Source organism: Emys orbicularis, chromosome 2 (assembly GCF_028017835.1).
Source record: "Emys orbicularis isolate rEmyOrb1 chromosome 2, rEmyOrb1.hap1, whole genome shotgun sequence".
Lineage (NCBI taxonomy): Eukaryota > Metazoa > Chordata > Testudines > Emydidae > Emys > Emys orbicularis.
Genome location: NC_088684.1, coordinates 143742725 through 143884779, shown reverse-complemented (window position 1 = coordinate 143884779; position 142055 = coordinate 143742725). Strand labels below are relative to the sequence as shown.

At 48.9% G+C, this 142055-nt stretch overlaps 4 protein-coding genes across 4 annotated transcripts; 2 read left to right on the top strand and 2 right to left on the bottom strand.

Moving 5' to 3' along the window:
• Nucleotides 1–40342: 40342 nt before the first annotated feature.
• Nucleotides 40343–53382, top strand: TGOLN2 (trans-golgi network protein 2). Its single transcript, XM_065398225.1, has 4 exons — nt 40343–40464; nt 40762–41702; nt 43549–43632; nt 49582–53382. Exons 1-4 carry the CDS (start codon nt 40362–40364, stop codon nt 49585–49587), a joined length of 1134 nt encoding a protein of 377 aa, XP_065254297.1. The 5' UTR covers nt 40343–40361; the 3' UTR covers nt 49588–53382.
• A 2557-nt stretch (nt 53383–55939) lies between these two features.
• Nucleotides 55940–65448, bottom strand: LOC135875110 (caspase-7-like). The gene is made up of 4 exons (XM_065400093.1): nt 65250–65448; nt 63575–63747; nt 57355–57484; nt 55940–56184 (listed from the first exon to the last, which is right to left on the bottom strand). Exons 1-4 carry the CDS (start codon nt 65446–65448, stop codon nt 55940–55942), a joined length of 747 nt encoding a protein of 248 aa, XP_065256165.1.
• A 2079-nt stretch (nt 65449–67527) lies between these two features.
• RETSAT (retinol saturase) lies at nt 67528–95137 on the bottom strand. Its single transcript, XM_065399467.1, has 11 exons — nt 94960–95137; nt 93129–93311; nt 81642–81883; nt 80923–81124; nt 77167–77364; nt 75561–75680; nt 74510–74648; nt 72745–72854; nt 71556–71722; nt 69502–69661; nt 67528–67782 (listed from the first exon to the last, which is right to left on the bottom strand). The coding sequence occupies exons 1-11, from the start codon at nt 95117–95119 to the stop codon at nt 67637–67639; spliced, it is 1827 nt and encodes a 608-aa protein (XP_065255539.1). The 5' UTR covers nt 95120–95137; the 3' UTR covers nt 67528–67636.
• A 1304-nt stretch (nt 95138–96441) lies between these two features.
• Nucleotides 96442–125173, top strand: ELMOD3 (ELMO domain containing 3). The gene is made up of 11 exons (XM_065399236.1): nt 96442–96494; nt 99433–99513; nt 101840–101909; nt 102921–102983; nt 106676–106767; nt 107848–107971; nt 109570–109692; nt 117978–118108; nt 119255–119331; nt 122971–123098; nt 124941–125173. The coding sequence occupies exons 2-11, from the start codon at nt 99436–99438 to the stop codon at nt 125171–125173; spliced, it is 1119 nt and encodes a 372-aa protein (XP_065255308.1). The 5' UTR covers nt 96442–96494; nt 99433–99435.
• The last annotated feature ends 16882 nt before the right edge of the window (nt 125174–142055 follow it).

The following is a 142055-nucleotide window of genomic DNA, read 5'->3' as shown; positions in this document are numbered from 1 at the left end:
CTTTTTCAGGGATTCCCTCTCCCAAGAAGCTGCAGAGGGAGACGTAACTTCTCTTCACCGCTTGGGTGCTGTAGAAGTCCCTCTGCAGGCAGAGGGGTCCAGGTCTTTTTTTTTTTTCTCATTCTTAAGAAAGAGAGGAGAGAGTCCAATTTCCTTGGATCTTGTTTGAGACAAGTACGCTCCCTATGACACTACTGGCCTCTCTAAGCCAAGACTGTGGCTCTTGACCTTGAAGACTCCTATTAACACATCCCTACCGGACCAAGCCACCAAAAATAGGAGATTCTCCATGGACAAAGAGCACTCTTGGGGCTAAGGATCATCTCTGCTCTGTGCTCGTACAGTGCCTAGCATAATGGGCTCCTGGGTCATGACCGGGGTTCCGAGGTGCTACAGCAATATAAATAATAAAGGGATCATTCTGCACGGATATTACAGCTCCAAAGGGCTTCACCAAATGCCTGGTGGGGGTGGCAATTCCTTGATTTGTACATATCCCTACCAAGACGGGTAACAAGGGCATAATCCACTAAAGGTCCAGTGCGTGTTCTGCTTTGTGCTCTGTCTGAAGCCAAAGCATGAGTCACTCCAGTTTAGCACATCGCCTCAGGGAGTTAACTCTATAACTCACCCCAGCAGAGGAACCTGCGTGGCAGGCAGAGAGCATGCAGTGGACCCAGCCCCCTAACGCAGATATAAGCCAGCTGCTGGGCTAAGCAATGTGCCCCTCCGATCTCTCAGGGAGGGTGGGGGGGGGGCCCCCATCTGCTGGCACTGCTTCACATTGGGGCTGGGGCATGTCATTGGTCACCTGGGAGCCCCCACATTGCCTGAATCTGGCCTTGAAATTGATACGTGTTTCCATCCCAAAACGGACGACAATTCATTTCAAGATTCTCCCTTGCTTTCAAAGAACAACTTTAACTGCTGAGAAGGGACAAATTCCATCACAGGGCCACTGCCCCTGAGCTCTGGCAGGACCATAATGCCTTAATTGAGGACATCCTGCAAGTGGATTGTACAGTTGTGAGATCCAGAAGTGAGGATTACAGTGTTGCTAAAAATGCACTTTGTAAAGAACACGGGCATAATTTTGGAAAAGGGAAAACATAGCTTTTTTGTTTTGTTTTTTAAAGCTGTCCCAAGCAGCTGATTTTCAGCAAGGCATGTCTGGGTCATGTGCACCCTTACTCTTCACAACACGAGGAGCAGTCTGCAGACAAATAGCTTCTTGAATTAGATTTCATGGGAAATTAAAGGCATGAAGAGACCTGTCAGAATAATTAAAGTCTGAACCCAAGCCAGACAGCTTCAAACAGATGTTGGACTTCAGCAGGAGAATATTTCTTTGTTTCACTTTGCATTTTCCCATACGGAAAAGGAACATCTGTTAGGGTATTTTTGCAGCCCTCCTGAACTAGGTTAGATTTGGATTATACCCTGCGACAAGAGAAGCAACTGGCAAACTAGCCTTTGGGCCAAATCCACTCCAGCCCAGGGCAGCTCACTTTCCTTCCCTCCTCTTCAGTAGAACGTGAAGCAAACTTTCATTGTTGGACTGCTCTGTTCAGACATGAATTTGTTAAAGCTGAATGTCTACTTAGCTGTGCAGCCTATAGTCTAAAGCCAGCAATAGAGTTGGTTGAAAGTTTTCTGCCACAGCTGACTTTTGAGGAAAAATTGGGTTTTGACTAAATGATATTTTTTGCAAAAAGTGGAAGATTTCCCATGGAAAACTTCAATTTTTCATGGGGGGAACAAACCCTGAAATATTGGGAAATGTTGCTGTGGTTCCTCATGGGAGTTGTAGCTTGGGTGTCTCCTGTTGCCATTCTCCTCTGAGGCCTGGACTACATCTCCCAGGATTCAGCATGGTCTGGGACCCGCCCCTCTCCCATGGTGCACAGATGCTCCTCTCTAAGAGGGGAGAGTGTAGTGCATCACGGGCAACGTAGTCCAACCAGGGAGCCCAGAATGTAGAGGGCAGTGGGCTGATGACATACCTGAACTACACCTCCCATGGGGCACTGCAATAGTATTTACAACTGAAAAAAATAAATCAAATGTTGGCCAAAAATTCTAAATTTTCCACCGGGGGCGGGGGGGGGAAGGAGACAGACTTTTTCATCAGCTCTAGCCAATACTGTGATGCTACCCCAGACTCCAAACCAGAGCTCTGAGTGGCCTATGCAGGCCATTTCCCCTGACAGCTCTAATTTCCACCAAGCATGTTAGAAAGAGGCAGTGGCCTAAGCCTTCCCCTATTTGAGATCTGGTGTTAGGTAAGTGACTGGCCGACGGAACACAGCACCTTGGCTTTGGATCAAATAAGAACCATCTCAATGAACCAGCTCCTGATTTTTTTTTCTTGGTTACAGAAGCTGCTGCTTGGTTTAAACAAAGAGGGGACACGGGATGTTTACATGGACACACATAGAGGGAGGCCACAAAGGGGATGATTGCTAATTGGACATAAGCCGCCTGAGGAACCCTCGGTAGAGACAGGATGCTGCTGCCGACCTGGTTCTAAGGTTGCAGATGGGGACTGCACAGGCAGCACTCAGACAGTAGGGAGGGAGTAGCTGCACTAATCTTCCTGCTCGGGAGTAATTTGAATAATTTAATATAATAATTTAAATGGTGTAGTAGTTGCTGAATTAGTTGGGTTGGGAAATCAGCACTGTGTTGCTGTAGCAACTCATTTGTCTTTGTGAGGAAATAACTCATTCTTGGACCCAATCCGTCCTGATCGCGCAGGAGACAAAGTATGCTGGGTGGAGGGATCCGGCTACAGAACTAACTCTGAAAGTAGATCAGATGAAGCCAGAGTCTGAGCATCTTAGAAGATGCTGCAGAACCTTCCTGTTCAGAAAAATCTTTCCGTCTTAAGGCGGACACACCACTGACCCCCCCCTACTTCTGCCCCTAAACCTCAACCAGCTACACAAAAATAAAAGTAAAGTTAAATCTAGGAAAATGCCTCCAATTAAAAGCCCTTCCCCAAGCAGAATTTTGACCGTGAAAGGGAGAAGTGCCAAAGACTATGAAATCCACTAGGGACTTCACTCTTGCTATTGATTTTATGTGAAAGGTGCCCAGATCCCATGATGCTGGGTGGCAGGATGAAACCCTAAAATAGATTCTGATGTGTCTACAAACTCTGAAAAGCAGCCTCCTCCTCTTTTATGTGGCAGCAAAGGAGTGATTCCTCCATGTCCTTCAATCAGGCTTTGGGTGGTGGTGCCAGTTCTGATTTCTTGTGTCACCATCTAAAGCGACCACCTTACCTTACAGTAACATAGCTACTTGGTGCACTTAAGAGCAGAGCTGGGTGGGGAAAGGGGCAGAGTTGCAAGTGGGATAAGGAATCCCCAGGGAGCAATGAGCTGAAAGACTCGGGCCAAGACTGAGGCGTGAGCACGGGGGACGTATGTTGAAGCAAGGGCTGGTGTGTCACGGAGTCATGGAGAGACTTGACGGGGAAAACAAGGAGGCTGAATGTGATGTAGAAACAGGAAGGAAGCCAGGACAACGATTTGTGAGGAAGTGGATGTGCAACCGAGTCAGAGTGATGGTGAAGGAAGATTTTTGGCCACAGCATTTTGAATAGAGTGGAGAGGGCAGTAGCCAGGAGGCTGAAGAAGAGGCAGCTGCAGGGATCCAGGCAGGAGATTCCAGGCTGGGGCTAGGGGCAGCCATTTAAAGATGCTGTAAAGGGAGATGTGCAGGATTTGGCAAAAGCCCAGATGTCCTGACAGAGAGATGGGGAGTCACTCAAGTGGAGTGGCAGCAGTGATAGGGAAGGGAAGGGAAGGAGGTCAGGAGGAAGGATGAGAAGGTCAGGTATGGCCAGGGTTAGGCTGAGGAAGCAGAAAGAATGGGTGTCTGGGGAATAGTGGGGAAGATTTGGAGCCATCCCTTGGAAGGCGTTAGGTGAAATTCTAAGTGGAGGAAAGTGCTCCCAGGCACCTGGGAGGAGGTGGTGAGGAAGGACCATCAGCAGCCACCAAGTGAGCAGAAGGAAGCTGGACTAGCCCAATTTCTAAAAGTCCTTGGCAGGTCAACTTTGCACTGGCAAAGCAGCTTTGCATTGAAACTCCTTATCTTCAAGTTGCCAGGATTTTCCAGAAATTCCCTACTTGGTCTCTGCCCCAACAGGATTGGGGTTTTGGCTGTCAGTCCCTGCAGCCCCGAGTGAGTTCTGACACAGACCTTTCCTGCAGTAAGAAATTCAGAACCATGGGGACGGAGGTGGGAGGGTGTTAGATGTGGCTAAAGCAGGAACATCTGAAGTAGGAAACAGGTCCTGGGCAGCATCCTTGCTGGGAGCTATGATATGATGGCATTGCCCCATTGCTTCTGCCTGCACAGAAGTCCCATCCCTCCCAGTAAGCTGAGAGTGGAAAAGCAGCAAGGCACAGAACGCAACCCTCATGTGCCACATGTCCAGTATTCAGGGAGCCGCAAAAGGAGGAGGCAGAGAGCCTGCCTGCAAAAGAGGTGCCAGAATGGCGCTGGTGGCTGGGCAGGGCACTGCATCCGGTAGTCAACTGTGAGCCAGCTGCTGATCAATTCCAACAGGGAGTCCATGATATAAGCATCTACCCACAATCCATCCTGAGCCCCTCCTGGGGCATCGTCAATTGACAGGTGGGCTGGCAGCATAGAACAGAGAGCAGGCTGGTGGTGAAACCTGAAGAATAAATTCCCTGCATTTCAAGCCTTTGGGTTTGGTTAAAGAACAGCATTCTTTTGTTTCTGGCCCTCTAGGCAGTTTGCAGCCCAGGGGGCTGCACTCCCATGGAAACCGAGCTGAATGCATTTCTCAGGTGAGATTCAGGGAGCCTCAGAGCACAAAAACTCCAGTGTTGCAGTCTGGGAACTGAATTTCCCGTTGCCTCCAGCACAAGGACATCACCAGAGAGAGAGAGACAGCTATCCAGCAACAGAGCCCCTTCCCAACATGTTGCAACATTGTCCTTTAACAGAGGCAGAGATTCTGCCGTGAAGATGTTACTCAGCTCCAGGTAAATCCAAATCCACATTTAGGTCACGTAGCAGGAGGCTGACTTTCAGAGATAAGCACCCACAACTCCTATTTAATTCATTAGGTGTTCTGAGGGTGCAACACCTCTGACACAGGGTCCCTTGCTTAGGTGGCTAAATGTGGAGTTTGGTCCTTCCCTTTAGTCAGCCAGGTGAAACTGGTGGTCTAAACTGTCATTCTCAAACTGGCCTGTGGTGAGCTTACTGGGAGCTGCGGAGAGCTGGCTGATCACCTGGTGCTGCCTTTGCATTGCTACCTGTAGGGCCTAGTGGATCGAGCACTGGACTGAGTCTGACAAGACTTGGGTCCTAATCTCAGCTCTGGCCTACTGGGTGTCTTGGGCAAGTCATTGTCCCTCCCAGTGCCTCAGTTTCCCCATATAGCACTTTGAGCTACTGATGAAAAGTGCTATATTAGAGCTCAGTATTAACAATTATTCCTATTACTTAATATTAAAAGATGTTTAAAAAGTATTAAATACATCTGTGATATTAATTTTCCATGTAAGCAATCGCTATAGTGCGGTGGAGATGTATGGGACTGTGAACAGGAGGGGGGAAGATGGCTGATGGGAGCGGCCGTGGTCTATGCCATTAAGAATGGGAGGGGAATTTGTAGAGCTGCCACCTTTCTAATTGCAAAAAAACAAACACCCCTGCCCTGCGGTCTCCGGGAAGGAGTTTGGGTGCGGGAGGGGACTCTGGGCTGAGGCAGGGGGTTGGGGTGCAGGAGAGGGTTCAGGGTGAGGGGTCCCAATGGTGCTAACCATGGCTGCCAGGTCCCTGCAGCCCCTAGGCACATAGGCAGCCAGGGAGACTCCGCGCGCTGCCCCCGTGCCTGCAGGCACCACCCCCACAGCTCCCATTGGTCGCATTTCCTGGCCAATGGGAGCTGCTTAGCCGGCACTGGGGCAGGGGAAGCATGCAGAGCCTCCCTTGCTGCCCTTGCAGCTAGGGGCTGCAGGGACCCGGCGGCCACTTCCAGGAGCTGCGTGGAGCTAGGGCAGGCAGGGAGCCTGCCTAAGCCCCGGGCCCCCACTGCGCCGCCAACTGGACTTTTAACGACCCGGTTGGCGCCGGGTCCCTTTTTGACCCGGCATTTCAGTCAAACACCGGACGCCTGGCAACCCTAGGACTTGGGGGCTGGGTGATGGAGAATGGGAAGGGAAGGTTGTGTGACAATCCCAGTATAAAAACGTGCTCTATGCTATGAAAGTGTTTGAGGACCCCAGCTCTAAGGAGTGGGATTTGCACCTCACATTTACTATGGGTGTGAGTGAGTCTGCAAATATGGAGGCCAAGCTGAAGCCCAGATGAAAATCCAGCCCATCATATTTCTCTGTGAAAGCGCACAACAAATACCACTAAATACACATGGGCCCTATGCTACCAAAACACACGGCTTGCAAGACATTCACTTCCACCCATTGCAGCTGCCTTGGCTTGACTAGCTGAAAAGCATGTAGGCCCAAATCTTCAAGGTATTTAGGCCCCCGGCTCCCACTGATTTCAAAGGCAGTGAGGGGCCTAAATACCTTTGAGACTGTGGCCATAGGGAGACATTGCATTTTACTGCCCTTCCTCACGGACCAGGTGTTTGCTGTAATTTGCTAGGAAGCCGAGCTCTGGGAGCTGGCCAGCGTCTCATTAAGAGCCTGCAGAGAGTTCTTGGAGAGCTTGTTCTAACCCCTGGTGAGCGGGGTAGCATGTGTGAGGCTGCTGGTTGTTTTCTCCAGCTTTGGAATTAGGGTTACTTCTGCCACCTCCACTCCAATGGCTAATTGCAGCCATCTTGATTAAACACCCGCCCTCCTCTCCCTCGGCAACGCCGGCTGTTCACTAATTGAAATGCCTAATGAGGTCCCAGCAGGCTCCTGCAGAGACAGAGCTAATGAGGGGCTCCCACGTGAACCCAGCTAACGGCACAAAATGAAACGAAGGCTTTCTTGAACCTGCCTTTTGTGCAAGGAGGGGTAGCGGGGTGCCAGATGTCCTGCTTCCCAGCTTCACACTCCAGGGCAAGGCTGGCGCTACCCGGATTTCGGCTCGCCTGCCGAAGCAGCTGGCACAGAGGCAGAGGCTACACCGAATACATTTTAATTAGCATCATTAAATGCGTCTATTTGCTAATTGTTTCTCCTTTTGATCTTTCCCTCTGACCAGCTTAGCCCTGTGGGAAGGGCACTGGCAAAGGGGGTGAGGGTGGGTTCAGACACTCTGACAAGGTGAAGACTTTATTATCTCCCCTGAGTGAGACTCTACCAGCCGATTGTGCCAATCAAGCCTGGCCCTGCCAAAATGCCACTCCGTAAGCCTGGTTTACAGCAGGCTAACTGCAGGGGCTGGCAGCCCCCAGGGTACTCGCGTATTTCTACAGCCCATGGAAAGGAACTGTCCCAGGCAGTGGCATACCACTGCCTGTCCCAGGACTCGCTGCGTGCATGAGACAATTCCGTCCGGCTGCTGAACGAAATGGTAACCTCGCGCATACCTTAGATGCAAGATCACGCTGCATGGGGGACGCCATTTTGCATGTCAGTGAATAGAAGTGTCCGCACATGCTACTGGCCCCGGGAAAGAGGAATGCGAAGAATATTCCTGGGGAGAAGGAGATTTGTGAGACAACAAATCTTCTGAAGCCCTCGGACCACCAGGGAATTATAACACTCTCCCCCTACTGCTGCTGTCCTTTGCCTCTGCGTTAAAGAGCTCGGGAAGCAGCTTTGGAAAGTGCCAGTGGCTAGGGTGCTAACCTAGCACTTGGGCATCCTGGATTCAAGTCTCGGCTAAGCCACAGGCTTCGTGTGTGACCCTGGGCAAGGCACTTAAGCCCAGATCCTCAAAGATACTGAGGTGCCCTCTGCCTCTTTAGGCACCTCAATCCACCACTTAGGCACCACTGACATTTTCAAAGTTGCTGCTCAGCCTCCCCCTCCCAGTGGGGCCCAATCCTGTAGACATGGCTCTGAGCAGGCCTAAGCCCCGCTACCTGCCAGCCCCCACAGCAGGAGGGCTGGATACTGGCCATTTACAGGTGGGGGCAGCACAATACCCACACAAAGAACAGCTGGGGGCACAGGGAAACACAGGGTGAGCAGGAGACAGAGACAACCGGCCTACCTAAGCCACTGACCTGGCTCAGCTACCTTACTCCAAGCGTGGGTTCATGGTTGAGGACGCTGAGTGGAAGGCAGTGCTGATCTCTGGCCCATCAGTCTGCTGCACCACGTCAGCCACTTTGGTGCCTAAGCCCCCTCCTCTCCCTACCCCTCTTCTCAGCATCTTGCTCATTTCCCTGCTCAGCTGGCCGGCTTCTAAAAATCCCTTCCTTGGGCACCTAGCTCTCCCTGTGCCTTGTGTGGGGACCCGGGCACCTAGCTTGGGGCACTGGGCCACCAAGGGGTGAGGCATTGCAGCAGTGAATGGGGCAATGCCTACATGCCTTTAAGGATCTGGACCTAGTTTTCTCATGAGTACAAGGGGATGTCACAGGGCTGGCCCTTTAAGGGAGTCGGCTGCCCAGCCTACCTGGGACAGGCTCCACTGAAGGGAATGAGCCAGCTCCACCTGGGGATGGTTAACTGCCTAAGTAGCTGGAAGGCAATTCATTAAATAAGGAGCACCTGGGTGTAATTAAAGGCTTGAGCGAGCTCTAAGGTAAGGAGAAAGGAAGCTCTAAGGCTGTGCTTCTCAAAGTCGGGCCGCCGCTTGTTCAGAGAAAGCCCCTGGCGGGCCGGGCCGGTTTGTTTACCTGCCGTGTCCGCAGGTTTGGCCGATCGCGGCTCCCACTGGCCGCGGTTCACCACTCCAGGCCAATGGGGGCTGCGGGAAGCGACGCGGGCCGAGGGATGTGCTGGGCTAAGGGGTGCAGGCTCCGAGCTGTGCTTACCTCAAGCGGCTCCCGGAAGCAGTGGCATGTCCCTTCTCCGGCTCCTACGTGGAGGCGCGGCCAGGTGGCTCTGCACGCTACCCCATCCGCAAGCACCGCCCCTGCAGTTTCCATTGAAGCGCGTAGGAGCCGGAGCAGGGCCATGCCATGGCTTCTGGGAGCCATGTGGTGCGGCCCCTGACCCAGCACCCCGGCCAGAGCTCGCAGGTCGGCTTAAAACGGCTCGCAGGCCGTAGTTTGCCCACCCCTGTGCTAGAGGTCTATAAAATCATGAATTGTGTGGAAAAAGTGAAGAAAAATTATTTATCCCTTCCCAGAATATAAAAACTAGGGGTCATAAGAACATAAGAAAGGCCGTACTGGGTCAGACCAAAGGTCCATCTAGCCCAGTATCTGTCTACCGACAGTGGCCAATGCCAGGTGCCCCAGAGGGAGTGAACCTAACAGGCAATGATCAAGTGATCTCTCTCCTGCCATCCATCTCCATCCTCTGACGAACAGAGGCTAGGGACACCATTCTTACCCATCCTGGCTAATAGCCATTTATGGACTTAGCCACCATGAATTTATCCAGTCCCCTTTTAAACATTGTTATAGTCCTAGCCTTCACAACCTCCTCAGGTAAGGAGTTCCACAAGTTGACTGTGCGCTGCGTGAAGAAGAACTTCCTTTTATTTGTTTTAAACCTGCTGCCTATTAATTTCTTTTGGTGACCCCTAGTTCTTGTATTATGGGAATAAGTAAATAACTTTTCCTTATCCACTTTCTCAACATCACTCATGATTTTATATACCTCTATCATGTCCCCCCCTTAGTCTTCTCTTTTCCAAACTGAAGAGTCCTAGCCTCTTTAATCTTTCCTCATATGGGACCCTCTCTAAACCCTTAATCATTTTAGTTGCTCTTTTCTGAACCTTTTCTAGTGCTAGAATATCTTTTTTGAGGTGAGGAGACCACATCTGTACACAGTATTCGAGATGTGGGCGAACCATGGATTTATATAAGGGCAATAATATATTCTCAGTCTTATTCTCTATCCCCTTTTTAATGATTCCTAACATCCTGTTTGCTTTTTTGACCGCCTCTGCACACTGCGTGGACATCTTTAGAGAACTATCCACGATGACGCCAAGATCTTTTTCCTGACTCGTTGTAGCTAAATTAGCCCCCATCATGTTGTATGTATAGTTGGGGTTATTTTTTCCAATGTGCATTACTTTACATTTATCCACATTAAATTTCATTTGCCATTTTGTTGCCCAATCACTTAGTTTTGTGAGATCTTTTTGAAGTTCTTCACAATCTGCTTTGGTCTTAACTATCTTGAGTAGTTTAGTATCATCTGCAAACTTTGCCACCTCACTGTTTACCCCTTTCTCCAGATCATTTATGAATAAATTGAATAGGATAGGTCCTAGGACTGACCCTTGGGGAACACCACTAGTTACCCCTCTCCATTCTGAGAATTTACCATTAATTCCTACCCTTTGTTCCCTGTCCTTTAACCAGTTCTCAATCCATGAAAGGACCTTCCCTTTTATCCCATGACAGCTTAATTTACGTAAGAGCCTTTGGTGAGGGACCTTGTCAAAGGCTTTCTGGAAATCTAAGTGCACTATGTCCACCGGATCCCCCTTGTCCACATGTTTGTTGACCCCTTCAAAGAACTCTAATAGATTAGTAAGACACGATTTCCCTTTACAGAAACCATGTTGACTATTGCTCAAGAGTTTATGTTTTTCTATGTGTCTGACAATTTTGTTCTTTACTATTGTTTCAACTAATTTGCCCGGTACCGACGTTAGACTTACCGGTCTGTAATTGCCGGGATCACCCCTAGAGCCCTTTTTAAATATTGGCGTTACATTAGCTAACTTCCAGTCATTGGGTACCGAAGCCGATTTAAAGGACAGGTTACAAACCTTAGTTAATAGTTCCGCAACTTCACATTTGAGTTCTTTCAGAACTCTTGGGTGAATGCCATCTGGTCCCGGTGACTTGTTAATGTTGAGTTTATCAATTAATTCCAAAACCTCCTCTAGTGATACTTCAATCTGTGACAGTTCCTCAGATTTGTCACCTACAAAAGCCAGCTCAGGTTTGGGAATCTCCCTAACATCCTCAGCCGTGAAGACTGAAGCAAAGAATCCATTTAGTTTCTCCGCAATGACTTTATCATCTTTAAGCGCTCCTTTTGTATTTTCATCGTCAAGGGGCCCCACTGGTTGTTTAGCAGGCTTCCTGCTTCTGATGTACTTAAAAAACATTTTGTTATTACCTTTGGAGTTTTTGGCTAGCCGTTCTTCAAACTCCTCTTTGGCTTTTCTTATTACACTCTTGCACTTAAGTTGCACTTAAGTTGGCAGTGTTTGTGCTCCTTTCTATTTGCCTCACTAGGTCACCCCATGAAATTAATATGCAGCAGGTTTAATACAAACAAGAGGAAGTCCTTTTTCACACAACGCACAATTAACCTGTGGAACTTATTGCCATGGGGTGTTGTGAAGGCCAAAAGTATAGCTGGGTTAAAAGAACTAGATAATTGTGCCATGGTTTAAAGACTCATCTCAGAGCCCAGATAAAACTTTCAAAAGTCCCAAACCAAAAGTCTCTGGCTTCCAGCAGCTCTTTCTGCTGTCCAGCCTCAGGCTTCTCCATTACCTGGAGGACTCTGCAGGCTTTCCCCTGTTTGCAATACTCAGGGTCTCTTTTGGGTTTCCCTGCCTGGAAAGCTCAGTTTTATACCTAGTTCAGGCTCCCTGGGAGCTCCCATCCCTTAGAGCAGTGCTTCTCAAAGTCGGGCCGCCGCTTGTTCAGGGAAAGCCCCTGGCGGGCCGGGCCAGTTTGTTTACCTGTTGCGTCCGCAGGTTCGGCCGATTGCGGCTCCCACTGGCCGAGGTTCACTGCACCAGGCCAATGGGGGCTGCGGGAAGGGCGCCCAGCACATCCCTCAGCCCGCGCCGAGATAAGCACAGCTCGGAGCCTACACCCCTTAGCCTCTCCCCACGCCCCAACCCCCTGCCCCAGTCCTGATCCCCCTCCCACTCTCCAAACCCCTTGATCCTAGCCCGGAGCACCCTCTTGCACCCCAAACCTCTCATCCCCAGCCCCACCCCAGATCCCACACCCCCAGCTTGAACCTGCACCCCTTCCCACACCCCTGTCCCAGCCCTGATCCCCCTCCTGCCCTCCGAACCCCTCGGTCCCAGTCCAGAGCACCCTCCTATACTCCAAACTCCTCATCCCCAGCCCCACCCCAGAGCCTGCACCCCAAACCAGAGCCCTCACCCCCTCCTGCACCCCAACCCCAATTTTGTGAGCATTCATGGCCCGCCATACAATTTCTATTCCCCAATGTGGCCCTCAGGCCAAAAAGTTTGCCCACCCCTGCTCTAGCATATCCGCACCCTTCGTCATCTGTCTTCTAAGATGAACAGCCCCAATCTTGTTAGTCCCTCCTCATATGGAAGCAATTCCATACTCTTAATCATCTTTGTTGCCCTTCTCTGAACCTTTTCCAGCTCCACTATATCCTTTTTCAGATGGGGTGACCAGAACTGCCACAAGGGGGTGCTTGGGAGATGAGTGCCCCTTCTAGAGGGAATAACTGCACTGCCCTGCCTCCCAGGGATGTGTCAGGAGAAGTCATTTCAGACTGTGAGGTGCTCAGATACTATGTGGGCCAGATAAGTGCCAGGGATAGTTTGTAAAATACTAAACCCCAGAACTGTTTCACCTCCTCTTAGCAACTAAATGTAACAAAAAAATATAAAACAAAGCCTTATTGGCTGCCATTTCTGCAGGATGGGGCAGGACAGGATGGAAAATATATTATCTCTGTGATCATTTGTTGTCCCCTGGGAGAGGCCTGCTGATAGGCTGTAGTAGAAAGAAGTTGAGGGAAGCAGCAGAAAGGAGTCTGATGGAGCAGACCTTGGCTGCTGGTTATAGAATCTCTGGACTGGAACATAGGGTAGAGGGCAGGTTTGGGTTCCCCTACCAGCCACCGAGGGGGGATTTCACACCACCTTCCGATGTAATGGGATAAGGGCTTTTAAAAGCCCTGAGAGATGAGGGTATAGGGACCATGGAGCCCCCAAGTTGAGGACCGAAAACCTGATTGTAAGGATGTTGGACTTCTGTTATGTCAGACTTTGTTACCTCTGAAGGGGTGGAACTAAAATGTGACCTGGCCAGAGGGCTGAGTCGTGAGAAGAGGCAGAAGTGTGAGGCTGGAGTGTCTGTTGGTAGGGGGCCCTACAGAGTAAAGAGCTCCCATGCTCTACTCAGTTATGAGGGGGCATACGTGTGGCAAGTCCACTCTTCTACAGTGATGGACAGACAGTTAAGCTTCATGTGGTCTTCGAGCGAGAATTTTGATATATCTATTCCTTGTGGGCTTTTGAATGCAGGTAGAGTGGAGAGGTATCCCAAATTTGACCTTGAACTTCTCAATCAGCTTTCAGCAAAAAAATCAGTTCAACAATTTTACAAAAAGATTGATTTCTCCCATGAGCTGGATATGATCAGCATGGGGGCCTCCATTTTGTCCAAGTGTTAGCAGGAGTGCTGAAAGCCAGAAACGAGAAGTAATTCTTCCGCTCTATTTAGCACGGATAAGGCCTCAACTGGAGTACTATGTCCAGTTCTGGACACCACACTTTGGGAAAGATGTGGATAAACTGGAGAAAGTCCAGAGGAGAGTAATAATAATTAAAGGTCTAGAAAACATGACCTACGAAGAAAGAATTGCAAAAATTGGGTTTGTTAAGCTGGAGAAGAGAAGACTGAGGGGACATAACTGTCTTCAATGTAAACATTTCTTATAAAGAGAAGGGCCATAAACTGTTCTCCTGTCCTCCGTGAATAAGAGTAAGCAATGGGCTTAAATTGCAGTAAGGGAGATTTTGGTAAGACATTAGGAAAAACTTCCTAACTGTAAGGGCAGTTAAGCACGAACAAATTACCTAGGCAGGTCGTGGAAACTCAGTCATTGTCATTGTCAGGGATGGTCTAGGTCAGTGGTTCTCAGCCAGGGATATGTGTACCCCTGGAGGTATGCAGAGGTGTTCCAGGGGGTACATCAACTCATCTAGATATTTGCCTAGTTTAACCAACTACATAAAACACACTAGCGAAATCAGTACAAACTAAAATTTCATACAGAGAATGACTTGTTTATACTGCTCTGTATACTATACACTGAAATGTAAGTACAGTATTTATATTCCAATTGATTTTATAATTACAGTATATGGTAAAAATGAGAAAGTAAGCAGTTTTTCAGTAATAGTGTGCTGTGAACATGTTTTTGTATTTTTGTCTGATTTTTGTAAGCAAGTATTTTTTTAGGGGAGATGAAACTTGGGGGTATGTAATACAAATCAGAATCCTGAAAGTAGTCTGGAAAGGTTGAGAGCCACTGCTCCAGGTGACACTTAGTTCTGCTTTGTGCAGGGGACGGGACAAGATGACCTACAAGGTCCCTTCCGGTCCCACATTTTTATGATTTCTATGAAAGTGGATGTTATCTAGGGTCACCAGTTCTGTTTATTAAATGTTAGACAAAAAAAATGCCCAAGGCAAACAAGTGCACTGGAGGGTCCCAAAGATTTGGCCTGATGTCACCTTGCACACTCTATTCTGGACATGATTGTGCTCAGTTACAGGCTAGGGGATCTTTGTCAATTAGTGGAAAAGATGCATCTCTTGCTCTTGAGCAGTTTCAGCATCAGAGAAATTTGCTCTGGTAGGTCACCAGAAAGGATGGATTTGACAAATTCTTTTGACCTAAATTACTGCTTTATCACTGTACTAGAAAACCAAACAAATTAAAATTCAGCACTGAATTAACTTATGAATAACTGATTGTTTCCACAGTGTGACTTCACCTGGGCCTCCGGCATCTGGGGTGTGGAGGGAGGAGAAAGGGGGTAGACAGGAGCACATTCAGCAATGTTTATTTGAAAGATTTCTAGCACTTCAGGCTTCCTGTGTGAATTCATTAGGATCAGCTGCAAAGTGGAAAGCTAATTTTCTGCCTTTTGATTATGGAGAAAGAACTGCTGACTGTCAAAGAGGAACCAGGTCACTAGGAAGGTGTATTCGTCTGATTCACAGATATGTACATAACAAACAGTCCCAGAAAAATTTTCAACACATAAATGCTACTTCTGCTCCTCGTACTAAGGGTCTGAGCAAAATTGGGGAGGAGGGTGTGACCCTGGCAGACCAGGTGCCAGCTCATGCTAAGGCCCCTAGCCCCCAACTCACAAATGCATAGCTGGAAACCAGTCTGGCTCACCTGTGTGTTAGCACAGTTAAAACAGATCGTAGGTTTATAAGAATGTGTTTAGCCTTCATGAAATGTTTGTAGGATTCTCCATGTAGTAATCTCACTTATAACATCTGCACCTCATGTTGTAAGGTTATCCTGGCTGGTTGCTTTGATGACTTACACAATTACAGAGGTTTACAAACAGGAAAAGAAGCAGTCATTAAGGTAGAGGCTGGCTTCCTGCAGATGATGTTGGGTCCTGCACACAGGAAGGCCCATTGAAACCTAGAGTCATAGACTTTAAGGTCAGAAGGGACCAATATGATTCTCTAGTCTGACCTGCACAACGCAGGCTGCAGAATCTCACCCACCCACTCCCGCAACAAACCCCTAACCTATGTCTGAGCCATTGAAGTCCTCTAATCATGGTTTAAAGACTTCAAGGTGCAGAGAATCCTCCAGCAAGTGACCCGTGGCCCATGCTGCAGAGGAAGGCGAAAAACCCTCAGGGCCTCTGCCAATCTGCCCTGGAGGAAAATTCCTTCCCGACCCCAAATATGGCAATCACCTAAACCCTGAGCATGTGGACAAGACTCACCAGCCACACACCCAGGAAAGAATTCTCTGTAGTAACTCAGACCCATCGGGCATATTTACCGCTAGTAATCAAAGATCAATTAATTGCCAAAATTAGGCTATCCCATCATACCACCCCATGAAATACTTTGTTGATTGCCCCCTCCACACCCATGAAGAGGAGTTGTCCTATCAGCTTGAACTCTGGGGGAAGGGAATAAAAATCCTTGACAAGAAGAACTGTATCTCTATGCTGCTTGGACTTGGAGAGGGCAAGATTTCTAAGCAAAAGCAAGGGAATCTCAGTGGGTTAGCCCTAAAGGACACAGAGCTTGCATACTACAACAGCTTCTACCACCTTCTGAAACCAAAGGCTAACTCATTTGTTTCAGAGTTGTAGCTGTGTTAGTCTGTATCAGCAAAAACAACAAGGAGTACTTGTGGCACCTTAGAGACTAATGTGATATATGCCATCATGTGCCAGCAATGCCCCTCTGCCATGTACATTGGCCAAACCAGACAGTCTCTACGCAAAAGAATAAATGGACACAAATCAGACATCAAGAATTATAACATTCAAAAACCAGTCGGAGAACACTTCAATCTCCCTGGACACTCAATAACAGACTTAAAAGTGGCAATTCTTCAACAAAAAAACTTCAAAAACAGACTCCAATGAGAAACTGCAGAACTGGAATTAATTTGCAAACTGGAAACCATCAAATTAGGCCTGAATAAAGACTCGGAATGGATGGGTCACTACAAGAACTAAAAACTAAATTTTCCCATGCTAATTTTCCTCCTACTGTTACTCACACCTTCTTGTCAACTGTTTGAAATGGACCACCCTGATTAGCACTACAAATGTGATTTCCCCCCCCTCCTGTTGATAATAGCCCGTTTTAATGGGAGTTGCCTTACCAATTCTGACGAGACAATTCAATCTTTTCATGTACTATGTGTATATATATCTTTCTATTGTATTTTCCACTCCATGCATCTGATGAAGTGGGTTTTAGCCCACGAAAGCTTATGCCCAAATAAATGTGTTAGTCTCTAAGGTGCCACAAGTACTCCTTGTTGTTTTAACTCATTTGTGTATGTTTACCTGCTTTAACCTTGTAAATAACTTTTTTTCTCAGTTAATTTTTAGTTTATTATGGGACTGGCTATAAGCATTGTCTTTGGTGTAAGATCTAAGGTGTAGTTGACCTGGGTAAGTCACCGGTCCTGGAAATTATTGTGATTTTTGGTGTAAGGGACTATCTATCACAAAAGCAAGCTTACTTGGGTGGCAAGATAGAATTTGGAGTACCCAAGGGGAACTGTCTGTGACTCCATGTTAAGGCTGTTGTTGCACCTTCACACTTAGATTTTACCGAAGAATAGAAGTCACAACCAATTGGGTGGTATTACCCTGCTTCTTAACAGCCTGCCCCAAGGCTGGTACTCATACTCCTGAGCCACTCCAGACAGCTTGATGGGGGTACCTCCCAACCTACCCAAGTGGCATTAGCCACACTCAGTCTCCAAGGCCATGCTTTTGACAGCACCAGTGCCACAGTATCAGGGGGGCCTTTAACTGAATACCATAACGTCCAGCCAAAGCAAAGGCCAGGCAGATCCACCTTGCTAGCCATTCAACCAGCCCTATGGTCTCCCTAGGGTGACCAGATTGCAAGAGTGAAATATCAGGACACGGGGCAGGGGGGGAAGGTGAGGAGGAGGAGGAGAGGGAGACACAGGTGCACAGCCCCGACCGGAGCCAGAGGCACACTGGTCCGCCTGGCCCTGTGCTTCCAGTGTGCCCCTTCCTGTTGGGGGTGGGCCCATGCTGCACCACACAGCTCCCCTGCCCAGCGCCCCCTGGATCCACTATGCCCAGAGCCCCCTACAGCCCCTCCACCACAAATGCACAGTGCTGTGCACACACACCCTGTCCAGCGCCCCCCTGCCCACAGCCCCACCACAGCTGCCCAGCACCCCACACAGAACCCCCTACTTGCTAGTTTCCCAATACACACATTTCCTTTCCTCCCTCCCAGTGCCCTTCCCCACAGCCCCACCACCACAACTACACAATGCCCCACGCAGACCCGCACTGCCCAGTGCCCTGACACACACAGATCTCCCCCACTGCCCAGCACCCCCCAACAGGCCCCCACTGTCTAGCACCCCAAAACACACAAACCTCCGCCACTGCCCAGCACTCTCCACACCCTCACAGCCCAGCGCCCCACACACACCTCCCAGACACTCCCTCCATCACACCCTGCCCCCTTCCCTGGCCGCACTCACCAGCCCTGCTGGGAGGTCTCTGGCTCCTAGGGTGAGAGCGGCGAGGGGAGTCTCCAGAATCTCCATGTGCTGCGCCCGCCACAAGCACAAGCTCCGTGGCTCCCATTGGCTGGGAAAAGCGCCAATGGGAGCTGCCGGAGCTGCAGAGCCGGGCGTGCAGGCGCCAGCAGCACACAGAGCCCCCCCACCCTAGGAGCCAGAGGGACCTGCCAGGGGGTGAGGTGGGGAGTCCCAGCGGTGCTTACCTGGGGTGGCTCCCGTCCTGGGAAGCATCCGGCAGGCTGGTCCCTCTGGCTCCTAGGGTTGTGGGGCGGGGCGGAGGGCTCTCTGCCCGCTCCTGGCGCCTGCAAGCCGCGCTCCTGCCAGTGGGCAGCTGCCGGGAGCTGCCCCAGGAAGCGGTGAGCGGCGGCACCGCAGCTGCGGTCCGGATGGTCCCCGATATCAGGACAAAGGGCGTCCCGACCAATGTAAGGTCGGGACGTGGGACAAGTTCCCTAATATCGGGCCGTCTGGTCACCCTAGGTCTCCCTGAAGGCTTTTGCAAAGAGAATTAGAAAACGCATCTTAGGCCACAACTTGCTCCAAACTGGAGAAGGACTCATGAGATTGCTAGGCATTAGAGGAGGAAATGGTCACAAAATGTCAATGTTTGAGCCAAAAGGCCTTGGCTTTTTGAGGCACATTCCAGCAATAAATCCACTGTTTCAACATTGCCTCCGGCCCTTCGGCCTTTTCCCAATTCCTTCCCTCCTCTCCCCTCACTAAAAGTTAATTTAGTAGGACAGATCAACAGGGTGTTGGAAACTCTATCCTGGCCCAACTTGATCACCAATGTGCAGGCTAATCTGACTTTTTGTGGGTAGGCTTTAGAAAGGATACAAATGTATGGCTTTGAACACAAAAGTAGTTGCCACCTTAACTTTGAGGGTGTGAAGGAGTGTACTCACCACTGGTGCGCCACCTCATGGATGGATGTGGCATAGCAGCTTTCCCTGCCCATGGTTGCTGTGGTCCCACATTGGTTTCTCTTCCTGTAACTCAGCCCTCCAGCCAGGTCATGATTTAAGTCCACCCCTTCTGGGGTAACAATAGCCAAACTCAAACGAACAAAAACTCTATCTCCTTCCTGGCTCCGCAGCATTCCTCCTCCTCCGCAGAGCACTGCCTCCCAGGGGTTTCTGCCAGGAGGCCCAGCTACTCCTGAGCCTCAGGGCTTCTTCCCTAAAGCAGGCCTGGGAGAAGAGAGACTTTGAGAGTCTCCTTCTCCCCGGCTGCCCTCTCCTCTGGTACGAGCTCCTTCCTGCAGTCACTTGTGTGATTCCTTTGCCCTTTAGTCTGAGCCATCTTCCAAGGCCCAGCTTTCTAACCATACTCCTCTTTTAGGGCTTTAACTCCCTTTTCAAAGCCCTCTCCTGGGTCCTGCCCTTCTTTCAGGACCTGCTGCCCAGGGATGTTCCTTTGCCTTACAGCCCAGCTTTCCTGACCCTTTCAACAGCTTCCCACCAGGAAAGGGTCCCACAGTCTATTTTTTCCACTGGACCACCACTTCTGGCCCCTCCCCTCCCCAGCTGGGTCTCATCCCAAATTGGTTCTGGCCCCTCCTCCAGGTGCAACAGGCATTACTGTAATAAACATGTTAAATAAAAAAGTTTGCCTTGGGCCACAAGATGGAGCTGTTTTATGGTTACGTATAGTGCTCAAGACTAAATGTGGCAATGTTAATAGTGACCATTAGATGGAGCATTTGACCACTCAATAAATGGAGAATGGTTTTAACCTGGGATTTAACATTAACAAAAGTGATTTCTCCTTACAACACTATTTCCATATTCTCCCTTTTTTTTTGTGCTCCTAAATTTGCCTCCTCATGCCCAATTCACCATGAGGCTTTAGCTCAGGTTGATCTTAGCACTAAGATCATTAAAATGCATTGGGATGAGAAGAGAGTGGGTTACCTGCTGCTGAATAGACCAGTGTGAAAAGTGTCCCTGCTAACAATATCCCATAGGTGCATGCCTTAAAACTTACCCGCACACAAACATTGTAACCATTTAGCTACACCAGTATAGTTAAAGCGTACCACCGGCCTAATGTAGAAAATTATGCTGGTATAGTTTTTTCTATATGGGAAGGCAAATTAGCTGTATTGCCATAAGGCACTTTTATAGCGATATATGTGTCCATACTAGGGATTGTAGCAGGATAACTATACCGGTGAAAAATCACACCCTAACTGATAGTTATACCAGTACAAAAATTGTCTGTTGAGCAGGCCTTGTGAAACACTAATGAAAATAAAGGGAAACTCTCCTGCTATGTGTAATTGGGTCTCTATATTAATGAGTAGGAAACAGTACACCAATATTTATCTATTGGTATACATGACTAGATGGTTGAAAGATCAGAGACAAAAGGGAAAGAACAGGAAAACCAGGCAAAAATTATGCTATCCATGGCAGCAGGGCCAAGTCACCTTTCCTACAACTATATAAAACTTTGCAGGTCATTTAAACTAATATTTAATTATTCTGAGTATAATTAAATATTAGTTAAAATGACCCGCAAAGGAAAATTATTGGGACCAAGGCTCTTTTGGTTTCTGAATGACACAAAAAAGGTCAGAGGATTTTAGATTTTATTTTCTGTTTCTCTTTCCATTAAAAATTTAGGTCTTGGCTATCCTGTTTTCCCTGGAAAGCTCTTCGGGTTACTGAACTAGTAGGTTTAGCAGATCACAGTTTGGCCCCTACCCAACAACACAAACTGTGGCTATCTAGCCTTCCTTTCTAAAGAAGCTAAATTAGAAGTTAGCCAAAAAAAAAAAAAAAGTATCCATTATCTCCTGTCAGCTGCCAGTATTCTGGATGTCTCTGCCAGGTTTCAGGGCAGGAGGTTTCCTCCCATTTATAGACAAGGAGTATACATCCATACTCCAAAGTGATATTCTTGATTGCCAAATAATACCGCCCTCCCCACCCCCGACAGGCTGCAGGAAAGAACAAAATGCCCTAACACAGCTCAGGGAGAGCTGCTAGGACAACATGGGCTGAAATGCCAGCAGGACAAGGACAATCCCCAGCTCTACATAGCCTCTATGTCAAATGGGAACAGCACCATCTCCCAGCTCCCTCGGTGTCTACCCAAAACCAGCACTTGGATGAAGAGCAGCTGGCCAAGCTAAGCCAAGGCCAGACAGGGGTGATGCTGGTGGGCAAGAGGAAGTGCTTTGGAGAATGTTTTTCCTCTGTAACATCCCCCACTGGGGAGGGCACTGCCCTCAGGTTATTAGTTCAGTCCATGACCTTGGGCTCCTTTCAGACTCATCTGTGCAGTCGTGTGCTCCAACAGCAACGGGGGCAAAACATGCCCACTTCCTGCTGGGACTGGCCAGGCGCTTGTGCCCTGTCCCATCAGACACAGCCCTGGCTACAGCGACACTCACATTTGGGACCTGCAGGCTTCGTTGTTGCAGCTCGGTATTTAGATCCAGGCATGAAGCTGCCCGCCTTGAAATGCCCCCTCCAGCACCCATCTCCCAAGCACCTCTGCTCCAAGCCCCTGGAAACCCCCAGCCAGCACCACAAAAGGCCCTCTATGAGCAACCCCCATCGAGACACAAGAGAAAGGAGAGCAGCGCCCCATGTACCTGTATGTCAACACCACAGAAAGGACCCCATGCAACCTGTGCTGCACCCCCTCCAGCCCCTGGAAACACTCCCTCTGCCCCTCAAAACACCCCCACTGCAGCCCCCCTCAGAAACAACCCTAGTCCCTCCAAACATCCCCACTACACCGCTGCCCCCAAAACACCCCCACTCCACCCCCTCAGACACACACCTGCCCCCCACTACACTCCCCTCAGACACACACCTGCCCCCCACTATACCCCCCTCAGAAACAACCCTAGTCCCTCCAAACCAGAGCTGTAACTAGGTATTTTTGCGCCCGAGGCAAGAATATAAAATTGCGCCCTCCCCCAGGGCTGGCTCTTCGGCGGCGGGTCCCTCAGTCCCTCTCGGAGGGAAGGGCCTGCCACCAAATTGCCGCCGAAGAATGAATGAAGGGGAGGTGGTAGAGCCTGTGATTTTGGGGGGTCAACTCATGATTTTTGACTGCTTGGGCTGGTAATGTTGCTTCCAAGATGGTCTTTGGTTCCAGTCCAGTTCCAATCCAGAGAGGGACTCACAGGTTAAGAGAGGAGGGAGGTGCTGGATATCAGCAGTGGCCACTAAGGATCAGCATGTGTCCTGAGAACGCTGGGAGTTCAGGTTTGCAGGGGAGGCAGGTTTGTAGAAATTTTGGTGGTGCCAGAACCCACCCCTGCCCAAACTCTGCCCCCCCCCCCCAGGCTCTGGGAGGGGGTTTGGGTGAGGGAGGAGGTCTGGGGCAGGGGACTGTCGTGCAGGCTCTGGGAGGGAGTTTGGGGATGGGAGGGGGTGCGGAGGGATGGGGTGCAGGGGTGAGGGCTGTGGCTGCAGATGAGGGGTTTGGAGTGTGGGAGGGGCTTAGGGTGAGAGTCGGGGTGAGGGCTCTTTCTGGGACTGGGGATGAGGTGTTTGGGGTGCTGGAGGGGCTCAGGGCTCGGGTAGAGGGTGTGCTGGGGGGTGAAAGCTCTGACTGGGGTGTGGGCTCTGGGGTGGGGCAGGGCTGGGGATGAGTTTGGGGTGCCAGCAGGCTGCTCCGGGACAGGGGCCAGAGAGGAGGACTCCCCCAGCCCTTTCCTGCCCCCCCAGCAGCACACTCACCCCCACCACTATCACTGCATGTGCTCCTAGGGCCCCTCTCAGGTCCAGGAATCTCCCTCACATCCCTGACTGTAGCCTCACTGGGGGTGGGGGATGGGGCTGCCTCCTTCCCCAGCATGGGGCAGGAGCGGTGACTGCGGGCGGGGGGGGGGGGGGCTGTGTTGCTGGAGGGTCTCATTGGAAAATGAAAGGGTCTGAGGGGGAAGGGCAGGGTCAGAGTCAGTCTGCCCTGGCAGTTGAGATGGGGGGGCGCTAGGACCCTGTGGCAGCAGTTGCTGCAGGGAGGCAGCATGGAGCTGCTCTTCTCCAGGTCCGGGAAGGGGGGGGGGGAGAGCAAGTCAGGGCCGGGGGACACTCGGGGGAGGCACGGGGGGGCGGCAGGTGGGGGGGAAGATCACCCGGGTTATAAATATCTGTACCAGCGGCTTTTTTTTTCCTCTCCACCACTTGCTGCGCCCCTTGGCTTTGTGCACCCGAGGCAAATGCCTTACTCGCCTCCCCCTTGTTATGGCACTGCACAGCTTACCTCTTAATTCTGGTTTTCCTGAGTTGAGCGTAAGTGTTGGGAACGCAATCAGCTCAGGATAGGGTGTATGTGTAGTGGTTAGACAAGAAACAGCAAGGAACTGGACTGGTATTGCAAGACCACTATGTCGAACTAAATAGCCTCGTGGTGTGGACGGGTGCAGGGTTAATTCGATGTAACGGCGCTAAATTCGACATAAACGCCTATTGTAGACCAGGCCTAAGTACCTTAGGCAAGCCTGATTGTATGTTTGAGACAGTGATGTGAGAGCAGAAAAGAGCCGTCTCGCCAACCTCAAAACTCGCCAAGAGTTCAAAAATCATGCCAATATCCCAAATTGGGGTTAACACATTTACCAGTACAACTGAAATATCAGTATTCAAATATTCGGATACATCACTCACAGTAAGTTATACTAGGGGCAACGTGCAGAGAATAAATACATTGTTCCTCAGTAACGGGGAATTTAAAGTAGGTTGTCTGTGAGTAAATACGATCCACTAGAGAAGAATTTCAGCTACTTTCCCTTCTTCGGGTCTCATTGGCACTGTAGCTCATTTCTCCTGGTCTTTCATCAGGTGATCAAGGGACATTTATTTAGAACATATCTCCAGACATTGGCAATACCAGGAGAAATGAGCTACAGTTTCAATGAGAAGCCAAGACAGGTAAGTAGCCAAAATACTTCTTTAATGGACCGTATTTATTCAGGGACTAAATTCTTGATTACTGAGGGACAGTTTACACTCATTACATTTACTTTTCACAAGCTACTCCTAGTACAACTTTTCATAAGACCAGAAGAATGGCCATACTGGCTGGGTCAGACCAAGGTCCATCTAGCTGTTCAGTTTTATGCAAGTAGAAAGTTGGCAGCCCTAGGGTGGCGCTACTCAGGGAGAACAAGGCTTTAAAAAGCCTTCTCCTAAGTGACCAGAGGAGTTAGGGAACAGGAGTGGCTTACGTGTGAGTGGGTTCTCCATGTGAAGGAGCAGCCTGGGGTGAGCTTGCTGCTTGATTGAAGTGTATAGTGTGGTCTCTTTGAGGGACCTTGTGCTGAGGCCTGCAGTATGCAAGTGGAGAGCTGCTTAATGAGGCTATGATGGCCAAGCCCTTTCACACCTATCAACCCTTAAACAGGGGGTGGGGCTCCTCAGGGACAACAAGGCTTTAAAAAGCCGGCTCCTAAGAAACTAGAGGAGCTAGAGAACAGGAGAGTTTTATGAAGCAATTCTCCAGGTGAAGGAGAAGCAACTATGTGACCCTTGGGGTGAGCCTGTTGTCTGTAGCCTATTTGCAGTGTGCTTGCTACTTGATTGAAGAATATAGTGTGGTCTGTTTGTTTGAGGGACCTTGTGCTGAGGCTAGCAGCCTGCTATGCAAGTGGAGAGCTGCATAACAAGGCTTTCATCCCCAAGCCATTTACCACCCATCAACCTCAACCTCTAACGAGGGGGTGGGGCTCCTCAGGGAGAACAAGGCTTTAAAGAGCCCGCTCCTAAGGGAGGAGAGAAACTAGGGAACAGGAGTGGCTAATGTGAGTTTTGGTAGGCAGTTAACAAGTTGAAGGAGCAACAGGGTCCCTCAAAGGAGCAGACAACACGGTATGCTTCAGTCAAGCAGCAACCACACTACAGAGACAAGCTACAGACCATAGGTGTTGACTGGGTGGGTCCTCAGCACTCAGGAGTCAGAGCTTGAGTGTGGAATGTGATAAGTTCTGTGCCCCTTGGGCAGGGAGTTTGTAAACAGAGACAGGGTGATTAAGATAACAAAAGGCTTGTCATTAAATTAAGTTAAGGATCCCTAGATCATGAAAGCATTCCCAGTCATTCCAGTAAGAGAGAGGAAACAAAGGGTAGGAATAAATGGTCCATTTTCAGAATGGAAAGAAGTAAATAGTGGTGTCCCTGAGGGGCTTGTACTGGGACTAGTCGTACAGATCTGGAAAAAGGGGTAAACAGCGAGGTGGCAAAATTAGCAGATGATACAAAACTACTAAAAAAGATATACATCCTCAATATATGTTCCACTCTATATGCATCCGAAGAAGTGGGCTGTAGCCCACGAAAGCTTATGCTCTAATAAATTTGTTAGTCTCTAAGGTGCCACAAGTACTCCTGTTCTTTTTGCGGATACAGACTAACACGGCTGCTACTCTGAAAACTACTCAAGATAGTTAAATCCCAGGCAGACTGCAAAGAACTACAAAAAGAGCTCACAAAACTGGGTGACCTGGCAACAAAATGGCAGATGAAATTCAATGTTAAATGCAAAGTAATGCACATGGCAAAATATAATCCCAACTACATATACAAAGTGATGGTGCCTAAATTAGCTGTTACCCATGTAACCCCTTGGGGGTTTAGAGAGCGTGGCCCCTTTTAAATCTTTTTCCTAGGGGGAAGGGTGAGAGTAAGACAAAAGGTGGGAAACTCCAGGGGGAGCGCTGGAGCTCCAAGGAGAGGGAGAGGCAGCCTGCAGGCCCTGAAAAAGTGAAGCAGCAGAGAACCTGCCTGAAGCCTGAGAAGGACAGGGCCGATTGGGGACACCCCAGGACGGGAGCCAGGAGGAGCACTGTGCCAGGGAGGAATCGCCCGAGAAGGACAGGCCAGAGCTGGACCCAGTATCACGGCTGCATGGGGCTGTGAGTACTGGAGCTTGGGACTCTGCATTGGGAACAAGGAGGGAGGTTGCTAGATAGTTAAGTGGGGAGGTGGTCGCTCTGCGTGACTTTGCAGAGAGCGGCAGAAGAGGGCACCGGAGGGGTTTGTTGGGGGAAGTTCACTGGCACCGAAGATGACCAGGAGCACCCAAGACTCACCACTGGACTGGAACTTTGCTCAGGACTCCTGAACTCTGTGTGCAGACACATTGCTCAGTGTCTGCCCTTCCAGACTGCGCTACCACTGGGCCCATGGGGCCTTGGCTTGGATGCAGCCCTGTTTTACCCTCCCTTATATTTCCCCTTGTTGTTTTTCTCCTCTCATCCCTCTGTAAATAAATATTTCCCTTGTTATATCCACTGTACTTTTCCTGTGGGTGGGTGTGTTCACTCTGGGGTGTTTGGAACAGGTGCCCCTGGGGTGGAAGGGATTTCTCCTGCTGCATTCCTGCACGTGCCTTCTCTTGGCCAGAGCTGCCTGCAGAGCAGACTCCATCTTGGCCATGAGGGCGCTAAAGTTACACCGATCAAGAAAGATCTTGGGAGTCATTTGCAGTACTCCGGAAGCACGAATGTTTCCAGAATACTGCAAATGTATAAGAAGCCTTCTCACTGTGCCTGTATCATCCTGAACTCATTCTTCAGCTTCAGAAGACTTCAAAATTATCTCCAGTCATCAATGGGACAGACACAACTGAATAATGTAGCGGTCCTTAACGTGCATCAAAACAATACCAAGGGACCTTGATGTAAATAAGATTGCTGACAGTTTCATCCAGAAAGCTACAGTGATACAGAATGTCTTAAAAGCTGCCTTCACTAACATCCCAGTTTAAAGTAATTGCAATGATTTTAATATACTATAATTCATAATAATGTAATTAAGAATTAGATGGTCTTGAACTACATAAAATAATAAAGATAACAATGCTAGACACATTCAGTAACTAGAATATGAAAGAAGTGTGCAGTATAAATGCTAACAATTGCCTCCCCCCAAAACTGGCAGAGTGCCCCCTTCACCCTCCTCCCCAAACACACACACACACACACACACACACCTCTTCAAAAGCACCCACCAGCAAAAACAAAAGTCAGTACCTATGCTGCAGCCAACAAACTCACCCCAAGGGTCACATAGTCACTCCTATTCCCTAGCATCTCTCATTCCTTAGGTGTGGGCTTTTTAAAGCCTTGTTCTCCCTGAGTTTGCCCACCCCCTGCTAAGGGTTGATGGGTGCTAACAGGCTTAGCTACCAGAGCCTCATTAAAAAGCTCTCAACTTGCCTGGTAGGCCACTAGGCTCAGCACAAGTTCCCTCAAACAGACCTCACTATATAATTCATTCAAGCAGCAACCACACCCATCACAGACAACAAACTCACCCCAAGGGTCACAGAGTTGCTCCTTCAACTTGTTAACTGCCTACCAAAACTCACATTAGCCACTCCTGTTCCCTAGTTTCTCTCCTCCCTTAGGAGCGGGCTCTTTAAAGCCTTGTTCTCCCTGAGGAGCCCCACCCCCTCGTTAGAGGTTGAGGTTGATGGGTGGTAAATGGCTTGGGGATGAAAGCCTTGTTATGCAGCTCTTCACTTGCATAGCAGGCTGCTAGCCTCAGCACAAGGTCCCTCAAACAAACAGACCACACTATATTCTTCAATCAAGTAGCAAGCACACTGCAAACAGGCTACAGACAACAGGCTCACCCCAAGGGTCACATAGTTGTCCCATTGGTATTGCCAATGTCTGGAGATATGTTCTAAATAAATGTCCCTTGATCACCTGATGAAAGACCAGGAGAAATGAGCTACAGTGCCATTGAGACCCGAAGAAGGGAAAGTAGCCGAAATTCTTCTCTAGTGGATCGTGTTTACTCACAGGCCTGGTCTATACTAACCCCCCAATTTGAATAACGTGAATAACGTAGCTGAAGTCGACGTACCTTAGTTCGAACTTACCGCGGTCCAGACGTGGCAGGCAGGCTCCCCCGTCTACTCCGCGTACTGCTCTTGCTGAGCAGGATTACCGGAGTTGACGGCGAGCACTTCTGGGTTCGATTTATCGCGTCCAGACAAGACGCGATAAATCGAACCCGGAAGTTCGATTGCCAGCCGCCAAACTACCACGTAAGTATAGACAAGCCCACAGACAACCTACTTTAAATTCCCCGTTACTGAGGGACAATGTATTTATTCTCTGCACGTTGCCGCTAGTATAACTTCCTGTGAGTGATGTATCCGAATATTTGAATACTGATATTTCAGTTGTACTGGTAAATGTATTAACCCCAATTTGGGATATTGGCATGATTTTTGAACTCTTGGCGAGTTTTGAGGTTGGCGAGACGGCTCTTTTCTGCTCTCACATCACTGTCTCAAACATACAATCAGGCTTGCCTAAGGTACTTAGGCCTGGTCTACAATAGGCGTTTATGTCGAATTTAGCGCCGTTACATCGAATTAACCCTGCACCCATCCACACCACGAGGCTATTTAGTTCGACATAGTGGTCTCTTAAATTCGACTTCTGTACTCCTCCCCAACGAGGGGAGTAGCGCTAAATTCAACATGGCCATATCGAATTAGGCTTGGTGTGGATGGAAATCGACGGTAATAGCTCCGGGAGCTATCCCACAGTGCACCACTCTGTTGACGCTCTGGACAGCAGTCCGAGCTCGGATGCTCTGACCAGCCACACAGGAAAAGTCCCGGGAAAATTTGAATTCCTTTTCCTGTCTGGGCAGTTTGAATCTCATTTCCTGTTTGGACAGCGTGGCGAGCTCAGCAGCACTGGCAACGATGCAGAGCTCTCCAGCAGAGATGGCCGTGCAATCCCAGAATAGAAAGAGGGCCCCAGCATGGACTGATCGGGAAGTCTTGGATCTCATCGCTGTGTGGGGCGATGAGTCCGTGCTTCCCGAGCTGCGCTCCAAAAGACGGAACGCAAAGATCTATGAGAAGATCTCTAAAGCCATGGCAGAGAGAGGATACAGCCGGGATGCAACGCAGTGCCGCGTGAAAATCAAGGAGCTGAGACAAGGCTACCAGAAGACCAAAGAGGCAAACGGACGATCCGGATCCCAGCCCTACACATCCCGTTTCTACGAGGCACTGCATTCCATCCTTGGTGCGGCCACCACCACTACCCCACCACTGACTGTGGACTCTGAGGATGGGATATTGTCCACGGCCGCTTCCTCGGACATGTTAGCGGACGGGGAAGATGAGGAAGGAGATGAGGAAGACGAGGCAGTCAACAGCGCTTCCCAAGCTGATTTCCCCGACAGCCAGGAGCTCTTCATCACCCTTACAGAGATCCCCTACCAACCCTCCCCAGCATGTAACCCGGACACAGATTCAGGGGAAGGATCAAGCGGTAAGTGCTTTAAACATCTAAACATTTATTTTTTACAAAACTGGAATATTAAGAATAAGAACAATGTGTGCTTCATGATTTCTTTACCCTGGGCGCTTAAGTAATCAGTTCCAACTATTTAAAAAAAATCAAACAGTGTCCGGTTGTGCATGATTCTGCTGCCCAAGCTGCTCCACTCTATAGTCCCTGCAACTGCAGCTATATGAAAATCCGGTCTATATGTCCGGGGATAGAGCAATAATCCTCCACTGACATCTCAACGAAGCTCTCCTGCAGGTAATGGGAAAGCCTGTTCATCAGGTTCCTGGGGAGAGCGGCCTTACTGGGTCCTCCGAAGTAGGAGACATTCCCGCGCCAGGAGACGAGCAAGTACTCCGGTATCATTGCCTTGCATAGCATGGCGGCATAGGGCCCTGGTCTTTGCAGGCTTTCTCGAAACATCCTTTCCTTCTCGGTGTCCGAGATCCTCAGGATAGTGATGTCGCTCATGATGACCTGCTTTGAATTAGGTAGGGGACTGTTAGTATTGGGACTGCTTGCAAGTTCCTTTACAGAACTGTAACCGCTGGTTTGCAGCCACACGGTGGATGCGGGAGAGGGGCAGCATACAGGGATCTTTCCCTGGGACATCCGCGAGGGGGTGGGACAGGGCCAGAGTTCATGCTTGGCCGATTGCTGGCAGCAGAGACTGGCATTGCTTTCAATGTGAAAGGAGGCCAGTGGTACTACTAAAGTTTTAAGCAGCCACAAGTCTACGGCTTACCATCTTTGCCTGCTACAGAGATTACGGTGTCCTGCCACGCTTCCCAGATCTGCAGTGCAAAACCCCAGGCACTGAAGGCGAGGTCCGAAAATTCGACCTTGTCCTGAGTGCGCATGTGAAAGGTGCGGTGCATGGTCTTGTTCACAGAGAAAGACTATGTTATTTGTTCACAACTACATTTATCTTTCGGAGGAATTCACTACCTTTTCCTCATTCCCACAGCCACATCTGCGACTGTCTCCCAACCCAGCCTGGCATCACATTCCCAGAGGCTAGCGCACGTTAGGCGGAGGAAGAAGAAGACGCGAGAGGACATGTTCTCAGAACTAATGGGCTGCTCCCGAGCCCAGGCAGCACAGCAGAACCATTGGAGGGAGAATTTGTCCCAAATGCACCAGACACACATGGAACGTGAGGAGAGGTGGTGGCAGGAAGACCAGCAGGTGACTCAAACGCTGCTTGGACTTCTGAGGGAGAAAACGGACACGCTCCGGCGCCTTGTTGATGTTCTGCAGGAACGGAGGCAGGAGGACAGAGCCCCGCTGCAGTCTATCAGTAACCGCACTCCCCCGCCACCAAGTCCCATACCCCCCTCGCCCAAAGTCCAAAGAAGGAGGGGCGGCAGAGTCCGTGAAAACTCTCACTCCACCCCTGCAGACTGCTCAAGCACCAGAAGGCTGTCATTCCCCAAAATTTGAAAAGTCCTTTCCTGCCCGCCTCACCTAAGCCCCCGTCCAAGTTTCACCACCCAGTTTCATGTGTGGTTGTTAATAAAAAATACGTTTCTGTTCATTACTGTTTCAGTCATGTTCTTTTGAGGGAGAGTCTGTCTGAAGGGGGGGAAGGGGCTTGGGAATTGGACAGGACAGTCACCTTTAGCAGGGGACAGAGGCGGGGGCAGGTCCAGCAGCAGGGCACATACACAGTGCAGTGACTAGTTACCCTGGTCAGTCTGGGAGGTGGTTTTCATGTTCTGTGCGGGGGGGGGGGGGGTTGCTCTGTGACTTTGTGGCGGGGGAGGGCAGTTACAGATCTTATGCAGCGGTCCTTGTCCTGGATCACAGAGCCACGCAGCAGGGGATCTGTAACCCTCCTCCCCCTGCCATAAACTCACATAGCCCCCACATACACGCAGTTCCGCTCAGGAGGGCTGGCAGGCTCCGTTGAAACAACCAGTCCGCCACTGCGAATCCTGTCATTCCTGGAGTTTAGAAGGATCATTTGCATCAGTACACTACACCCGCTCCCCACCACAGTCTGCGTCCCAGGTTTCAAACATTCCCGCGAAAACAGTACTAAAGACAACGGTGTTCATTAACAAAATAAAACTGATTTTATTTTTTGGGAAGGGGGTGGAGGGGGTCTGTAACTGGAGAGGATAGTCAACATTAACTGGGTAAAGAAACGGTCACAGGTTCAGCTTCTCTGTACAGAAACTTAAAAGTCACTGGTTACCCTGCTCACTGTGGAACCTAGCTTTCAAAGCCTCCCGGATGCACAGCGCGTCCCGCTGTGCTCTTCTAATCGCCCGGCTGTCTGGCTGGGCGTAATCAGATGCCAGGCTATTTGCCTCAACCTCCCACCCTGCCATAAAGGTCTCCCCCTTGCTCTCACACAGATTGTGGAGCACACAGCAAGCTGCTATAACAATGGGGATATTGGTTTCGCTGAGATCACAGCGAGTCAGTAAGCTTCTCCATCTCCCCTTGAGACGGCCAAAAGCACACTCCACAACCATTCTGCACTTGCTCCGCCGGTAGTTGAACAGTTCTTTTTCAGGGTCTATGGCTCCAGTGTAGGGCTTCATGAGCCAGGGCATTAGCGGGTAGGCTGGGTCCCCAAGGATCACTGTAGGCATCTCCACATCCCCAAGAGTTATTTTGTGGTCCGGGAAGTAAATACCCTCCTGCAGCCGTCTAAACAGACCAGAGTTCCTGAAGACGCGAGCGTCATGAACCTTGCCCGGCCATCCGACGTTGATGTTTGTAAAACGTCCCCGATGGTCCACCAGTGCTTGCAGCACCATTGAAAAGTATCCCTTTCTGTTAATGTACTGGCTGGCCTGGTGGTCCGGTCCCAGGATAGGGATGTGAGTTCCATCTATAGCCCCACCGCAGTTTGGGAATCCCATCGCGGCGAAGCCATCTATGATGACCTCCACGTTTCCCAGGGTCACTACCTTTGAGAGCAGTACCTTAACGATTGCGTTGGCTACTTGCATCACAACAACCCCCACGGTAGATTTGCCCACGCCAAACTGGTTCGCGACAGACCGGTAGCTGTCCGGCGTTGCAAGCTTCCAGAGGGCTATGGCCACTCGCTTCTGGACAGTCAGGGCTGCTCGCATCCGGGTGTCATTGCGCTTCAGGGCAGGGGACAGCAACTCACAAAGTTCAAGGAAAGTCCCCTTCCGCATGCGAAAGTTTTGCAGCCACTGGGATTCATCCCAGACCTGCAGCACTATGCGGTCCCACCAGTCCGTGCTTGTTTCCCGTGCCCAGAATCGCCGTTCCACAACATCCACATGACCCATTGTCACCGTGATGTCCTCGGCGCTGGGTCCCGTGCTTTGTGACAGGTCTGTGCCACTCTCAGACTTCAGGCCCTCACCGCGGTGCCGTAGCCTCCTCACCTGGTTTATCTGAATCTGCCTCTGGGAAAGGTGGATGATAAGCTGCGAGGCGTTGACAACGGCCACAACTGCAGCGATGGTCGCAGCGGGATCCATGCTCGCAGTGCTGTGGCATCCGCGCTGTCACTGACCGGAAAAGTGCGCAAACTGATTTCCCGCCGGCGCTTTCAGGGAGGGAGGGAGGGCGGTAGTGACGGACGGATGACGACAAGTACCCAAAAGCACCCTCGACCCTTTTTTTTTACCCAGAAGGCATTGGCGGCTCGACCCAGAATTCCAATGGGCAGCGGGGACTGCGGGAACTGTGGGATAGCTGCCCACAGTGCACCGCTTCCAATGTCGACGCTTTCCCCGTTAGTGTGGACTCACAAAGTCGAATTACTGTCCTTAGTGTGGACACACACGTTCGACTTTGCAATATCGATTCCACAAATTCGATTTAAGAGAAATCGAACTACCCTCGTAGTGTAGACATACCCTTAGTTTCTTGCAATACCAGTCCAGTTCCTTGCTGTTTCTTGTCTAACCACTACACATACACCCTATCCTGAGCTGATTGCGTTCCCAACACTTACGCTCAACTCAGGAAAACCAGAATTAAGAGGTAAGCTGTGCAGGGAAATCATATTGAGGGTAGTTTTCTGGTGGCGGGGTGGGTGGCACGACTCATTCGAAAAAATGGAGTAGTAGGGACAAATAGCTAAATTAGATATAAAACAGATCTGGATAAATTTAAGAGTGGGATTGTATTATGTGAGAACAAGGCTTCAAAAAGCCAACTCCCAAGCAACCAGAGGAACTAGCGAACAGAAGCGGCTAACTGGAGTTTTGTGAGGGAGTTCTCCAGGTGAAGGAGGAACAACTACGTGACCCCTGGGAGGGGTGTGTGTGTTTGTGGTGTGCTTACTGCTTGACTGAAGTGCCGTTAAGCCTAGAGGATGCCAGGGCCGCCTGGCTTCTCAGGACAGCTAGCCCGAGGGCAGGTGTCAACGGGCCTCATCTGTGCTGGTCCATCTCCCGCCAGGGCCACCCAGCTCCTCTGGACAGCCGGCCTGAGGGTGGAAGCCGAAGGGGCCTCACCTATGCCATTCCATCTCCTGCCAGGGCCGCTCCGCTCCTCAGGAAAGCAGGGTTTGCAGGCAGGCGCCAATGGGCCTCGTCTCTGCCGTTCTGCCTCCTGCCAGGGCGACCTAGCACAGCTGGGTGGGGGTGTCAGGCCTGCCCCAGCAAGGATAGGGGCACCCCAACACCTGTCAGAGGCACCAGGCGGGCCCCTAGCAGAGCTGGTTGGCCCATACAGCTTGAGAGCTTGTGGATAAACCAATCCACATTGGGGTTGTTGCCTTCTGGATTCTGGGCCTTTTCATCATGGTCGCTTTATGTTTGCGAGTGTTTCTCGGCAATTGCAAGGACTACAATCTTAAAGAGGATATTCACCTGCTCTCTGTTGAGTCCTGGACTTGGAGCTTTAAGAAAAACACCCCAAACCACGAGAGCTGTGCTAAAAATGTGAGCATTGTGATAAAATAGCGAGTTTGCTTTAAAATGCTGTCGATGATCAGTAAGGCTAAGTTTTTGTCAGGGATATTTTCAGTAAAAGTCAGGGACAGGTCACAGGAAATAAACAAAAATTCATGGCAGTCCGTGACCTGTCCCTGACTTTCACTGAAAATATCCCTGACAAAAGGGGTAGGTGGATTCAGCACCCACTGCTGCTGGGGCTCCCGGGTCCCCCACTGATGCAGTGCTTGGAAGCTCTGGAGTCCCCCTGCCCCTGGGGCTGGGCTGCTGCAGGGTCCCCTTGCCTGCAGACACTGCCCCCGCAGCTCCCATTGGCTGTGGCTCCTGGCCAATGGGAGCTGCGAAGCTGTGCTCTGGGTGGAGGCAGTGTGCAGAGCTACCTGGCCACGCCTCCGCCTAGGAGCTGAGCAAGGGGGATGTCGCGCTTCTGGGGCGCACCCCAGGTAAGCACCGCCCAGAGTTCGTCTCACCCTATCCTGTGCCCCAACCCCGACCCACACCAAAAGTGTGTGCTGCTGCTGGGGGGGAGGCGCTGAGCCAGTTAGGGAGTCTGCCGCCACCCGCACCAATGGGGGTCCCAGGCCACACGCTGCCGTCCGTGCCCCCCAACACCTATGGCACCCCTGGGTAGCCCCCCCAAGTTTTAGTCGGGTATATAGTAAAAGTCATGGACAGGTCACGGGCCATGAATTTTTGTTTACTGCCTGTGACCTGTCTGTGACTTTTACTAAAAATACCTGTGACTAAAACGTAGCCTTAGCGATGCCGTAATATGCCAATAACATCATCGTCCTCGTCAATCCCTTGGAGTTGAGGATGATCTCTTCCATGGGTTTTATTTTTTATGGGTCCTTTGGTGACTGAGGCGTCAGATCCTTGAGCTACAAACTTGTTGGCAGACATTGCAGGTGATGTTGAAAGGCAGGGTTGGGCCACAATTGCTGCATGACAGTTGTCTGTCCTTTCTTTTCTGGCATTTTTCTGCGACCAAGGCAAGGCCATTTTTCTCAAAAGTGATAGTTCCTTTTCTGGCAAGTCTTTGCTAGTTAGCCCTGTGCTGGGTTACTGCCTCCCCATGCGTCGTATTAATGCTACATCTCTTGATGTTTGTCTTGAGGGTGTCTTTGAAACATTTCTTTTGGCCTGCCATTTTCCTTTCTCTTTTGGTGAGTTGGGCGTACAGCAATTGTTTTGGTAGACGTGCATCAGGAATGCGCACACAGTGCCCGTTCCACCTCAGCTGGTGCTGGATAATCAGGGCCTTGATACTGAAGGTGTTGGCTTCTGTGAGGACACTGACGTTAGTGCGGTGATCCTCCTGCTTTATGTTGAGGATCTTAGAATATCAGGGTTGGAAGGGACCTCAGGAGGTTATCTAGTCCAACCCCCTGCTCAAAGCAGGATCGATCCCCAGACAGATTTTTGCCCCAGATCCCTAAATGGCCCCATCAAGGATTGAACTCACAACCCTGGGTTTAGCAGGCCAATGCTCAAACCACTGAGCTATCCCTCCCCCCAATCTTCCGAAGAAGAAACGCCAGCACCGGGACTACGTTTTTTTAGGTGTTTTCTGTAGATCAACCAAATGTCGCATCCGTAGAGGAGAATTGGGATTTCCTCCGCTTTATACACTAAAAGTCTAGTGTGTGTTCTGATGTCATGGTTGTTTAACACCCGTCAAGACAGTCTGCCGAAGGTTAGGAGCAAAGGGGAAATGAGACAAGCTATAGAGGACAGGGGCAGAAGTGTTTGCTAACCACTAGAGCTCATTCCTCTCCAGAATGTGGAATTGAACACAGGATTCCTGAGGCTATGGCTACACGATGCAGCTTTTAGCGACACGGCTGTGCCGCTACAGCTGTGCTGCTAAAAGGCGTGCAGTGTAGCTGCTGTTTGTCAGCAGAAAAGAGCTCTCCTGCTGACAAAAAACTTCCACCCCCCACGAGCGGCAGCAGCTTTGTCGACTGGACATAGCTCCTGCTGACAAAGCGCTGTTCACACCTGCGCTATTCGTTGGTAAAACTTTTGTCGTTCGGGAGGGGTGTGTGTATGCGATTTTTTAACACCCCTGAATGACAAAAGTTTGACTGATGAAGTGCCAGTGTAGACATAACATTCCTCTGCTATCTGACTGTGAAACCCACCAGGTCTTCTAATCTATCTCCCTGCACTAAGGCAGGACCAAGTAAACCTGGACCATCCCTGACAAGTGTTTGTCCAACCTGTTCTTAAAATCCTCCAATGATGGGGATTTCATAACCTCCCTTGGAAGCCTGTTCCAGTGCTTAACTATCCTTATAGTTTGGAAGTTTTTCCTAATATGTAACCTAAATCGCCCTTGCTGCAAATCAAGCCAATTATTTTTTGTTCTACCGATAAGGGACATGGAGAACAATTGACCAGCATCATCTTTGTAACAGCCCTTAAGACTATTTCCAGTCCCCGCTCAGTCCTCTTTTCTCAAGCCTAAACATGTCCAGCTTTTTTTAACCTTTCCTCAAGGTTAGGTTTTCTAAACATGTTATTTTTCTTGCTCTCCTTTGGTCTCTCTCCATTTTGTCCACATCTTTCTTAAAGTGTGGCACCCAAAACTGGACACAACATTCCAACTGGTGTCTCACCAGTGCCAAGTAGAATGGAACAATTACCTCCCGTGACTTGTATAGGACACTACTGTTAATACACCCCAGAATGATGATAGTCTTTTTCTCAACTGTATCACATAATTGACTCATGTTCAATTTGTGATCCACTATATGCCCATCCTTTTCTGCAGTTCTGCTGCCTAGCCAGTTATTCCCCCTTTTTGAAGTTGTGCATTTGATTTTTTCCTTCCTAAGTGTAAGACTTTTACTTGTCTTTACTGAATTTCATCTGGTTGATTTCAGTCCAATTCTACAATTTATCAAGGTCATTTTGAATTCTTGTCCCATCCTTCAGACCACTTGAAATTCCTTCCAGCTTGGTGTTATCCGCATATTTTATAAGCATACTCTCCACACCATTACCTGAGTCATAAATGAAAATATTGAATCTTTCTGAATCCAGGACAGACCCTGTGGGACCAAACTAGATATACTTCCTAGTTTGACAGCAAACCATTGATAATTACTCTTTGAGAATGGTTTTTCAACCCGTTGTGCATCCACCTTATAGTAATTTCCTCCGTACCACATTTCCCTAGTTTGCTTATGAGAATGTCATGTGAGACTGTCAAAAGCCTTACTAAAAATCAAGATATGTCTACAGCTTCCCCCTATCTTCTAGGCCAGTAATCCCACCCCTCCTTCCTGCCATCTCAAACATCTCCCCCCTATGCCCTGTACTTCTCCACCACCTAATTCCACTCCCAGCAAGCATTCACATGTATAATTTATTTCAAAAACAGCTTGAGTGCCTTCTACAGTTTTCTGCTGTACTTAGATCACCCTCCCCCCCCCCAAAAAAAAGCTTTTGACAGATTCTAACAACCTGCCTCCTTTTTTTATTTTCAAGTTTCTGTTCAGGGTTTGATTCAAACTTAAAGTGCCTGTGTGATACTAAGGGTCAACAGCCAGAACATCTTCCCTTGTGCCACACAGGTGCTCTGAGGCACAACTGGCTAGCAACCCTCTTGAATGCTAAGACTTCACATGCTTAGTGTAATCTGCTTCGCATGTGAGTAATAGGCATGTGGCTATCTTGAGAGTTACACGCTTTGGCAAATACTATTGAAATATGGTTTTCAATTTTGCTCCCCCACAAGAGTAGTGGGCGAAGATCAGAGCCCTGGTTTGATTCCTAGGTCTGTGCAAAAAAAAAAAAAAAAAAAAAAAAGTAGTAGACTCTGTGAGTCTTAAGAAAGGCTGTTTTTCTCAGGGAGCCTGTATCTCAAGAATCTTTTAGTCAAATATCTCCAAATGTGTATCACTAACCCTATCCCACCGCCCCATGAGGCATACTAAGTTTCAAGGCCATCTGAGTAACCATGTGGATTTAGAGCACTTAAGAGTCCAGCTTTAACAACAGCTAAGGCAACCAATAAAGAAATGCACTGACCATTCTCTGCGAGAGACACCTGGATGTTACTGGACTTCAGATAGAACTATTGGGCAGCCAACCTTCACACAATGGCAGCGAGTGTATTTCTTTAGGTTCTGGACAGCTCCATAGCCTGGCCTATTATGAAAACTCAGCACACAAATGCTGGACACAAATGCATCCTCCTGGTTAGCAAAAAAACCCACCACATTTCATGACCAGATTGTTGATTTACAACTGTCGGAGAAAAACACAGTTCTCACTTTTTTGATTGGGTACAGCAAAGTCAGATACTTTATTTTCTCAAGCAATTGCGTAGAGGGAGAGAGTGCACTAGGACACAGGGTCTCCCCCTCCTAGGCAGGTCTCTCTACAGGTAAACAATTACAGCAAGCATTTATACCTTTTGTTACAGACAATAATAAGCAACAGCTGCATTTTGTTTGTACATAGGTCATCCTGATATCTTATTTTTCTCACTTATTTAGACGCTAGTCTACATTCCATATTGTCTACACATTATCTACACAAGGTCGCAACAACTTCTCACACAGTTCTTTCCCACTCGCCTCATACAATCCTCGCTTCTACAAATCTTGCGTTATTAGGGTTACAGTTAGCCTGACTCTTGCTAACAAACGGTCATGCATCGCAATCCCCTTCCTGTCAGTTCTTTCTCTGCTTCCACACAACCAAGGAAAGTCAACCTCTCTTTAGAAAAATGACTAAAGTGCAAATGCAAAACACAAACAAAACTGATGATTTAAAGTAAGCTTTTGTGCGTGGTGATTTACAACTCTCTCATTTAAATCAAATCACCCTGATCTGAGCAATTTAAAAATGTTACCTGAACTCAAGGTGGTTTAGGTCTAAAAGAACTTTGCTTTTGTATTAATTTAAGTTAGTTCTATTTACCATTCCTAATCTATTTTCATGAACATTGTTGGGGGGGGGGGGTGCAAGGAGAACCCAGTCCCATAAAGAAGGTTACCCTGCAAAAGGGGAAATGCGGCCAAGGGGTGGGGGCAGCAGAGTGGCATGGGTGGGAGGGTGGCAGCAGGGGAAGAGGAGGCGACGGAGGGAATGAAGGAGGCAGGCCCTTTCCCTCCATCCCTTCCCAGTTTGGAGAAGAGAAAGGGGGATCTAACTCTCAGGCTGAGAAGAACCAAATGGGAAAATGCTCCTGAAAAGCCTCCCAAGCCAAGTGAAAGGGCAGAAGGGAGGAAAAGGACGAAGGACCCAGTGGGTTGATGGGAAGGGTTGACAAAAGGAGCTGGCACCGTTTGATAGTAAGTCCAAACACCCCCACTACACCCCCCTCAGAAACACCCCTAGTCCCTCCAAACACCCCCACTACACCCCCCTCAGAAACACCCCTAGTCCCTCCAAACACCCCCACTACACCCCCCTCAGAAACACCCCTAGTCCCTCCAAACACCCTCACTACACCCCCCTCAGAAACACCCCTAGTCCCTCCAAACACCCCCACTACACCCCCCTCAGAAACACCCCTAGTCCCTCCAAACACCCCCACTACACCCCCCTCAGAAACACCCCTAGTCCCTCCAAACACCCCCACTACACCCCCCTCAGAAACACCCCTAGTCCCTCCAAACACCCTCACTACACCCCCCTCAGAAACACCCCTAGTCCCTCCAAACACCCTCACTACACCCCCCTCAGAAACACCCCTAGTCCCTCCAAACACCCCCACTACACCCCCCTCAGAAACACCCCTAGTCCCTCCAAACACCCCCACTACACCCCCCTCAGAAACACCCCTAGTCCCTCCAAACACCCCCACTACACCCCCCTCAGAAACACCCCTAGTCCCTCCAAACACACCCGCTGCCCCAGAAACACACCTGCCCCCACTACACCCCTCTCAGAAAACACCACTGGCCCCCTCCCTTTTCGGTGAACAATCTCGCGAGAGCCCGGTCTCGCGCGCTCTGCGGGGAGGCGCCGGAAGTGGGTGTCTCGGTTTCCCGGCAGCTCCCGGAAGCGGAACGAACCGTCACGGTCACGATGGCGGCGGCGCGCGGGGCTCTGCGGCTCCTGCTGCTGCTGACGCTGATGGCGGCGGCGCTCTGCGCCCCCCCGAACTCCACGGAGGGGGTCCCCACTTCGGGTGAGACACCCGCGCTCCCTTCCCCGGGGCCGGGCCCATTCGCTGCTAGGGGAGGCGGGAGGGGGGCGCTCCGCGGCGGGGGGGGTGTCTGTGTAGTGTCGGGGCCGGGGGTTGGTTCTGGGCCTTGTCTCATCCAGGTCTCCAATTGCCTCAGGGTGCGCGCCCTTGATAAACCTCCCATTGACTTCCCTGGCGCGGGGGCCCTGGGTGCGAGGGAGGGGAAGGGGAGCTGTGTGGGGTGATTGCCCCAGGTGATTGCTGCAAACAGCAGCCATAATCTGTGTGTTTTGTTGGCAGTTCCAGCAACCACAAACTCTCGAGAATCCCACATCAGCCAGACACCTGTGGAAAAACCACCTGACAAGAGCCAGGAGAAGAATGCACTCGAAGACAAGAATGCACCCGAGGACCAGGCAAAGAAGGCACCTGACGACAAGAATGCACCCAAGGACCAGGGGATGAAGGCACCCGACGAGAAGAATGCACCCGAGGACCAAGGGAAGAAGGTACCTGACGAGAAGAATGCACCCGAGGACCAGGCAAAGAAGGTACCTGACGAGAAGAATACACCCGAGGACCAAGGGAAGAAGGTACCTGACGAGAAGAATGCACCCGAGGACCAGGCAAAGAAGGTACCTGACGAGAAGAATACACCCGAGGACCAGGCGAAGAAGGCACCTGACGACAAGAATGCACCCGAGGACCAGGGGATGAAGGCACCCGACGAGAAGAATGCACCCGAGGTCCAAGGGAAGAAGGTACCTGACGAGAAGAATGCACCCGAGGACCAAGGGAAGAAGGTACCTGACGAGAAGAATGCACCCGAGGACCAAGGGAAGAAGGTACCTGACGAGAAGAATGCACCCGAGGACCAAGGGAAGAAGGTACCTGACGAGAAGAATGCACCCGAGGACCAAGGGAAGAAGGTACCTGACGAGAAGAATGCACCCGAGGACCAAGGGAATAAGGCACCTGACGAGAAGATTGCACCTGAGGACCAGGCTGCTGAGGGGAAGGCAGATGGCGTCGGCACTAGTGATGAGGCTCTTGATGAAAATGTGGTCCCCGCTGGTGACGAGAAGATGGATGAAGCTGCTCAGCCTGGTGAGAGGAAAGAGGAGAGTGCCCCTGCTGCTCCCCCCAAAGATGAATCAGAGAGTAGCCACTTCTTTGCCTACCTGGTAACTGCAGCCATTATCGTCGCTGCCTTGTACATCGCTTATCACAATAAGCGGAAGGTGAGCTTTTCTGGATGTGGTGTGGGCCCTGTCTGCTTCAGGACTCTATCAGTGCTAGTGGATGGAGAGAGCATTTCCTGGAAGTTAGACCAGTGGTGTCACAAGCAGGAAATTAGTGCTTCCTTCTCGGACTGCCAGGAAGAATTTTGAATTTTTGATTCTAAATATCAAAATTTCCAAAGTGTTTTGTTACTCAGGTTCTTCCTTTTCCCGTGTGTGGGTTGGTGCTTCTGGCTGGGGCAGAAGAAAACTTTTCAATACACTGACCTATCTTTGGCTTTTCTGTTGTTTAGACTCTTAATTTGCTGATAAATTCAGTAGGTCAAAAAACACTAACTTGGGGTTTTGTCCACCCCTCAAGTCCTGTTGGGATGAGCAACCCAGGGGAGGGTCTTAAGTCTTTGTGAAAACCATGTGGTCTTAGTCCTGGTGGTCATCTCCAGGTGTGGACCTGGGGTGGCAAGGAATGAGAGGAGTAGCAGTTAAGATGCTTTTTCCTGTTGACTGCTCCTTTTCTCTTCGGTCTAAATTCCTTTAGATGCTTAGAAGTGGCCAGAAAGGAGGCTGGACTGTTGTTTAATGCATAGTGCTCATAATGTGTTAGGGTTGCTTCAGGCTGGCACAAAGACATGGCCTAGACTAGCTGAAGATCATTCTTTACTGAGGTAACCTAGTAGACCTTCCTGAGTGTTATCGTGCCAGCAGCACCTTAATGCACACAGTGCAGCCTCTCTCCTATGTGCATATGATCCAGGCTTTTAAAAGCTTTAATCCTAGTAAGAAAATCCTATTTGCATTTCCTTATTGTCTGTGCAGAAAGCAGTAACCTTAAATTGAGGAATCTGGTTCAGGGAGCACCTGCTAGGAGAAATGTGGTAAGGAAAGGGGCTCTTCCAGTGTGGACTGGAGATATTGATCCATCAGGGCAGACTGCAGTGTTCTGTATCCAACTTGACGCTCCTGGCCTGGTTCAGAAGGCCACTAGAACCTGTGCTGTGTGATTGTTTTCAGTTTCTGTTTGACTCAAAGCAAGGAGACACCAGACATGTTACAGTATTTCACTCATGCCTGTGTGACTTGTGTTCACCTTTTTGCATGTTTCTGTAAATCACATTGGGAAGCAGTGTAAACTGAGCGGGACAGTAGTGAATAAAGAGGTACTGGCCATATCTCTTAATGTAATAGGCTGGCAGTGTTCTGTGAACTCCGTTGGTTAATAGATGAAGTTGGTCCTCATAGAAGATGCATTATTGTCCGCCTCAATTGTTCAAAAATAACTAGATTGACTTTCAAGTCGTCATTTTAAAAAATAAATCTTGGGTTCTTATTTGCTTTCTGATATGTGGGAACATTTAGGTTCACGTTTTCAAGCTTTTCACCACAATCATGGCTAGAAAATTACTCTTTCATTTAAAATCAAAGCTGTGATTCTCATGTAATATGACTCTACAAGGCGGGGCTTAAAGAAAAACATATCATAAGACTCCTGAGAATTGGCAACACTGGGGCTCCTGCTGAGTCATTGTGTATGGTGTCATCATACCCAGATAAAGAATGTGGGGGAGGCTCTTTGGAGAGTGCTGAAACCTCTGGTGTGGGTTAGGCAGTCCTGAATTTGGAAATCTAGGAGCTGCCAATCCTGGGGAAAATAGGCTTTGGTCAGGTGAGATGTTTCATTGCTACGAGAGTGGAACACACGAGCAGAACTATCTGTCCCTGAAGTGGGAAAAGAGAATACTTATAATGCCTGTAGTTCTGCATCAGCTCTTTTCAACCACCACAACATGTGGTAACCTCTCAGGATTTGCTTGCTGATTTATTTCTTCTCCTCTTTCTGTCTCCAAAGATCATTGCTTTTGCTCTGGAAGGAAAACGATCAAAACTACCCCGGCGGCCCAAATCCAATGAATATCAGAGACTGGATCAAAAGGTAAGAGTGAATCGGGTCTTGATATAGCAGCCCATCAGATAGGCAGGGCTTGAAAATGAACTCGGCTGTCCTGTGCCAGTAGCCAGGAAGATTGGGGAGTGAGTGCAGCACTGCCTACTGTTGCTTTGTGCTGCGCCAGCTGAGAAGCGTGTGCAGCAGCTGGACTCCACCAAGCCAGGGCCAGTCATGAAGCTGATGGGAAGCCAGCTTTGGTGAGATGGTTTTTAGTAACGGCCCTGCCCTTAGTCTGATGAGTCTTTGTTCTGCCCATTTAAATTCTCTTTTGTTTTCAACATGCTGTCCCTGAAAAGGGAAGTATCTGTGCTGATGGTCGGGCTTGTGGTCTCCACGGCAAACAGCCTGATTCCTCAGCTGATGTAAATCAGCAGTCTACACCAACTATGGATCTGGCCCACAGAATCCTGGAGGCTGACAGGGATCAGCAGGCAGGAGCTGCTAAGTCTTGCTGTGAAGCCATTGTCATAACCTTTTCCAGCAGATGGAAATGCACTGAAACCTATTTAGTACGTCCTCATCAATTCAGCGCCCCCTCAGTTTTGCCCCCCAGCCTCACTTCTGATCCTCAGGTTCTTCACCTCCTCCCAGGCTGGGGAGGGGGTCTTCAGTTCCCTCTCCCCCTTGCAAGCTGTGGGGGCAGCTCCGAGGGCTTTCTACCTCCCTCCCCCTTCCCTGGCCATATGCTGCAGGGAGTGGGAAGAAGCAGAAGAGCCGTCCCCGTCCACAGAAGGGGAGTGGGGAGGAAGGAATGGAGCTTCCCTAAGCACCTGAGTTCATTCTGCTCCCTCTGTCTCCCTCCCCTCCTGTTAGAAGAGGGGAGGGGAAGAGAGGCGAGAGAGAGAGAGCACTCTGCTTTTGGGAACCACTGCCCTAGATCTGGGGAAATTTAGCACTGTACTGAACTTCGCTTACCCTCGTATAGTCAAATATGAAGTGTGTATAATGAGTCAGGTGCAGAAAAAAGGAAAAGCAGAGAAAAACTGCAGAACAAGAAGCAGCGGGAAGAACTTTAGAATGTTTGGATGGAAACCAGGGAGTGGGGAAGGAGAGAGAGACTGTAATCCTCCAGGTCCTGGCCTAGATGAAGTGGAGGAGGAGGATGAACATGAGCCATCTCATTTTTCTGTTGAAAACATTCGTTCAAGTGCAGGGCCTGTAAAACAGGATGGCATAGATAGACTTGTGCTTCATAACTGGAAGATTAAAAATCCATCCAGAAAGGGATACCAAAGGAAAACAGTTTCCCGATATACTTCTCTCCTGCACCCTTCCTAATGGAGAAAAAGTGAGACATGACTGGATAGCAGTGACACAGCATGCTGTTCGTTGCATTCCATGTCTACTGTTCCCCCGGATGCAACAACTCAAGGGTGTTCTTCCAGGCTTAGCCATGCTAACTGGGTAGACTGCAGATCGCAGCTGGCACCAGCTGTATAAGTGAATCCCTGACCATGAAAAAACAGCGTCATGCAGAACAAGCTATGTGAAATGGATGGACACAAGAAGAAGATTGAAAGGTGATAAAACCATCCACTCGTTATTGGAGACAAATTTTGGAAATAAAAAAGAAAAGTGGAAGGACATTCTGAAATGTATTTTAGATGTTGTGTTGTTCTTGGAGAACAAGGATTAGCTTTCTGTGGCACAAGTTGCAAGCTTGGTGATAAATCCAATGGCAATTTCTTGGGTATTATTGAGTTATTAGCCAAGTATGACCAGTTTTTGGTCCATGTGAAGAAGGCACAGGCGCAACATCAGAGAGTTCAAGTATCCTACTTACCACCTGAGACCCAAAAGGAATATATTCAAGAATGCACAGGGCAAGTCATGAAAACAATCCTAGGGTAAGGTTAAAGAGGTCAAGTACTTTTCCGTAATTTCCAGTGTAACTCCAGACACCTCACATGAGGAACAAACAACACTGTTGATCAGATATGTTAATCAAATACCTGTTGGTAACTTTGTGATTCAGGAATGTTTTTTGTGCTTCAGATTTTACCAAGAAGACTGGTAAGGAAATAGCAGAAATGATTCATGACACTATAGTCAAACATAGATTAGATTTCCAGGTCTGTTGTGGACAAGCTTTTGATAATGGTGCTAATATGGCAGGAAATACTCCTGAGCTTAGGCAGTGCTTCAACAGACTCCTCAGGCATTTTTTCCCCCAATGTGCATCGCATAGGCCAGTGGTTGTCAACCAGGGGTACTCAGAGGTCTTCCAGGGGGTACATCAACTCATCTAGATATTTGCCTAGTTTTACAACAGGCTACATAAAAGCACCAGTGAAGTCAGTACAAACTAAAATTTAATAGACAAAATGAGAAAGTCAGTAATTTTTCAGTAATAGTGAGCAGTAAGCAAGTAGTTTTTAAGTGAAGAGAAACTTAAGGCTACAAGAAGACAACTCAGACTCCTGAAGGAGTTACAGTAGTCTGGAAAGTTGAGACCCACTGGCGTAAACTGAACTTGGTAGGTGCTGGTTCAGTGGAGTCATTATTGTATTATGTTCTTTGGATGTCTTCAGTCATTCTACAATATTCTGTGCAAGTCCACAGCGATGTGAAATTTTGAAGAAAAATGTTTGATTCACTCCATTCAATGTCTGGTACACAGTGGGCTGCATGTGTGCCAAGAACCTGAAAGACTTAAGGCAGCATTGAACGAATTCTCTGAATTGAGCCTGGCTGCCAAAACCCGAAGTGATATTGCTGGACTAGTAAAATACATGTCAAAATTTAAATGTGTTCTACTTGCCTCAATTTGGCTGAAAATTCTACGCCCCATCAATGAATGGAACCTGCTTCTTCAGCACCGAGATGCTACACTTGATGTTGGAAGATAACATCGAGGGCATCTCACTGAATTGGCACAATTATGAGAAAAATGAAACAAAATTTATGTTGACTGTGTGCGTGTTGCAGCTAACCTTGGCATCGATCCTCCAGGGGAAACACACCCATCCAAAAACAGAGGTGATGACTCAGGTGATCAAAACAAGCTTGGAAAGGACTATCCTTGAGACAGTGTTTTCTTTTGCATTGTAGACTCTGTCATAGGTGGCCTCAAAGTGGTTTGCTGCACTCACCTGAATCTGTCAAAAAATTGAATTTCTATGGACCTTTCTTGAAAAGGTTGAAGTTGCTCTCAATGACTTTCTGACTCTTTATTCTACTTCTACCTCTGGTGATATAAAAGAGGAATTAATGTTTCTCAAATGCATTTATAAGGAAAACATTGGCCCAAATACTGTCACCACTTGGTTTATTAAATAAGTTGCATGAAGTCTCTGCAGAACCTTTTCCCCAACTTGATGGTTGCACTTTGTATATTTTGCTTCATACCAGCCTCTGTGGCCAGTGCAGGAAGTGTGCTCAAACATATGAGGAAGTACCAACATGCAGCTATAGTTCAGTCTCGAATTAATGGCTTAGCAGCTCTTGCAATTGAAAGTGCTCTGGCAAGATCGGTCAGTTTCAGTTATTCATTTGCTATAAAAAACAAGGAAGAAAAGCACTGTTATAAGTTGAAAATCTTAATCATACAGAAACTGGTTATTCTAGCTTCTTTACTGCATTCTTTATTATCATAGACTGATGTGTTCTCTTTGCTGCTATGCAGCTTGTACTTCAGTCTTATATTGTCTCTTGGTCTCCACTTCCACTTCACTTGTTCTCTGCTTCTCCCCATGTCCCTCTGTATCATGCACTCTCCTTTTCCCATGCCCTTGTTCCATATGTGTGTCTTTTTTTCACTGGTATCCTTTGTCCCCATGTGTCCTCCCAAGCCCCTGGTGCATGTGTCGGCCTATGTCTTTTGTCCCATTCCCATCTATGCTGCAGCACTCTACAGTCCCCTTCTGCCTGTCCCAGAGTATCCTTAATCTGAGGCCAGGAAGTACAGCTCCAAATCCCCTTCCCCCATCATGCCCCTCTTGGACTCTTGCCCCCCCTCATTTTCCTCTACTCATGCCTCCCTGCCTCTGGCTCAGGCCAGCAGCTGCTGGGGAAAACTCTGGTTGGCAACCGGTGAGTTCATAAACAATGCCCTGTATGAACTTTGTACCTAGTAATCCCATCTCTAGCCCCCAACAGAATACTCCGAGTCTCAGCAGGGAGGTTGATGGGGGAGCTGCAGGAGGAAGGCGGCAAGCTGGAGACTTCACTCAAAGGGGCCCTGCTCCTTCACTCCTCTCTCTTCAAACGGCTTCCCCTTTCTTGCTGGTTCACTCTCCCCAGCAATTTCCCTTCCCCTCAGCAGCTTCCTGGCAAGCCGAGGCCTGGCTCCCTTCCTGGAATTGGAAGCAGCAGGTGGCAGATTTGATTCAGCTCCAATCCCAGTTTTCATAGCTGCCAGCCGCCACTCCCTGGCAAACAGCGCTCAGATCTTTGTCCCTGGGGCTGCAGCCAAGAGGTAGGTCCAGTGTGGGGGTGCAAGGAAGACAAAGGTTAAAAAAAACAACACCCAAACTTTCCCCAATTCAAAACCTGCAATATTCCGATCGCCTCCTGAATATGAAAAGTGTCACTGGCATAAAAAGTGCATGAAGCACACTTGAAAGGACAGTAGTCCAGTGAAAAATGTCACTTCACCCAGCGGGTCTGTTCCCTCACCTAGCAGCCAGGCCAGTTGCCTTTAGTGCCACAAATAAGTGGTATTGTTCGATGCTCCTGGTTAGCTCTGCGGTGCAAACGCAGTTTTGAGAATCAGCTGGCGTCTCTTCCTTATTGTGCCGCACTAATTGTCACACGTCAGAGCAACCGCACCTGTATTTCCCTTCGCTTGTCCAGCAAGAGCTCCTCCTCTCAGGCTTCTGGCTCTCCAGCAATTGGCTGTCGTGGGTGGAGACACACGTCTGTCTCCCTTCTGACTGGGATGTTTTCAGGCTGCACAGACCCCTGGCTGGACTGTGAAATCCCAGCAAAAGACAGGCTGTCTGTGCAGGCTTTTTGTGCCTTCTCTTCAGAGACAGTACACGGTGTAATTGCCAAAGGTATAAGTTACCACTCAGCTCTTTCTAAGCAAGCACATTTTATTCTTAAGGTAAAAGCATGACAGAGAAAACATTACAAACAATAAAGGAACCTGCACGCATGCTAATAAGCCTACCAGAGATCACCCCCTTCTTCTTTTGGTTGGTGATTAGTCTTTCAGATCTAGGGTGACCAGATGTCCCAATTTTATAGGGACAGTCCTGGTATTAAGGGCTTTTTCTTATATAGGCACCTATTACTCCCCAACCCCCTCCTGATTTTTCACATTTGCTATCTGGTCACCCTATTCAGACCCCACACAGGTTTTTCTTGTGGCCACCAGTTCAGCATAGCTTCAGCTCAGAACAAGCACTCAGTGAGTCACTCAGTTATCCAGTCTCGGCCTATGAAGAGTATTTCCTAGCAAATCCACTTCACATGTATTGTCCCAAAAGGTCCTTTGAAGTTCCTAATATTTCCCAGGGATTTCATCAAGCACATTTCTTAGAGAAGTTACATACAGTTTCACAGTAACACATGAACAATTGCATTTTTAACACAATGAACTCCTAAAATACTTAATTCAATAAGGTTGAACTTAATTCCTTAAGATTGTCCAGGATATTGTCATATCTGTCACACTAATAAATTCCTTACTAGGTTCCAATCATTTACACTGGTGTAAGCCCATTGAGTGCCTCAGTGCTGCACACATCACGAGGGTGTAATTTGGCTTGTTGAATCTTTATTACTGGTGAGGATGCGCAGGAAGGAAATCACCCAGGTTGAATCTGCTGGGCTGCCAGTTAGAAAAGCCATCTCTTTATTTGAAACTGAATCAGAGAGCAGAGAAATCCAGAGCCCCAGGGTGCCATTTTTACAGTAACTTTTCAGAATAGTGTGTGCGGAAAAGCTGCTCTGACAGACGATTGAAAACTCTCTCCTTTTTGTCTTCAGATCTAAATTATCCCCAGAAATTCCTCCACGCTGCTGACTCGGGTAAGGACTGCTGAAAATGAAGATACAAGGAAGTCCTGTGATTCCCAGTGGAACAGCTCTGAATCCCTCCAGGTCTTGGCGTGTGGGAAGAAGAGAAGTGCTTTTAGTTTTGCACCTGCACTTTGGTAACACTGACTCCTCCGTCTCTAAATATTCCCCCCCCTTCCCAGCTGCCTGATGATGAGCTAGTGTCCAGCTCTGGTCTCTTGCTTCCATACTGTGATGTCAGGGAAGACCCAACAAGTGGCAGAATTTTTTTGTGCCCAAACTATATGGATTTTACCTTCTGCTGTATTGACACACAGGTCTCTGTTTAGGAGAGACCTGCCTGCTGAATGAGCCTTCTGATTCTCTTCGTCTAGATTCGTGGAGCAGTCTTTATAACCAGCATGGTTGGTCTTGTAGCTGACATATGAACATTATCCCCTTCTGTCCATTGTATTTGGACTCTAAAGTTCACAGCATGTTTGTTTGCACTAGTTCAGAAATGTTTTTGCCAAGGACTCTTATTTGATCAGTTGTTTGTTCTCTGTGATGAAGACAATGGTGGAAGTTAACATCTGATTGTCTCTTAATGCACATCTTTGGAAGTGTGGGTGGAATCAGCAATCCCTGGCCCTTTTGAATTTTGCTTGTCCACCTTAAATGCGCTAGTGGACTTGCTGATGGTCTGTTTTTCCTGATGTCATACCCAGAGTTCAGGTGATTGCACTAACGATGATGAAATATTTAGAGAGTGGATGCTGTGAAAGAATGCAAGGAGTGTGTATGAAGCTCTGTGCCAAGCCTCCATGGCAAAGTCTTAATGAACTTTGCCTCTGTAAACCTTGCTACCTCCCCCATAGAACTGTCACAGGAACATGGCAATGTTCAGGTGGAAGAAAACAGTGTCACCACATGTAGTTCATACCCCCTTCCCACAGGTCTGTTCTTCAACCCCTAAATTTCCAACATAGCCTATTCTCTTCAGTACTGAATGGACTCTCCTGCTGATAGAGGTCAGATCAATTGTACTTGCATAAGTTGAACCTACAAGTGTCAATTCCCACTTCGTCTGGGAGGTCCATTTTCTTTATCCTTTGTCAAAGTGCGGAGAGAGTATTTGAGAGTGGAAATAGGGCAAGGATAGCTGGTGACTTGGTGCATTGGACAGATGATGGCAGCATTTCATGCCTGAGTCGCGTAGCAGCAGTATGGCTCCCTTACGCAGACAGCTGTGAAACAGATGTCTTTACAAGGCATTGTATTTGCACAATGTGGAGAGCTGTGCAATATGGGCTATGGCCTATGTCATTCATTCCTCAAACTGGGAGTGCTGTTATGCCGTCGTGCACGGCAGCTCCCCCACAGAGCCCAGGAGAGAGGCTTGTTGGGCTAGTGCAGAAATATTTCCTCCCAAGTAGATGGCAGATTGAAAATATACAGAAAGGGATTTGTTCGGTGTAACAGAATATCTTCCTGCAGAGTCGTCTACAAGATGTCCCCTCTCCTCTTCCTTTGACCTTGGCCTTCCTCAGCTCTGAGTTGTGCTTTTATTTAGTTGAACGTTCTTATAACCAGCCACACCATGCAGAGCCGTTACCTCAGTGGTGTTGTGGAACTCTTAGATTCCTTGTCTGCTTAAACCAAGGGCCGGTGCATACTGATATTGCTTATATTTCTGATATAAGGCCGGGAAAAAGTATCGAATGAGGCCCACTATGTATTCCTGTCTTTATTTTCATAGTTATATTCCACAAGGCCTTTATGGTTGAGACAAGGAATGTTTGGGAAATCTGTATATGGTGGCTGGCTGGCTTGTTCTTTTATCTGTGGCTATTTTCTTTATTTCTCGGTTCTGAGTTTTACAGAAAAATTGCTGTGACACACAACTGCATAGGAGGAAACTTAGAATACATATCGAAGCCTGGATGTGAAAAGCTACAGCCTCATTTTCAATGCACTTGTCAGCTGATTGAGGCACAGGGAAGAACCTTGCCTCCATCTTGGGCAAATTGCTGTTTAGTAGTTGGGTTACTTCTCTTAGCATGTTCCAAAAATGGTTGATGAGGCAAACCTTCCCCGGTCTCTTCCTCCTTGGTGTCTACAGCATTCGGTGACCTGCAGTAACACTACTAGACTGCAGTGATACTTAAGACTGCATCTGGGCTAAGAAATCTCCACATTTGGACATTAAAGCCATGGCTGATATTTTCAGAGTTTTGTTTTCCACAGAGGAGGGAGAGGGATGTGTATGCAGAGCTTAACTTATTTAAAAAAGAAAACCAAAGCAACTTACTTTTACTGAAAGACATTAGCTGAAGTGTGTGTGCGTGTGTGGGTTTGACGGGGGGAGGGGGGGGGAATCATATATTTGTTTAAATCTATTTGGAAGCTGCCCCTAAGAAAGATGACTTTTCTGGATTCTGATATGGGAGATCCTCACAGGAGCCATTTTTGGGAGGTGGGGGGAGCATCCTGCTCTCAGGAGGAAAAAAGGGTCCTGGAACGTAACCTCTGAAGGAAATGCACCTCCTCAAAGGCAGGGAACTTGTGTGCAACATAACTGTGCTATTTATTTTAAAGACAACATATAACATGTTTCAGGAAGCCTGTGATGCTGTGTTCTATGGCCCGTTTATTTAAGGGGTGCAGAATTTGAGGCTGCGATTTCACGTGTTTTTATGATAGAGGCAAAAACTTGAAGACATGATAAATGTTGCAATTCTTAGCCACACCTGCCTGCTTTCCTGGGAATTCCTGTTTTTATTTTTTACCTGCTTTGTCCCCCTTTGAATCAGAAAACATTTTGGAAGGATTTGTACCAAACCTGTTTGTTTTGTCACGGAATCTGGAGGCCTCCTTACTTCAGCCTCTTCAACTGACTGTTTTATTTTAATCTGAAAATCTTTCTGCTTTGTTTTGGAAACGCCACCTAATAAATGTTCCTGCAGGCATGGACTAATGAGGAGCCCTGTGAGAGCCAGGGCCCTCCTGTCTATGTACTGTTAGCAGTACAGTCTAGTATGTGCAGAGAGAACTAAGATACAGGGATAGTTCCTACGCTTCTGTCAGACTAACAAGAATGTCCATAGCTTGTGTGTAGGAGCATTTTCCAGTTAGCAGCAGTTTGCCATGTGTCTGGCGTGTGTGCTGGCTCAACAGAAATGCATAGCACACAATAAGTGCAAATTTCACAGGGTAGTAAAGACACCACATGTGGCCAGGAACAATTGGTATTTATATGACAGCTCTTACCGTGGATCTCTGCAGCTACTGTGCTGTTCATACCCCTAGAACAGCTCTTCAGATGTGGTGCAGCTCTGTGCATTTCCAAGCGATTGGTGAAGGATTCAAACGTAGTCCCCTCCTGCTAGCCTCTCAATTCGAGTGCGTACTATTTCTAATGACAGTTGCTGTAATTCTCGAATTGTACGAAATCTCTGGGAATGATCCCCATGTTTCATTGATTTCTGTGGTATTAAACTTTATGTAAGATATTCTACAAGTCACAAACAGGGAAAGGTACGAATAGTTTCTGCTCTGTTCAGAGATGGCACAAACTTCAGACTAACAGAGTCTGCTGGATACATTTCTTACCAAATGTCATTACTCTACTAGGCCAGCTACGTTCCCAGGCTGACTTCATGAGTTGTTTGGTTTCTACTGCGGTAAAATGAGACTCGCTTTGAAGAATCAGAATTTTCTAACCCTTTGTACTTTTCTGTGTGGTGAAGTCAATAAATGGACACAATAAAGAAATGTAATTTCACCCTTCTATTTACTGCCTGCCTCAGTTAAAACCTCAGAAGAGCAATGCAGGTTGGGTTATTGTATTGTCTGAATACTAGGCTAGATCTGATCCCCGTAAAGGCAGTTGGATTCCCCATCTGCCTTCTGCCTGTAACAGACCAGATGTTGGTTGTGAACTCTTTATTAGGGTTGTTTAATTTATTGCATTCTCCTAGCACTGTGGAAAATCACTACTGTCTTGCTGATCCCAACCACCTGCTGAGTTGAAAATAAAACCCAGTCCAACAAATTCTCATGATCTAACCCCCACATTCCAGTCTTTCACCCTCTTGGGCTGCTTAACCAAATAATCCCAATTGTTTTACCACAAACTCAGTAATGCACTAGAATTGAAACAGCACGTAAACCCGGCTAGGGCAGAGCAGGGCTGGACAGAGTTTACCTTAAACACATTTACTTCTAAGTTGTGACAGAGTGCACAACAGAACCACCCAAGACGGGACTTGGCAATGAAGGGGCTTTGATGGATGGCATACTACACTGATGGTAGTGGAAACGTGCTCTCCTTCCATGTCGATTTTTGATCTGGCGGAGAAATCTTTCCCATAGTGCTGGTGGTGGTGGCTCTGGGGTGAGGCCAGGGATGAGGGGTTTGGGGTGCAGGAGTGGGCTGGAGCAGGGTGTTGAGGGGTGTGTGGGCTCCAGGAGGGAGTTTGGGTGCAGGAGGGGACTCCGGGCTGGGGTAGGGGGTTAGGGTGCAGGAGGGGGCTGGGGCAGGCTGTTGAGGGGGGTGCGAGCTCCGGGAGGGAAGCTGGGGCAGGGGGTTGGGGGGCCAGGAGGAGGTTCGGGATGCGGGGTCCCGGCGGCGCTTATTGTGGCTCCTGGGGAGCGGCTGCCAGGTCCTTGCAGCCCCTAGGCAGCTCCATTAAGATATGCCATCTAAACCAGGCTTGGGATGTGCACCCTAAAGAGGGATGTATGTACCAACGTGGCCTTCCTGCTAAACTGAGCGTTCAGACCCTCCTGGACATCAGATGGAGGGTGCTGTGTGCTTGGGTGAAAGTGCCACCTGCTTTTTTATTTGATTTCAGTTTGCACAAGCTAGCGGCTGGCTTCCTGCAATAAACGAGAAGCAAACTCACTTTAAACAGGAGCTCCTTCCCCTCTTATCAACTCGCTTATCTCCCATGCAACCAAAACCATTTGCACTTTGGTCCAGTTTGGCTGTAATTAGCCAAGCTCAGAAAGAGTTGATCAGGTGTTCCACGGTCACAGCAGATGGCAGCTCGCCTAGCAGAGGACGCTGCTGATCTGGGTATTGACCACACAGCTGAGCTGAGGAAAATAAAGCTGAAGCAGAACATTCAAGTAAAAACACTTGGTTGTGAATCGCCGTGTCCGCTGCAAGCTGCCGGCTTAATTTTCTGGGAGCTTTAGGGTGTAAAACTAAAGAGAGCCTGGGACAGGGAGCCTTATTCCCATAAACTTTATAATCTTATTTATGGCTGCGGAGCACATCTAGCATGAGAAGAACAACTCAAAGGTAAGGGAGAAAAGTTCCGCTTGCTCACTCAGCTGTGTAGAGCCAAACTCCTGAGGCACTTGTGTGGGGCCCTGGTAACTGAAGTGTAAGTCACTGAGGGCCAGATGGGGTTCTGAGATACGCTCAGCCAGACCCAGCTGGTAGCACTGGAGTTGCACAGAGGCCCTTGGGTTTTGGCACAGATACAACCGATCAGCACATGCTGTAGTCTTTGACCCACACACACAAAAACATTAAGGTTCAGGTGCTCAGCTGAGCCCTGAGCTCCTCCGCCCCCTCTGGAATGGGAGTTTACTTCCCAAAATGCCTGTTGGAAAATGGGGAAATGCAGAGCAAAGGTGACACATCACACACACCGCTGCCTCCCACCCTTAAGTCTGCCCCCTCCCGAATGGCAAGAGTTACTGGGATCATCACAGCACCTTATGCAGCCCTTATTATCATTCTTAGTATCAGATACTAGAGTTCAAAGGAGGCATTCAGCTAGGAGAAGTTTCAGGTGGATCCTGCCTATAGATTTTTTGCCATCTCTGCAAAAAAAAAAAAAAAAAAAGAGAGAAAGAAAGTTGAAAGAGTTCAAAATAGCTGGGTGGCCCCGAACTCAGGAATTCCTTAACCAAATAATCTCAAATTTACTCCACCTACTCTACTTTGGGCCTGGAACTGGGCCACCAATTTTCAAACTGCTCTGATTGTGTATGTGGATTTTAGAGGTTGGAAAATGTAGTTGTAAATGGGCTGTTGCAACTTTAACGATTGTGCAGCTACAAGCTGGCCCAGAATCAAACCGTCTCTAGAACACGTTTTAAATAACAGTGCAATGTTAGTTTTATTATTCATAGCGCACTGGGAGAGGTGCACGGCCTTTCATTTGCTCATACAACACAACAGTCCTAGTCCCGTGGACTCGGTACTCTGTCGGGACAGAAATGCTGCTGGCCCTCACGCGCTCTGTGATTCTCTTGCAGTCACTGGCCATGCACAGCACTCCTGAAAGAGTTGGAAAGCAGCTGGTGGCTCCCTCCAGCGAGATCTGAGTTCTCAGAGGCTGCTGCTCTCCGTGGTTTGGATGGAGAATGGATAAACCTCTCGCACCATGTTGGTGACAAAGCAGGGCATTTCCTTTTCCCCCTGGTGTTTCCCTTTGGCTTCGCAGTGAAACGCGACTTTCCAGCTGATGCGGGTCATTAGACGTGCAAGTTCAAGATGCCGCTCATCTCCTTCCAGAAACTCCAGCAAGGTCTGGAGAAACATGGAGCCCAGCGGATTGAGGAAAGCGCTGTAGCCTGAAAATACCAGAGAAAGGACGTTGTTGTCTCTTGCGGGTGTAAATTCCCAGAGGGCTGCTTCATTCAAATACTGATGCAGCTGCTGTGCTGGTGGCAGGGAGGAGATTGGTTGACCCACTGTTTCCATGGCCCCATCTACACTACAGAACGGAATCAGGACCCCATCGTGCCAGGTGCTGTACAAACACAGAGCCTACAGCAGGAACGGCTGCACCTGTTTGCCAGCCATGGTGCGTTGCCCTGGTGCTAGAAGAGAAGCCCTCCTGGAGCCTCGGCTCAGGTCTTTTCAGCACCGTGTCATGGAAATCTGCAGGTTTTCAGTTTAAATTAACCTGCATCAAAAAATGTCTCCCTCCTTCCCCTCCAGAGGCCTGGTGGGAGGTGCAGGGCCAGCGTGGGAGCAGTGGCAAGCGACTGATCGGGATGAGGGGTACACTATACCCATTTGGCTGAGGAAAGCCTTGGGTTGAGGGGCCCCCGTGGGAGCCAGGGGTGTGAAGGGAAGGAACAGTCACTCTCCTCTTTTTTCTGCGTTCGCCACCTCTGTCCCACCCCCCAAATGCAAGCCAAGAGCAACTTAGTTCCCTTCTCGGCCAGCATGGGGCCCGGCTGGACCCTGGGACAGGGGAAGCAGCATGTAAAATGGCTGTGCAGCTAGTGTCATGACTCCCCCATCAAACCCCACATCAGGTCCCCCCTCTTTGAACAATTCCCCCTCCGCCGGAATGGCCCAGCATTGTACAGTGAGCCGGTGTCTCTGTCGATACATCCCCGGGATGATTGGGGGGCACTCTGTGGGCCACGGGCTGCGCAAGTCTAGTGGGGATCACCCTGAGCCTGTATGCATGAGGATCCTGGGCCGAGACTCGACCCTGTTTCCCTACGTGCCTTTTCGGTGGGATTCTCCCCACCTCCACGTTTAACCGAGAAAAGAAGTTCAACGTTTCTTTCCCAAAATAGCGTGAAAGAGGGCAGCTGTTGACTCCGGCACCAGAGCTACAGAGTCAAACTGGTGGCTGTTGCTGGAGACTAGACAGCTCCCTGTTCGGCAGCAGTTCTGCTCCGCGGACGGGCCAGAAGGGCGTTAGACCTGAAGAAGCAGAATCGCCCCTGGGGTGACAGCCCCTTACGGCCTCCGGTCCCGGGGCCGTCTCTGCTCTCACTCACCTGGGCTGCAGGCGAACATCACGGCCGTGCTGTCAGGGATGGAGAGGTAGTGCGAGAAGCTGTCTGCTGGGGGCCGGCCGCTGTCTGTCTCCACCCACACACCTGGATCCGTCACATTCCCACGGCAGGCCTGGAAACACAAGCGCCGCAATCAGCTAGCAAAGGTCTGTGTTTGGTGCTGTTCATGCCACTGTTATCCGCTCTGGCCTCCTCTGGGGCAGGCCTGGAACCCCCCTTCATCTCCCCCTCCCCCCAGACCTGAACCTCCTTTCATCTCCCACTCCCCACAGGCCTGGCTGGAACCCCCAGCTATCTTCCCCTCCCCCCAGGCCTGGAGCCCCTTTTCATCTCCCCCTCCCCCCAGGCCTGGAGCCCCTTTTCATCTGCCCCTCCCCACAAGCCTAGAGCCCCCCTTCATCGCCCCCTCCCCACAAGCCTGGCTGGAACCCCCAGCTATCTCCCCCTCCCCACAGGCCTGGAATCTTGAGCCATCTCCCCCTCCCCACAGGCCTGGAACCCCCCTTCATCTTCCCCACCCCACAGGCCTGGAGCCCCCCAGCCATCTCCCGTTCCCCACAGGTCTAGAGGCCCCATCTGTCTCTCCCTTCCCCTCCATGGCTGGCACAGAACCCCACACACCAACCCTTCCTGGCGGCAGATTGGGGGGATCTGGTAAGATTAGCAATCTGGGCAGGGGATAATCAAAGGAGACAGCTTGGACAATGCCACTGATCCGCTTTCCTTGGAGCAGACCCCTGCCATGCAGCTGGCCAGGCTCAGTCTGACACTGGGGTAGTTGGTGCTGTACATTTATTACCCGGCTGTCTAGATTGCAAGCTCCTTGGGGCAGTGACTGGATCTGTCTAGACTCTGTTCTGCAAGCGCTCAAAAATAGACACCCCTGGCCGGATCCTCTCCCTGCTTCCAGCCACTCTGTACTGCAAAGTAGCCAGAATCTGCCCTTGATCTGGCAGGTTCGTAGTGAGTGAGGTTCATTCACACCCCATGCCTGTTTGGTGGCCGGTTACAGGAGAACTAGCCCTTTAAGGAGGTTGTGGCTCCTCTGGGCCTGTGGCAGATTGCAACCACCTCCCCAGGTGAAAGGAATGAGTCCCCGGGGCAGATAATGGGAGCATGTGACTCAGACCCACAGGCTAAGTGTAGGGAGATGCCTCAGAGAGCAGGAAGGTCATGTGAGGTTCTTACAGGGGCTCTGGAAGGGTCTGTCTACCAGTGAAAAGCAAAAAACTGGCTGAAGTCCCCTGCAGTATGTGTAGGGGGGAATGGATTGCTGAGCCTGGGATGGGTCTAATGGCCTGGCAAGCCAGTCCCCACCAGGGGATGGTAACTACAAACCTCCAGGTGTGGTGGTCTCCTTTCCCTGTGGAAGAAGGGAAACTGAGGCAGTACCAGAGTCTGATGCCACATGAGGTGAGCCCTGGGTACATGGCCCCTATGTGACATGTGTGCGGTGTCTGGGAATGGGCAATAGGGGATGGATCACTTGATGATTCCCTGTTCTGTTCATTCCCTCTGGGGCACCTGCCATTGGCCACTGTCGGAAGACAGGATACTGGGCTAGATGGACCTTTGATCTGACCCAGTATGGCCGTTCTTATGTCTCAATTTGTTATATAGTGGGATGTGTGGCAACATGAGTCCTAATTACCAGCAAGGATGCCAGTCTCAGGTGAGGGGCATCCCAGGGCTGGAATGAAGTCTGTGGGCAGGGACTTTATGGGGGGAGGTTGCATTGCAGCTGTTTCTCTGGTACCTACCTATCAATAAACAGGACCTTGGCTGCTAGCACTAAAGACTTACCCATGGCTGGCAGAATCTGTGCACTGCAGGTTGCATAGCCTGAAATTGCCACCCCCTTTCAGTGGCCACCAAACTCTCTCTGGAGAGTCTCTCTATTGTTATTACGCATAAAAGAAATGGTTATAATACTGTGGTCGTGCCCAGAGGTTCTGAGCAGGTGTTTATTGCGCTAGTTGCTGTACAAACAAATACATCATTAACAAGCTGACTTCCAGTAAACCCCAACGCAAGCCTGAGCAGGCAAGTGGCATGGGTGTGTTAATGACCATTCAGTACTGAGCGGAGGACTTAATGGTGTGGCTCATAGCGAGGTGTACAACAAAGAATGTATTCAGTTAATCCTCTCAATGGCATGGGCAGGGAGTGGGCACCTCCCGGGACTGTTCTGCAGCGGAGTCGCTGCAGACAGTCCAGCTCTGATGCCGCCTGCGCTGTTCGTTGCCGGGTGAACGCATTAGTAACCTGCGTTGCCCGGCTTACATTGGGGGGTTGCTGTCGGGCAGGCCTATCTGTTTGACCCATGAGGTGGCGTGTGCTGCATCATTTAAAAATGCCAGGGAACCGGAGGGCTAGGAGAGTCGCAGAAAACACAGGCTACAGCCAGGTGCTATGCAAGCGTCTTCCCCGTTTGTGCTGAATGGTGGACGAACGGCTCCCCCTGCTACTGCCTCTCCATCATGCCTTGCAGTCCCCAGTGCTCCCCCAGCCCCTCAGCTGGGACCTGCTGCGCCCCTTGCGCCTCCAGGCCTGGGTGTCTCTCGAGCTGAGATGGCCAGTCACGCAGAACAGTGCAGTGACTCTGGGCCACCAGGATGATTCTCACTTGTGCCTGGGGTGGGATCCGAACCCGGGATGGGGTTCCTTGGCCCACTGTGCCCCCTCTCAGCAATTAGTTCCTGATGCCCCCCAAGTCCACCACCCTGGGAGGTGATTATTTCTCCCCGTGTTTTGGGGAGAGAAAACATCCTATACTGAAATGTTGCACCTGTTCGCTCTGCTGTAGTACTCTGTCTCTGAGCTTATGGGCATGTGTTAGCTAAGCAAGGTTCCCTCAGGCTAATCTGTGGATGGGAGACCCACCCCCCCTTCCAAAAAGCCCCCCCAGAGTCCTGTTTGGAGTGGCATTGGTGATGCCTAAAGTGGAGCTCTTCTCGGATATTACTGAACTAATCCGCCTGACTGGCGTTAGAGGGCGCTGTAGCTGTCTCAGAGCATGGCTTTCTGTCTTGAACCATTGAGTTCATGAAAGATCCCATGACACGTTTTGAAAGAGTTGGCACATTAGCCCTAGGCCCTGGACCAATTCCAACTGGTTAATTACTTTCCGCCTCTGTAAACTTCCCCTTAGGTTTAGCAGGTAAACAGAAATCATTGCCTCTTTCCAAGTGGAAAAACCCGACAATCTCCCTGAATAATGCGATGTTCTGCAGGAGATTCTTCCAACTATCCCCAAGTCTCCAGCTCCCAACTCCTAGGCAAACAGACTGCAGACCATGGAGTCTATGCAGAGCAGGGAGATTGCCCGCTAGCACTAAGGAACTAATGGACCAAGGCTGTGGGTGAGATTTTCTAAGTCACCTAAGTCCCATTTTCAAAACTGATGTTGTCACAGGTTGCCATGGGACGGTCATTTCTGAAAATGGGACTTTCACTGAAGAGCCTCTTAGATACTATTGAAAACTTTGCCTGAGCTCTCTGTGCTTGTACTACTACATCCCACTGCTGCTTTCAGGACAGTATCATAGAATCATAGACTATCAGGGTTGGAAGGGACCTCAGGAGGTCATCTAGTCCAACCCCCTGCTCAAAGCAGGACCAATTCCCAACTAAATCATCCCAGTAACTGCTGTGATTTAACTGGAGTAGATGCCACAGCTCTACACTCCAATTGTTCCTCTCCAACAGGACCCAAAGAGTGTAAGGGGTCACGGGGAGCCCATCCCACCAGGATCCATCCTGTCTTTACTGCTCATCAATATCTACATGAGACCAGGTGGAGACACCTTCTGCTAACGATATGCCAGTGACACCTGGCTGCTTATCTCCTTGTTCACAGATGCAACCTGAAGCATCTCCAGGAAGCTGGAATGCCTGTAGATCAGCACCAGCATGAAGAATTCCTGGCTCCAGGTGAACTCAGGTAAGATGGAAAAGATGCTGTCAGAAGGGTAGGGAAGGCTTTAGGGAATTAGCTAAGACTCTGTCCTACACTTCCACTAAAGCAGGGGTGACCAACCTGGGGCTCCAGAACCACATGTGGCTCTTCAGAAGTTAATATGCGGCTCCTTGTATAGGCACCGACTCCAGGAGCTACAGGCGCCAACTTTCCAATGTGCCGGGGGGAAGGGGGGGGTGCTCACTGCTCAACCCCTGGCTCTGCCACAGGCCCTGCCCCCACTCCACCCCTTCCCACGCCCTCCTCTGAGCCTGCTGTGCCCTCGCTCCTCCTCTGCCACCCCAGAGCCTCCTGCATGTCATTGGTGCTGGCTGCTGGTGGGTGGGAAACGCTGGGAGTGGGTGGGGGAAGCTGCTGGGGGGCTGCTGATGTATTACTGTGGCTCTTTGGTAATGTAAATTGGTAAATTCTGGCTCCTTCTCAGGCTCAGGTTGGCCACCCCTGCACTAAAGCCATCCATTGGCCATTCATGAGGCCTCAGGGAGCTGTTTGATTGCTCACTAAGTCTAGTTGGTAAGGTAGCATCACTGACAAAATGATACCTTCTTCATCCGCTAGGTTACTAGGACACCCCATCCCTTCCACCATGATGAGGAAGTGGCCATGATAACCCACATGTTTGTTACCTCCAGCCTGGATTGTGTAAATTGCTATGGGGAGTAGGAGGAGAAACCAGTGACATGGGTATATTCTTAATGCAAGTTTTTTGGTCATGCTACAGCCACCAGTCCTTGAACAGAGGTGGTTGCAAATAGCATGTAGGATGGGATCTCAGCCCAAACACCAATGCCAGTTCCCAAGGAGCTGAGGCCTATGTGAGGCAATGACTGTGTAAGCCTTTAGCCACTAGGCAGAGAACTGATGAGACTTGTGATGCTATCACATATGCCACAAAATATCTGTGATCTGCGGAGCACTTTGGGTCATCCTGGCAGACTGGCAAGATTGAGGCAAAGTGATCCGTTAGCCTCGGTCTCAAATGTTCAGTCCCCAGATTCATTCCAGAGCTACAGGAACTCCTCGGTGCAATGTAAGCCCCTCTCTTTGTTAGTGAGACATTGATGAATGACTCCATCATTCATGGGGTGTAAACATTCTCTAAATTGTTTGGATGAATCATGCTGTGGTCTCCTGCTATTTGTATTGGGTGGCTGTTCACATGGCATCATTTCTATTTCCTGATGAACGACTGAGACGTCTTCACACAAGAAAATAATGAAGAATGGGCAATGCATTGCGCGCTTTCGGGAGCTGATTTTCAGCATCGTCCTGCGTAACATCTGTGAACCTTGCAGAGCCACAAACGCTTGCACAGATGGGTGCTTGTTGGAATACGTGTGGCTATCTAATGATCTGACCCTTCCTATCAGAGCTGAACTTGATACTTCTGGTTGTGTAAATGTTTGTGAATTGGGTGCATTACTCTTCCACCAGCTCCAATCTGCCTGCCTAGCACAGCTGTAAAAGGGTATGATCGCAGCTCGAGCAGACGTATCGGAGCATGTAAACCCGGTACTGATCGCATCGTACCAAACGGATTAACGTACCGATGACAACGACTTAGTATAATGCTAGGCAAGCTTAACAGAAATCCATCAAAATCCACAGCACCATCTATAGATTCAAATGCACAGCACCATCTGAGGACCTGCTATGTCCGGAGGAATCAGTAAAATGTGCTCAGTAAGTGGGGTGGTTTTTTTCCCTTTTCTTTTCTCCTAAAGCTTCTTATGCTCTCCCCTCCCCCCCCCGAATACATTCCATGCCCCCCAGTGTGAGAACCTCTGGTCTAGAGATGGTTGGGAGGTTCTGTTCTCCCTGTCTGTAATAGAAGGACAAGGGGACATTCAATTAAATTAAAAGGTGAGAAACGCAAACCTGAGAAAAGGAAATAGTACTTTAGACAGCACGTGATTAGCCTGTGGAACTCACTGTCACATGATGTCATTGAGGCCAAGAACTTAGTGTGATTCAGAAAAGGATTGGACATTTATATGACTAACAAGAATATCCAGAGTTGTTCTAAGTAATGACATAAGTGCTGGAGGGGATATTAAATCTCAGGCTTAAGGGCTTAAACCAGGATGAGACCTAATGTGGAGGTCCCACATCTGCTGTTGTGGGGCTCTTACACCTCCCTCTGAAGCATTGGTGCTGGCCACTGATAGAATACTGGGCTAGATGAACCTTGGGTCTGATCCTGTCTGGTGGTTCCCATGTTACCTGTATGAAGAAGATCTTGGGCTTTCCAGCTAGCACTCGGCACCTTTGTGGGGATAACATCTGGAAAATCCTTGTCAGCTTGAGCAGCTCTCCCCTGCAGTCATATATGGCCCCCTCCTCGCCATGGCTGGACAGAATGCTGACAAAGCAATCACCATGCTCTTCCCGGCTCTCTGTAAAGACACGTTAGCACAGCAGCTCCTTAGAGCATCCTGATGTCTGGCTGGCACCCACGAGGAGAAAGGATGGGCCCATGGGTCGGATACAAGCCTGGGACATAGGGGGGCTGGGGTCAATTCCCTGCCCCAGACTCACTGTGTGACCCTGGGCAAAACACTTAGGTAAACTGAGGCCCAGAGAGGTCTGTAAAAATGGGAAGAATACCTCCCTGCCTCCTGGGGGTGTTGTGGGAATAAATATATTTGCTGGGGTCCTCTTTAGGGTATGTCTATGCCCCCCCTTCCATGAGCACCTCAGTCCTTTGCAGTGGTGGAACCTGTCACTGATAGCAGAGGGCTCTTTAACCTAGCATACAAAGGCCAGGCAAGATCCAGGGGTTGGTCACTGAAGTTAGATAAACTCAGAGAGGAGATAAGTCATCCCAGTGGCCCAGCACCCTCACTGTGAACGTGTCATCTAGGGACGTGGTGGGTTCTCCATCACGTGGAGTCTCTCAATCAAGATTGGGCATCTTTTTCTAAAAGATCTACCCCAGCGCCATCTTGAGTGACGGGGTCCAATGCAGGAATCCCTGGGGGAGACTCTGGGGCTGGCAGGAGGCCAGGCACCTTTTCAGCCTGGAGGAAGGGTGTGTCAGAGGCAGGAACGGGCAGTAGCTGTAATGCACTGGGCTCGGGTTCTCCCCAGATGGCATATAATGATCCCTTAGGGACCAGAGTAGCTGGCACAAGCTAGAGCAGCCTCAAGACTGCTCTAAGCTGGGCTGGGGCAGAGAATCAGGGAGCTGTACCCTGTTGTTGGTTCTTAGTATATCTGGCTCTTCCTCCCTCTTGGGCTGTATGAGGAGGGGAGCCGTCATCAGCAAGGAGCTCCCTTCGGTGCAGACGGAACCAGCCATGCTCCTTTCTGCTATCCCTGGGATCGCGCAGCCTGGCAGGGAAGCGGGCATTGCAACAGCCAGAAGTAGTCTGTTCCCTCCTGTGCAGGTCACCAGCTGGGCAGGGACAGCTGTTCCCTGCGGCCCCACCAGGACGTAATTGAGAAGACGGTGCCTTCTACCTGTGGCAATGGTGCTGACTCAAACCTGCCTCTGTGGACTCGCTAAGAGCTCATTTTCCACCCGAATTCAACATTTGCCCCTTAGCACAGTCACCATCGAGGGACACCGTTTACAACCTCACCTGGCCATGAGGTTTAGGAGTCTTCCCCTCTCATTCTTTGGTTACTCCCCGAGACGCGTCCATCTCAGTCACATCTCTCCTGAGAGTAGGACCAAGCAAGGGGACTGGGGGTTGTGAGTGGCATGTGCTTCCTGGGATATGCCAGCCCAAAGGTGTGTGTGTGTGTATGGGGGGGGAGGGGGGAATAGACAATCACAACTGTGCACAATTGATGTTCCAAACTGCAACAAATGTAATGCAAGCCCCATCCATCCATCCACTGGTCCCAACACGCAGCTTCGCACACTGCCAGGAGCAAAGCATGGGACACGTACCTTGCCGGTAGATCTCCTCTATTTCCTGGGCTTCCTGGTCATAGTGCAACTTCACTGCATAGTTGAGTTTGGATAATGCTTTAAACAGCTTGTCTGCTTCTCTCTTGGCCCCTTTCCTGAGTTCCAGCGGCTCAGGGCTGCCGTGGAACTCGTAATTGACAATGATGACAGCCCTGTTCTTTCTCTGCTGCACGGACATGCTGTGAAATCCCTTTGGCAGCGCTCAGGTGAGGCCGGCTGGCGGCACCTATTGCTTCAGCAGGAGTGATCTCAGTTTCCTCTACCTGCGATATCTGTCTTCTCGCTCAGCGAGGGTGGAGTACTCTTAGAAAAGCATATCCTGCTTCACGGGGTGACTCAGTGCCAACACAGCTGTCCTACCCAGTCCGCTCCCAATCCTGCAGAGCTCAGGTAATGTGCAAAATAAGGCCAGACTAAGGCATAGATGGGGCTGTAGACCTAGCTCCAACTCCTGGAGTTAGGGGATGACATCAGTGTCTTATTACCTTTTATTTAAGTAAAAAGCTAAGTTCGTTGTCAAGCTTTTCCTCTGCAATGTGTAGCAAGTGTATCTAAAGCAGGAAAGTCTGCCTGAGTCTGCAGCCAGCCTGAAGCAAGCTCTGTGCGGCTGAAACACCTCATGTTCTTAATGGGGTGTTGGCACCAAGACTCGATACTAGGGCAGGGAGGTGCCTTTTGCTCATCCTCTGGAAAGCTGTCTAAATTTGGCCAGGCTCTAATCCTCTGAATGTAGATATTTGCACGTGCTCAGAGCCTTAGAGGAGGCTCAATCTTGGAAGCTACATTTCCCACAGAGAGACTTCTCCTAGAGGGAGAACCATCAGGGCTGCAGGGGCTGAGCCGGACTTTCCCCGCCATTGCTGCTCCTGGCCACTGAAGCATGAGAGCAGCGAGACTGTTCATGTGCTGTCAGTGCTCCTGCTGGTTGCTTCCTCCTTCTCTGTTCCTCTCCTCTCTGCTTTCGAGGTGGGGGTCAGGCGCAGAGAACAGGGTAAGGAAGGTGGGGCAGGGGCTAGTAGCAGTGGTGATGGAGGCAGGAGCTGTGGTGACGGGGACAGACGGGGATGGGGTTGTAGGGATATGAAAGGAGCTGGCTCAAGGGGGAGAGATGGATCTTTAATCACTTGAACTCTCCCTTCCAGAATATAAAAGAGAACAAGATTTCTGAGTCAACACTCCTCTGCTGCTTTGCAAATAACTGTGAAACCCACTGGCAAAGTGTGTGTCCGTCACCCTTTTGTGGTGGTCTGCATAAGAGAATAGCCTACTACTGCTACCATTCCATTAGCTCAAGGGGTAGAAGTCTGTGCTGTGGATCTAAAGGTCCCACCCTTGCTGATGATCCATGTGGGATCAATATGGTTCCAAGGGCTGGAGCTTCTGTCGTTTCAGATTTACAGTTGTGCGTGTCACCTGAATGAGGCAGGTGAGGGGGTGTGGAACAGGATGTGGTTGTGTAATTAGAGGCTGTGCATAAGGCTGTATGCCTACAGCCTTCTGGTAGGGTAGCTGCTCTGCTGCGGGGCGGGATCTCACAGGTACGGGTCTTGTTTAGATTTCAAGTCGCACAGGCTAACTAAAGGCCTGTGTTATGCACAAAGCGCCTCCCTTTTAAGCAAAGGGGCGATTTTTTGTTTTTAAACTCATTTAGTGAAACCCAAGACAGCTTTGCATGTGGAGACTCCTAAATTGATTTAAGCCTGGGTAAGATGGGTTTAGCTTGCCCATGTGTAAATTTTCAGGGACAAGCTAAACTGCTCTAACCAGGTTCAAAGTGCTCCACACAGCTGTCTGCACTTGCTTAAGCAAATAAGCTAAAGGACCCAGCTGCAACTTTGTGTAGACGCCTGAAAAGAGACGATGTTAAACCAATGTTGCCAGGCGCTCAGCATCAGGCCCGTTACCGGATCCAAACCTGCTGCCCTTGGATTTTTTGCCAGCTGATTACGAGCGTAGGAATGAATCCCACTCTGGAGAAAGTCAAACCGGAAGCCGGTGAACGCTGCGGGTTTTGGACTCTGCTCCCTCATGCGTCCTACGAACGAGGCACGGGAAGCAGGTGTGCAACGAACAGCCAAGGTCCAAGGCAAACCTGAGAGCCATTTGTAGATATGGAGGGAGCGGCAGCTGGGTCTGTGCACCATCGAGGTGGCAGTTACATCCCTGGCTTAATCCACAGAGTTGAGCCTTTAAAATTTGTAGGTGGGTTTTTTATGGTTAATTTTTATTTAAAAACAAAAGTCTTACAAGTTACGCTGTGTTACAAGTGACCAGACACCAAGTGCCTGTGTCAGGGTACGTGGAGAGGGCAGAGCCATGGGGGAAAGGGGAACGAGGCAGAGAGGCGATGGGTGGGTCCCAGGAGCTCAGTCTTTCTTCTTGGAGTTGTTGGCTGGGCTGTTTCTCCACAGACGCAGCATGTCAATGTAGAGGTTGCGCTGCAGGACAGCGCTGGCACACAGGACGGCTCCTTGCAGCGCTCCCATGAAGCCACACAACCATACGTCCTGCCCTAGGAGACAAGCGCCCGCCGTCACAGCCGCTTTCCCGGGCCCCACTCCAAGGGGCACCTCAGCCTGGGGTTGTGCTGAACCCAGCTAGGCTGGTGGGGAGCCTGGCAACCAGCCACTCCTGACAGTCAGGCGCTACAGCCAATCCTGGGTCCTGCCTGACCACCCACCAACCCGCCCTCTGCCTTTCCCCGGAACACTCCCGCCCTATCTGTCCCCCGCTGAGAGCGGCACTCCAGGATGTGCAGCCTTCGTTGCTGCCGTATCCAACCTGCTGCGCCCTTGGCCTTCCCCGAGCTACTGGCATCTCCCTCCCGCTGCACGGCTGAGCCAGCTCCTCTCCTGGCAGGTGCTCGTCAGCATTCCTCCAGCCAAGTCCCATGGGCATGGGAAGCTCCCTGCTGGTCACCGCTCCCCAGCTGAGCTGAACACATGCACTTAGAGCAGCTCTTCAGGCAGCCCGTTAGCTGCTAGGAGCTGGGCACCTGTCTGCTATTTGTGCCTTTGGACTGTTCCCCTGCCTCCTCTTCTACCACCTTAACTGAGGTATCAGGGAAAATGAGGCCCCCACTAGCCACTTCCTCCAACACTGAACTGCTCAGACTCACGGTGGAGGCACCTACTCGCCAGAGGGAGACGCTAATGTGCCAGGTGGGCAGAAGGCAAGGTCCAGGGCCGCTGCTCCCAGCAGGTGCTAAGGGGCAGGGTGCCCGGATTTCTACCCGGGTGCTGTCCTGTATCTCTTCTGGCAATTAGGTGCCGTTAGCAGCTGGAAGGAAAGACTGAGTTTCCAGTGCTCCCTGCTGCTGCAAGGGGAGCGGGTCTGTTCTACTTGTGCCCGTGTCTCCATTGGGTGCCATCCTTCCCTTGACTGACACCAGGCTCTGCTGCTCAGAGCTTCAGCAGCATGAAACAGAGGGGTCTTGACGGTTTCCCTGCTGCTCTCGGGGGCTCTGAAGAGCAGCAGCGGAAGGGCCTTGCTGGGGTCGCTCTGTGGCTTGGCAAAGCTCTGAGCAGCAGCATGGGAGCCGCCTGCCTGTTGGCTCAGTAAGACAGCGCCGCGGTGGCCACGCTCAGCCCCCTCTTCACTTGCTATGGTTCTTGCCAGAGATTTTGGTTTGCTTCTTTCCCCTCTTCCTTCCCCCTCTCCCGGCACGAACCTCAGCGCTGCTCTTTCCTTACCCCAGCCCACCTTGCCTAAGACTGTCCGCTCTGACTTGCTTGCCTTCCCCCAAGTCTCAGGTCTTGGAGCCAGTCTCTCAGTAGCTCACACGACATCCCTCCTTTCTCAGAGAAATCCTGGTCTGTTGTGCCCTTACCATCACATCCTTCAGGGTTCTCCGCTAGCGGACTTTAACCCCTTCATTCCTGGTTGGATTTAAAAATTCAGGAAGAAGGAAGGGGTGGTATTGGCAGTACTTGTGAGGGCGCGGTGGTGTCAGCTACATGGGATGTAGGGTGAGCTGTTAAGAGTCGCTGGGGAAGCCTCTGGATAATTGAAATTCAATTTCCATCCCTTCTTTATGCAGCATTGTCCAGTTCTCTCTCCCTAGCCCTGAAGACACTTTGAACATCACCCCCCATTAGGTGAGGCATTCCCCGGTTTGAAAGTCAGCCCGGCAGGTTGGCTCTGGGAGATGGAGGTGAAAATACAGCCATGGTCAGGGAAACTGAGTCAGGAATGGGGCGATCCAGTCAGAAACCCCTTCAGTGTAACATACCTGTCAGGTAGAGGTTTGGCACACAGGTCTGAGGGCGTAATGCGGCAGCAGCTTCAGCCTGCAGGCGAGAGATGCTATGGGCAGCTCCATACAGCTCTCCTTTGGGGGAAGCTATGTAGTGCTGGTTGGTGAGCGGAGACCCGGATGATATGCACTCGATCTATTGAAGAGAAAGGCATTAGGGGAGCCCCCAAGTCCTGTGTGCAGGACACAGTGACTGAGCAGGGCTCGTGCAGATAAGGGGGGACCCCTGGAGGTCTGCAGAAAGCTGAAAAGCTGCTTCTGCCCAAGAAAGTGTGTTTCCTGGGGTTGCTGCTGCAGCAGCCAGGAGCTATGCGGGATGATCTAATCAGGCACTTCCCATCCCTACTGATTTGATTCTCCCCCCGTTTTTCCTTGGGGACTTGGTTTTCTCCTAAGTTTTGGACGGAGCTGTGATGTTCGTTGCCGCTTTCATTGCACCTTGTAGGGCCTGTCTGGGTGTCTTAGCACCTGTGTTTCTGCCATGCCAGGCCTGCTTTGGGAAGAGATGTTGGAACAGCTGTAGAAATGGCTGGGAAGGGGGCGCCTGACAGTCTCTCTAAGGGCTACAAAAATCAAGCAGCTGCTTTGCATTTTCTTCTTTTCAGGGTGAAAGAGCAATAGAGTTTTAGAAAAAAGAAAAAAATCTTTTGGATCCCAAGGGTTTTTTCCCCCATTGGCTGGTCCCTTCTGGCCTTTAAAATAAAGAGTCATAGATTTTTAAACATTTTCCAAAACCCAGGCAATTCAAACCACATGGGGAAAACCAGTCCAGGTTGCTAAAGGACAGCAATGCAAAACGCTACCCCACCAAGCCTGAAAAGGCCATGTAAAGCTATGAATCCATACGTATGCTGTCCGTTCTCCTAGCTATTCAGCTTTAAATCAGCCACCGTCACCAATGTCTCACCAAGGCACTCTGCCCTCTGGGGAATGCCAGGCAGAAAGAATGCATGGGTCTACTGGATAATACACCATAATAAGCATACCAGAAATCAACATGTCCACACAGCTAAGGGCACATTGGCAGTTGAGCCTTACTGCTATCTAACTAAAACCGTTTATACACCAAAGCAACTCTGCAGAACAGCTGGAGTTCACAATGCATAGTATACACTAGCTGTGGCGTGCAGGGGATCACATCGCCAAAGCATTCCTTTTTGTGCAATTATTGCTTTCCAAAAGTGCAAAACACCAAAATCTCCCACTATAAATACACTGCAAAACGGGTCTGTGTTGTGATAACCCCTAGGAGTCAGTCATGGACCAAGACCCCACTGTGCTAGGTGCTGTACAAACACAGAGCCAAAAGACGGTCCCTGCCTCAAAGAGCTCACACACTCAATAAATAAAAATGTGTTTTGAAAGAAGGTCAATGGGCCACACATCTGAAAAATATATTGGCAGCATATTCTACTTCCCAGTATTACAATCTTGTGTTGTAACAGGTGTCTGTTCCTAACGGGGGAATAATGCTGAAATCCACTACCACAGTGGGGCATACAGATAATACCACAGGGATACTGACCTCAAACAGTGGGCAGAGCTAAGGCTATGTGGGGTGACCTTGGCAGCTGTGGTGGAATAGGACTGAACTGCTATGGGAATAGACAGTATATGTAGATTCTGGCTGATTTTCCCTGCTTTGGGGGGTGGAGTTCTACGTTGCTGGCCTGGGCTCGCAAAGAGCCTCTATGCTCCAATACAGAAGCTGGGATTTTTATTCCCCCCTCAGTACAGGTGGCTGGCTGGTCGGCCTCTTGCCACTCAGACCTGAAGAGGTCCCTGCACTGCCCACTCCCTTTGTCAAGGGAATTAGGGGGTTGACTCCCTGCAGGAGGTTTCCCCGATCTGCCACCTCCCCACTGCATTGTGTGTGGAAGTCAGTCTGGTGGCTCACCCGCATCATATCCAGAGGCCCCCCCCTGAGTCCAACATGATCCTTTCCTGTAGAACAGACTCTTATGCCATGTTATCCACAATGGAACGCTGCTGACCAATGGTGACTGGGTTATAAATAAAGGTTTCTTTACCTTATCCTCTATGTGAGGGTAGAGTTTCAAAACTGTCTTCAGAACGGACTCTACCATAGTGTTTTTCAGGCTCTCGTATTCCGCGCCCCTCTTCTGGACCGTCTCGTCTTTCCATTCTTCAAACCATTCGTACTGTGCAAACGCCAGGATGCACAGAGTTGACTTGCCTGGAATGACAGAGCGCTAGGTGTTCGGTGCATTGTCACCGCTGGAGGGCAACCGTAGCTACGGCAGATGGTAGCTTCTGCTGTCAGGTGCCCTTTGTCTCCACTCACGCCTAACAGACAGCTCTCCCTCTGCCCGGGCTGATGCTTCCATCAGTGCCGATGTCCCTGCCTCTTCGGCTTCCCACGTTTCAGCTCCTTAGCTTCATTATTGCTTCTGCTTTTACCCACCCGTCTTGAGTCTCATCTGTAGGTATCCAGAAAACGTCAAATGATTCTTCTTGGTGCACCCTCTGTGCCTGCTTGGACCAACGACATTGGTGCCATCTCAGCTCGGTGTCTCCAAGACAGAGGAGCTCGTCTTGGCCAGCAGGAGCCCCCGCCACCCTCAAGGACAAGGCTCTTTCCAATCTCCCGTTTGCCTCCACTGCCTGGGAGCTTAACTTCCAAAGTCTCCTTAGGAGCTTATTAATTCCCACAGCAGAACAGGCCACCTGTGTGATGCCCTGTCTCCAGCAATGGCCCATTCTAAATGCTTCTCAGGTAGGTGCAATGAAATGCGGTCTGTAGCACCTATGCAGCAGAAGTAACACTGCTGGGGTAAGCGGTCAGGGTTTTGCATTTAACCCCCATAATTCCAGCCCACCCAGCTAATGACTCGTTCTAACCCCATGGGGATTTGACTGTGCTGTTGCAGGTTAATTTCCAGTTAAACCTCCATGGGGGTGAGCAATAGAGGGCAACACAACACCAAACTGTCTCTTCTCGTGTCCCCTTGCTCTCTACATGAGCAGTGAGTTCTCAAACATCAGCTTCTGATGGAGAAAACCAGCTTCCCCTCCCTCCCGCCCATGGAAGACAGTTAACTTATTCTGCATTTGCAAAACTAGAAAGCGGTTGAAAAGACTGTCTCAAACGTCTGAGAAAAATCCCTCCTTGTGGCCAGCACGCTGAAAACAAGGGCTAGAAATAGGCTCACCCCCATTGCAGAGTTGTTCCGGCCATGGTTCAAAGACCATCCTTACCTGGGTATCTCTCCTGCCAGGTGGGGTCCTTGGAGGATGGAGATGTAACAAAGAGCATAGGAATGTTCTCTGCAGCTTCTTCTCTGGAGGCAGTAAGGAAGCAATTCATGCTGCAGAGAGACGTAGAGAAGCCTTTCCGTGAGTTCTGGCTAACAATCAACCGGGTTAGTACATGTGCATGAGGAAACAGGCAGGCAGCACCTCTCAGGCCATTCAAGACTCAGCAGCACCAGGCTGCTGCCAACACCTTCCCCCTGCTCTGGGATCTCTGCAGTGACTGTGCTGGCACTACTTCTCTGGGGTGTTTTATGCTGCACCAGAGCAGTCCCCAGCGTGGTTGGGGCACCAGCAAACAGCGGCTCTCCTGCTGTTTAATTCACATCTTCCTCCTCTAGAGCAAAAATGGGGCCTAAAAACAGCTTGTCGTGCCCGGTCTCAGACAGACCATCACTTGAAGGCCTCGCCATGCATGGAAGGCGGAGAGTTTTGTTTCATGCCAGCGGTGTGCTCCCTCTTTATCAGCCATCAGCAACTAACGCTGTGGGATTTTCTCTCGCTGGTATTTATCCAATTGTTTTATCAGCTTCCTTTGTTATGCTGTACAAAATCCAAAGACAGACAGCATCCCCTCAATGCCGGAATCAGCAACTGCACAGAAGAAAACGGTGAGCTTTGGTTGACCTGAGCGGATTAGATTTATCAGCCTCAGGTGTTCTACTGGATACTTTCCCCCTAAACATTCATCTGTTGAGCTCCTTGTTATATCTGGCGACTAGTCTGAATCTACCTTCTTATCCTTCCTCCTGCTGGTCAGAGAGAGTGGCCTCTGGTTCAGAAGATATGGGAACCTCCGCAGGCTGGGGGTTCATTTTGAGTCCTCACCTCATCTGTGATGGTGCCAAGTAAATTACTACTATTTATTATTTGCATTACTGTAACACCCGTGGCATTGTGCTCGGCCCTGTATATACTCACATAAGAGACAGTCTCTATCCTGCTAACTAGACAAGACAAATGACGGGCTATCTCCATTTTGCAGGTTAGGAATGAGGCACAGAGCAATAAATTACCCAGGGAGTCTCTGGTAGAGTAGGGAACTGAATGTGCTGTGTGATGCCGACTAGCCAACACCCAGATTGTGAGCTCCTTGCATGAACAGGCATTTCACTGTCAGTGCTGCTGGGGTTACCATTAAGGTTCTGTGTGGCAGGATGAGCTGGATGAAGCTGGGTGCCTGTTGTGACCCCTATATCACAGGTCAGACTAGGTGACCAGCGTGGTCCTTTCTGCTGGCATGAGGCAAACGTCTCCACCTTCCAATGTGTGTGACACCCATCCTGCTGTAACCTTCCCTGGAGGGGTGTTGCTATCATCTCCCTGCAAGTCATCCCACATCTAAACTTAGCCAGGTGATAAATTAGGGGACCTGGGCACTTCTCTGACTTGGACATTATTGGAATCTCTACTGGGCCCCTCTGAAGAGATTCATGTCTTCTGAACTGGAGACAGACTCCTGGGCGAGAACCCAACTGTTTGCTCTGAATTCTGTCCATCACGCTTCACCCTGAAGTTGAGAGGGACAGTTTTACGGCTGGGGACCAGGCGGACTTGGTCGCTTGCTCCAGCAGAACGTGTAGGTGGGTTACAGTATTGTGGCAGTAGTCAGGGCTTGCATAGGTACCATCCTGCTAGTCAAATATAAAGTCAATTGGACACCATCTGGGGAAGGGACATGCTGAGCTGCAGAAGCAAAGCTTCTCCTTACGCTTCATCCAGGTTCTGATGCGAGTAGATGAAGTAGTTTATGCCTTCCAGTCCCAGTTCTTCCTTTGAGCCTTTGAGTCCTATGAAGACACTAAGCCCTGATAAGCCATGATCCACCATGCGAAGCTGAGCCTGAATATCTGCACATGGGGGGAGCAAATAGAAGATTAACCTCCCATCCCCCAGGGCTGCATCATGGAGAAGTGGTAGCTTCTCCCAAGTGAAGACTGAGCCCAGCTTCCACATCCAACTTAAACCCGCCCCTCTTCCTCCATAACTTTGGCTTTTCAAATGGGATTGGCCTCAGATTTAAGTCAGAGGCAAAGGAGAAGGTTTCTGCCAAGTTTGAAGAATCTGGTCCCACTATTTGAGTTACAGGACAGTAACAGAGACCCTAATTTGAAATTTTGATTAATTTAATTTAATATTTGGCTCTCATTAGACACTTCAAATTTTCCATGTACTTAAATCTCCTTGAAACCTCAACTACCAGAAGACCTAGTTCAGATTTTTTGCACAAAAGTTTTGTCAATAGAAAAATAACCTTTTTTCCCCCCAAAACCAAAAGACTTGGCAAAATTGTGGGTCATGCTTTTAAAATCAGTGTTTTTATCAAAATGTGTTGAAGTCATTTTCAAAGTTTTTCCATGTACTGACAACCTGTTCTCTAGTGTAAAAAAAATGCACTTTTTGGTCAACAGAGTTGTGATAATTCTATAACTGGTTTTGATAAAAAAAAAAAAATGCGGTGAAAACAATCAATTAAAAAAAAAGGAAAATGGATGATTTTGAACTCTGCAAAACAGAAACAACTTCAAACGTTGTTTTTTTCCCCACAAAATCATTTGGAATGGAAACAGTTTTGCATCCTTAACTATAGGACTTGCTATCAAGCAACCCTCCTTTAATGCCATGTGTTAACTATTGTCCAGTATTAGCGGGGAACTGATTTGGGAGGAGATTAGTAGAACAAGGATTTTTAGTACGTTAGATCTCAGGAACTGCCTCTCGTTAAGCGCAGCGGTGTTACGGTAAAGCTTATGGTGTTTTACCAGGTAAAGTTCTTATCTCCGCTGGCAATAGCCGCTCATAGGTGTTAAATATTCCAGCGTCAGAAATCACAATAGGAGCAAAGACGTTCACAAGATCTTGGCCTTTCTGTACGCTAACACCTGAAAGGAAAAGGGGAGATTAAAAAAAATATTAATAATCCATCCCTAGGCCACTTTCCTCTGCACTGGCCCAGGGAAGGAGCCCTTTATTCTCATGGGGCTGGAGAGACAGACACAATCGGTGCGTGATCAGGTCAGGTGCAGGAAAGAGGCTGGATTGAGTGTGGGGCAGGGGTTTATCATAGGAGCATTTGGACGTGGGGGCAAAAACATAAATAACCGGGAAGAGCATTTATAGGCTTTTTGATGGCATTCCTAGCATTTTCATGGCGTTCACAGGTTGGGAAGTATTAGATCCATTCTCTAGATGCCAAGATACTGCTGTGGTGGATGCTATAGAAAACCCTTAGGCCACTGAGGCTCAGAGATTAATGGGAGGTTTTTGCATCTCTGAAAACAGGGCTGACCTTGGCTTCCTTGCCACTGTCGGGAGACAAGGGGAGCTGGCATCTAGGAGCGGAATTGGGTTGTGTGGGTGGTTGTCAGAAAAGGGCCTTGGCGGGAGTTGTCAGGGGAGGTGCTAGGACTGGACAGTGGGGAGAGGGTACTTGTCACAAGGAAGGGGGTGGGGGGCTGGCAGCATGGAAACAGTTCAGCTCGAGAGCCGTTGTGGGCGAGGTGTGTCTATTGGTGACGTATCCCTCCTCCTCCTTACACCCATCGCCATTCCAGCGCTGCCCTCCCCTCCTTCTAGTAAAAATCAGCTGCATCTCAATGGGGCCCCAACTCCTTTGTGCCTGTGCTGGGGGGGCAGACAGAATCTGGCAGGCTCCAGATTCCCATCTCAGAGTAACCGAGACTCCACTCTCCGTCCGACAGGGTGCCGCTCACTTGCTTAGCCATGCGAGTTGCTGTGAACACCCTGCCCCCCAGTGCTCTGCTCTCTATAGGTTCATATATCTCCCTCATCACCACAAGAGCTGAGTGCCAGCTAGCAGTGCATTAGGCGACGTATCTCTCACATGCAGTTCGATGCCTTCGCTATGAATATTGAACATATTCATTCAATACAGAGTCCCGCGCAGGGTCTGAGATTTGTATTTTTAAATACTGGCGAGGTGCTCAGAAACCATGGCGATGGGGCCATATCAGCACCTAGATAGCTTGGAGGCCTGCATGGGCCCAGCTTACACGCAGCTGGGGCCAGAGCTCCTTGGAAGTAGGCAGGGGGCAGTGCCAGGGGAGGGGAGAGATGGTGGCCAGCTGGCTGTCTGCACTGAAAAAAGAACAAAGCCCCAGTCTCTCTGCTCTGCCTGCAATGCGCTGGCCCATCTCCAGCAGCTGGTCAGCCCTTCTAGTACTCATTGGCTCCTTTGCAGGGCAGGCTCCTCTTCATGTGTGCATGTCCACCCCCCCCCCCCCACACACACACACGTACACTCTGTACGCTCAGCAGTTTGGGATCTGTGCAGAGGGTACCTTGTTCCTCTTTGATATATGGGCTGACGTGAGCTCGAAGGGAGAGGCTTGACCCAGTCTCACTCACCACAGGCTTTGCCGTCTGCATTCACCAAAATGCTCTGCACCGCCGCCTTGGTTAGAACAGCCCCGCCAGCCTGCTTGATCACCGGGATGGTGTGGAAGGCGATTTCACTGGGGCCACCTCGGGGATACCAGGCCCCTTCCATATAGTGATCCACAAGAATCGCATGTAGGGAGAAACTGGCGCTGGCTGGAACCACTCCTGGAAGACAGAGCAAAGAAGAGGGATTGTTCCCACACAGAATTCTTTCATTGCTGCGTTTCTCCCTCAGGCAGCCTAACCGACGAGAGAGCTGTACTAAGCTGTGGAACAGTCTCCCATCGTTGGCGCCATTGAAACTAAACAATGCATTTGAGAACACAGTGCAAGGAGCAATGCTGCAATGAATAAATTACTCTAACAGCTCTTTTCCTGCTATGGTTTTAAGGCTAAGGGAGACCATTACACTAATTTGGAGATGACACCAACTCTATCTACATCTCCTCTGACCCAATCTCAGATGCACGCTGGCGGAGGAGGAGGAGGAAAGTCTTGGGTTCAAGATTATGCTGAGGTTACAGGCAGTGGAAGCCAATGGAAGGTGCAGACTCAGAAAGGGTATGCAGTTCCTAGGGGAAGATGTTCCTTTTGCCTAAGCGGGGTATTCTGCTTTGGTGACAGCTGAAGGAAGCTGAGACAAACCAAGAGGTACACAGAGGGTGGACAGGGATGGAAGAGGGGGTGAAAGGTGTGGCCCGTTAATACTAGCAGGGTAAACCTGCTAAGAGTAGAGATAATAGGTCAAAAAGTTAGGCAGAGAAGAGCAGAGGATCAAGAACTGCGGCACTCCAGAAAACAGAGGGACAGACAAAGGAATAGCCTCCATCAGAAAGCGAGCAGTTTGATCAGTCAGAGCACAGCCACCATAAGATGGTGCATGCTCTCAAGTTTTTCTCCCCAGCCTGGGGGGCCAGAACTTTTTTTAAGTGAAAGCTAGGCTTAAGATATTTAAAGTTACCTAATAACCTGACTCCAGGAGCTGGGGCTTTAAGACCACCACCAGATATCACAAGATTCCGGATAACAGTGCAAGACTTGGCAACGCTGTCCTTTACTAGTTATAACTAATACACAATTAAACCTTTATAGAAAAACCTGGAGAAACGAGATAGAGTCCTAGCACTAACTTTGTCTGGAACTTAAAGCCAGACAAATTCAAATGAGAGAGAAGACACAAATTTTTAACAGTGAGAGTGATTAGTCAGTGGAACAGATTTCCTAGGGAAGTGCTGGCTTCTCCATCTCTAAGTCTTCAGATCAAGACTGGAAGCTTTTCTGGCAGATATTCTTAGCTAGTCGAGTTATGGGGCTCAAGACAGGAGTTAACTGGGTGAAATTCTATGGTCTGTGATATGCAGGTGATCAGACAAGATGATCACAATGCTCTTAATTTTTTCAGTTTTTTAAAAAATCTATAAATCTCTGACTAAAGGATGCCAATGTCTGAGAGCAGCTTTGCATACTGAGCCGGAAGTTTAAATAATTTCCACAGCTCCTCTGGTAGTAGCAATCTATGTGCACAGATGGCAGCTGGGTCTGCTTCTCTGTCTGTCAGGCTGGGTTGTCCTGACTCATGCCTGGAGAGCACTGATTTTGCAGGCAGCCGGGGATGGGAACTTGCACAACTCGGACTGACAGTTGGCTTTCTCCTGATTTTAATTCTGCAGTCATCTGGAAATTTGCATGCTAGCACATTTTTTGTCTGACCCAGCCCAGCAAATGCCGGCATGAGTACGTGAGTCACCCCGACCATTAACTTGTATATTGCTGTCATTGTCTCTTCTCCAACCCCTGCTGGAGGTGGAGTTGAACCTAACATGCTCAGTCTTTGCCTTTTCTTTAAAAATAGGATTTCACGTGGTTTTTAACTCTCCACTGATCTTCTTTTCCCACTCAATGGGGTCCTGATTCTATTGTTAAATGGAGTTGGAAATGAACGTGACTTTTTAGTAGTTGATAACGCACCCTGACGTGTATATAGCACCTTTCACCCGGAAATCCCCGTGTGCTTGGTAGATCTGAAAAACTTATAACAAACTCTCTGGTATAAAACATGTTTTAAAATGCTACACTCAAAGAGCATTGTTTAGGTTGCAAAGTCAAGCCCTACAATGTTAGGAAATGCCAGATTTACAGTTGCCCATCCCACCTTAATTCTGCCCCCTTGTGTGTCTATCCTGAGCACTGAATGAGGCAGGGATCCTGGGGGAAAAACACAGTATTTAATCATGTAATTAAAGACCGTCTCATATATTGTACGCACAGGGGCCAACTTTTGTTGGCGCCGGTGGGTGCTCGCACCCCCCCGGCCCTGCTCCGACTCCGCCCCCTCCCTGCCCCATTGGATTCCTCCCCAAATTCCCGCCCCGGCCCCATCTCTTCCCCAAGCGCGCCGCGTTCCTCCTCCCCCCCCTAGGCTTGCCGCGCAAAACAGTTGTTTCCCGGCGCAAGCGCTGGGAGGGAGGGGGGAGAAGCAGGACACGGCGGCCCCCTCAGGGGAGGAGGCAGAGCAGAGGTGAGCTGGGGCGGGGGGGCAGGATGGGGAGCTGCCGGTGGGTGCTCCACACCCACCAATTTTTCCCTGTGGGTGCTCCAGCCCCGGAGCACCCACGGAGTTGGTGCCTATGATTGTACGCACGAGGATCAGAATAAAGGTTGCCCAGCAACCTCAGTTTTAGCGTTTTTTGAGTGCTTGACTTTGCAAACTAATAACATCATTTTGATGCAGATTTTTATATGTGATTTCCTAGGTTTCTTTAGAGGGGGGGAAAAAAAGAGTAAAAACAAATTCTGGTATGTACAACAATGACAACCCCTGAATCACCAGGAGAGTCTGAACCCTGAACCTTTAACACTGCGGCATGGATGGCTTCCACTCAGCTACGTTCACTGACGGCTGGAGAAAGCGGTTATTCCAGACAAGAGGATGGTCTGATGGGGCCAGAAGCTGGAGCTGGGGAGTGGTTGTGGGGAATCTGGCATCCCTTCCCCTGGTGTTGGGGGTAAGTTCCTGCCCCATGTGAGGCAACTAGAGGCAGGATGGGACACTGAATACAAGTTCCACATGTGTGGTTGAAGGGGGAACCAAGCCAGGGTCTCCTCCCGCCCTGTCCCAGCTGCTCTGATAGCTTCCAGACATTCCCAGTGCAGTGTGTGGGAGGGCAGGAGCCCAACTCTATGACAGAAGGGAAATGGTGGCATTCAGAAGTTTAACCTGAATGGAATTTCACCAGACAAAGAAAAGGCACTTCTCTAACCTGAGGGCTTTCCCTGCTGAATTTCAGAGGCCTGCTATAGACAATGGAGATGTCAGAACTTCTTAAAAAAAGAGGTTACAAGAGTCTTTTACACTGGAAAGTGTTAGGCAACCTAAATTGCCTAACACTACTAGCTCCCCAGACAAGCTAACTGTTCCACCCACCTAAATGCAGCCAGCTCTGGGGTTAGCAGCTCAAAGCAAAAACAGGTGTTCAGAACAGGATGTGAAGAAAATTGTGCCCAATGGAAACTGCAAGGAAAACTCAGGGCTGCAGAAAGTAAAGGTCTGAACTGGACTCTGACCAGCATCCCAGAGCTAAAACATGGACTTCTGCGAAAGGGGACAAGGAATGGACAAGATCCAGGTTTCCCATGCACCACAGGGCAGTCCATGCAGGATATTTTCAGAGAAGAGGGTTTATACCAGAAAACCGGTCTGTCTGCTAAAAACAAGTCACCTACCATAAGTGGGAAAGATATAGCTAAATACCGCTCTGAGCTCTTCGTTTGTGGTGAGTTCACTGACCACGTCTGTCAAGCTTCGGGACGTCATCTTCAAGAACGGGGAGAACCATGCCAGCAGGCCGGTGCGGCTCAGGAACTTGACCAGGGGCACAGGCACCATTTTCAGAATAGTCATGTGTCTAATTCCTCGGGCAACTCTCTGAAAGGGAAAAATGCAATGGCTGTGAAGAAACACAGATGGCTTCGAGGACTGAGCTGGAGCAGAAGCTCACTGAAGTTTTGCCATGGCAAGGCAAAGGGCCAGAGAACTTGGCTTCATGGAGAGAGACATTGATCACACAGCGCTCCCAGAGTGCCCACAAGCTGCCTGTTGCCAGTCACTTGATAACGTACTAAGAGGCCGGGAGTGCTGCTCAGTTACCCAGCAGCTCTGACATACAGGACACCCCAGGGATCTCTGATAACACCTTGGTCCAGAGGTCATTTCCTCCGACAGGACGTGCTTGCCCTTAGGCAGCCCCGGTAGCCGTACCAGCTTGAGGACAGTCATCGTCATACACCCAAAAATTCAATCCTTGCTAAACCACGGCATCCCAGTGGGAAGAGCTGGACACTCATGTAGCCCTGTGTTTGAAGTGCAGGGTGTTGTTCTAGCTGGATGCCTGTTGAGACTCGGCGAGGAGGAGTTAACGTCGTAAAGACAAAGCCAGTGTTACCTTTACAAGTCTCACAAATTTGTCAATTGCCACGGCTTCATCTGGAAACTGTTTCTTTAGCCCTTCGACATACTCCTTCTTCCCGCTGTACAGGCGATACGTTTTGCCGTTTCCAGGCTCCCCCAGAACTACTGCATCAAAGACAGATGGCATCTTGGACCACTGCAGCTGCCCTTCCGTGAGCTGGTCCACAAGGAAACGCATCAGGGACCTCTCCCCTATCTGCCCTATGTAATGAATACCTGGAAGGCAATGGCAAATGGTTACACAAGAAAGCCGCAGCCCAGAGATTAGACTGCAGTGGGATGTGGCTATGTGACATGCTGGATACAGTAGAACCTCAGAGTTACGAACACCTTGAGAATGGAGGTCGTTCAGAACTCTGAAATGTTCGTGACTCTGCACAAAATGTCATGGTTGTTCTTTCAAAAGTTTACAACTGAACATTGACTGAATATAGTTTTGAAACTTGACTATGCAGAAGAAAAACCTTTTTTTTTTTTTTTAATTTTCCCTTTTAGTTTTTAGTAGTTTCCATTTAACACAGTACTGTACTGTATTTGCTTTTTTATTTTTTTGGTCCCTGCTGCTTGATTGTGTATTTCTGGTTCCCAACGAGGTGTGTGGTTCACCGGTCAGTTCGTAACTCTGGTGTTCGTAACTCTGAGGTTCTACTGCACATGCAAAAGGCTAGAGGGGCTTTTTAATAAATACATTTGTGACATGGAAGGCTGCAACAGGACACACTCCACCCAGTCAAATCCTCAAAAGCATGGAAATAAGAAGGGAAGGGTAAGATTTCCAGCTTTCCTTGCCTCACACCTCCTACGACTCTGTTGATAAACATTCCACAAGGCTTCCACTTCCACCTCTAACGCCTACTGAAAAGCAGCATATACCCCATCTTCATCCTGCTCACTCTCACACAGAACTTGAAGGGTGACCTCATACTCATGTATCTCAACAAATCAACACACCTGACAACGTCAGAGTCCGTACCTTTGGAAAATTATTCTGCTTTCACATTGCTGAGGTCACTGTTAAAATCGTAAGTCTTTAAAAAAAATAAAAGTGTCAGCTGAATTGAATCTAGGAACACAACCCGATTAAGGGTAGGGTTGCCAGGCATCTGGTTTTTGACCGGAACGCCCGGTCGAAAAGGGACCCTGGTGGCTCTGGTCAGCACTGCTGACCGGGCTGTTAAAAGTCCAGTTGGTGCAGGGCTGGTAGGCTCCCTACCTGGCTCCATACGGTTCCCCGCAAGCGGCGACATGTCCCTCGGCTCCTAGATTGAGGGATGGCCACGGGGGCTCCATGCACTGCCCCTGCCCCTGCCCCTTCCTGAGCCCCGGCTCTGCAGTTCCCAATTGCCAGGAACTGCAGTGAATGGGAGCTGCAGGAGTGGCGCCTGCAGGCAGAGGTAGCACGCAGAGCCGCCTGCCCGTGCCTCCGCCTAGGAGCAGGAGGGACATGTCGCCGCTTGCAGGGAGCCGCCTGTGATGAGCACGGCCTGGAGCCTGCACTCCTCACCTCCTCCCACACCCCAACCCCCGGCCCCAGCCCTGAGCCCCCTCCTACACCCAAACTCCCTCCCAGAGCCAGCACCCCTCACCCCCTCCCACGCCCCAACCCCCAGCCCTGAGCCCCCTCCTGCACCCAAACTCACTCCCGGAGCCCACACCCCAATCTCTGCCCCAGCCCTGAGCCCCTTCCCACACCCAAAGTCCCTCCTGGAGCCTGCAACCTCTCTGCGCCCCAACCCCCTGCCCCAGTTCAGAGCCTCCTGCACCCCAAACCTCTCATCCCTGGCTCCACCCCAGAGCGCTCACCCCCATGCCCCAACCTCCTGCAGAAACCTAGATCCCCCCTCCCGCATCCTAAACCCCTCATTTCTGACCCCACTGCAGAGCCCGCATTCCCAGCCCAGAGCCTGTACCCCCCGCCTCAGCCCGGAGCCCCTCCCACACTCCGAAACCCTCGGCCCTACCCCCCAGCCCAGAGCCCTCTCCTGCACCCAAACCCCTCATCCCCAGCCCCACCCCAGAGGCTGCACCCACAGCCAAAGCCCTCTCCCCCCCCCCATACCCCAACCCCCTGACCCAGCCCGGTGAAAATGAATGAGTGAGGGTGGGGGAGAGCGAGCGATAGAGTGAGTGGAGGCAGGGCCTCAGGGAAGGGGTGGGGCAGGGGTGTTCGGTTTTGTGTGATTAGAACAAGGGTTGGCAACCTTTCAGAAGTGGTGGGCCGAGTCTTCATTTATTCACTCTAATTTAAGGTTTCGCGTGCCAGTCATACATTTTAACGTTTTTAGAAGGTCTCTTTCTATAAGTCTATAATATATACCTAAACTATTGTATGTAAATTAAATAAGCTTTTAAAAATGTTTAAGAAGCTTCATTTAAAATTAAATTAAAATGAAGAGCCCTCTGGACTGGTGGCCAGGACCCGGGCAGTGTCAGTGCTACTGAAAATCAGCTTGCGTGCCGCCTTTGGCACGCGTGCCATAGGTTGCCTACCCCTGGATTAGAAAGTTGGTAACCCTAATTAAGGGCTGGGCTGGATTCTCCATCACTGGCCATTTTAAAATCAAGCTTGGACATTTTTCTAAAAATAGTCCAAACCGGAATTGTTTTGGGGAAATTCTCTAGCCTGCGCTATACAGGAAGTCAGACTAGATGATCACAGTGGTCCCTTCTGGCCTTGGAATCTGAATCTACAATTGTATGGTTATTGCATAGCGTCACTGTAAGGCAGAGTTAAGGTTGTTTGAGTGATTTAGCTGTGCATTTCTTACCTTAATATGTCTGGATTTCTTTAAAGTTTAACCTTACCTGTGAATTCCCTGGGTTTGACATGTTAGCTTTGGCGAGAAATGCAAAATCTCTACTGTTTTTACCTGTAAGTGACTTATATGTACTCTCAATCTTAATTCCAATTAACTACATTTTTAATCCAGGAACTAAAAGGTGTAGCACCAACATTACTGTGACTTTGGGTATGTCTACACTACGGGATTAATCCGAATTTAGATAATTCGAATTTGGGAAACAGATTGTATAAATTTGATTGTATGCGGCCACACTAAACACATTAATTCGGCGGTGTGCGGCCATGTACCGGGGCTAGCGTCGATTTCTGGAGCATTGCACTGTGGGTAGCTATCCCATAGCTATCCCATAGTTCCCGCAGTCTCCCCTGCCCATTGGAATTCTGGGTTGAGATCCCAGTGCCTGATGGGACAAAAACCATTGTCGCAGGTGGTTCTGGGTACAGCCTCACCCCTCCCTCCCTGCATGAAAGCAACGGACGGCAGACAACCATTTCGCGCCTTTTTTCCTGGGTGAACACTGCAGACTCCATACCACGGCAAGCATGGAGCCCGCTCAGCTCCAGACAGCAGTCATGAACATTGTAAACACCTCGCGCGTTCTCGTGGAGTTTATGCTGAGCCAGGACCAGAAAAACGAGGCGAGGAGGCGGCGGCGGCGGGAGCGCAGCGACCAGCGTGATGAGGACATGGACATGGACATGGACATGGACACAGAATTCTCTCAAACCGCGGGCCCCGGTGCTTTGGAGATCATGTTGTTAATGGGCAGGTTCTATCCATGGAACGCCGATTCTGGGCCCGGGAAACAAGCACAGACTGGTGGGACCGCATAGTGTTGCAGGTGTGGGATGATTCCCAGTGGCTGCGGAACTTTCGCATGCGTAAGGGCACTTTCATGGAACTTTGTGACTTGCTGTCCCCTGCCCTGAAACGCCAGAATACCAAGATGAGAGCAGCCCTCACAGTTGAGAAGCGAGTGGCGATAGCCCTGTGGAAGCTTGCAACGCCAGACAGCTACCGATCAGTCGGGAATCAATTTGGAGTGGGCAAATCTACTGTGGGGGCTGCTGTGATGCAAGTAGCCAAAGCAATCATTGAGGTGCTGCTACGAAAGGTAGTGACTCTGGGAAATGTGCAGGTCATAGTGGATGGCTTTGCTGCAATGGGATTCCCTAACTGTGGTGGGGCGATAGATGGAACCCATATCCCTATCTTGGCACCGGAGCACCAGGGTAGCCAGTACATGAAACCGCAAGGGGTACTTTTCAATGGTGCTGCAAGCACTTGTGGATCACAAGGGACGTTTCACCAACATCAACGCGGGCTGGCCGGGAAGGGTTCATGATGCTCGCGTCTTCAGGAACACTATTCTGTTTAAAGGGCTGCAGCAAGGGACTTACTTCCCGGACCAGAAAATAACCGTTGGGGATGTTGAAATGCCAATAGTTATTCTTGGGGACCCAGCCTACCCCTTAATGCCATGGCTCATGAAGCCATACACAGGCAGCCTGGACAGGAGTCAGGAGCTGTTTAACTACAGGCTGAGCATGTGCAGAATGGTGGTAGAATGTGCATTTGGCCGTTTAAAAGGTTGCTGGCGATCGCTACTGACTCGCTCTGACCTCAGCCAAAGAAATCTCCCCATTGTTATTTCTGCTTGCTGTGTGCTCCACAATCTCTGTGAAAGTAAGGGGGAGACCTTTATGACAGGGTGGGAGGCTGAGGCAAATCGCCTGGCTGCTGATTACGCGCAGCCAGACACCAGGGCGATTAGAAGAGCACACCAGGAAGCAGTGTGCATCAGAGAAGCTTTGAAAACCAGTTTCATGACTGGCCAAGCTACAGTGTGAAATTTCTGTTTGTTTCTCCTTCATGAAAACCCTCCCCCTTTATTGACTCATTCTCTGTAAGGAACCCACCCTCCCCCTTCCCCCAGCTTGCTTTCAAACCAAATAAAGTCACTATCGTTTAAAGATCATTTATTCTTTATTCATAGATTATAAAAAGAGGGAGGGAACCCGGGTGGGGTTTGGGAGGAGGGAAGGAAAAGGCCATTAAAAATGGTTAAAAAAAATGACAGCCTTTTGCTTGGGCTGTCCACTGGGGTGGAATGGGAAGGTGTACGGAGCCTCCCCCACCCCGCGTTCTTACACGTCTGGGTGAGGAGGCTATGGAACATGGTGAGGGGGGAGGGGGGTTATACAGGGGCTGTAGCGGCACTCTGTTATCCTGCTGCCGTTCCTGAAGCTCCACCAGACGCCGGAGCATGTCTGTTTGCTCACGCAGTAGCCCCAGCGTTGCATCCCGACTCCTCTGATCTTCCTGCCGCCACCTCTCATCTCGAGCGTCTCTCCTCTCCTCACGTTGCTCCCTCCTGTCCTCACGTTGGTCCCTCATGTCCTCACGTTCACTGGCTTCTTTCCTATACTTTGAAACCGTGTCCTTCCACTCATTCAGATGAGCTCTGTCACTGCGGGTGGATTCCATGATTTCTGCGAACATGTCGTCTCGCGTCTTCTTCTTCCGACGCCTTATCTGTGATAGCCTTCGGGATGGAGGAGGGAGGCTTGAAGAATTTGCAGCTGCTGGAGGGAGGGAAAAAAGGAGAGAATTTTTTTAAAAGATACATTTTGCAGAACAATGCTTATACTCTTTCACGGTGACCAACACTATTCACATTACATAGCACATGTGATTTCTGTGCAAGGTCGCATTTTGCCTCTTAATATTGAGTGCCTGTGGCTTTGCTGCTAGAGATCACAGACGCAGGTCCGGGCAACAGAATTCGGCTTGCATGCAGCCATGGTAAGCCATTGTCTTTCAGCTTCTGCGCCCTCCTTTCCCACATACCAAGCAAAGCCCGTTGAGTGCTGCGGTTTTCCTGTTAACCTTCAGCAGCAGAAAACAAACTAACCCCCCCCCCCATCCAATTCTCTGGATGATCGCTTTATCCCTCCCCCCACCGCGTGGCTGGTATCAGGGAAGATCCCTGCAGGAACCAAACTAACACCCCCCACCCCGCCATGAATTCTCTGGGATGATCGCTTTATCCCTCCCCCCACCGCGTGGCAGGAACCAAACTAACACCCCCCACCCCGCCATGAATTCTCTGGGGTGATCGCTTTATCCCTCCCCCCACCGCGTGGCTGGTATCAGGGAAGATCCCTGCTAGCCAAACGCGAAAAGCTCTGGGCCAATTTCCCCCCCCCGCGCTCGCCTAACTGCAGGGAAGGATTTCTTTTCAGCCACAGGCAAACAGCCCAGTAGGAACGGCCACCTCTGTCCCCTTAATTAAATTCCCGTATTTCAACCAGGTTACCATGAGTGATATCACTCTCCTGAGGATTACACAGCAAGATAAAGAACGGATGTTGCTTGAATGCCAGCAAACACCGGGACCATACGCTGCCAGGCTTTGTCATGCAATGATACCAGATTACTTGCTGCAAGCATGGCGCGGTCAAGTGTCCTACCATGGAGGACGGAATAAGGCTGCACTGCCCAGAAACCTTGTGGCAAGGCTTTTGGAGTACCTCCAGGAGAGCTTCATGGAGATGTCCCTGGAGGATTTCCGCTCCATCCCCAGACACGTTAACAGACTTTTCTAGTAGCTGTACTGGCTGCGAATGCATCCCAAGTCCTCAGGGCAAAATACTGATTAAAAAACCTTGCTTTTAAAACAAGTTTTATATTTTAAAAGGTAAACTCACCTGAGGTCCCTTCCATGGGGTCGTGGTCTTGGATACTGGCTTGGGAGGGTTCGGAGGGTACTTCAGTCAGGCTGAGAAAAAGATCCTGGCTGTTGGGGAGAACGGAGTGCTGGGTGCTCTCCGCAAGCTCGTCCTCCTCCTCCTCTTCCCCCTCCGCAGAATCCTCAGGTGTAGCTGATGAGATTATCCCCGCCTCTGAATCCACGGTCACAGGTGGGGTAGTCGTGGCGGCCCCCCCTAGAATTGCATGCAGCTTGGCGTAGAAGCGGCATGTCTGCGGCTCTGACCCGGAGCGACCGTTTGCCTCCTTTGTTTTTTGATAGGCTTGTCTGAGCTCCTTGACTTTCACGCGGCACTGATCTGAGTCCCTATTGTGGCCTCTCTCCATCATGCCCTTGGAGATTTTTTCAAAAGTTTTGGCATTTCGTCTCTTTGAACGAAGTTCTGCTAGCACTGAATCCTCTCCCCATATAGCAATCAGATCCAGTACCTCCCGTACGGTCCATGCTGGTGCTCTTTTTCGATTATCGGCCTGCATGGTTACTTGTGCTGATGAGCTATCTGTGGTCACCTGTGCTCTCCACGCTGGGCAAACAGGAAATGAAATTCAAATGTTCGCGGGGCTTTTCCTGTCTACCTGGCCAGTGCATCCGAGGTCAGATTGCTGTCCAGAGCGGTCACAATGGTGCACTGTGGGATAGCTCCCGGAGGCCAATACCATCGAATTGCGGCCACACTACCCCTAATTCGAACTGACAAAATCGATTTTGGCGCTACTCTGCTCGTCGGGGTGGAGTACAGAAATCGATTTTAAGCGCCCTTTATTTCGAACTAAATGGCTCCGTTGTGTGGACGGGTGCAGGGTTAATTCGAATTAACGCTGCTAAATCCGAATTAAAGTCGTAGTGTAGACCAGGCCTAAGAGAGGTAGAGACATTCCCTGCTGGGTATTATTTCTGGCACTTCCTGCATTTCTCAGAATTCTGTTTACTCCTATGAAAACAAGCCAGTATCCGAATCGCAGTCAATTGATTATCTAACTTACAGTGGGGAAAGGAAGAGCAGCAAAATCCATACTCAGAGCATCCAGGCTTCTCAAAATCCAGATCTAAGAGTATGTTAAAAGCAACGCTTACATAATAATCACGTGTCAAACACTTGCCTGCTCACAACTAATATGAAGACCTTGTACAGGGATTTTAACAATACTCTTACTACATCTACGGTTAGAGGGGAAAAAGTTAAATTTGAATGTGAAATCAAGCATCAATGGGTCTATTTTAAAAAAGGCAGGCATATTATAGAAATTTATGTAACGTCAGGTGTTCATATCGTGAAATCTTTCTTACTTTATATATAATTAGGTCTTGAAGAATAGTTTTCAGGATACGTACAAAATATATAGCATTTAGACAGGTGAATATATATTGTTAAACAGTTCAAACTATTTCCTACATTCTTGGTAAAATGTGTGTTCAGGAAGGCATGAATATATATACCATATATATTTATAGTTATAGGGCCCGATCTAATTTTCATTTTAAACCAGTGGGAACCTTATGGAAAAGGGTATTACTAGAGATGTGTTATTGGCAATTCCTTTTAAGCGCACACCAATTAATTCTACAGGAAAAAAAATATAATGGTAATAGGACCTTTTAGACTGCAAATGTCAGCACCTAAAAAGGAAGGAAATGCCACGATCAAGGCTGCAAAGCTGATCATCCCTGCTGGGCACCTTCTTATGCCATTTACGTCTGTGCCAACTGGGCGTACGAGGCCCCCAAATCAGATTTTGACACGCAGGTGTAAATGACACACCAGGTGCAAGGCAGTGGATTCAGATCATTCCCCTGCTGTGTGTGTGTATTCACTGCAGTTCAGGCTTTTTAAGTACATGAACTTGTTCTCAAATAATACAATATGAGACAAGCGTTTCTACAACCGCAACCAGAGATGTGACTGCAGCATGCGTCGCACTAAGAGCAGCGAAGGAGCCTGAGGGGGCTAGTCTGTGCTGCACAGCTTCAACCGCTGCTGGTACATCTTCAATCACACCCCTCGGCTGCAGCGCAGACTTACCCTTAGACACACACGTAGCTTCGTAGAATACGGTTTCATTCTTGAATCCTTAGACCTAGAGCCAGATTCTCAGCAGCACCCAATGAGCAATGGGCTGCAACGGAGCCATTTGTATCTCCTCACTCATATGACGGGATTCGGCCCCAGCATTTTTTTAAGCAGCACGAGGGCTACTCTGAGCTATGCTAGTTACCAATGACCTCCAGGAGCCATTCAGTATCTGCCGATTGCCAGAACATTTGAAAACCACGTACTACGCATTTCTTTTCAGCCCACCGGCACTGCCTTGCTCAGAGATTGCAATGCAGGCGATGGGGTAACTAAGCACGAAGCTAGCTTGCTGTGCTCGTGTGCCTAGAGCAGAGCCTGAGCTCTCTGCTACCACAGTAAATAGACATATATTCAGGGTGTTACTCCAGGGAGTGAAACTTTTGGCTTCCTTTAGCAGTGAGATGGAAAAACTGAAGGAGCGGCCTACCTGCTGTTGAGCTACTTTGCCTATGCTTAGGGGTCGGTTAAAACCTAAAATCACCGATACAACACAGCTCATACTAAAAGAACAGGGTTTATCCAATAAGCACTGCAAAAACATTGGCAAGATCTACGCAATTCATGCTCCCTGGCTTGTATCTAAGGGCTGGTCTACCCAGAGCAGTACTGTGGACTACAGGGATATGATTTCTAAAGGGCATTAACATGTGCATTAATTAATTGGACTGTCTAGACCCTGCTGGTGCTCACTGTTTGAAAGAGTGTGACGTTAAAGTGCAATAGGGAACATTAAAGATTACTCATTACAATCAGACATCCCAAACCCATGGGGAAAAAAAAAAAAAACACAGAAATTGGGCTTGTTTGTTGCTTGTTGGCTAGTTTTTGGCTTGTAGCTTGTTGCTTCTTTTTTTTGATTGGCTCCCGGCAAGCAGGGGCAAGGGGGGGAGAGGGTCAGGGTGCACAGCGGGCCCACCACAGTCCCAGCTGCACGCCGGGGAATCTAGTCACATAGAGTGTTGGGGTTCTTAGGGACCGGCTTGTTTTGGCCTTGTTTTGAAATGGGATTAGCTTGATTTTTGGCTTATTGTGCAAGTCGGGGTGCTTATTTACCGCACGAAAGTTGGCAACTGTGATTACAATATATATACACGTTACTCATTACAGTATATATCAGGAGTGGCCAAACCTACTGACCCTCTGAGCCACATACAATAATCTTCAGACGTTCGAGAGCTGGGTGTGTCTGTTGGGGCTCGGGGCTTCTGCCCCATGGGAGCCGTGGCAGACATGTCCCATGGGGCTAAAGTGCCGAGACCCCTCCTCCCTGCTCAGCAGAAGCACCTAGCCCCACCACAGGGCAGAAGTCTGGTTCCCCTTGGACTAATGGGGTGAGGGATGGGATGGGAGAGAGTAAGCGGCATTCTGGAAAGAGGTACCACAAAAGTATTTAGGTGCCTAACTCCAGAGGATCTGGGTTGGAAGTCCTTGAGGATCTGGACTGAAGTAATGTATTCCCACCCTGCGCGCCCCCCCCCCCCCTCGCACCACAAGCAAGAGTGGAGTAGGGAGGGCGAATTGTGCCCCAAAGCCCAATCCCTTCCCAGAGCTCCTCCTTGAGGCGGGACAGCGACAGGCCACCTGTCAACCCAGCTCAATCTAGTCCTTAGGGAACATTTTACAAGCTCAGCAAACAATCCTCTCCCTGTGCTCAGGGGGTGATCCAGGCAACATAAACCCCTTTGCCTCCTGAGTCCAGCTATGCGCTGGTGCGTGGTGCAGCTTCATGCCAACTTCGCCTTTTGGCCCCCGGCCAATGCGCCCGCGGGGAGCCTCGGAAGAGTCAAGAACGGTTTTATAACTGGGAAGCCGGTTGTCGGCCCCTCCTCTGGCTCAGAGCCGGCTGAGCTGCTACCCCGCCCATCACCAGACTTCTCCAACTTTATATAAGCCACCTTTGACCAACAAAATGTCAGTCCCAACAGTGAACATTCAAATAGCTCTGGGCACACTGCAGGGGAAATCCTACAACCTATTTGTGAATAGTCCAGGAATCTCTGTTTTCGTCTATTAAAAAAACCTTCCAAACTGCCGCCATGCTGTTTCTGCCTCCTCCCATCACCATTTGTAATATTAGTTTGCTTGAGAAGTAACAATAAGAACACCTATAGTGTTTCTGTAGCACCTTCAACTGGTTGGCCTGAGCTGTTCAATATCCGTTATGGAGCAAAAAAAGAATGCAGGATTACCTTATCCCACACACTCACACACAAGCCAACGCTAGTCTGGGGCCAGTGAGGGGGGTGTTAAAAATTGCAGACCTACTTATTAGCAGGGCAAGTTTACACAGTGTGTTTAGAGTGAGTAGGAGGGAGCCAGGGAATTGTATGCACGGAACTCACTTCTGGATGGATGAGCCAAGGAGCATACGGTGACTTTAACAGAAGTTGAAGTTTAGAGTCCAGTGCTTAGAAACTCTGCAAGGCAGGACCTCCAACCGCAGGGCTTATAGGCGCTTAGAAGTCCCAGCCGCAGAAGTGCTCTGCTCTTAGCTTGCAGAATTTATGGGCACCGTATCTGGACCAAGTGGGTCTCTGTGCTCATGCAGATAGGCATGCTCCTTGCTTTCTCCTCGGGCTTGAGAGGATTTTAATACAGATCAAATATGGCCCTTTCACAAACCAGCCCTCTGTGTGACCGACTGCTCTGTCACACACTTCCTTCTGGGAATGCTCAGGAAGAGTTCTCTCAAGACCTGGGCCTGTTTATTCACGGTTACTACCAAGGAAAGGCACTGCCTGCCCCCTCCGCCAGGGCCCATTTCTCAACTGGTGCCATCTGATTTCCCTCCCGGCCGGTTTCTGAGCGACTTACCTACATCAAACTCAAAGCCCTTCTCGCTGAAGGTGTGGCAGCAGCCGCCCGCCTTCCCATGCTGCTCCAGCACCAGCACTCGCTTCCCAGCTTTGGAGAGGAGCACGGCTGCAGCCAGCCCCCCGATGCCACTTCCGATCACAACAGCATCCAGATTCTCGGGGACCTTGGCAGCAGAGAAAGCTGAAGAAGAAGGAGAAAGTTGTCATCGACACGTGGCCACCTCCAACAACTGGGTCAGTAACTCTCCTGCTGTCTTCCCTGGGCCATTCCTAGGACCAAACCTAAATTGGGCCATAGTTTACGTTTTAAAGGACTTGCGTGTTAGATGCGGTCCCATTAGCATTCCCTGGCTGCTGTACAAATAGTACAGGAACTGCTGTTCTTTCCAAACCTGCTGGGACTGGGAAGTGCATGGCAGGTCATAAGGAAGCTGCTTCTCAGGATGGAGGCCCAGTCCCAGCTGTGCAGGTCCTGCACTCTCCAGTTTTGGGGAGGGGCGTTCTTGTAACAGGGGTGTGAGATTCTTGGCAGAAGAGCAAAGAGCTGGTTTACATATTCACTGTGTAAAGTGCAAGTCTGTAAGATAGTTTTGTGATGGTCCTGGCTAAGCTGGCAAGATCAAACCCATTATAAAAGATGGGGCACTACCATGTATCCTGGCAGCAGATTACCTTCCAGAGAGCAGAACTACTAAAGAAGTTTCGTCACCCACTGGTAAGGTCATTACAAATTGCCCCTGGAAAAACCAGGGTGACATCAGCCTTGACATTTTTTTTGGATGTGGGCACACATGACTAAGTGCCAAATGCCACACATGATGCTTGGTAGATCTGATGAAAGATAACAGACAAGCTTGGGGCAGGGTCTCTTCCTTGCCCATGATGTGGACAGAGAAGTGCAATTTCCAGAGGTGAAAATAGACACTGTTAATGTTCATGCAAGATTCTGTTCCTAGCTCTGCATTCCCCCCAGAGATGGAACGTGCCCCTCAGTGCTTTGAGAAAAGAATCTGTCCCAGAGGCAAAGGTGGAAGTGGGCAGGTGCGCAGGGAGAACCAAGGAGCAGAGTTACAGCCTACCTTCCACAAACAGAACACTTATTTCCAGACTTTGGAACACGAGTGAAATGTATGTGAATGATTAAGCTGCACATCAGCCCAGTGATTTAGCATTACCTAAGAGGGTGTGGGCATTACCTGGGGGCAGTGAGGGTAGGTTATACAAACCACTGCATGGGATCAAAGAGGTTTAACTCTGAGTCACAGCTCTTTGACTACTATAGAGAAAGGGGAGGGAATGCACTTAACTTGAGGAACAGCAGCCTTGATTTCAGGCAAATTACCCAATCAAGGGTTGAATTACGCCAGCAGAAAGGGGTAGGGGTGCTTTCACCACAGGCAGAGGAAAGGCTGGAGCGTGCATACAAGTACTCCTGGCTATGGAGAGAGAGAGAGAGTGTGAATGCATATATATGGGCACTGGCAGGTGCGTGGGTGTTGGTGGGTATGGGGTATATGCAGGCACTGGCATTCAGATATTGGTGCATGTGGAGGGGTGCAAGTGGGCAGGCACTAGTGGATATAGGGAGGGAGTGTTTGTGTGTGTGTACAAAGGTGACGGAGGTGGAGAAGGAGATCTGGAAAGCGGCTAATGAGTGCACGGCTGTGCAGAAAGATACAGATCCCATTTCCAATCTTTCTTGGCTTGCCTCTGCCCAGACAGCCTGCCCGGGTAAGGGGTTGCTTTCCCTCTCTACACTCCCCAGCACTCCTGCCCCCCTTCCAGCTGTGACTGGAGCAGGTGCTGCCAGCACAAGCACTTTCAGGTACCTTGTTTGATAACCTTTTTCCGAACATCCTTGTCTGTCACCAGGGGGGCAGGTGGCCTCCTGCAGTCAGCAGAGAAAGGGTTGGGGGAGCTGCTGCCCCCGAGGAGCCTCCTGAGCACTGCGAGAAGCAGAAGGGCGAGCAGGATCCAGTACAGCCACATAACTGCTGTGATTTCTCTCCCAGGACTGCCCCTGAACTGGGCAGCCCTTTGAAAAGGGCACCTGCCCCTCCTTCCAGTGGGCTGTCCTCCGCCCTAGTTCAGAAACTTCCCCTTAAAGGCACAGTCAAGAATTGAATCTGTGCCTGAAACCCGAAGAGATTTCAGCACCTATTGAGTCTCCCTCTCTTGGGGTTAATTTTTAGGGCTTGTTTACATGGGGAAACTGACCAGCACGGTGATACCAGCATAATATCACTCTAGCTACACCAGTGTAATTCTCCATGTGGATGGTCTATCACAGGGGTTGGCAACCTGCGGCACGCGTGCCAAAGGCGGCACGCGGGCTGATTTTTAGTGGCACGCTGCTGCCAGCCGGGGTCCTGGCCGCCGACCCCACTCAGCCCACTGCCGGCCTGGATTACGGAACCTGGTCTGGTACGCAAAACCTTTTACTGGCATGCAAAACCTTAAATTAGTGAAGACTTGGCACACCACTTCCCAAAGGTTGCCGACCCCTGGTCTATCAGTATAATTATACCAGTGTAGCTAGGCCAGTAAAACTCCCCGTGTGTACGTGGATTTTGGGTGTTAAGAGTGCCTTTTTTCAGTGTAGTTTAAACCGCTTCCAAAGAGATGTGAGCTAAAGGGAATCCACATCAAGAACGTCTGCTCAGTTCTCCTTGGTTCAAAGTAGGGTCGCCAACGGTCCCGTATTACAAGGCACCTCCTGTATTTTTTCATCTCTGTACAACAAGATCGGAGTTGCTGAGTGCTGCAAGAAATACCCCTGAGGAATGCAGGCGAGTCCTGCTTGTTATTAACGATGATAACAGAGTAATAACAGCATGGGGAGGAGGGCTGGGGCAGGGTGCTAGGAAAACAGTCCCTTCTTTGTGAAATCATTGTAGTTGAAAGCAAGGCGGTGCAGCTCCTTGCACTAAGAAGCCCTTTCTCCCAAGTGTTAATGGGGCATCAGAGTGAAATGGATTGTAACTGGCGAAAGGCCCCCAAACCCCAAAGGGCCCTGGCGGCCCCCTGCGCGTGTCAGTGGGGCCAGGGCACTGGGCTCGCCCCCTGTACTCGATGGCTGGGGATGGCCGGGAGATGGGCCCCTGGCTAGGGCGCAGGTCCCTTTAAGAGCTTCCCCGGACGGAAGCGTCGCCTTTTCGTTCATCCCGGATTGTCCCTCCTAGGACGCCGTAGATGTTGCCGCGCGGGAGGTGTCTGGGAACTGTAGTCGGGGAGGGGAGGCGGCAGCCGCGCCGACTGGGATCCGCGTTGCCTTCTGGGAGAGAGAGGCTCGTGGAACCACAACTCCCGGCGTGCAGCGCAGGCGCCTGGCGGTGGAAGGAGCCGAGGTGGGGGAGAAAGCGAGGTGAGGGAAGCGCCTGGGGCTGGGGCTGCGAGGAGTGGCGGGCTCGCGGGGGGCGGGGCTAATGGGACGGGCGTGTGGGGGGGGGGGGGGGGGATGACGGGTTCAAAGGTCACGGGGTCTGCAAAGGGGCAGACAGGGAAAGGGGGGCTGCAAAGGGAGGCAGGGAAGAGGGTCAGGGATCTGCAAAGGGGGGAGGGGTTGAGGAAAGGGGATCTGCAAAGGGGGCTGGGGTTGGGGCTGGGGCTGCAAAGGGCTTAAGGTAGCATGCTAAAAGTAAAAGCATGCCTGCAGTGGCACATGCAGGGGTCAGGCCAGCCATCCACCATCCGTACATGACTAGGACCTCTGACTAGGACCTCGGCCAGGATTGTATTCAGGCAGTCAGCCTGAAACATCGCAGCCCCACTGCTATTTTTAGCATGCTAGCTTGAGCACAGCTAGCGTTTGTATGTCTACCTGAGCTGAGAATTACACCTCCCAGCTCCTGGGCAGACATACACACAGCTCTGAAGTCAGGCCGTGAGGAGCATGGCCAAGCTTGCCCTCATCCCTGGCCCAGCCATCTGAGGGGCTCCAACCAGGGAGAAAGGAATTTCCAGCCCAGGGCCCATCCCTGCAAGTGACTGGAGCCAGCTGCTGTGCTCAAGCTAGCATGCTAAAAATAGCAGTGGGGCTGCGATATTTCAGGCTGACTGCCTGAATACAATCCTGGCCGAGGTCCTAGTCATGTACGGATGGTGGATGGCTGGCCTGACCCCTGCATGTGCCACTGCAGGCATGCTTTTACTTTTAGCATGCTAGCTCAAGCATAGCTAGTGCGTGTACCTCTGCCTGAGCTGGGAGTAGCACCTTCCAGCTGAAGTGTAGACATGCTTGATCTTGGCTGCAGGGATTGATGCTTTATTTGCCTTATAAAAGGAGTACTGGCAGCAACCCTTGTAATTAGGTTGCCTAATGCTTCGCATTATAAAACAAATTCTTACAGCCTTTATTTGAAGGCTCTCATGCTCCCTGCACTGGACTTTGAAATTTGTCCTGGGGATAGTACTGGGGTCGAGGAGGTATCTTGTTGTTCCAATAGAAATGCATTCGTTTAACTGAAAATTACTATTTCCCATTTGTGGATAGAGCTTGTTTTTGCATTATGACTCTATTGTTGCATATGCACTACCCCAGAATCTGCATTTGATACATAGCTCAAGTTCTGGATGGGACACAAGCAAAATGCTCTTCCACCTGCTGCTTTTCCCCCATCAAAAATATTCTGATCCAGAGAGTGTGTGTTGCATGGGGAACCAGATACCATGAGCTCTAGACTCACTTCTTCCACAGACTGATACTAATAATTTTATACCCTTCACCACCCTTATTATTCATCGTGGCCTCATACCTGACTGAGAGACTGCAGAAACTTGAAATAAAACCTAGTTCTCTTAATATGGCAGTTCCAAATCCCATTCACTCAGCAGCACTGCCTCAGAAAGAAAGAACACCTGCCACATCTTTGCCCTTGATTGTGTTGTCTGTAAAATGAGGTGATGCGTGAATAGGTAATCCATTGCTTCAGTGTGTTATGCTGGATCCTCCTCTAATGTCTGGTTCACACAGGGTAAGAGTTTTGTCCGGCTACCAGCCAAACTAGTTTGTGCTTAGCTCGAGTAGTAAAGCTCTGTGTTGCGATGCTGAAGTTTAAAGGGGCAGGAAGAAGTTGTTACATTTGCACATAATAGAATTTTTTATCTTGCTCCTTTCTAACCCCTCCCCAGTGAATTATATGCAAAAACTACATTAAACTGAGGGTTTGTAGCCACTGAGGGCCGCTCCAGTGGCTCATTGCAGAACTGGCTGGATGCAGGTCTGCCACTGCCATGCTTCCTCCAGCCCCCAACGTGCCCCCAGTCTTTTGCCTGGTTCCTGGAATTCCCCCTGTGTTGGGGCAGATTTGTGAACTGGAATACAGATCATAGGCCCAGGAAGCTGGTTTAAGTCACAGTTTCCCAAACTTTTGCAGCATAGACTAGCTCTTACTTAAGTGATTTTTAGTAGTTATTTGTTAAGTGACAACATTAATGTTTTCTCTAACAAAACATCTTGAGGCAGCCCTGAAGCTATTTGCCAGGATGCATGACCATATTCTTCAGCACACAGCTTTGCAAACCTAGGTTTTATTTTTGAGAGGGTGACATGTAGTTCCCATTCACTGCCGCTGACTTGGGTAAAGTATTTGGTCTTGAAGACTGCTACAAAAGAGAATCTTGTCTCAGCGGCATTGCAACGGATAACAGCATATCCATTGCTTTGGAATTCAACGGAAGATACTCCCTGCTGACACCCAGTAAAATTCTGGAAGTAATTTTATGAATGAATGAGACAATCCACACCTCAGAGCTAATTACACTCTCTGCAAACTCAGGCATGTATCACTATATTATTTACACGGAGGTCATGTTTTGAAGGTTTTGTTTGTTTGTTTGTTTTTGCAACCATAACAACTGGAGACTTCATATTTTTTAAAAATGAAAGCTGAGACTCTGAAGAACAAATGAGAGGTCTGTTAGCAGACCCAGGCTAGTCCTTTGCACTTTATGCACACCCCACACTGTGGGAAACACAGATTTAAACAGACTTTTGTTTATTGTAACAAATTAGAAAGTTATTTGTGGTTTGAACTTTTCCTTAGAGTACTTAGCTTTTACTCTTTCACTAAACACACACACAGAAGAAACAACAGTTAAAGCAACTGAAACTTTGAAAATGAGGAGAAATTTTCATGTTAACAATTTTTCTTATTTCCTTTCCATTTGATTGTATCTGCCAGAACACCAAACTCGATGCTTGCACTGTGTCAGTATTATACGTGCATTACAGGAACTCGGGCTACTTTAGGAAGTGACTGGTGGTTTGTTTCCTGGTGACTTTGATTTCATTGTTTCATTAGGGCATGAACAGATGCACCGCAGACACCCACCAGTCTGAAGAGCAAGGTATCTTCCTTCCTCCGGCTGTCAAATCCATACCTGTGCGTATCTCAGCTATTCTCATACTTTTTAGCAGCCTGAGATTAAACTCTAGCATTAGACATGTCTCTCTATATTATGTGCAGAGATCTGCATGATGGGCAACATTAGGAATTAATTGTAATTGCACAAAGAGTTGGGAAAGTCCCTTTGTGTGTGTGTGTGTGTGTGTGTGTTCCATCAGGGGCTTTCATGGCACCACTGTCCCCGTGTATGCATTTACAAAGTGGTATGGACTGTACTCTTCCCTAGCTTTCAGTGTTTGCAAAAGGCGTGAGCACTATCATACTGTGGCTCATTGTGACATGATACTGGTGCACATGGTGCTGGTGTTGGGCCTGGGACTTGCAGTTGTCAAAAAGCACAAACCTGTTGCATACATGCTTGAATGTGATACAGTAACTCCTCACTTAACCTTGTCCTGGTTAACCTTGTTATGTTGCTCATCTATTAGGGAACAAGCTTGTTTAAAGTTGTGCAATGCTCCCTCATAACGTTGTTTGGCAGGTGCCTGCTCTGTCCACTGCTTGCAGGATTCTCTGGAAGAGCAGCCCCTCCTTGTGGGGATTAGAACCGGGGGGGCCGGCAGCCCCCTCCATCAGCTCCCCTAAATTCCCTATAAGGTATGTGGCTCAGCAGCTGCCCAGCAGCAGTTCAGCTGTCCCTCCCCCCACTGCTCTGCTGCTCCTGTCCTGCCCTCTGCCTTGGAGCTGCTCCCGGGAGCTTCCTGTTTGTTGGGGGATGGGGGGGAGAGGGGTGCTGATATCAGGCTGTCCCCCTGCTCCTCGCCCCCACCCCCGCTTTGTACCCCCTCTCCACAAAGCAGAGGAGGGGGACAGGGCTCAGGGACAGAAAGGAGGGAGCTTGCTGGAAGCTGTTGCTTCCTGTCTGAACTGGTTGATCTGCTTAAAAGGGCAACGTACTGGAAGTGGGGTGGGCATACTTAAAGGGGCAATGCACGTCTCTCACTCATGCATGCACCCCCAGCACTTTGGAAAGTCACACCTGTGCAGCCATGCGTGTGCTGTCAGGAGGAGGGAGTGGTGCGCTCCAGCTGGATAGCATGGGCTCATCATCATGTTCAGTTTTTGCAGGGAAGTGTTTGCAGCTACTGCCCTGCATCTGTTGTGTTTCCTCCCTCCTGTCTCAGTCCAGGCTGCCTTGTAGAGTGTGAGACTACATTAACAACAGCATATTAACCCTTGAGGGCTCAGCCGAGTGCTAGTTCATCATTTAGCAGGAAGGCATTCCCTGGGAAATATCCCACCCTCTGACTCCATCACCTCAACCAAGCTTCACAATCATTCATTGCTGTGTATAATATTAAACTGTTTGTTTACAATTGTTTAAAACTTATATTGTATATGTATATAATGTCTTTTGTATGGCGAACAAATTTTCCCTGGAACCTAACCCTCCCCCCCCTTTACATTAATTCTTATGGGTAAATTGGATTCGCTTAACATCATTTCGCATAATGTCGCATTTTTCAGGAACAGAACTACAACGTTAAGTGAGGAGTTACTGTACCAGAAAGCACGCTAGCTTAGGCCTAGCTGCCCTTCTGTATCGGCTTTTCTGGAGGCCTAAACAAGGGCCTCCCTAGTTCTTCAAACAGCTCTTTTCACGGGGGATGTGGGGGATAGATCCAAACTCTCCAAGGTGCTCCCCTGTTCCTTTACCAGCTTGTCTTAGGTGGGCTAACCCATTTCCTCCAGCAGCGACACCATTCCTCTATAAACCCTTCTTATGATGAGGGGCAGACTATTTCTCCCTGACTGGCTACCCCATTCCCTGTGCAGCTTGTCTCATGGCAGGGGAAAGGGTGAACTCAAGCAGCTCCAGCATGGGAATGCTGGGGAAATCTGTGGTGGGTGAGCAGAGTGGTGGCTGTGGGCTCTTTATTGGGGGAACAATCCAGGAGGTCTGTGTAGCTGTTGCGAGTTTGTCTCTTGGCTTGTGGAGGATCTGGGAGGGTATCACATTGTGCTAGCCACAGAGAACCTTCAAAGGGTTCCCTCGTTTCCCTGGACACCGCCCCGCACACAGTGTGTCACCAGGCTTTGGACATCTTCTGTGGTGTTGTGGCGTAACAAGAATAGTGCATGCTGGGATATTTCCCAAAGTGAGAACAGGTCATTATGGCTTCAAGGAGACCTCAGGTGTAGGGAGGGAAATAGGTCTTTAAGATCCCTTCTGTGCTGAAGACCCCACTTCTCTGCTGCTGTTTGGGGCCACTCAGCACATCAGGCTAGAAAAAAAAATCCTTTAAAAACTACAGGAGGTGTAAAGGGCATCGCTCCTCCTGACTGTTCTCTCTCTGCATAGATCTCGGTGCTGAAGCAGAATGGGCTCCTGCTGGCTCTGGCAGAGGGACCCAATGGGCGCACAGAAGCTGGTGAGCTGTATTTGAATGTTTCCACTTAATATCCTGTTGCTTTCCAATTCTGGAGGGGACCGACGTGCTCCAACAGTGGCTGTAACAGCATGGTGCTGCTCTTTCTGCCTGCTGAGCGAATCCTCTCCGATCTGCTGGTGGGCTTGGCCAGAATCTCACTATCCTCGGCCAGTTCACATTGTCAAGATCCTGATACTCTTGGCCAAGTATTTCTCCTCATTGTCGCTAGACCGTCCAGGACCCCTCATGGCATTGCTCCAAGGCTTCAGTCAGGCTTTCTGTCCTGTCCGCCTGCTCTGAGATTCTGTCTCCAATGTGTGGATCTGCTGTTGTCCTGTCTCCCCAAAGCAACATCCAGTTTTTCTGTCTAGTAACTAAGCAAATGTCTCAGAGCCATGATTCCAAGCCTTTCTGCTGGGGAGCTGTGTCAGTGGCGTTTTTAACTCTGGAATCTCAATTAAGTGAATGGGGTTGTGCTCTCGTTTTTCTTCCCCCACAGTTCAGGCCTCTTCCTGTTCATGGAAGAGACGTGGTACTCTGAACTTCCCTTCTGCAGTGTCCGGGGTGGTGTGGGGGAAGTCAGGCTGTTGAGTGGGACATGAAAAGGCTCTGTGGAATTCCCCTCTGACTTCCTGTACTAGCCCTTTTGCAGGTGTGCAGTGGAGAAAGGGCCTTACCCGCAGCACCCCTGAGAGAGCTAATCACAATCTCCTTCTATGCTTGCTGATATTCTCTCCTCTCTGTGGAACTGGGTGAGTTTGTTGCAGGCCTCTGGGCAGGAGCAGATAAGGCAGGAGCTGTCAAGGAATCTGCTGTTGTTCAGCTTTATATCGGAGAGCGCCCAACTTGGTCTGTGATAAACCGGAAAATTAAATGAGATTCCAAAGGTGGCCAAGCGTAAGGTCACAGGAACTGTTGCACTTTTTATCTGCTGGCTGATGGAGAAACAAAGCAAACAGCTGGCCTGAGAGTTCCAGCTGTAGCTAACCCTCTTCTTGTCTCTTTTGCCAGATCCTAGCGCAGAGTTGCTGCAAGCCCAGGAAGAATGGGAGGCCGTGGAAAGTCTCCAGTCAGGTACAGATAACTGCAATGGTGCTTACCTGGTATCCTTGCCAGTTGGTACTAATTAAATCTCGTAGTGGCACTGACGAGGGAGACAGATAGTTTGTCAATGACTAGGGAGTTGAGGAACTGTCGGGAATGTAGAATGGGAAACTGAGTCACACATCCACCCAATTTAGGCTTAATCAGTTTTGCCTTTGTTTAATACAATTTCAAATAGAATTGTCGTCACTTAGTGTCTGGACATACATTTATGCCAGATAAGTAAGACAAGACGGAATATAGGTAAATGGGCCCAAGTTACTGCATTCCGGGACACTGAGAAGTCCTCCTTTCCTCCATGATGGTCATCATCTTCCCTGATCTCCTGGTCTGGTCCTGTCTCGTTCCTCAGTTTTTGGTCTGGCGTTTCTTCAGATTTTGTCCCATTTTCACATGTATTTGTATCACATGTATTATCACATTTGTACATGCTCAATTACCTAATTTTCCTCCAATCAGCATTCAACACATTACCCATTGATTTTTACATAACCCGTACATTCAGCATGCACAAGCTTTAATCACCTAATGTCTACATTTTTCCTGCTAACTTTGCAGTTTGAGTCGGGTTGCCCTGGATCCCCCCTGTTTAAGTTTCCCAGAAAAGGGAGGGTTTGTTTATCATAACAGTACCTGTTTGTATCTCTTACTTACATCTTCCAACACAACCCATTACTTATCTTGCCAACAATATCATTTCAAACAAAGAATCAAATTGTATAAAAAAGAAATTGACAAAAAAATACATTTATGCCAGGCAAAGCCTTGGCCAGTGTGTTATCTTATCTATATATTTATTCGCTATCTATAATTTCAGTTTATTAAAAATATAGCCAACAAAGCTTTCAAATCCTATCATTAGCAATTCTTCATTTTTGAAGTTATACATCAGTGTGTGTATATTATCTTTCCCGTAATATTTTAGGAGGGGGGTCTTGGAGAGCACAATAGGATTCTTTCATGTTAACATTTCTTATCTGGTACACAAGTTTGTCAGGGGATTTTTATTTGACTCAAAGTCTAAAGTTTTTCCTGTTACAAATTTTTAGTTGCTCTGGTTTCTAGGCCTGGGGGTTGTTTTTTTCTTCAGTTTATTTTAATGGTACCCTTATTCTAAATCAGTCACCAGCACACGGTTTGGTATCTTAGTGCAGAGGGGGAGATAGTGACTGGTCTGGGGTCCTGATGCCAGTGTTAGCCGTGCGGTAAGGCTGCAGAGCTGGGGAATTGATGTCTTCAGAGGCAGTGAAGCACCACGGAGAGACTAGGGGACTGAGACTGGCCCAGGCAATGGAGTGTCTCATTGGCTGATGCTGACACAAATCAAAGGCCTGGTCTACACTACGACTTTAATTCGGATTTAGCTGCTTTAATTCGAATTAACGCTTGACCCGTCCACACAACGAAGTCATTTAATTCGAATTAAAGAGCCCTTTAATTCGATTTCTGTACTCCTCCTCGACGAGAGGAGTAGCGTCAAAATCGGTATTGTTAATCCGAATTAAGGTTAGTGTGGCCGCAATTCGATGTTATTGGCAATTCAATGTTATTGGCTACCCACAATGCAACGCTCTGGAAATCGATGCTACTACGGTAGCTTGGACGCACACCACCGAATTAATGGTGCCTAGTGTGGCCGAATACATTCAAATTTATAAAATCGGTTTTCTAAATTCGAATTATATAAATTCGGATTAATCCCGTAGTGTAGACATACCCTTATTCTCAAGCCCTACTAGCAGGCCTGCCTCTAGGGCTGTGTCAAAGAAGCATTTGTAAAGCAGCTAGTCAGTGAGGTCTGTCCATCCAGCTTCCTGCCAGGTCTGGCCTGGTGAAGACGCACTGCGGATTGTATTTGCTCTGAAGATCCCAGTGTGGTGTGAAGATGAAGGACCCGATTCTCCTCTTGCTTATACAAGTTTTATGCTAGTGCAACTCCACTGGTTCCTTTGGAGCTGCTCTTGCTTCTCTGGCAGGAGGGGTGCTTGCATATGTGTGCGGGGGCAGCCTGTGTACCAAGTTCCGTGGGTATGGATTGAGGTGGCAGGGGTCTGTGTGTATGCCTGGATTCTGGAGGCGCCTGCATGTGTTTGGATAATCGCTTGCCTGAAGGGGAAAGGCAGGGGTGTGTGTCTGTGTTGGAGAGGGTTTGTGGGAGATGAAAGAGGATGTGACTCTCTGGAGAGTGTGTGGTGTTGTGGGGCCCCGCTTCTCTTGGCCCTGCATTGTGCTAGGTGCTGTACTAACACACACAGTAGGAGAGAGAATTTCTGCCTTGAAGAGCTTTGTGTCTAATTTAAGACCAGACAGAACAAGGGATGCAACCCACTCCTGGCAGGGCAGGGGTCACAGTAGTCACATTGTGTTGTTACGTAGGCGTGGAGTGTGCAAAACTTGATGGTTCAGACTTCAGAGTCACCTTAAGGATTTTGTTTCTCACTATAAATACACCTCTACCCCGATATAACACGACCCGATATAACACAAATTCGGATATAACGTGGTAAAGCAGTGCTCCGGGGCAGCGGAGCTGCGCACTCCGGTGGATCAAAGCAAGTTCGATATAACACGGTTTCACCTATAACGCGGTAAGATTTTTTGGCTCCCGAGGACAGCGTTATATCGAGGTAGAGGTGTACTGCATATAACCATCTACATTCAAAGGATGTTAAGGTTGCAAAGTAAAGGCCTCAAAAGTTAGGAAATGCTAGAATTGAGATTGCCCATGCAACCTTACCTCTGCCACCTTGTGCGTGTGCCTGATGACATAGACTTCAATTACCCGATCACATACTATTTTTGCCATGAGATCTATGCCGCTCTCCTTGCAGTCCTGGCACAGAGGTGGACAGCAGGCATGGCCAGAGTGTGCTGTGTTCTGCCTATGCTCAGCTGGTAGACGGTCTCTTCGGGGCCATTGCCAGGGCTGGGCAAAGATCCAGGGGTACATAATTTTATAACTGGCTGGGCATAGCAGAGAATTGGGCCTGTAGACCTTGAACCAAATCGGTGTGGCTGATGCAGACTCTGCACAGGTGCCTCCATGTAGCCGAAACTTTCCTCAAGGAGAGAGGGGCTGTTTTGGTGACATGCCCAACATCTGAAACACACCCCTCCGAAATGTGATCACCTTCTGCGTAATGTTTCCCAATAGCATTGTCTTGATGATCTTCCAAACTCCGGGCTGTGACCACGGACCAAAGTCCCATGGATATCACAGATGCTCTGAGCGTGCTCCCACTCTCCCCACTCATTCTTCTTATGAACCAACAGGGGAGGGGCCCTGGCAAAGAGAATCTGAAATTGTGACCGTGTCCATCTCTTGTCCAAAGTGGTGTGGGCAAGTTGAATGGGGTGACCAGCGCATCCTACAAGCTGTGTGTCTAATGTTATGCATGCAGGTCTAAGTTTGGACGCAGGTGGAAAAAAATATTGACTGGAGAAGATCTTAACACAAAAGAGAGATTTTGTGGGAAAGTGAGAGGCCTGGCCTGCCACGAGCACAGCATCTCTGTAAGGCCAATAGGCAAAGTTTAGCATCACTGATGGGGGAGGGAAGCTGGTCGGAGTGCAGGGCTTTTTGTGGAGCAGGCTGTGACTCTTTCAGTGTAACGAGACTTGTCGTGAATCCCAGGCAGGGCTGTTTTCTTTCATATTTGCAGGGATCGTGGGGACGTCTGCAGGTCACGTGCCCCTGATTGCCTTCAATGAAGCACTGCAGTATTTCCAGACAGCTGACCTGTCAGAGTGCAGGGTATGTACGAACCACTGGGATTAAACGATGTAGCGTTATGCGTGTTCGTAGCACTGTGCAGACAGGAACTCATTAGTCCCTGCGGTGAGTATTTTACTGAGGCGCAGGGAGGTGAAGTGGCTTGTGCAAGGCCACACAGTGAGGGTGGGCTGGGCTGAGATTAGAACTCAGGGTTTCCTGGCCAGAGGCAGCCTCCCCCATTTTGCCCCTGTTTCCTATTATGCTGTTTTCTGCCCAATCCCAGTCAACCCCCTATCCGCTTCCAGTCTGTCCCTCTCTGGTCCGATCCTTCCCAGCTTATGCCCGCTACTATTTCTGCTCCTTACCAGCCTGCATTCGAGTCAGATTGCTTCCTCCTCTGTGTAGCTTGGGCACTAAGCGGGAGAGCACTGGTAGCACAGGAGGGAGTCGTCTTTCACTCACTTCTGGTGGTTGGTGCCCCAGTGCCTGTAAGCTGGGAGGAGCAATTCCAGGAAGATTGGTGTCCAGCCCCTTCACTTCTGGGCTAGAGCATGCTCAGTGCAACAGAGTGTAGCGGCGACAGTCTTACAAACCTCTTCTGAGCACGTGCAAATGGGGATTTACAAAGGTGTGTAATGCACCTAAATCTTGGTGAATTTTCATAGAGATGACAAAAGGCACCTCTCTGACCCCACGTCTTCCATGCTGCCAAATTTCAAGTCCTTCCCGTGAAGCATAGAGATGCTAGAGCTTCTTAAAGAAACAGTTGTACGAATTTTTTTAATGTTGACTGACCAACCTATTTTTCTTCTAACTTCGTTTTCAGAAGCAGCTGAAATGTTTTTGCTGTAACTTTCCAAAAATTTTCGGTCTCAAGTCAAGACCAGGCATGGGAAATTTAATCTCGAGAGGTTAAAGTTTGGCAAAATCATAGGCAACTGAAAACAGGGTCTTGTAATGGAAAGTGTTAGGCAACCTCAACTCTTGGTGTCACTACCCAATTAATTAACCAATTCCCTTGCAAAACAAGATTTGCTGCCATGTTTTCTCCCAGATGATTCCAAGGGAGACTGCACCACATACCCCGACACCTCTCTTTATGTATCATCCTTTTCTTAGAAAAAGATCCAGCCAACAGTGCAAAGGCGAGGGCTGTCTGCCATGGCTCACTTCTTCTTCGGCCCCCCGCGGCTCCATCAGCAGCTGCAAGGCGAGCGGGATCTGGCCCTGGCGATAGCCCAGTGTGAGTATTCCCGTCTAACGAGGAGAATGAGCTCTGCCCAGCCAGTTTAATCAGCCTACCTCAGGTGATTGTTTTTGATTATATATTCAATGATTGAAGTGTGATCCACCCCTCCCCTCAGCTGGTGTCCTGGAGCGCAGTGCCTTCCCCCACACTCCTGCCTGCATACCTTGGACTGAGGACTTTCAGGAGCCATCTTGTGCCCTCTCTCCCTGTTCCCTACACACCTCACTAGCATCCTCCCTCTCCATCAAACCAGACATTCTGAGTCACTGGGTCACAAATTCTTTCTGCAAAAAGAGGCAGCGTTTGTATTGGGGTCTCTTTGTTGAATAGGATTTGAATATGACCCCTGGAAACACCTGCTTCCTGCTGGGAGATGTCAGGCTTATCAGGTACCAAATCCCCACTAGGGTCCCCAAGATCATTGTTTGCATGAAAATTTGGGGTGGTCTCTGAAGGGGCTTGGCAGGTTTAGAGATCTCTTCTCTTCATAAAAGAATCAGGGAAGTCAGATGTTGTGATCTTTATATGTCTAGCTAGTGTGTGCTAAGAGGAAGGATGGTCCAGTGGTTAGAGTGCTATCCTGGGACTTCCCTGCTCCGCCACAGACTTCCTATGTGGCCTCAGGCGAGTCACTTCATCTCTCTGTGCTCAGTTCCCCATTGTACAATAGGGATAATAGCACTGTCCTACCTCACAGGGCTGTTGTGAGGATGGATCTATTAAAGATCATAACAATTTCAGATACTACGTCTATGAGGGCCAGATAAGTACCATAGATAGAGGGAAATAAATGATCCAAACTTTGACCAAGTTAAATGAACTGTTGTCACAGAAACATAAGCATTGTCTCACTGGGTCAAACCAGTATTCTATTCTATTCTATTCTATTCTATTCGGGTTCTTGTACTGTGCTCCTCACCGTAGTATCTGCGCACCTTCCAGCAGTGCATTAAGCAACTTGACTGATCTGTCCCATGGTATTTGTTCTCTCATCCTCTCCCGGGGGGAAGAATTGTGCATAGTGAAGTGGCTTGTTTTGGTTGGGTTTTTTGTTTTGTTTAAATACACACGTTGCTCTGCATTCATGTTAGAGAGGGCAAAGCCAAAGAAAAGCATCTCGTCCTTGGAGCGGACGGTAGGGAGGATTGGGGTGGTTCCTAGTTTTTTGCAGAGTTCTGGGGCTGGCCCCCGAGTTCTGTTTCCTGCACAGAGGCTCTTTACCCCAACTGGGGAGCTCCATTGTGCAGTCTCTTTTTTTCAGTGTCCAGCACCAGCTGTGTCATAGGAAGCTGCAAAGAACCCCTGCACCAGGCCGTTAACCTACCTACAGGGAAAGACTCTTTCTAACGCTGAGCAGTATGAGGATTGGCTTGTGCTCTAAAACTTGGAGGTTTCCATTCCTTTCAGAACTCCTTGTTTTTTTCCTAACTGGATGTTCCTGCTATCCACTTCAATGTCTAGTTCTTCTGTGAATCCATTTAACCTGCAGGGTTTTTTTTGTTTTTGTTTTTTTTTGCCATGTCTCCACATTGGTGCGTTAGAGAAGAGGGATGTTCAGTGTCACAGAGAGATGATCAGTGTTTTCCGTACAGGTGGCTTGGATAATAATGAGAAAGTGCACATGAGGATCCTGCAGACCATCTACAAGAAACTAACAGGCTCCAGATTTGATTGTCCCCGCTACGGAGCCCACTGGGAAGAGCTGGGCTTTCAAGGTATGGTGAGGCAGTGAGGAGAGGGTAGGCTCTGCAGTACAGAACTTTGAGGGTGGGGTCCCCAGCTATCACTCCGGCCTTGTGGCTGAAGTGACCCAACGCTGACTTAAAGGATTCTGGGTTTGTTACCTCCATCCCCCTGCAGCTGCCCTACACTGTGTGCTTTTCATTGCAGCTGCTGATCTGGCATCTGTCACTGTCTCAGCCAGCTGGACAGTCAGATGCTGATATATCAGTTTCTGTTGCCACCACTGGCATAGCTAGTAATTTCCCAGTGACTGCTGGCCCAGTGAGATGCCACTGGCATCGCTGGTTCACCACGTGTTCCTGGTTGGCCACTGCTGCTTGTTTGTTGGTGATCTCTGAATAATAACCCTTTCCGAGGGTTTGATTTAGTCAGGAGGCACTGGTTGCAACTCCATAGCTAAGGCTGCATATCAGTTTGCATATAAAGCAAGGATTCTACCTCTGTTTTGTGTATTAAAAAAACACAGCACTTCTCTTCAGCTACAGAACGATTTTCTGAGACGTTACAAATAAATCCATTAATGAGAGTTGCACTTTTATTAAAAACTGGATTCTTTAAGAAATGTAGCATGTGTCAGTCTTTTCTTTGTCTGGAATGGGTTTAACAACAGAATAACACTGACTCTTCAAGCTCTCCACGTAGTTAAAGTTAATCAAACTCTTGTGCCTAGCCTGCATTTGAAGAAATTAAGTTGTAATTAAGGAAAATTGTTAATGATTGTTGTATCTAATTGCTATGATTATATGGAATATGGACAGACAAAGGGCTGGTCTATGCTACAAAGTTAGGGTGATGTAAGCCACCTTGCACTGACCTAGTTGTGCATGTGTCTACACTTAAATTTGGTTCCCATCGAGGCGAGCGCCCCATTGTAACACCATCTCCCTGAGCTGTGTTGAGCCCTGGTCAATTAACTGAGGTCGATGTAGTGCAAGTGTAGACACGGCATTACCTATGTCAAACGTAACAGCCCTCTAGCAGCTGTCCAACAATTCTTGACCCTCACTCACTGCTCTGGTCACAATTGTGAACTCAACTGCAGGGGTCATAGAGACCAGAGGGCCGGCTTTCCCAGCACCTTAATTGAAATGCCTTTTCCTGGGGGGAGGGATAGCTCAGGGGTTTGAGCATTGGCCTGCTAAACCCAGGGTTGTGAGTTCAATCCTTGAGGGGGCCATTTAAGGAACTGGGGTAAAAATCTGTCTGGGGATTGGTCCTGCTTTGAGCAGGGGGTTGGACTAGATGACCGCCTGAGGTTCCTTCCAACCCTGATATTCTATGATTCTATTCTGTGATTCTATGAATGTCCATTGTGACGACCACACCTAGCAGCTCTCCATTGTTGTGTGCAACTGCCCAGCCACCCATGCTGGCTACACGCTCCAGATACACATTGGCCTGGAGCAGACAGGAGATATTGGATCTCCTGGGACTGTGGAGAGTAGAGGCTGTGTGGGCACGGCTACAGACCAGCCATAGAAATGGGGAGATCTACGAGCAGATTGCACGGGGGATGCAGGAGAAGGGGTACGACAGGGATCAGCAGTAGTGCCGTATGAAAGTGAAGGAACTGCGGCAGGCATACCAGAAGGGCGGAGAGGCCAACAGTCAATCTAGTGCTGAGCCACAGATCTGCTGCTTTTACAAAGAGCTGCATGCCATACTTGGTGGAGACCCCACCACCACCTCACAGACCACTCTAGGTACCGCTGAGGAGCCCGAGACACAGACCCCTGCCATGAACAGCACAGAAGAGGAGGCGAATGGGAGACATGCAACCAGCAGGGTCCAGCTATGCCACAATCCAGGACCTGTTTGAGACGCCCCCACAGTCCAGTCAGTCCTGGCACTTGAGCACGGGCAACCCAATGCCGGGGAAGGAACCTCGGGTAAGTGTGTAAATGTATTTCACGTTACAATGATGTACTGATAGTGCTCCCAACTTAGCAGGACATCGCTATCAACTTTTTGTTCATTTATTCATACCAGAAGAGGTAGCAGAACAACCAAGAGAGGTCGTTATTGGCTCTTCAGTCCCCTGTGGAGTTAGGCAGTGGGTGCCATGCATAGCAGTTTGTTTCATGTACACAGGGATGGCTGTTGAATCTTCCTGAGAGATCTTGATGAAATTTCCATGGAGGTATCTGCAATCCTCTCCCAAAGGTTTCTAGGACGACAGCCTTTTTTCCTCTGCCATTGGACGCTTTCCCATGCCGATCGGTGATAACTTCAGCAGGCACCATGGCAGTAAACAAGCTAGTGGCGTATGGGCTCAGGCGGCTCTGGGACACCAGCAGCAGCTGTGTTTTCTGTGCCTTCGTTATCCTCAGGAGTGAGACGTCAGCTACAATCACCACCACCTGTAGAAAGTGCTGCCAGTATTCAGCACCAGTGCCCTGTAGTCCTAGTTTCATGCCACTGAGCAGTTCCCTCGCCCCTTGCGGGCCATAGTAACCACAGCTGGTGCTGTGAATGGTGCTGAGCACAAGCACTCCGAAGCAGAAGTGTCAATAAGCAGGTCGGGTTTAAAACTTTAGGGGAGCCAGGGAAAGGAGTTCTGAACCTGAACTTTTGCTTTCCGTTGTGACTATGCTAACAACAGTACCTCTGTGTGCTTTATCTATAGCCACTGCCGTGGCCTTGATGGGTTCCCCCTCCACACCTGCAGGACGCCTGAAGCAGATGAGAAGAAAGAAGAGGACTCAGGATGATATGTTCAGTGAGATCTTGCAAGCCAGTGCTGCATCGGACTGTGAGCAGAGGGCCTGGAGGGTGAATATTGCAGACTGTAAGGAGAGGGAAAGAACAGACAGGAGAGAGGTCCAGGAGTCCCAGCAGGCAAAGGAGAGGGAGATGCACCAGGATATAATGTTGCAGACTCTTGAGGACCTACAGGTTCAACAATAATGGGCTCACCTCCCTATGCAGCCCTTGGAGAATTCCATTTTAGCACGTCCCTACGTCCCCTCCCCCCCCCCCCCAAACATTCCACTGGGCCTCAGGGGTCCCATCCCTACCCTTACCACTTTACACCAACGGACAGTAAGGACAACCACAGCTTCACATACACTGGCCTGTGAGAGCCACAGTTGCTGTATGTGTAGCCCAAATGGACAGGAATGTTCTTTCTCCTTGTTAAGCTCTGTTCTGTTAATTTATTAGGGTTTTAATGTACGTGCTTTTAAATTGCACAGATTTTTTTTGCACTGGTTTTGTTACTCAATAAAATTATATTTTTGGGATAATAATTCATCTTTATTAATTCCCAACATGCGCTGCAGAATGCCTAGCAGTACTGAAAGCACCCATTTACTTTGTACGGTGTGACACAACTCATAGGATCAGTGACAAACACAGTGTAATAATTGTAAATGTACAGCAAGCACCGCAAAATTAATAGGTGCCTCAACAGTGTTCTAGTCATGGATGTACACCTAACAGGCCCCAAAACTGCAGGGCCAGGTAGAGTACAGTCCATCACAATGCATTATTGTGGCTTACTGGCAAAGGGTTTTTTCAAGGCCTTCTTCAGCTGTATAGCTCCACATTGAGCACTTCTAATAGCCCTTGTGTCTGGCTGTTCAAATTCAACAGACAGCTGCTCCACATCCACCTTCCACCCTGGCAGCATCTTTTCTTCCTTTGCCTCACAGATAGTGTGCAGGACACAGCAGGCACCTATCACCACTGGGATATTTTTCTCACCGAGATCCAGTCAGGTGTGTAAACAATGCCAGTGTCCTTTCAACTTGCATTCAGCTGTCATTCTGCACCGGCTGAGCTGGCAGTTGAATCTTATCCTTAGTGCTGCCAAGGTGGCCAGTGTATGGCTTCACGAGCAAGGGGTAGGCTGGGTCCTCCAGGATCACTGGGCATTTCAACATCGCCCATGGTAATCCGCTGGTCATGAAAGAAAGTCCCTGCTTCCAGCTTTCTGAATAGTTCTATGTTCTTAAAGATGCACGCGTCATGCACCTTCCCTGACCAGCCAACATGGATGTCAGTGAAGTGTTTCCAGTGATCAACCAGCGCTTGCATAACCATAGAAAAATAGCCGTTTCTGTTCATATACCCTGTGGCAGGGTGGGCTGATGCCAAAATAGGGATATGCTGCCAGCTTTTGCTGCACGGCAGTTCAGGAACTCAGTTGCCACAAATCCATCCACTACGTCCTGCACGTTGCTGAGAGTCACAGTCCTGTGTAGCAGGAGACAGTTAATGGCCCTGCACGGTTGCATGACAACAGCCCCTCTGTGGATTTTCCAACTGCAGAATGATTTTCCCGCTGACCTGTGGAAATCCGGCATTGCAAGTTTCCACGGTGTTATTGCCACTTGCTTCTCCGCTGTTGGTGCAGCTCTCAGTCTGGTGTCGCTGTGCTGGAGGGCTGGGGTGAGCGTGGCACACAGATCCAGGAGTATGGCCTTTCGCAGCCAAAAGTTCTGCAGTCTTTATTCATTCTATCAAAAAACCTGCATTATGATGCAATCCCACCAATCCGTGCCCGTTTTTTGAGCCCAGAAATGGTACTCCACCATCTACAGCCTCTCTGTGAACGAAAGTAACCACCTTGAACTGGCTTTCGTTATGTCCCACAGCTATCTGTCGTCCATGAAAGCATCATGTTCCCTGCTGATTCAGTTCTTGCGTCTCTGCAAATACCAGAGGATCGTGTACCCTGTGCGTGCAACTCTCACGACAATAACGCAGAGCTGTGCAGGCTCCATGCTTCTGTCAGAGATGGCAGACAGTGAGGAGAGCCACGTGGGTTCATGGGATTTTTAAAAAAGGCATGAAAATGATGGGATATGGATGACATTCTGGGATGAAGAATGTTGCATGCTGGGAAGCTGACCCTTTGCTCCTGGCCACCCCTTGTGACTTGTTTCCGCCCCACCATAAATTACCAAAATTTTCCAAAAGACAGTGCACTGGAAGGTGGTGATTTGCAAACTGAGATATCTACCCATGGTGCATCGACACAAGCACTCCTGGTGAGTGCGCACATCGCTGACACAAGCAGTATACTAACTGCGGCAGCTTTATGCCAGCATAACTTGCGTTGGCCAAAGTTTGTGATGTAGATGTGTCCTAAGGGAAATGACTTGGGCAACTGTTAAGTGACATCAGAACTAACCCACCAATCCTCACATTTCCTCTATAGCTAATTTGCATGTAGCAATTCCATTGGTTGTACGTGCTGAGAGCAAATTAATTCTGACTGTCTTGTATTCAGAGATTAACTCCCTGATATTGGTTTGAGTGGCCAGTTAATTTTCTTTAGTCTTGTCTGCTTTACTGGCACACATGGAGTCCTTTTCATGCTACGAGCCTAAAACGCTCTTGGATGTTGGTGGTGGTTGTTGTTGTTTTGTTTTGTTTTTTTGTTTTTTGAATTTTCAGATTCTTTGGGAGGTATCCATCCTCTGGTCCCTGTGCTTTGCTTTTGGGGATGGGGGTTGAAGTGTGTTTAAGGAGAGAATGGAGACAACTTATTCTGTTGTTCCTTCAGAGCCATAGATGCCTATTCAATACTGTAAACACATTTGCTTGCTAGTTTGTGCTATAAAGTGACACCAGGGAAACTGCCATGGGGTTTTCGTTTTAAGGAGAAGATGCCACGAATTCCTTTGCTGCCTTGTACTGTGTAGATGCTGCTGTTTGGCACAGGTTGTAGCAGATACAGCGTGCCCTAAATGAGCTTGTGTCTTGTGCTCCTGCAATAAAAAATGCTTTTGTTTTTATACTTAAACTCCTTGCAGGCTGTGTGTCCTCGGTTACATAACAATAATAATAGCATGCTCTCGTATAGCGTTTTTCATCTAGAGATCTCCAGGCACTTTACAAAGACGGTCATCTTTAGCCTCATTTTACAGATGGGGAAACTGAGGCAGAGAGCGGTGCAGTGACTTGCCCATGGTCACCTTGCAGGCCACTTTCAGAATTGAGACTAGAACCCACGTCTCCTGAGTTTGTCCAGTACTCTATCCACTAGGCAGTACTGCTTCTGTTCTCTATTTTCCATTACCTGAAAGTGGGTGAACGAATGGGGGGAGAATGGGACAGGATGGGACTAAGCAACATTGCATCTCTAGCATGGTGGTAGCGTAAGGAGGGTGGGTGACAGGCAGGGAAGACCATGACAGATGGTCCTTTTCTGTGGCTGGGAAGGAGGATGGAAAGCGGTGGATAGGAGAGAGGTAGAGCATAGATGACGAGAAACAGGGATCGATGCTTCTGCTTCTTCTATAGTTATATCTTCCCATTTGCATATGCTAATCATAGTTCCCAGGAGAAAGTTTTCCTCAAACTTCTTGAAACCTTGTCCTCCCATGTCGCATGTTTGTTGGTTGATGGAGTTACTTCGACTTGACTGTCAGCAGCAGATCCTACCTTAATGTCGACGACATCTAAGAGACAGTACAGTCAGTGTTTTCCCCCCCGTCTGTGAGGCTTGGCAGCTTTCACTAGTCACAGTGACACACAGGGGTCATTAGCACGGCAGCTCGAGGTGGAATTTCCTGTGGGGGTAGACGTGTGCATGCGAGCGTTGATCGTGCTAACATGCTACAAATGACAGTTTAGTGGCAGTGCGGGCAGTGAGACGGGCTAGCTGCTCACGTACATACCTAGGATCTCAGACAGGATTGTACTCAGGGTGGCTAGCCTGTCTCGTTGCATGCGCCGTTGTGGTTATGCTGCTATTTTTAGTGTGCGAGCTCGATCAGCACTAGCGTGCACATGTCTACCCAAGCTGGAAATTCACCTCCAGCACCAGTCCCTTCTGTGTCATGTTTGAAGTGCTACGTGACCATCATCGTCTCCTTTTTTCCAGCGCCCGGGTTGGGTAGGCCGATGTTATGAGCTGCCTTCGCCCGTGTCTGTTTTGAGCCTTTTGGGGCACAACTATCTTCTTGGATGTCCACGACTCTCTCTCCATGCAGTCTTCCATAGAGAACAATTTTAGGCAGCTGGGACAGGGTCATTCTAGCAAGATGGCCCAATCATTGGAGTTGGGACCTTTTGATGATTGTAGTCACTTTTTCAGGCTTCTACAGATGTAATTATATCGTAGTCTACCCATCCTTGCCATGCCTAGGTTATGGCCCAAGCACGTCATCTCCAATGTTTGCAGCTTTTGCTCCAGACACTTTGTCGATACCTACATTTCACCACCATAAAGTAACATGCAACTCTCATTGTACCCACATTAATCTGACTTTAGCTGTCGTGGATGCTGAGTTAAGGTTCCAAACGTTTTATTCAGGCATGCAAACGTTCTGCAGTTTACTAAAACAGTCCTCTGAATTTGTAAACTCATGAGCTTTTGCTTGAAGAATTCAGTGGGTTCTTTTGTAAAAATGATCTCCAGTTATCCAGAGTCTTCCAGGCTTGATAGGATGGAGAAGAGCTGAATTCTATAATCTAAAAAATAAGCATTAAAAAACAAACAAACAAACCCGTAGCAACCTGCCTACCAAACAACAAAATGCAATCACCTCATTAGTCATCATAAAAACACAAATCAAATAAAGCACCAACCCCTTTTTTTCCCCATTTGGTCTCCAAATGGCTCGCTACTCCCTCCTTTTAATGGTCATAGGCACGTCCCAGAATCCTTTGCTAGCTGGTGTGGCAACTCTTCTAAAGCATCAAGTGGCTAAAAAGCATTCTGGTGTGTGCTTGTGCCTGAGCCCACCGGAGGGGAAAGTTGGTCTGCAAATGGTGGATCCACAGAGGAGAGAGGAAAAAGTAAGAAAGGGAGGGAGGTTGTGACCCCTCTACTGCCTGGCTCCATGGAGCAGTGTGGGGAGCCTGCCCTGGCATCCAGTTAACTTCTCCTGGATGTGAAAACTAGAGAGCAAGAGCAGCTGCAGGCAGGTCCTGGCAGACAAGGGAGACAATATATTGGATGCCCAGTTGCAGCAAAATGGTGAATTCCATGGTGGAAATGCAGAATTCAGTGGCTGATTGGGGGAAAATGCCAATTCCACGAGATGAATGGGGCAGTTCACACCACTTAGAGCCATTGTCTCAGGCTGACTGCAAATTCAGGCAGGTATCACTGCATCATTTAATACCTGGTTGATATTTTTGAGGTTTTCTCAGCAACCATAAGGACTGGCAATGGAAAGGGTTTGTCAGAATGTATATCGTGCTCCAAAGCAGGCACGTAATAAGACAGGGAGAGCATATACTGAGTGATTCAGGACAGGAACATGCACGGCTTACCTGGCTGTATGTTTTTATATTAAAGGTCTGGATCCTGGGACAGACCTGCGTGGGACTGGATTGCTCGGGTTAATGCAAATTCTGTATTTTGTAATGGACTCTCGGACATTACCCCTCGCTCGAGACGTTTTCAAGCTGTCCCAGCATGAATCACAGGCATGTCCTTCCCTCTTTAACTCTGACTCTGGATTGGTATTTATTTATTATTATTAAACTTCAGGGAAAGGTAAGTGTGGAATCCTGCTTTTTGATTGGCTGTTAGGAAAACTCTTTCACGTCCCAGATTCTCTGCTTCATTCAGTTTCTGATCTATGGTGCTGTCTTTCCACAGCCCTGATAGACGTTGGCTACTTTGCACCTTGAATAAATCTGACATTGCCAATTCCACAGCCTCCCTTTAGCCAAACTTTAGTCTCATTAGTCAAACAATTCTCACTTATAAAATGTTCCCCATGGTGCGTGTTAATTTTATTCACTTGTTTTACACCCAACATTGCTTATTCTGTTTTGGTGAGGGAGAAGATGTTTAAATCAAAGACAGGCCCAAATCATATGCCAGAACCAAACCCCAGCTATGGTTGGTCATAGGCTCTTCAATCAAGCAGACAAAGCTATAACCTGATCCAATGGCTGGAAGTTGAAGCTAGTCACATTCAGACTGGAAATAAGGCGCTAATTTTTAACAGGGAGGATAATTAACCATTGGAGCAATTTACCAAGGGCCATGGTGGATTCTCCATCAGTGCAATTTTTAAATCAGGATTGAATATTTTCCTAAAAGATCTGCTCTAGGAATTATTTGGGGGGAATTCAATGGCCTACGTTATACAGGAGGTTGGACTAGAAGACCACAATGGTCCCTTCTGGCCTAGGAATCTATTAATCCAGATCCAGACTTTATATCTTCATAATGGGAATGGGTGGAACCAAACCCTCAGATTAAAATGTGGGTTCAATAACTGGAGCCAAACTGAGGGTCAGGGCTGATTGGGTTTGGCCCAATGGAAAGAGAGGTTTGAGCTGCAAACTCTGACCCGAGTCTGTATTCATATTTATTGATATCACCAGAGTGTGAAGGAGCCCCAGTCATGGATCAGGGTCCCACTGTAGTAGATGCCGTACAAACCGAACAAAAAGATTGCCCCTGCCCCAAAGAATTTACAATATCCAGGGTTTAGATCTGGACCCATCTCTAACTAGAACAGAGACCTAAGGATGGGCATTGTCCAAGTGCTGGAGGGAAGAGGGGCCTTATCCGGGAGAACTGGTGGAATCGCTGATTTCATTCTGTTTCTTTTCCAGAATTTCCCTTTCTGTGTCATGTCTATAAATATCACTCGCATCGTGATCCAGGCCCTGAGGGAAGAACATCTTTCTCGGTGAGTTCACAGCCCAGTGTGGCCCTAGAGCCCTGTGTGTAGACCCCAGGCTGCATTACTAAAGGCTCATCTACACTACATGTACCACCATGCCAGGAGACCCAATTACCACTTGGTTTTGATGTGCTGCTTTGTAGTGCAGGTGGGCCTGAAATGTGAGCACAGGTAGAGAGGAAGGAGTTGTACCCCAGTAAAGCAGGCAGGGACTTTCTACTTAGCTGTGCATCTAGTAAAGGGATTATATGTCTAAGGGTATGTGCTGAAGGATTGGCTATGTCTCTGTCTCAGACAGGTTGCTAGCATAGGGCTGTATATGTATTTAGCACTCTAATACGTAAATGAGTGTGTGTTCTGGTATCTGATGTGGCTTGATACTGAAAAGAATTGGGGCACTGCAGGACAGGGGTTATATCCAGGCTCTGGATAGTTAGTTGTCTAGGTTAGTCAAGTCCAGAGCGGACTGCAGGGAACTTCAGTGGGACTTAACCGAGTTGGGTGTGTGGGCAGCATGAGGGCAGATGATTTGCAATGTTAACAAATGCAAAGAAATATTTGACCCTGGAGGTAGGGATAAAATCAGAAAGGCTAAGCCACAGAATGAGTCACCTAGCAAGGGACATAGGAGTCGATAAGAAGAGGTTTTATAAATACTTTAGGAGCAAGAGAAAGATGAAGGAAAGTGTAGGTCCTCTACTTAGCAAGGAAGGAGAGCTAATAATGGACACCACCAGGAAGGCTGAGCTGTTCAATGCCTATTTTGCTTCAGTTTTCACTGAAAAGGTTAATTGTTGACCAGATACTTAACACAATTAATACTAACCACATGGGGGAAGGAACACAAGCCACACAATAGGGAAAGAATGGATTAGAGAATATTTAGATAAATTAGATGTGTTCTAGTCAGCTGGGCCCATTGAAATTCACCCTGAGGTATATAAGGAACTAGCTGGAGCAATCTCAGAACCATTAGCAATGATCTTGGAGAACATTTGGAGAATGGGTGAGGTCCCAGAGGACTGGAGAAGAGCAAACAGTACCTATCTTTAAAAAGGGGAACAAAGAGAAATTACAGACCAGTCAGCCTAACTTCTCTGGAACAAATAATGAAACAATCAGTTATGCACCTCGAGGATTATAGGGTTATAAGGGATAGCCAGCGTGGAGTTGTCAAGAACAAATAATGCCAAACCAACCTTATTTCCTTCTTTGACAGAGTTACAGGCCTAGTGGATAGGGAGGAAGCAATAGATGTGTGATGTATCTTGATTTTAGTAAGGCTTTTGACACAGTCCTACATGACACTCTCATAAACAAACTAGGGAAATGTGATCTAAATGAAATTACTATATGGTGGGGGCAAAACTGGTTGAAAAACTGTACTCCGAGTAGTTATCAAGGGTTCACAATCAAACTGGGAGGATGCGTGTACTGGAGTCCTGCATAGTTCAATCCTGGGTCTGATATTATTCAACATTTTCATTAATGACTTAGATAATGGAACAGAGAAATTCTTTTAAAATTTGCAGATGCCATCAAGCTGGGAGGGGTTACATGTACTTTGGAGGACAGGAGTAGAGTACAGAATGACCTTAATAAATTGGGGAATTGGTCTGAAAGCAACAAGATGAAATTCAATAAAGACAAGTGGAAAGTACTGCACTTACGAAGGAAAAAAATCAAATGTACAGCTATAAAATGGGGACTAATTGGCTAGGTGGTGAGTACTGCAGAAAAGGATCTGGGGATTATAATGGATCACAAATTGAGTATGAGCCAACAGTGTGATCAAGTTGTGAAAAAGGCTAATATCCTTCTGGTGTGTATCAACTGTAATTGTCTCCTCAGCTCTGGTGAAACCTCAGCTGGAGTATTAGGTCCAGTTCTGGGTGCCACACTTTAAGAAAGATGTGGACAAATTGGAGAGAGTCCAGAAGAGGGCAACAGAAATGGTAAAAGGTTTAGAAATCCTGACTTGTGAGGAAAGGTTTAAAAAACTGCCTGTTTAGTCTTGAGAAAAGAAGACTGAGTGGGGACATGAGAAAGACAAGCTAGGTGAGGTAATGTCTTTTATCGGACCAACTTCTGTTGGTGAGAGAGACAGTCTTGAGCTCTTCTTCAGGTCTGGGAAATATACTCATAGTGTCACAGCTAAATACAAGGTAGAACAGGTGGTTTAGCGTAGTAGTTAACACGTATTTCAAGGGACTATTCAAGGTGAAATGATGCCAGCTACAACTGCATGGGGACATGAGAACAGACTTCAAATATATGAAGGGCTGTTATAAAGAGCTCTGTGATGAATTGTTCTCCATGTCCACTGAAGGTGGGACAAAAAGTAATGGGCTTAATCTGCAACAAGGGAGAGTTAGGTTAGATGTTTGGAAAAACTTTCTAACTATGAGGGTAGTTAATGTTGGAATAGGTTATCAAGGGATGCTGTAGAATCCCTGTCATTGGAGATTTTTAAGAACAGGTTAGACAAACACCTGTCAGGGATGGTCTAGATCAGGGGTAGGCAACCTATGGCACGTGTGCCAAAGGTGGCATGCGAGCTGATTTTCAGTGGCACTCGCACTGCCCAGGTCCTGGCCACCGGTCCGGGCGGCTCTGCATTTTAATTTAATTTTAAATGAAGCTTCTTAAACATTTTATAAACCTTATTTACTTTGCATACAACAATAGCTTAGTTATATATTATAGACTTATAGAAAGAGACCCTCTAAAAACGTTAAAATGTATTACTGGCATGAGAAACCTTAAATTACAGTGAATAAATGAAGACTCGGCACACCACTTCTGAAAGGTTGCCGACCCCTGGTCTACCTGTATTCCCTCTTGCCTTAGTGTTGGGGGATGGGCTGGGTGACCTCTCGAGGTCCCTTCCAGCTCTACATTGCTATGATTCAGACACCTTGCAGAGTTCTAAATTCACTGCAAAGGAAAGGAACCTGGGCATAATTGCGGAGAGGCCAACAGAGAGCTGTGGCCACGTACAGCTGTAGTGCTCAGTTATTGTAGTTAATGTCAGAAAAAAGAGTATCGGAAGGGAGAAAAAACCTCATGCTTCAGGGCTTAAGCCAATCTCTGTTAGAGATCAGGGCGAGACCTGATGTGGGGTCACGTCATCCCCCATCTACTATTGCAGGGTTCTTACCTCTTTCGCCGAGGCATCCATGGTGCTGCCATTGTCCGTGTCAGGAAACTGGGCTAGATGGCCTTTGGGTCTGATCCAGTCTGGCGGTCCCTGTGATGCTGAAAATGTGATGCTGAAAATTAAGCTTTTAAAAAAAAAATCAATCAGTGGCAGCGTCCAAGCATGGGAAACTTCTGCTGGAAAGGTTAACGTTTTTGTCGAAGGTATAAACAGTTCTAACGGGGGTTATAACAGAAAGTGTTAGGCTGATTTTAATAATAGCCATCATAACTACTGTACCACATAACATTCAAGAGGAAATTTGTTTCCTTCATTAACTCCCCATGTTTGCAGGGCCACGCAGGAACGTGTCTCCGGCTGGTGTAAATCTCTCTGTCAGGTGGATCTCTGAGGTGGTGATTCTGTAGCTCTTGCCTCTTTGGGTCTCTGGATTTGCTGGGAAGGCAGAGGGTAGAGATAAGCATTCCCATCCTTGTCTCTTTCAGAGAGTGTAACCGCAGACAGCAGGTCATTGCAGTGCTGAATGATTTGTATGTGGCCACCTCCCTGCGCCTCTACGTCATCTGGAAAACCCAACAGAAAACAATTTCTGACTCTGGCTTCGTTCTAAAAGGTGCGTTTCCCTGCATCTTTTCTAAGCAAGGGACAATAACTTGAATGTATGCAGGACAAAAGCTGCTTGTTCCATACACCACTTGTGAAAGACTGGCCTGCCGGCACCCAAGCTAGGGGTAGAGGAGAGAGGGCCTTAAGCTACCAGTGTCCTGACATTGTAATTGCTTACATGATGTTCAAACCCAGGGAGTCTCCATTAACACTCGGTTCAGAGTCATTGGGCTTTAAAAGATACTATTCCCAAGGTAATTGGGATTTTAATAGCCACATGGGATTGTCTGTAGCCCCACCTAATCACCTCTGATCGTGTGTTGTAATTGCAGTGGCTGCTCTTTAGGGATAGGGCTTTTTAAGAATACGTTTTGGAAAACGTAGTGTTTCTTTTGGAGGGAAGCTAAGACTTCACTGCACCCTGCTTTATGCTGCACCTCTGCTCAGACAGGGAAGGCTCTCTGTGTGTTACATGATTGCAGAATACGGAGGTTGGCCACTAGCTGCAGGGGGAGAGTTAAGGGCTTGATGTAAGCTGGCTGCTGTAGTGGAAGGTGTATGTGGGGAGAGAAGTAGAAGTTATATATTTTAGGTGTGTTGTTAACTCATTTCCTTGCTTGTGTGGTTTTCTGCCAAGTATGTTTGTGTGGGTGTGCATGTGGGTGTGAAATTTCAATGTTTCACCCTTGTTGTAAGCCAAGTGGTCAGTGAGGCCTATGATTAAGGTTGCTTAACACTTTCCATCCTAAGATCCTGTTTTCATTTGGTTAAGACTTTGCCAACCTTGAACCATTTGTGCTGAAATTTTCCAAACCAGGTTTCTGCCTTGGGCTGAATTTTATTTTATTTATTTATTTTTTTTGAATAGTTCAACCATTTCTGAGGTGAATATTTGTGAGGTGTTCAGATATTACAGCGATGAGCACCCAAGAAAACCCAGAAGGAAATTAGCGATCGTGTGCTCCCTGCAGGGTTGGAATGGTGTGCATCAAATTAGGCCTGCGGCATTCACTGAATGGGATAAAGAGAAATCTTGAATAGCCACCCATTCACTGAGTGAGGCCAGGGTCCTGTGGGAGAAATCGTATGTGATCATGTAATTAAAGATTGTATCATAATGTGTGTACAACACAAGGGGGCTGAATGAAGGTGTCGTGGGGCAACCTTAATTCAACCATTTCTTAATTTTTCTGTGCTTGACTTTACAACCTTAATAACAATCTTTTAATGTATTTTTAATGTAATTATATATGTGTTACTTGTAGCATTGGGCCTTAACTACAGCAATCAATGCTATTTTCTTTCTGTAAAAACCAAATTAGAGGCACAGCAGGGTTATTTATCTCTGCACGCAAAAAATAAAAAGAGGGTAAAACCTGCCCAGTGAGCAGAGAGATGGATGTGTTTATTACGGCTGAAAAAGCATCTTCAAAAAGCGAAGCTCGGATCACCACAAATAGATTGGGGTTTCTCCCCTATCCCCACCCATGTGGTCTATGCTCTTCCCTGGAGCCCTGGGGCGTTCCCATCGGTTATGATCAGCTGGGTGTAACACATTTGGCTTCTGGGTGAGACCCCCAAGCTTGGACAATGGGGAAATGATTTTTCCAAAGGTGTTTTGTAGCTACAAGTTCCAGCCCTTCGTAGCCATTGTGGTTACGTGCTCTGTCCTGAGAGTGAAGCACATTCCTAAGGAGACACTGGACCAAACTCTAGGGGTAAAGCTTAAAAATATACCAGAATAATGTTACCCCAGAAAACATGTGGGACTCAGACTGCCCCTCCTCCATCCCGGTGTCATGTCTTTTCATGTTGATACTAGATTTTTTTCCCCCCTCCCTCTTCCCAGAACTGGAGGCATTTGCCAAAAAGAAACCGAAGCAGCTTCTGAGATATTTGGAGATCTACATGAGTGGGAGAGCTGTGTCAGTAATAGATGGTGGTTTTCAACACCCTTCTCCCTCCTCCGGCGTACACAGTCCCGACCTCAACTCTGCCGTCGGCAACAGCAGCAAAGTGATAAACTTCACGGGAGTGTGCGACCCGCAGGTTGAGATGGAAGGAGAGGCCCGGCTGATCTGAAACCAAGGCAACACCGCCGGCTAGGAAGATTCTTGTAAGACACTGACAAATGCTCCCGTTGGCAGAGCTCATTAGTGGCTGCTAGTCCCCTGCCAGTCTGTTCACAGTCACTTGTGAAGGGGTGGGAGGTCTGAGATGGTTCTAAAGCAAGCGCAGTGTCCGAGCCGTTAGGCCAGATGTAGTGGGACACGCCGGGGGCAGTTGGTGGAGTTTGCAATGGAGACCTAGACACCCTGCTTCATTGTAGATGCTGTAATGGGTGGTAGCAAACGGTCCCCATCCGTAGCGGGCTTTTGCCCTGAATCCACTGAAGTGTGGATTGACTGGGAGGCCCTTGTACATACTGAGAATAAAAAGCTGCTTCAGTTCTCAAGGGTTTCAGTTCGTGAGAGGTGTTAAGAAGCCCAGGCTATTGTTGCTGAGCCCTGAGGGAGGTGAGCAATCCAAGCAAACTGCAGGCCTGAATTCCCTTCAGCTAGGATTCTCCCAGGGGGAGTTAGCAAGCGGGTAGGAGATGTAAAGCTGGCGAGGTGTTTGTTTTATTCCAGCCATCGGGCACCCACTGAGAATGTGGCTCACGGTTTGTATGGGATCATCAGTGTTAAGCACTAGACATGCTGGAATTGGGGTCCGTCTGTCTTTCATGGGCACTTCTGTGCTGCCATTACTGTACCATCCGAGCACCTCACGATATTTAATGTATTTGTGCTCACGCCCCCCGTCAGGCTGGGCAATGCTGTTGTCCCTGTCTTACAGATGGGACCTGAGGCCCAGAGAGACTTGTGACATGCCCAGTGTCACACAGCAAGTCTGTGGCAGAGCAGGGGATGGAACCCAGTCTCTGGAGTCCAAGGGTATTGTCCCAATCACTGCACAGTAAGGTCCCGCTGTATGTGCCAGTGAAACGTTCTCCCTTGTAGTACATTGTGTAATGTGGTGGCTGAACAGTTCAAGCCCCCTGCGGCTTGGGCTTCCCTACTCCAGGTTAATGCCGTTCTTACCGTCCCTGCTTCTCATTCTGTGCATCTGCTCAGGAGTCTTCAGCCAGAGTCTCAGTAAAGAATGATGAGTTTTACTGAAACTCGGAATGGGCAAGATCTGTCTGGGTTAGGGCCTGAGGGAACAGCAGTGAGACACAGACCCCTGGCTTCCAGCAGTGCCACGGGCTATCAATTCAGACTCTCCTGACTCTAGAGCAAAGTTCAGGAGAGACGTGATCATTCAGGTACATGGCATCCACCTGGATAGCTGCGGGTGGGAGCTCTGGCCTACGAGGGAATGTCTGTGGGAGCCAGGCTTTTGGGCTCTGTTTTTCTAAGCTCATGCTTGAGCTTCCACACTGCATCGTAAACCTGGGTTTACAGTTGCTGGACCTGAGGCTCACAACTGTGCCAATGCGTCCACACTGCACAACACAGACCTTCTGACTTGGATCTGCGGCTTGACCTGCATCCACACTGCACAATGACAGGGATTGGATCTGAGTCACAGTCAGAATTGGGCTCTGACCCACCTCCCTTAGTAGGGTCCTAGGATCTGGGGCCCGAGTGCCTGCTGATCTGAGTCCGACTGATCTGTGTGTGAACAGAAAGAGGGCTCAAACCAGAGTCAGAGCTTGGGCTTAGCATGCCTGAGGTATACACTGCAATAAAACATCCGCACCTGGCCCACATCAGCTGACTTGGGCTGCCGGTTTATAAAATTGCCGTGTAGACGTTTGCACTCGGGTCCAGCCCAAGCCTGAACGTTTACACTGAAAATGTATAGCTCCGTAGCCTGAGTCCCCCGAGCCAGCTGATGTGGGCCAGCCGCAGGTGGTTTTTTGCAGTGTAGATAAACCCCGAGAGGCTAAGGCAGGGAGGAGCAGAATCACGTGAAGTGTTTGACTTTATGGAATATCGTCCCCTAACTCTTCTATACTCAGCTGTAGTGGCCTGCAGGAGTCATAAAAGCTTATTAGCTGCCTGGGAGAGAACCCCCCCAGCACAGGCACTACATAGGACAGCTGAGGACTATTCAGGCCCTCATGCAAGCCAGCATGGGGGGGTGAGCTGGGGCAGGGAGAGCAGTCCCCATAGGCAGCCCCGGGGGGGGACACATGGGAGATCCCTATGATTACAAGAGAATTCCCTGTATTGTTTGGGCTCAGAAATTTCTGAAATTCTTTGGGCCCCTGGCTGGGTCTCAGCTCAAAGGCGAATATTTGCTGGAAAGTTCCAGGAAATTCCCGTTCAGACATTTTTGAATGATTGACGGAGAACAGATTTTTCAGCTTTACACTTGTCCCCGCCCAAAAACGCTTGCTCCACAGAAACACCGGTGTTGCCAACTCTCGTCATTTTATCGTGAGTCTTGTGCTATTTGGTGTTTCCCTTAGGTTACTATCTCAACTGATCAGCACGGAGGTCAAGGGGAGTTAGGTGCCTAGGTGCTTTTGAAAATCCCACTAGCTTCCTATCTTCATCTTTAGGCACCTGAACGCCTTTTAAAAATCAGACCCTCAGAGACTTGCCCAATGTTTCAGGGGAGTCCAGGGTTTTGATGTGATCACCAGTCTATAAGTACTTACGTGGGGAGAAGATTTCTGACAGTAGAAGTCTCTCTAAGCTCGTAGACAAAGGCATGACAAGATCTGGTGTCAGGGAGGTGCGGTTCCAATTGGAAATAAAATGTAATTTCTTAACAGTTGATTAAGAACAGTGAAGGTGGTTAAATGGATATTAATTAACCAGCGGAACAGCTTCCCAGGGGCCCTGATACCCTATGTCTTCCTAAAAGTTTCGGGGTGCAATTCTGGGCGGTGGAGGCACATGGCTGAAGGCACAGCCCAGGGGAGGGGTGGGGGGAGGGAGATAGCTCAGTGTCACCTCTGCCGTTCTGGGCTGCTCCAGTGGCCAAAATGGTCTCTGCATAAGTCACAGCAATCGGCAGTAGCTCACATTTGCAGCCCAAGATCCTGTTGTGTTGGAGACCTGCCTTCCTCTCCTCCCCAGCCCTGTTCCCAACAGGCCAGGGAAGGAAGGGGAGCAGCTTACGGTAGTGCTGCACTGGGGAAGTTCTTCCATGGTGTGTTACGCTCTTGGAGCAGCAGGTAGAGTCCAAACCTGCCGTAGGCTGCAGTTCAACCCCAAGTTAGCACAGCAGGGAAGAATAGTCCCCTCTGCTGCAGGCGTGGCCGGGTGAGGGTTCTGTAAGAGGTCCACTGGCTATGAGAGGGCTCCCAGCTAGCCTGAACTCTATGAAAAGGCCAGTTAGAATGAGCAGCTTATTGTAACCGATGCACTTTGCAGCATAGGCAGGGGGATGAAGTGGTCCAGACTTTGTGACCCTGCAGGGTGCAGGGCACGTTCCTTAGGGGATGCATCCCCTGAGTGGCAGAGGAAGTAGTTTGCTTTCATAGTCGCCTTGTGCTTTATGGAAATCCAGTGTGTTCCTACTCTGCTGAGGCCCCACCCCTAAATGGGCCCTTCCCACTACCTTTCCAGCTGCACCTTGTGCCTCTTTAGCATGGCACATCTGCCTGTTGTCTCATGTCTTCGGCTTGGAAATCTCTCGGTCTCTCTGCAGTGCGGTGCATGCAGATTCGCTCCATAAATACAGGTCTCAGCAGTGCACAACACCATGTGCCACTACCTTGGAGCCGTGGACACTATTTGTAACGGGCTAGGCACTTGACAATAAACCGTTGGCGTACCGTTTCCTCGTCTCCGTGCTTACTGAGGACAGGCTTGGCGTTCGTTTACACGCCCGCTCCACTCACACAGCCTGAAAAGGAAATGGCCTTCCACTGCCAACAAGTACCGAGTTGGCAGGAAAACAAAAGGGGAGCCCGAGAGCCGCGAGTCTGTGGGCCTTTGCGTTGCGAGCTCTCCCTCCTGTAGGCGGTGATGGGCATGGCAATTAATGGTGACGAGATCTGGGAATGATGGCCACCTTGGCACCCGTGGGCCCTGAGACCCTGGTTTATTTTCATTCCCTTTGGGCTAGAATCCTGAGCTGGAATTGTGAGGTGTGCTGTGCCTCGCAGAGGGGCAGCGCAGAAAAGCACTGCCCGGGGGAATGGCTTTAAGCCACCTTTGCCCACCCATCTGGTTCTGGGATGCCCTGGGTGTGCTGTGGCCCCTGGCATAAAGCCGAGCAGCCAGGAGCCGCACACACACAAACCCAAGCAATGGGGCCGATGTGGACCAAACACATTGCACACGCCCCGGCACCTTCCCCCTCAGCCAAGCCAATTATGATCTGTTAGGCGTATTTTGATAGCACGTAGGAGCCCCGGTCATGACAGGACCTCATTGCGCTAGGGGCTGTACAGAGACAGGACAAAAAGATGGTCCCTGCCTAAACAGTTTGCAATCCACCTTAGCCAGTGCAGAACATGCTCTGCAGAGAGCTCTGGGCATGGAGGTTCCCTTCCAACCCATACCCACGCCCACATGCAATCCGACCTAGTGATGTTTCTCTGAAGCTGATAAATCAATTTACAGTGCTCACAGCAGCTGCTGCACAGTGCTGGGTATAAATAATAGAGCTGGTCAAAAAAAGGGGGAGGGTGGAATCTTATAGGAACCCCCCTCCCCCCCAATCTTACTTGGTTTAAATTTCCCAGCAGCTCAAGGGTTGGTTGAAAAAAGATTGTGAAATTCTTGTTGAAGATTTTCCCCATTTTAAAAATTTTATTTCAAAATCCAAAACAACTTCACCCATCTCCAGCAAACAGCGCTTCCGATAAGAGTGGAAGAATGGCAAACAGCCCCAGGACTCAGTCGCTCTTTGCTGAGTTTTCATTTTCTCCCTATCAATAACATTAGGGTAGGTGGGTTGAAAAGCACTAGGCGCTGGCCCCAGTGAAGACTCAGGCCCAGGCTGAGCATTTCTGAAAATCCTCTTTCCCATCAGCTGAAAAGTATCAATATCCCATACTTGAAAAGGGAATTTCAATAATTAATAAAAGATACCTGGCCTTGGAGACCGAAATCCTCAGTGTCTTCCCAGAACTGGGATAGCATGGGCAGCAGACGTGCACATTCTGGTTGATTGTATTCCCATAGGCCCAACTTACTCTGCTAGGACAGTGATACTCAGAGCTCAGTGGTTCAGGAGCCAAATTAGTGATCAACATCACCCAAAAGAGCCACAGTCGTGTGACTTCATTGTTTCATTTACTAGTTATATACTTTCTCGGTTATTCTGACCAAGTAGTATTATTTTACCAATTACGGTTGGTTAATAACATAGTAAAAGAATCCTGATTGGTTAATAACTTGGACTGGTTAATACTCACACAGTGTTTTAATATCATTGGCTGCAAAGAGCCGCAGGAGACACATTAAAGAGCCCAGTGCGGCTCCCGAGCCTCAGTCTGAGTATGACTGTGCTAGGGGCTGTACACACACAGTAAGAAGCCATTCCTGCTCTGAAGGGCTGGATATCTAAATAGGCAAGACAGACAAATGGTGGGGGAAAGGAAGTGTTTTAGCCATCCTGTAGTTAAAGTGGAACTGAGCTTTCTGTTTAAGAGCTGGGTTTTATTTTCAAAGCCCTCTGAAATTCACATGCACAGTCTTGAAAATTGCAAATTTGGTGTCAGATTTGATCAGTGGGCTCCCACGATATTGTGCCTAGGGAGAAAAGGAGCTGTAGGTAAAAGTTTTCCCATTCTAACCATATTTTTGTGTGCAATCCTGTGACTCGAACTACTGCACTGATCCCCTGCCAAACTGACACATCACCTGATCTAGTTTGATCTCAGCTAGTGTGCAGCCCTCACTGCCATGTAGACCGAACATATAAGTTATTTGGGGTGGGAGGTGTGATTGAGCCCTGCAAACTGGAACGTGCCTGGGATCCACACCAGAGAAAACAATTTGTGTGTTGTGACACTGGTGAACGAGAGTTCGTAGAGACACTCGTTCCCCAGCCAAAGGCCCTAACCATTGGGCTATTGGCTATTCAGGGCTGGTCTCTCTCTCTCTCTCTCTCATTTCTTTGTGAAAATTTCTAAAGAGCTCGGGTTTGTCCCATTGTGGAATGGGAAACATTTCCAGAATCACGAGAACTTTCATGAGTTGGGTAAACAGTTTCCTGACTGGCTACGGTAGATGCCAGAGGCTGCACATTTTGTACAGATGAATACGCCGTGTGGGGCTGGAAACGGGCTCCTTTGGGAGTTGTCTTGGGGAATACGGAGAGGATTCCTACTGTATAGATGTTGTTTGAACCTCAGTTTATGGTTCAGTGCTGAACACTGGTGAGGACGTGCACAGAGACGCGGGCAGGAAACAATCTCGGCCCCATGTTCCCGCAGTGGTGGAATGCAAAGGTGGAAAGCATAAGCAAAAGGATCATACAAAACCTAGTATCAAATCAGAATTCAAAGGCCTCCCCGGCCTCCTGTCCCCATGACCAGGCAAAATCTGGAGAGTTAGAGGAAGTAGTGTCCTTTCCTCCTTGACCGTGATCAGTTGTGGATGGGGAGTGCTCTGTTTGGGATGATCTTTTATTCAGAATCTCTGCATCAAGGCCACACGTGCATTGTCACAGGCCTGTTGGGTGACCTCGGGCGAGTCACTTCCCCTCTCCGTGTCTCGGTTTCCCAACAGCAATAATTACAGCTCCTTTGTAAAGTGCTTTGAGATCTAGAGAGGCAAAGTGCTAGATGAAAGCTAGGTAGTGTTATATGCTGCTTCCTTACCCCGAGCACCCTGCAACAGCTACATCCACCCAGCCTGTTCCTGCCTATGTTCTCCACATACGCCCAAGTGTGGGTGGAAGGCGACCTCGGCAAAACCTAATGAGAGAAAAGCACTGAGATAATCTGCTCACTCCAAATGTTTCATTGTGTTTTCTTCCCAACCACTGCCTTGGCCTGGCCACATGATGTCGCCCTATGCTCACAAACTACTCACACCTCACAGAGTGACTGGAACGCCTCCCGCGCTCTTACATTAGGTGAACACACGGTGATGCTGCGAGCTCCTTGTGCACATGAGCCTCTCCACGCTCGCACGCCTGCGGATGTGTGCCCCGTGCCACGGCAATGCGCCGGCACTCCCTTAACACCCTGCTTGTCAGAAACGCTGATCTCAGCTGCCTCCTCGGCACAGGTGTGAACGAAGCATCGCGCTTGCTAACGCTCCCAATGAGCAGGCGGCTGCCACCATTTACCATTGGCTAGAACATCTGCACGGGCACCACGCGGACTAGCCACGCTACCGTTCTAACACGTACACAACCACTGCCATGCCAGTGCTCTGGCGATACGCCACCCTTGCAAACACTGCTACACCTTGATGTAGCCGGAAATAGCCTCTCAGAAGCAAACTCTCCCCTTCCAGGGTACGTCTGCCGAGATCCCTGCGTTCCGACGGAATACACTTATTTGTTGTCGATCCCTGGATTCAGTCTATTCATACAGAATGGAAGCGAAGCTCCCTAAATCCACATACATCTAAAGGTCCCAAGCCCATCATGTTGACTCAGAGCCCAAGCATTTTCAGGCTATTCAGGAATTACTTCCCAGTGTTCAAAGGGCCCTGCTGAAGGGCAGGGCCTGGGAAGGTGGGGAAGAGATATGGGGCCTGAGAGGTGGCAGCTGGAGGTGTGGGGCAAGGTAAGGAATAGGGGAAAGCAATAGCTGAAGAGAAGAGATCTGAGATGCTACGGTAAATAGGTTCCCACTAGGGGCATCCTGATGTCATTATGTTCGGAAGATAGGGAATTCCTCTTTCAGGAAGGGTTTGATGAGAGAGGACAGTGCATGTGGCGGAAGGAATACAGCCTGAATGTTGCGCTCGCGCACAGGCCATGTGTCAGAAGTGAGTCGGCAGCTGCAGGGACGTGAAATCAGAAACTAAGAACATTGCAAATCAAGCAAACAAACAAAAAAACAGAGACACAATAATCCCGGTGCCGTCCCAGATTCCCGTCCCCAAGCAGACAGACACAAAAGGGGATGCATTTAGCCATGGGACATTCTTTTTTGGATCACAATAGGAAATCTACAAAATTGCGACAGGGCTGAATGAAAAGGAAAACAAAATAAGAGCAGTCACGCTATAGCTGCAATGGGTAAAGGCTCCCGCATGTGCCGATAGCGTCTGGATATGGCAGCAGCAGAGCGGGAGGACCCATGTACAATCCTAGAAGTGCACTCAGTGTTTTCAGCCCACAGAAAATGTCAGATACGAAAGGGATCTTTTCAACAAGTGTAATCAGGAAACTGGAGTAACAATAGATGAATATATTGCCAAACTGCGCCAAATGGCTGACTCATGTGATTATTGACTCTCACAAGATGAACGAACTCGTGATAGGTTAGTAATGGGGACGAAAGACGCAGGAGTTTGAATGAGAATGCTCAGCGAGCCCACGCTAATGCTACCAAGAGCTGTAGACATGTGCAAAGCTAGTGAACCAGCTCACATCCAAATGCAGCGCATAAGTGGAGCAGGCACAGAGATAATTCACCAACCTGCACAGAGAGCATGAAAACACAAGGGAAAATATCCCCAAATCCGTACGAAAGCAAATGCACAGACGTAAAGCAGAGGAGATGCAACTCAAAGGAAAATCTGTGGTGGGGGAGAAACATGATGCTGGAAAAGGCACTGCAGCATGTGGGGTCATAAGCAATAATTGTGGCAAGAGAAATCATTATGCCAAAGCTTGCAGACCAGAAGAGGAAAAATGCACCATATCAAGGAAGCAAGCAGTGACTCAGAGGTTGAGATTTTGCACGTATGCGACATTAATGAGGTACAAAACAGCAAATGTAAATGGTTGTTAAAGCTCAGCCTAACATCCAATGCAAAGACAAAGGCAGCAGCACACAAACAGGAACCTGAATGCTAAAGAGACAGTGGAGTATCCGTGAACGTAGGAGGCTACAAAGACTTCTTCAGCATTGTTCAAAGAAGAAAGTGAAATTGCGACCAAGCAAAGCCAAATTAAAATGATCCGATGGCCCAAGCTTAATACTACCAGGATAATAAGTTACAAGCAGAATACCAAGAAAAAGTATACAGGCTGAAATGTCAGTTAGTACAGACCACATAGAAGCCATTGCTTTCCCCTAAAACAAGTTAATTCATGAACCTACTAACACTAAACCTGGAACAAATGATTCACACAATAAACACAGAAGCAAAACAAAAAACTTCTCCAGAGCAGACAATACACTTCCTGGGCTATGAGTGTTACAGGAAAGTGTCCCTACCCTCATCAGTGCCCTTTCCCCACCAGTTACCTCCCATTCTCTTCTTCCAACCCAACGCATGTCATTCCTCTTCCCCCTTTGCCCCCACCAAATCCCTGTGGTTCTACTTCTGCAACAACCAAAGCTGCTAAAAGATGCACATGGTAGCCTTCCTCGAGGTCACAGATGTCTGGCTGGGGAAAGGTGTCCTAGGGCAGGAGGGGGTGAGCTGGGGCAGGGGTAATCATAGACTCATAGAAGATTAGGGTTGGAAGAGACCTCAGGAAGTCATCTAGTCCAACCCCCTGCTCAAAGCAGGACCAACCCCAACTAAATCATCCCAGCCAAGGCTTTGTCAAGCCAGGCCTTAAAAACCTCTAAGGATGGAGATTCCACCACCTCCCTAGGTAACCCATTCCAGTGCTTCACAACCCTCCTAGTGAAATAGTTTTTCCTAATATCCAAGCTAGACCTCCCCCACTGCAACTTGAGACCATTGCTCCTTGTTTTGTCATCTGCCACCACTGAGAACAGCCAAGCTCCATCCTCTTTGGAACCCCGCTTCAGGTAGTTGAAGGTTGCTATCAAATCCCCCCTCACTCTTCTCTTCTTCAAACTAAATAAGCCCAGTTCCCTTAGCCTCTCCTTGTAAGTCATGTGGTCAGCCCCCCTAATCATTTTCGTTGCCCTCCGCTGGACTCTCTCCAATTTGTCCACATTCTTTCTGTAGTGAGGGGGTCCAAAACTAGACGCAGTACTCCAGATGTGGCCCCACCAGTGCCGAACAGAGGGGAATAATCACTTCCCTCGATCTGCTGGCAGTGCTCCTACTAATGCAGCCCAATAGGCTGTTAGCCTTCTTGGGAACAAGGGCACCCTGCTGACTCATATCCAGCTTCTCATCCGCTGTAATCCCCAGGTTCTTTCCTGCAGAACCGCCACTTAGCCAGTCGGTCCCTAGTCTGTAGCAGTCCATGGGATTCTTCATTCCTAAGTGCAGGACTCTGCACTTGTCCTTATTGAACCTCATCAGATTTCTTTTGGCCCAATCCTCCAATTTGTCTCTGGACCCTATCCCTACCCTCCAGCATATCTACCTCTCCCCCTAGCTTAGTGTCATCTGCGAACTTGCTGAAGGTGCAATCCATCCCATCATCCAGATCATTAATGAAGATGTTGAACAAAAGCGGCCCCAGGCCCGACCCCTGGGGTGCTCCGCTTGATATGGCTGCCAACTAGACATCGAGCCATTGATCACTACCTGTTGAGCCCAGCGATCTAGCCAGCTTTCTATCCACCTTATAGTCCATTCATCCAATCCATACTTTTTAACTTGCTGGCAAGAATACTGTGGGAGACTGTATCAAAAGCTTTGCTAAAGTCAAGGTATATCACATCCGCCACTTTCCCCATATCCACAGAGCCAGTTATCTCATCATAGAAGGCAATCAGGTTGGTCAGGCATGACTTGCCCTTGGTGAATCCATGTTGACTGTTCCTGATCACCACCTTCTCCTCCAAGTCTTTCAAAATGGATTCTTTGAGGACCTGCTCCATGATTTTTCCGGGGACTGCGGTGAGGCTGACTGGTCTGTAGTTTCCCAGATTCTCCTTCTTCCTTTTTTCCTTTTTTAAAGATGAGCACTTTTTCCAATTGTCTGGGACCTCCCCCGATTGCTGCAAGTTTTCAAAGATAATGGCCAGTGGCTCTGCAATCACATCAGCCAACTGCCTCAGCACCCTTGGATGCATTAGATCCTGCCCCATGGACTTGTGCATGTCCAGCTTTTCTAAATAGTCCTTAACCTGTTCTTTCACCACTGAGGGTTGCTCACCTCTTCCCCATACTGTGTTGCCCAATGTAGTAGTCTGGGAGCTGACCTTGTCTGTGAAGAATGAGGCAAAAAAAGCATTGAGTACTTCAGCTTTTTCCACATCATGTGTCACTAGGTTGCCTCCCCCATTCAGTAAGGGTCACACACTTTCCCTGACCTTCTTCTTGTTGCTAACATATCTGTAGAAACTCTTCTTGTTACCCTTCACATCCCTTGCTAGCTGCAACTCCAATTGTGCTTTGGCCTTCCTGATTACACCCCTGCATGCTCGAGCAATATTTTTATACTCCTCCCTAGTCATCTGTCCAAGTTTCCACTTCTTGTAAGCTTCCTTTTTGTGTTTAAGCTCACCGAAGATTTCTCTGTTAAGGCAAGCTGGTCGCCTGCCATATTTGCTATTCTTTCTGCACATCGGGATGGTTCATTCCTGCACCCTCAATAAGGCTTCTTTAAAATACAGCCAGCTCTCCTGGACTCCTTTTCCCCTCATATTAGTAATGTTCTGCCTGGTGGCACGCTGGGGTAGATGGAACAATCGGGGGCAACAGACAGTGGCAGAGAATGTGGGAAGGGAGCTTGAGGGCTGCAGAGCTAAGGTGATGCCATGTCATAGAATCATAGAATATCAGGGTTGGAAGGGACCTCAGGAGGTCATCTAGTCCAACCCCCTGCTCAAAGCAGGACCAATCCCAAACTAAATCATTCCCAACCAGGACTTTGTCAAGCCTGACCTTAAAAACCTCTAAGGAAGGAGATTCCACCACCTCCCTAGGTAACCCATTCCAGTGCTTCACTACCCTCCTAGTGAAATAGTGTTTCCTAATATCCAACTTAAACCTCCCCCACTGCAACTTGAGACAATTACTCTTTGTTCTGTCATGTGCTCCAGCCCCCTAATCATTTTTGTTGCCCTCCGCTGGACTCTTTCCAATTTTTCCACATCCTCCTCGTAGTGTGGGGCCCAAAACTGGATGCAGTACTCCAGATGAGGCCTCACCAATGTTGAATAGAGGGGAATGATCACATCCCTCAATCTGCTGGCAATGCCCCTACTTATACAGCCCAAAATGCCGTTAGCCTTCTTGGCAACAAGGGCACACTGTTGATTCATATCCAGCTTCTCGTCCACTGTAACCCTTAGGTCCTTTTCTGCAGAACTGCTGCCTAGCCACTCAGTCTGTAGCAGTGCATGGGATTCTTCTGTCCTAAGTGCAGGACTCTGAGGTACGTGAACATGTGTGCGTGGAGGGAGTGGGTTTGGGGGATGGCAGCCATAGCCCGGGGGAGGCTCTGGGTCTCATGTTAAAGAGAGACAGCCAACCCCAAAGGTATTGGTTTAAAAATAAACGAGTTAACATAGTTCCAGAGGGCCCCGCACAACCACCTTTCATTTCCCCTGATGTCTCTGCATTTACAATCTCAGTTTCCTCTTTAGCGTTGCGCTCGTTGCTGCATGAGAGACCCACAAGAGGGGACCCTAACGGTGTGCAGGGGAGCTGCGACATGGACCTGCCTCAGAGAACGCAACCCAAAAAGACCTCTCCCAGTTGTAGGCATCCTGACACATCTGACGGCTGTGGAGTTGTTGGTGTCCCGTGAAAGATGGGGAGCCCAATTCAGCTCTGTCACACCGGTGTAAATCCGGAGTGACTCCGCTGATGTTGGGGCTGTTACTCTGGAGAGAGAGGGATGTGGCCTCTTCCTGTCCCAAAATAATCGTCCTCTCAGCCACCATGTGCTGCTGGGAGGGATTTAAAACTTGGTGTCTTTAGAGAACTGTGTCGTGCCCCAGGAAACAAAAGGCCAGTTGCATCAACGGCACCTAGACGCATCACTGAAGCAGGGCAGCAGCCGAGCGGCTCCCACCAAGCCCTCCTTTGGGAAGGACCTGCCTCCGCCCCACGAGCGCACTCTGCTCCCTTCTCTCAGCTCCACGTCCACCTGGCGTCCTGGAGCAGGGAAGAGCCGTTCTCTCCAGGAGCTGGACATGTCGTTGCCCGTCTCCCGGGAGCAGAGAGGGAAGCGAGGAAGAGGAGAGCGCAGAAGGAGAGGGAGCTCGCTGCCCAGTCCACAGCCCTGGGGAAGAGAGAATTCGTAATGTAGAGAGAGAGACCTGGCAATAGCCGAGGAGTTTGATTACATGTGACTGCATATGTAGCTCTGAGATTGTCTCTACCTTCTTCAATGCCCCTTCCCCACCAGTCACCTCCATTCCCTTCTTCCAACCCAACGCATGTCATTCCTCTTCTCCCTATTCCGCCACCTAATCCCTGTGATTCTGCTTCTGCATCGCCCATTTTCTGTGCTTTCCCTCTCCCCACCGCCTATTTTGATATTTCAGTCAAGCAATTAAATAAACCAACTCCCTTCACGATGGCTGTCACAAGCTCTTTTGACGTCAGGTTGCGGAACGAAAGTCAGGCTTTGCGATTCCTTAGGAATTTGATCCACTTTATTAATCAAAATAGAATTTAAAAAGAAAATGGGAAATTAGCGAAGCCAGAGCAGGGGTGCTTTTAGGCTACTGTCATGAAGTTTAAAAGATTGAGTGTAACACAGAATGTTAACTCTTCTCAAGAAGGAAAGATCCAGTCAGTGCGAGCTGTTCTCTTATTCCTTGAATCTAATCTCACAGTGGTGAAATTACCACCAAATTTAACCCCTGGGCTAAACTTTATCCTATGGCTACATCCTAAATTAATCACATAATAGTCAAATTACACTTAGTCACTATTCGCTGAATAGGCTATTGATCCTAAATATAGATCCTTCACTTGGCAATCCAGTTATGCGCCACTCAACTATAGCACTACCTAGGGTTAAACACCAATCAAGCTATATTCCAATCAGCAATTTGTGGGACTGTATAGGACAGTACACCCAACGGTAGAGCTAAAATTACTGTCTGAGGGTTTAGACAATTAATTACAGAAAAGCGTCAAGTTAATTTAAAATGGCCTTTTCAGGCAGTGAAAATAAATCAGAGACCACATCTTCATCCTAAAAATACTAAAATCACACGTACTTAACCACGGGCTGCTGATCGTTTACATTTATTTTGATATGTCTTATAGCAAAAATCTGGAATCCTCATTTTAACTTGCTACAAATACTTAAATAACGGGGGTAAAGGTTCAGCAATAGTTATTCCGTTAATCTAAAAAACCATTTCACGTTTTAAGGGACTTGTCACTTTCTGGTGCTCACAAATCATATGTCTATGGGCTGGTTACTTTAGCCATTAAGCAGACAGCTTTCTTTGAGTTATCTTTGTAATGCACTTCTTATTAGAATCATGCTATTCTGAACCAGAATAGCAAGTTATTCTGTCTCAGCGTGTTTCAATCACTCAGTGACTTAATATTATTTCTAGACATTTACTGTCAAACATTTTTTTTGCTAGCAAACGACAAATGCATTTTATCCCAAGAACAGTCACTGAGTTCAGAATGCATATTTTATAATACAAAGTCCTTGGTAGGGTGGTCGCCATCTCCTCAGCTCCTTTTGTGAGCCTCTATCTGCAGGGTGGAAGTCCTTTCTAGAAGTCTCCATTTTTCACTCTCTGATCTTTGGCAGTTTTCCCGTCTTCTTTGAAGCTTTAAGACTCGAGCTGTACAAAGGCCAGAAACGAATTAGCCGGTTTCTTGTCACTGGGTTCCAGAGCGGAGCCGAAGATAATTAATGAAACGGCAGGGCACAATTGCTGCTCTTTCCCTGCTTCATCTCTGTTGGGTTTCCCTTTCCAGCGTGCCGTTAAAATCGCCACGGGGAGGAGGAACGACGAACCCAGATGCCAGGGAGATGGAGTTGGAGAGGAAGTTGTTCTGCCACAGCCAAAGCGAGGAATAGGCCATGGTCGCTGCATTCATGTCACCCCGGAGGTGGGCTGGGGGATCTGAGCCTCCTGCAGGGGTAGACTCTGTGTAGGCTCCCCCAGCCCAGCTGCATATGGGGTCGGTGAGGCGCTCTGCTCCCCGTGACTCATCTGTAAAACGGGGGTGGTTCTGCCTTACCCCTCAGGGATATGATGAGGGCACGCAAACTTTAATCCTACAAGTGACATGCATATGGTCTTAGCTCCAGGTTATAGAGGTGACACCATCAGCTGCGTTGAGTGGGGCGCATCCTCCGCTGAGGCAATGCTATAGCTTAGAACCTGCCCATGCTGATTGGCCCTAACTACTCCCTGGCCCCTTTCTAGCAGGAATCATCAGTAACAAAAATGAGGATTCTCAGGGTGCATCCCGCCTGTGCTCCCACCACCCCATTGACTGCCTGGCCCTCCAGTTCTGCCGTGGTGTGTCTGACTTACTGACGGCATCTGTTCTGAGTCCCACACCACACCTCTGGCAGCCCAGCAAAGGTGTTTAGCATGATCTGAACTCTTGCCTCTAATACCTGGGCTACCGGCCTCTTTTGTTAAAGGTCTGTGTGTTGGGGGAGGTGGGTAGATATTCAGAAGAATTATGGGCTGCTCAGCTCTGGGAAGGGGTAAGAACAGGCGTCTTTCATAGAATCATCAAGTGACAATGGACCTAACCCTGGGATTGTATTATGTTGGTGCTGCGGGGTCACTTCTGTCTTTAGGTACCAGCTGAAATCTGTATCCATTTGCAGATCCACCCGAAGAGGGGTAATGTTCCGGAAAAGGGGGTGAACAGCAAACAGTGAAGTGGCAAAATTTGCAGACAATACAAAGTTACTCGAGATAGGTAAGTCCAAGGCAGACTGCGAAGAGTTACAAAGGGATCGCACTAAACTGAGTGACTGGGCAACAAAACGCCAGATGAAATTCAGTGTTGATCAGTGCAAAGTAATGGACATTGGAAAACATAATCCCAACTACACATACACAATGATGGGGATTGGTCCTGCTTTGAGCAGGGGGTTGGCCTAGATGATCTCCTGAGGTCCCTTCCAACCCTGATATTCCATGATTCTATGGGGTTGACATTAGCTGTTATCACTCAAGAAAGTCATCATGGATAGTTCTCTGAAAACATCTGCCCCGTGTGCAGTGCCAATCAAAAAAGTGAACAGAATGTTAGGAACCATTAGGAAAGGGATAGATCATAGAACAGAAAATATCATAGTGCCACTATATAAATCCATGGTACGCCCACACCTTGAATACTGCGTGCAGTTCTGGGCGATACATCTCAAAAAAGATATATTAGAATTGGAAAAAAGTACAGAGAAAGGCAACAAAAATGATTATGGTTATGGAACAGCTTCTATATGAGGAGAGATTAATAAGACTGGGACTGTTCAGCTTGGAAAAAAGACGACTAAGGGGGGATATGATAGAGGTCTATAAAATCATGACTGGTGTGAAGAAAGTGAACAAGGAAGTGTTATTTATTCCTCATAACACACAAACCAGAGGTCACCCAATGAAATTAACAGGCAGCAGGTTTAAAGCCAAAAAAAGGAAGTAATTCTTCACACCCCTGTGGAACGCATTGCCAGGGGATGTTGTGAAGGCCAAAAGTATAACTGGGTTCAAAAAAGAATTAGCTAAATTCCTGGAGGATAGGTCCAGCAATGGCTATTAGCCAAGATGGTCAGGGACACAACCCCATGCTTTGGGTGTCCCTAAACGTCTGACTGTTAGAAGCTGGGACTTGACAACAGGGGATGGATCACTCAATAAATTGCCCTGTTCTGTTTACTTCATCTGAAGCATCTGGCACCACTGTCGGAAGACAGGATACAGGGATAGATGGACCATTGGTCTGACCCAGTATGGCCGTTCGTATGTTCTGATGAGCATGGGTGCCAGGTTTGTATAATTTTTGGTGGTGCCCAGAACGGGTCTAAGCAGAGCTGTCCCGTCCATAGGACGGAC

Bases quoted from the DNA above. Each gene is read 5' to 3' on its own strand.
- TGOLN2 (XM_065398225.1), top strand. From the start codon at position 40,362: ATGGCGGCGGCGCGCGGGGCTCTGCGGCTCCTGCTGCTGCTGACGCTG. The intron at 40,465-40,761 runs GTGAGACACCCG...TTTTGTTGGCAG, and splicing joins GGAGGGGGTCCCCACTTCGG to TTCCAGCAACCACAAACTCT. The intron at 41,703-43,548 runs GTGAGCTTTTCT...CTGTCTCCAAAG, and splicing joins CTTATCACAATAAGCGGAAG to ATCATTGCTTTTGCTCTGGA.
- LOC135875110 (XM_065400093.1), bottom strand. From the start codon at position 65,448: ATGTCCGTGCAGCAGAGAAAGAACAGGGCTGTCATCATTGTCAATTAC. The intron at 57,485-63,574 runs GTAACATGGGAA...TTGTGTTTCCAG, and splicing joins CCAAGATCTTCTTCATACAG to GCCTGCCGTGGGAATGTGAC. The intron at 56,185-57,354 runs GTGAGTGAGAGC...TGGTATTTTCAG, and splicing joins GATGTTCGCCTGCAGCCCAG to GCTACAGCGCTTTCCTCAAT.
- RETSAT (XM_065399467.1), bottom strand. From the start codon at position 95,119: ATGTGGCTGTACTGGATCCTGCTCGCCCTTCTGCTTCTCGCAGTGCTC. The intron at 93,312-94,959 runs GTACCTGAAAGT...CTTCTTCTTCAG, and splicing joins GAAAAAGGTTATCAAACAAG to CTTTCTCTGCTGCCAAGGTC. The intron at 71,723-72,744 runs GTAAGGATGGTC...CTGTCATTCCAG, and splicing joins CTGGCAGGAGAGATACCCAG to GCAAGTCAACTCTGTGCATC.
- ELMOD3 (XM_065399236.1), top strand. From the start codon at position 99,436: ATGAACAGATGCACCGCAGACACCCACCAGTCTGAAGAGCAAGGTATC. The intron at 102,984-106,675 runs GTACAGATAACT...TCATATTTGCAG, and splicing joins CGTGGAAAGTCTCCAGTCAG to GGATCGTGGGGACGTCTGCA. The intron at 106,768-107,847 runs GTATGTACGAAC...TCCTTTTCTTAG, and splicing joins CTGACCTGTCAGAGTGCAGG to AAAAAGATCCAGCCAACAGT.